The sequence below is a fragment of the Olea europaea genome, unplaced genomic scaffold (assembly GCF_002742605.1).
Source record: "Olea europaea var. sylvestris unplaced genomic scaffold, O_europaea_v1 scaffold376, whole genome shotgun sequence".
Lineage (NCBI taxonomy): Eukaryota > Viridiplantae > Streptophyta > Magnoliopsida > Lamiales > Oleaceae > Olea > Olea europaea.
The window spans coordinates 20001-142150 of record NW_019256967.1 but is presented as its reverse complement, the minus strand read 5'-3'; the positions used below and the strand labels follow the sequence as shown (position 1 = coordinate 142150).

General features: G+C 33.7%; 1 protein-coding gene across 2 annotated transcripts; it reads left to right on the top strand.

Annotated features, from left to right (window-relative positions):
* The first annotated feature begins 46597 nt into the window (after positions 1-46597).
* LOC111386876 (MADS-box transcription factor 23-like) lies at positions 46598-85327 on the top strand. Of its 2 annotated transcripts, none has more exons than XM_023011360.1 (9): positions 46598-46804; positions 46965-47191; positions 59165-59243; positions 71862-71923; positions 84120-84219; positions 84309-84350; positions 84436-84519; positions 84634-84782; positions 84878-85327. In XM_023011360.1, exons 2-9 carry the CDS (start codon positions 47010-47012, stop codon positions 84891-84893), a joined length of 714 nt encoding a protein of 237 aa, XP_022867128.1. In that variant the 5' UTR covers positions 46598-46804; positions 46965-47009; the 3' UTR covers positions 84894-85327. The 2 variants fall into 2 exon arrangements, with proteins under 2 accessions (XP_022867128.1, XP_022867127.1); XM_023011359.1 differs by having other exon boundaries at positions 84875-85327.
* The last annotated feature ends 36823 nt before the right edge of the window (positions 85328-122150 follow it).

The window sequence follows — 122150 nt, the reverse complement described above, 5'->3', positions numbered from 1 at the left end:
GACAAAATCATTATTTCAAGTTACCGATGGCATTACAAACTAATCCCATAAGTCTCGCTATCTCTCGAGTCCAATTATGAACGTCAACGTCATCCAATTGTTTTCGACAACCTAGTATTCCTTAGGATATATTTTCTAGCCCCAAGAGTTCATTAGGGGACATCTAAATGTTGAAATCACATTAAATACCCCAATGGACAGAATCTGTTTTCTAGGTTTCCATCACCGTCCACTCATTTTTCAAATTCTTTTTCATGTCCTTACCTACATTTAACGGCTCCCAAACTTTTACCACACACCTATAACATATATGTGAAGATAATCAGATCATAATGTTGTGACAAATTAAGTGTTTGGAACTTCAAAAACAGTCCATTTTCCACTATACAAAATCAGGCAGTTTTTCCCTTTGACCGTTTTCGGTTTCCATTTTATTATTATGATACCAACAGAATTCTAGGCCATTAAAATCATTTCTACACTCCCTACTTACATATAAAAACGTTCATATTGATATATATAAGTTAAACACTAAGGTGGGTGTATTTAATTGGGATTTTTAAAGACTTTTGGAGACTTTTTTAAGTGGGTGACTTTTGTGGACTTTGTGAAATTTTAAGTAATTTCTATGGATTTGGTAGGAATTAGTAAAAGTTTTTCCTGGATTTGCAGAGATTTTTACTAAAGACTTTTAAAGACTTTCGAGGAATTTTTTTTTTTTAAGGAAATATGCTTTTCACAGTGTTAAATGTGAGATATCGAGGAATATTTATGAGAATTCACAACATTCACTTAAAAACGAATCTTTGAAATTAGAGGGAGAGATAGAGATCAACTAGTGAAAATTTACCATAACCTGATTTGAAGAAAACTCATAGCAAAGATTCAAAGAAATATCTAATTGGAAGAGATGGAGGAAAAACTTAGAGGGAAATAAGAATAGCATACTCTTTTTAGAAAATCTCTCTATGGATGAGAGATTTTGGGAGAAAAATCCTATTTATATTTTTTATTAAAAAGTCTCTGAAAGTCCAAGAAATTTTAAATTTCCTGAAAGTCCCTCTAAATTGAATACCCCAAAACTTGTAGAGACTTCTAAAAAGTTTCAATTGAATACCCCGTAACTTCTGGAGATTTTTTAAAAGTCTATAAAAGTCTCTATTGATTACACTTAAACTTTTAGAGAGTTTCTAAAAATTTCAATTGAATATACCCAAACTTTTTAAATCTCTAAAAGTCTTTAAAAGCCTCGATTAAATACACCCCCCTAAGTATCATCCCAAAATCAAGGTATAAATCACTCAATCCAGCAATTCCTCATCTCTGTCCAGATTACTTTCTTTCAAATTCTTGCAATTAATTACCCCTATTTAGGCATCATAACATCATTAACCACACTCCAACTTAATCACAAACAAGTTTAGATGTTCAAGAAATCATAAATCCCTTAAGAAATAATAGAAACAAACCTCAAAACTGTGGAGTAACAAAGCTGTTCAGAAATTCCAGCTTCTTGTTTCTATTTCTCTTTGACTGTTTCACCCTCTTTTCACTTGGAATTACTTAGGGACGAGTTAAGGGAGTTAATATATTATCTAGGAGGTAAATGAGTGGTCTTTAAATGGTTGAAGTCGTGCATATTACTTAAGGATTAAGAATATCATGGGCTGCAGCCACCTCAAGCAATCAAGGTGAGTCACTAAGCAGGAGCTGTCATCTTGGCTGCAATACTTGACTTTTCTACCATTATTTTTGTGTCCATTTATGATATTTAAGATATATATTCATCCTATATTAAGTCATTGTGGATTAGACACGAAATTTATGCCTTAAGGTTGAAACAATTATATATTAAAGTGAAAAGTCCCCTAGCATGAGCTGTCCAAGTAGGAGGTGGCTTCTTGCAGTCACTTTGACTTCTCCCTTGCACCACATGGAGCCATACGTGACTTAGAAGAGTTATAAATATCTTGTGTAAATTTCTAAGGACTTATAGGACGTGTTGGAGGCTTAAGGTTGAAGGAATTAGAGGTTAAAGTGGCAAGTCGTCACATGCTAAGTAGGTGTTGTCTCCTTTGATTAAATTCTGATTTTACATCTATCCTTGCAGGTATAAATCAAGTGTCATTCGTTTATTTTGATGTGCTTACAATCTATTTCACTTGCATTAAGATCCCAAAGTATTTTATAGATCTAATTCCTCAACTGTTCATTTAATTTCTTACACGATTCTCAACCGATTTCAACAATTCGCACCTCAATATTTATAATGTCATATAAGACATATATTATTACGTTGTGATAATGTCACTTCATCCCTCATGTCCCAAATATGTGAATTACCTATCTAGGGTTTAAGGTGACCTCGATTAGCCGAATGGAAAGCTTAAACCTTCATTGATACAAATTTTCGGCCTTTCAAATATTACATTACTCACCAAACCAATCTCCAACATTTAGTTAATCTAACTTTCTATCATAACTCAATATAAAATTCACCACCTAGATCGAAGAGTCGAAGGTTATCACCATGTAAAGATTTTAAAGCCTTGATGATCAAATGCATCGTTTTAAGAGAAGGCAATCAGGAAATTGATACAAATGACAATGTAATTAGCATGGAATGCATGAATCATATTGGCCAAATATAGAACGTGAAGTTCGGGGTATTACAATACAGTTCCACTGGGGTTGCTGTAGGTGGCACTAGATGATTGATTAAATGGAAGATAAAGTTAAATGAGTTATTTAATTCTAATTGTCAATTAATCCCACATTAGTGCTGTCTAAATTAGGGTTGCAATCTCAATTGGGCTAAATAGTATTACTTATATTCGTCTTCTTCTCCTATTTTCAATACCAATTAATTTGTCATCTTTCACTCACCTCATTAGCACTAGTTTCGGCCACCTCTCATGTCTTCTCTTCACCTCAATGTCAATGACTAAACCTACTGTTTGAGCCATTGTCGTTCGTCGAGCCAAATTAGATACTCTGTGGTCAGCTAGCTGCATTTAGAATTTCTAAGTTTCATTCTAATATTTTCAGTTGTGCTCCATTTGGACTGTTTAATAAATCTTGATTAAATTTTCTTTTATGCTTTAATTGAGGTATATCTTCGGGTTATTGCTTTATTGAGCCAATGACCTAACAAATTTGTTAGAAAATTGATTTCTAGGTTCTGAGTAGAGTTATTAAAGTGAACTCTTGGAAAAGAAACTTTTTAAAAAAATATTTCTTATGTCTTCTACGCGACTATGTTTTCAAATTTTAATACGTTTCTTAATAAAATTCATAATGTTGTTATGCACTAAGAGAATAAGAAAAAGGAAAAGAACACAATTAGAGACAAAGTGTGTAATTTTGGTATAACAGTGATCTCTATATATACAGATTACAATAAGAGTTACAATTGACAGAATGCACCATTCTAGAATAAGTAAGAAAGCCATAAAGACTTCTAAATAAGACCATCTAATCGTTCATCGTTATCTATTATTTTATAACACTCCCCTCCAATAAGTGTTATGTTATAGGTCCAATCAATTTTGGACATAAATACTTTTAATATATGATTAATGCATTTCATTTATAGCAATATCTATTATTATTATTCTAATAAATTAAATAATAAAGTTCGTAAATTCAAATTTTAGTAATACAAAGAATTGTGATTGTAAAATACAAATTACATATAATTGAATCTTAAATCATCTATAATTGTAAGTAATAACTGGATACGAGTATTGTTATTACAGATAAACTATCATATATAGAATTTCTAACTTGTGAAGTAAGTAGCTGATCTCACTTGCTAAAGTGTGGTAATATTTAAATGAACACGTGAACATTTTGTTATATAATAAACATTAGAGACCCGTTGGAGAGATTCCACAAGGATAACTGTCTGAGTGTCAATGATTATTCTCTAACGTTTGGTCGTGAAATTGGTTATTTGACTTGAAGTCATCATAGTGCCTTATATGGGGACAGTAAGAATCATATGAAAATTGTGAATGATCAATAGATGATTTACACTCTTAGATAGTAAAGATTATAATGTTTATTTCATTCTATCAAGTTGATAATAAAATCATTGGCCAAAGTGTATTCGTAAATCGAAAGGAGTTTTTAATTTATATTGGCTTAGTAGTGGAATGAAAGATATGATCGATAATCGAGATTGTCACACTTCATGTCTGTAATTGATTGTATCATATTGACGAAGTTATTATAGTTTTATAATAAACGAACAAGTTTAGTTTTGTTATACCAAGTGACATTTTTAATCACATGTATTACTTTAATACATTGCTAGATGTTAATTTATGACGATGGACGTGAATTAATGATAAATTAAATTGATTCTTATTGAATCAAAATAATAATTCACATTGTTAGATATTGTAATCGGGAACCTAATGAGTCATACACAAAGGAAATCTAGAAGAATGATATTTATTAATTGGATTGCTTGTTAATAAGCCAGAGTTATTTAATTCGTAGACTAAATTTAATTGATTAGATTAATTAAATATTGGATAGGGTTAAATTTAAGAAATAAGCCAAGCCCACTTAAACTTTTATTAATAAGTTGTTGGGGTTTCATAAATGAATAATACAACACAATTATTATATTGATAGCATAAGAAAAGAGAAATCATAATTCTTTCATTCTAGTTTCTTATGTGGATTTCCACTAGAGGTTGGACAACTGCAGATTGCTTGCGGATTGCAGATCGTGATTGAACGTATTCAATATATGCAAAGGAGTTTGCAGAATTCAATAAAGGTGTAATTCCTACCACTGTTTTTATCTAAAAACAGAAGCAGATATTTGATGAAAATTGAAATTAATTTTATTTTTCATTGTGCAAAATTCAACAAAGATATTATTCTTATCATAACTTGGTGACAACATTTGACACCGCTACTCACAACAGCATTCAACATTGTCGTATTCGCCTGAGATTAGTCCTAGTAGCGCACTGTAACGCAACCGTACAGAAGAAGAGAATCATTTTTTTTTCCTTTTTAAGGTTTGAAATGATCCATGGGGACGGGGACTTCGTATGCAATTTGTGAAATTGTAGACCCTTGACTGCAATTCATTTCTTGGTCAATTTGCAATTTTCTAAAAGGAGGACCCGTTCTACAATTTTTGAAATTGTAAGGGTCTGTTTATAAAGTTGATTTGAGTCTCATGCCATGTTTGAGCCACATTTAAAAAAAAAAAGGACACTCTTAAACAATGATTTGACAATATTTTAACCACACGTTCTTCAATAAAATACTATTACACACAAATACAAAGCTTTTTTTTATTTTTTAACCACACATTTCTCATACTACACTATTCAAAAATGCATTCTTAGGAATATAATGTGGCTCAAACAAGGGCATAATGTAATTTTTCAAAAGGGGTTTTGAATAGTTTTCAAAAGGATTTTAAACTTGATTTTAAAAGGAGTTTGAACTATATTTTCAATTTTGAATAGAATTTCAGTTTTGAACTAAATTAAAATTTTATTTAAAATTCACGAGTTTTGAAATTGTCGTTAAAATTGGATTTTAACTTAAATTTAAAACTTTGACCCTAGTTGAATTTTAATTTATTTAGAAGTTTTATTGAATTTTTTTATTTAGAAGTTCTATCGTTTTTAAATGTAAATTTAATTAAATTAGAGTTGGACTTCAATTTGATATTTAATTAAACTTTGATTTTAATTAAATTATATCCCCGTAACATATTTTTGGAATTAGAGTTGGACTCTAATTTGATATTTAATTAAAAATAGCCATTTTTCTTCTTGCTCCAAGTTTGAGCATCAAAATTAGTGAGTTTAGGAGATGAAAGTTCTGGCTAGGTCGAAGTATATGTTGATTTGACTTCTACTGTCAACAAAATAACTTCATTTGTGAAAAACTTTGAACAAAGTAAACCACAAAGGTCTACACTTTTGTTGAGGAATACTTGATATATGAGAAAATAAGCTTCCTATAGGAAAGCCAAGCATTAGATGGAGCGTCAAAAGGAGAAAATCAAAAGATCAATAGTGTTTCAACCAATGTTGATGTCAATTCAGCATCAAAAGCTATACAAAAGATGATCGAGAATGTTAATGCATTGATGGTGGAATGTACTGCTCTGTGTGCAAAGATACAAAGCTTAAAAAGTAAGCATACTTGAAAAGGTAAATGTATAGTTAATCCACAATCCTTGACCTCTCCAATTAAATCTATGGAGACTAGAATTGAAATTTTAGGTTTTGAAGATGAGGTGGTCGTGATCCAGGCAGTAATAGCGGTAAAACGTTCTTACCAAATTCTTGTAGACGATGAAAGTGTAGAAAACGTGGTATGCGATGAAGTATTTCATCAAATGCAATTAAGCATTTCATCGAATGCAGAAATACAACATTGAATCCCTATGTCGAAGCCTCACCACCTCATCAGAGGAGGCACTATCCTTTAAGGACTGGCCACTTTATTAGTAAGGGCAGGAGAGATGCCCAAAGCATACCAAGGGTATATAAATTTCAACATCGTCAAGGAAAAATCCACATATGAGGAATCTTTAGACGACATGCAATGAAATAGGTGAACATAATCATCTCCATCCATTAATTGTATGTAAGATATTCTACAAATAAATGGGAGACATACAATCAAAGGATCTTGTACAGGAATCGTGAAAGTAACCAAAAGAGAGACATGCGAGCTCCTAGAAACATCATTGTCGTAGTTGAAACAAGTAACTCCGGGTGTAAACTGGAGATTGAGGATTCTATCAACCTCATAACCCTACAATGGAAGAGTTAAAAAGCTTTTTTGTGAGTTTAGAAGATGCGAACTAAGTTCTAAAAATTGGGAAGAAATTGAGTGAACCTATGAAAAGATTGCTAAAAATTTTCTTAAATGTAAACCTAGATGTGTTTGCCTAGAAACATAATGACATATTTGGAATAGGTCCCAAGATTACCTGTCATGTTTCGAAGGAAAAGCCTGGCACTGGAATGTTATGTACTTGAGAAGATATTATCAATGAAATTGTTGTTAATGGAATTCAATAAAATCATTTTTTTCCTTATTAGTGAGCTTATCTAAGTTCAAAATTTGAATTATTTTTGAGCGAAACCAACCAAGTCAATGGACTACTTACTGTACAAGCTCAGTAAATATTGCAAAGAAAAAGTATGATAAAATGAAATTCTCATTAATAAAAATATGAGCCACAATGCACAACACTTTCGAACTAAATCTATTACATAATATGCGAATTAAACAACCTAGTACAATTGCTCTTTCTACAAAAGATCACTTGAGCCAAAAGATAGAGGATAGATAGATCGAGAACAAAGAAATTGATCGACGTGTTTTGTCGGGAAGGAAATGCATGAGGGATTATCATAATATTTGGTACTATACCTTACATAATTATCCCTCGCAGATGCACATATGTAGAAAATGCAAAAACATGGCAAACTTATTAGCTTTTGAACCACTCTCTACTAGCTTCTGAATCATATGTGCCGGGATTGAAATTACAAATAAGTGACTGTAGATTGGCAGGAAAGAAATTAGGACCAATTCTAACTTCTTATCCGATTGTGTAATATATAGGCATAAGAAATAAAGGGGATTCATCAAGGAAAAAAGTGGAAGGAAGATAAAAGGCTTTTCTCCCAGAATCAGCCAAGAACAATGTAACAAGATACATCTTTTGTAGTTAGTAAAAATTAAAATAAGAGATCACATTGCATAAATATATATAGTGTTAAGAGAAGCCAATATAAGCCATTGAATCCCAACGGACTTACCCTTTGAAATGTCATAGTTTTTAAAGACAAAGAGACATATAAATGAACGGTCAAAAGCAAGCATGTATGATGAATGTATGGAATGGAGAAAGTCAAAATGGCACTCTCTAGAATCATGCATGAATGAGCATTAAAGACTAAACATATTTCATATAACACGAGTTAGTAGCCAATAACCAAGAATAGTATAGAGCATAATTATGCAAACTCATTAGATGGCATTACACAATCAAGTCCTAGTTTAATATAACTAGTAAAATCGGACTTTGTGGACTACTTTTTGAACCTCGAAAGACAATTCATGAATCTTGCCAAGTGGTAAAATGTAAAGTAAAGCAATAGAAATAAGAGCATCCGCATAAAGTAGATGAACCTTCTCCCCATCCAAGCTAGTTACAGGATGTTAATAAATACATGTATGTTAATGAGTAAAATGTGAAATTGTTAACAGAATAAGTTACGAATTAGCCAATAAAATGCCGACATCATCATTCTCCCTAAATGATCGAATTACAAAATAACTTGAAGGAAATCTATAAAATACCCAACTTTTGATGAAAAAAGACATGCTATTCAAGTATCTCCACCACGCTACCATTATTCTTCTTGTCTTTGTCAAGCACTGACACATGGAATATCAAGACCCAATTCACCTATTGCTCCAAGTTTGAGCATCGAAATTAGTGAGTTTAAGAAGTGAAAATTTTGGTTAGACTAAAGGATTTGTTGATTTGATTTCTATCGTTAACATTGATATTCAAGAATCTAATTTCCACACAAAAATAATCCTTAATACTTACTCATTTGAAGGTAAACTTATTGTCCCAATGCGATGTGATTACAGAGATCTTAGTACATAGACAAGGACATTTTAGATGGGAGATAAAGTGAGGAGAGAAAGGCAAACTACTGGAAATTATGGGTCATGGGTCGCCCATGCAGGTAATCCGACCCGCAAGACAATAAAAGGGTTGGAGAGAAGTTTAAACTTAAAATTCAAACTTTCAACTCCCCATAACCACTATTAGCTCCCATACAACCTCCAGTGATTATTGGCAAGAGATAGAGAGAGAGAGTTATGAAAAGAAAAAAAAAAGTGAAATTTGTATGGAAAATAACTCATAAAATCTCACAAAATTAAGTATTTAGATTGTGGATAATAACAGCTTTCCACTTTGATCGAGATTGAGATCATTGGAGAACAAGAAAATATAGTTTCAAAACTTTGAAATACAAGGTAATTCAACAACACAAAGATCTTGGAATTCATTATTTCAAATAAGGATTCTTGACCCGAAATTTATGTTAAAGAATGATGTAAATTATTACATTGGTATCAAAGCCTTAAGGTTGAATTTCTTGCAATATTTCATGCTTATATTCACCATTATATGATTCAATGAGTTATAAATTTTGTATGTAAAGTTTTCAAACCTTATGTGCTTTTTATGGTATCTTTTGATAATTTATTGCTTTTTGTAGAGTAAGAATTATGTAGTAAGATTAGTATGTTTAGAAAGTTATTTTAATGAGCTTCCCAATCATATAAAGAACTTAAATTTTGGATTTACAATAAAGAAATTATTTCGTTTTGAAGTTTAGATGAAAATTTGAACTTTTGCATAAAAATTGGTAAAATTCCAAATTTTATCGCATGACAACCTCTTCTACACTTTATTTCGTGCTTCCCATTTGATATGGTTGGATAGATCTTCTCAAGGTCTTTCTAATGGTATAAAGATAATTAATTTTTTGGCATTAAAATGATAAAGTTATACCCTCCCAAAGTTTGGATGAATATGATTTTTTGTATGAGAATTTATAAAATTCGAAACTTTATCACATGCTAACTTATTCTACACTATGTTTCATGATTCTTATTTTATATGGTTGGATGGATCTTCTCAAGACCTTTCTAAGTATAAAAATTATTAATTTTGGCTTTGAAATGAAGAAGTTATGACCTCTCGAAGTTTGGTTAAAAATCTAGAAATTTTGCTTGATTTTTTTGCCATTTTCACTCACGGATAGATCCGTTAATGTCCCAAACGTGGGATTAAAAAATTGGTTTTATAATATTTGACCACATAGATGAACTCAGAATGTTGAAATTATTCAAGATCACCAATCAAAAAATTTTTCGAGACGACATGGTGGTGCTAATGCTCCTCCCATTTTTTATTAATTTTAAAAATATAATTGGAGATTGGTCCCTCACATTCGGACCCAATTTCTATTTTAAAAATTGCAAAATTGGTGCCTGAATTATTTTTTATTTTTCGGTATAATTAAATTAGTTTTTGGATTGTTAAAGATATTTTTTTGGTATTTAATACTTAAAATAATTTTGTAAAAAGAATTAAAAAGATTTTTTAATTTGAGTTCTAAATTTTTTTTTTATAAAATCAAGAATATTTATTAAGTCGTATTTGGCTTGTCGGAGGTTTTTTATCTTTATTTTTTTTTAAAGTGCTTTCAATTTTTTGAAAATGAAAAATACTCCAAAAGTATTTAAAATACCATATTTTATATAAGTTCATGAGTTATGTGGGTCTTTGATTAGGTTATGTGATCCATTACAATTTATTTTCAATTTTTTTGTTTGATCAAATATTATTGAATTTGTGCACACTTATAGTATTCTTAGAGGAAATGTTAGAAAAACAAAGGTTATGGAATTTGTTGAAAAGCTATGTTCTTATTAAAATTAATAAATGGATCTGGAAAATGATCTAATGGGACATGTGGAACAATTTTTTGTGTTAAGCAGAATATAAGAATTATGATGTCACTTTCAATTTTTTAGGATTGTGTTGCAACAGATATTAAAATGAAGTTGAGAATCTGTATAATAAAACTTGAATGATGTGAGTTTTGTTCTTCAATTAAAATTGAAATTATTTTCAGGAAGAATTTATTTTTCATATCATGGTGTATGTCATAATTGGATAAACGTGGATGTTTATACTTTTATTGCACATTATGAAATTACCTTATTGAATTATATGATATTTATTAATTCGTGAATTTTTATGAATGCTATAGTTAGTAGAATTAGTGAAATTCTTACCTAAACCTCTTGATTCTCAGTTTGAGTAACAGTTCGATGATTGAAAGATTTAGAGAAAAACTTACATAGAACTATTTGATTCATCGAGTAGGAGTTCTTAAGTTGGGAAAATTAATGTAATTACTGCTTAAAACTCACGAAATTTTGCGTTAGAAATTAATTCTATGATAGTGAAACAATAGATTTGCGGACGATGATTGGAAACATAGTGAACTTTCGACTTTGTGCCTAACTTTGAACTATCGTATACCTTAATTTGCATTAGGCAAAATGGTATATGTTCATAAATGGACATTGATCGAGAATAAAAATGTTTCTAAAATCTATTAGATTATGGCAACAAAATTTATAATAGTTGATCTTAGTGAGGGTGATAAGCTAAATGCGATAGTATTTGACATGATAAGATTTTGAGTAGATTAGAAGAACATAATGCTTTAGAAAGCATCAACCACGCAATAGTAGACCATAGGTGGATCATACTACTCTAAAGAATAAAGATCGAAACTTTGTCAAGTATGGGAAAAATATCAATTCTAGAGCTTGAACATTTGAATTGTTAAAATTTGTTATAGATGATATTTCTCTCGAATGTAATATAGTTGAGATTGTTAAAATAGTGTTGACATTTTTGCTAGTCACTTTTTTTTAGATGAGTAGCAAGTTCAAACTAGTCTCTTTTCAATTGATGAAAACTTTGAATTGAAGCGTCAATTTTTTCTATCGACAGTACTTGCTCTAGGACATGCATATATATCAATGTTCTAATTTGCGTAAACACTTCAGAGCTTAATGTTAAATGAGTTAAAACAAATGTGGGATAGATGAGGAAACTGGAAAGGAACCAAGAAAAACATATCAGATCGTAAATACATGAAAGTGGTTTTGGTAGAAAGACCAATATTATAATAGTTCAAGTGTTTCAACCCTATTGTTGGAATCTCATAGCTCAAAAATAGTTAAGCTAAAGGATATTGCACTTGAATATATTCTTCTTAGTGGTGTTTACGTGTCAACCTATATATATTGGACCTTATTCTGTGTGAATAATGAATTTAAAAGTTAGAAACCCATTTTATATGAGATCAAAAAGTGTCTTTAGTTTATTGTTGAGTCTTTATTTGATACAAAATAAATATATACAAATAATGAAGATGGAGTGGTGGTTTATATGACTGGTACAATAACTTAGTGTTGCAAAGTGGAGAAAAGTGTAACGCCCTAAATTCTAATAACCTGAAACGTTACGAAACATGAATATATCAAAGGGCTTGAAATAAATGTTTTAATATAACGAGAAATTTTGTAAAAAAAATTGAATAACATTTAAGCAAAAGATAAATTTAAAATACACGGAACGTTTGAAAACATATCATTCATCAAACATTATTAGAACAATTAGAACTAATTGAATTTTTTTTAATGTACTCACAATTGAGTCAAAAAAATACCCATTATTATTAAAATTCTAGTGTTTCTGAAAGTTAAAGTACTTCATAACGAGGATCCATTGGTCCAATAACAAATCCATCCACCGTCGTCTAGCATACTAATTCTTACCTAAAAATTTTAAATAAAGGGGATGAGTATAACGAATCATACTCAATGAGATACTTGCTACTCCACATTCAAGTCAAATATGAAATTACGGATAAATTCTCTTACCAATATACAATGAGAATTATCATATCATGACAAATGATAATTCTAGCAAGCGCTTCAAAATAACGTGAAAACTAAATTGTGCCTTAAAATATATCATGATTTCTCCCGAAGGAGCCTGAATTGAAGTAATTAAATTCATACATAACAATGCATTTGAAAAGATGTGGAAAAATCACTAATAGCACTGAGTATATCACCTTTTGAAGATGAAAGTGGATGACAAAATTGCAGAAAACGTGATTACAATTCCAAAGCCTTAAAAAATTCATAATAATATGGAGGAATATTTTAAAGAGGGAGAGATAATGGACGTACTGAAGCGTACTGCAGAATGAGGAATTAATTGTAAAATGCTTAAGGTCTGATGTCATATATATAGTAAAACAAAAGTGGTGTGGTGTGAACACTTTAGAACAAATCACAAAAATTCAGGTTAATTATTCCAAAAATTCCGTCCAAAGTTTCCTAGAATTTGGTCCAATTCCCTAATTGATATAAACTAATTTGGAGATTCCCTATTAGATTTTTGGCAAGAGACACAATGATTGCATAATTCTGTGGACACGTGAAAAAAGTGTAGGAATTGCATGCATAATTCCTATTCTATTCCAATATTAAAATCAATTAAAAAATCCAAATTCCACGTGATATGCTCCTCTTATGAATTCCCAAAAATCTAAGTATTTAATTGATATTAAATTACAACTAATTGACAACTCCCCAAAATCAAGGCAAAGATGTAAAACCTACCATTTTCTTTCTCCAAAATTAAAGCAAACAAATATTAAAATAAAGCCTATCTTACCTACCATGCCTACAAAGATACACAATTACAAGATCAAAAAAATTGGCAACAGCACGATTTCATTCCAAGACTTTAATTAAATTCAAAACTAATTTTCTTTTTCTTCCATCAACTTTTTTAAACGATAATTTCTTGGCACTGACTTATCCAAAACGACTTTTTCTCGATTCTAATATATATAATTAAGTACGAGCTATCCAGTGAGCCTAATATTGATACAGTAATTTAGTCCGAATTGGCAACTAATATTATTAACTAAGTAGTTTTTCTTAATTGGCTATAACTCGATTTTAACTTATCCAAGTTAAATTCTTCCCGAGTCTATAATTCGCCATTTATTATGAGCTTCAAAATGAACCCAATATTGGTAGGATAATTTTAATTCCTTCAATAGTTAACTATTTGGCCCATTTAATAAAGTATAAAAGAATTCGACATTTATTTTCACTTCGGTCCCTCAACTAATAAGATAACCATATGGATCTAAAACAACTATAGAGATAATCAATTAACTTGCATAAGGACTTAATCAAACATTTCAGTCCTATTAAATGGTAAATAAAATATATACGAATTAATTAAAAAAATTCGAGATTCTACAACCTACCCTCCTTAAAATAATTCCGTCCTCGAAATTTATTTTAGATTAGTTGAAAAGTTCGAGATACTTGATTTTTATCTCATCTTCCTTTTCCCAAGTTGCTTCTTCCACTTCAAGGTTACACCATAGGACCTTGATTGAGGGAATATCCATATTTCTCAGTACATGAACCTTTCTTTCTAGTATCCTCAATGGCATTTCTTCATAGGTCAAATCATGTTGTACATCTAAATTTTGGTGGTTGATCACATGATTAGGATCCTATAAGTATTTTCGCAACATTGATTCGTGAAAAACGTTATGTACTGCTGAAAGTTCTGGTGGCAGTGCAAGTCTGTATGCCACATCTCCGATTCTTTCTAATACATCGAATGGTTCAATGAATCTTGGTCTTAGTTTTCCTTTCTTTCCAAATCTAAGTACTCCCTTTATTGGAGCTACTTTCAGAAATACTTTGTCACCAACTTGGAACTCGAGATCTTTTCTTCTTCTATTGGCATAGCTTTTCTGCCTATCTTGAGCAACCTTAATTCTGTCTCGAATCTTTTCCACAGCCTGTACTGTTCGATCTATGATCTCAGGTCCAAGAATCCTTCTTTCTCCAACCTCATCCCAGTAGATAGGTGATCTACACTTCCTACCATATAGTGCCTCGTAAGATGCCATGCCTATAGTTGTTTGAAAACTATTGTTATAGGCAAATTCTACTAAATACAAGTGTGATTCCCAGCTACCACTGAGATCTAGTACACAAGCTCTTAACATATCTTCAAGTATCTGAATCATCCTTTCAGATTGTCCATCAGTCTGTGGGTGATAGGCAGTGCTAAATTTCAGTTTTGTTCCCATAGCATTTTGTAGGCTTTTCCAAAATTTTGACTTGAATCTCGAGTCTATATCTGAAATAATAGAAATAGGAACCCCGTGTAACCTGACTATTTCCTTGACATAAATCTGGGCATATTGCTCCATGGTAAATGTCATCTTAACTGGAAGAAAATGGGCTAACTTCGTAAGACGATCCATTATTACCGAGATAGCATTGTTCCTTTTAGCCGATCTCGGAAGTCCTACCACGAAATCCATGGTAATGTGTTCCCATTTCCACTCCAGTATATCTAGTGGCCTAAGCAACCTTGAAGGTCTCTGATGTTTAGCTTTTACTTGCTGACATATCATACATTTACTTACAAAAAGTCCTATTTCTCTTTTCATATTTCTCCACCAAAATTTATTTCGAAGGTCTTGATACATTTTTGTACTGCCTGGATGGGCTGTATAAGCGATAGAGTGTGCTTCTTCAAGAATTTCTTTCCTTAATCCCTTATCTTTAGGAAGACATATTCTGCCTTTATACATAAGTACCTTATCATCAGTAATTACAAATCCCTTTTGCTTATCTGTCCCAACCCAGCCATGAATTTACACAAAAAAGGGTCATTCTTTCGGGCTTCTCTAATTCGTTTTCTAAGAGTTGCTTAAACCATTAGAGCCGCAACAATGGCTGACTTCTGTACCGAAGGTATAACCACCTCTAGCCTCAAATTTTCAAATTCCTTAACTAACCCTTTTTGAGTAGTTGGAACTGTCAACTTTCCAGCTGTGTTTCTACTCAGAGCATTAGCAACTACGTTAGCTTTACCTGGGTGGTAAAGAATGGTGCAGTCATAGTCTTTAACCAACTCTAGTCATCTCCTTTGTCTCATATTTAACTCCTTTTGAGTAAAGAAGTATTCGAGACTTTTGTGATCCGTGTATATCTCACATTTACTACCATAGAGATAGTGACGCCATATTTTTAGTGCGTGAACTACTGCCGTGAGTTCTAAGTCATGAGTTGGGTAATTCTGCTCATATAATTTTAACTGTCTAGAGGCATAGGCAACAACTTTTTCATGTTGCATCAACACACATCCCAAACCTTGTTTAGAAGTATCGCTGTATATAACAAAACCTTTTGAACTATCTGGTATTGTTAATACTGGTGCTGAAACCAATCTTTGCTTCAATTCTTAAAAACTACTTTCACACTTATCCGGCCATTGAAACTTTACTCCCTTTCTAGTTAATTGTGTCAGTGGTCTAGCTATCTTAGAAAATCCTTCAATAAATCTCCGGTAATAGCCAGTTAGACCCAAGAAACTACGAACTTCGCCCACATTGGTCTGTCTAGACCAATTTGTTACAGCTTCAACTTTAGCTGGGTCTACCTCAATTCCTTGTGCAGTAATCACATGACCAGGAAAGTCAATACGATCTAGCCAGAATTCACATTTTTTGAATTTGGCATACAACTTCTCTTTTCGAAGAGTATTTAATACCACTCTCAACTGCTCTTTATGTTGTTGTTTATCCTTTGAGTATATCAATATATTGTCGATGAACACTATAACGAATCGATCTAGGTATGGATGAAAAACACGGTTCATTAAGTCCATAAACACAGCTGGTACATTGGTTAACCCAAATGGCATCACTGTGAACTCATAGTGCCCGTACCGTGTTCTAAAAGCTATTTTTGGGATGTTACAATCCTTTATCTTGAATTGGTGATAACCTGATCTCAAATCTATTTTTGAGAACACCGTTGTACACTTCAATTGATCAAAAAGATCCTCTATCCTTGGGAGTGGATATTTGTTCTTTATAGTCAAATGATTAATACCTCTATAATCAATACACATCCTCATTGACCCATCTTTCTTTTTAACAAACAATACCGGCGCTCCCCATGGGGATACACTAGGCCGGATAAAACCCTTATCCAATCATTCTTGTAGTTGTATCTTCAACTCCTGTAATTCTTTTGGTGTCATCCTATAAGGAGCCTTAGATATTGGTGTTGCCCCAGGGGTTAAGTCAATTGTGAACTCTATTTGCCTATCTGGCGGTATACCAAGTAAATCTTCAGGAAAAACATCCACGAACTCATTCACCATGGGTACATCTTTTATTTTTCTTTCGGACTAGGGTTTATTATTTATATTCAATAAAAATTCTCGACACGTATTCTTTCTCAACATCTTTTCTGCTTTCATTGCAGATATCAATCGGGGTAGAGTCCCAATTCTTGCTTCGAGGAATCGAAATTTTTCTTCTCCAGGTTTTTGAAATAAGATTTCATTCTTATGGCATACGATAATTGCATAATTTCAACCCAACCAGTCCATACCCAAAATTACATCAAAGTCTTTCATTCCCAAGATGTACAAATCCGCCTTTAGTACTTTTCCTTCAATCTCTAACTTAACACTTTTAACCATTTGATCAGTATTAATGACTTCGCCGGAGGGCGTACTCACTTCTAAAATGTTATTTGTTTCTACGCATTCATTCCCAATCTTATCCATAAAAATCGTAGAAATAAATGAATGAGTCGATCCAGAATCCTTAAGAACAATAGCAGGTATGTCGAATACTGGTAACATACCTGTTATTACATCTGTGTTCTGATCCTCCTTTTCTCCCATCAAAGCAAATACTCTGGCCTTTCCCTTCTTAAGTTGGTTACCTTCTTTCTTCTTCTCTGGACATTCTCTAAGGAAATGACCACTTTTACCACAAATGTAGCATAATCCTTTTCCTTGAAAACATTCTCCCAAGTGTCGCCTGTTGCATTTGGAGCATTGAGGAAAAATTTTGTTTGAGTCTAACCAAATCTTTACTTTCTGATTCTGATTCTTGCCTTTGTCGTGACCTTGCCACTTTCTCTTTACAAAAGTCTCGGTGTTGGGTTGAGGTTTCTTTTTCAATCCTAAACCATTAGAAATTGTTTGTGCTCGACGTACAACTTCCGCATAAGTAGCATACTACTGGGCTACCATGATTCCTTTAATCTCTGGCTTTAACCCCATTTCAAACCTTTTAGCCTTCATCAGCTCAGTGTTTACCATGTGTGGAGCATACCTAGAAAGCTGTTCAAATTTTCTTTCATACTCCCCAAGTGGCAAATTTCCTTAATCGAGTTGGAGAAATTCTACCTCCTTTTGATCCCTCAATGGTTGGGGAAAATATTTACCCATCAACGACTCCTTGAATTGATCCCAAGTGAGATTACATAGTTGTTCTGTAGTTTTAGTACGTGTTTCGGAATCCCACCAATGTCTAGCATCGTTAGTCAACATGAACTTTTGCACATGAAACCTTTTGAGCGTCGTTACAGTTCATGTGCTCGAAGATCCCTTCAAGTCTTCTCAGCCACTCCTCAGCTGCGAAAGCATCACCTTTACCATCAAAGGACAGGGATTTAAAATGACGAAACTACTCAACAATCGAGCTCATGGTGTTAGCACCTCCTGTTGCATTATTAGGTGCCGTCTGAGCCTGCTGCCTGCCCAAGTCTTGCACTGCCCTCAATAAATCTCTGAACGTAGCAGCTTGATCTTGTTTTTGTCGTGCCATTTACTATAAGTAAAAATAATCTATCTTAAGAACTATTCAACCATGTTACATTCTTCCTATAGATCTTTCTATGCCATGTCTGTCGTGTATATTATGCTAAGGCCAAAAGCTGGGCATTAAGGTTTTTAGTCATATGATAATCATATTATTAATTGTATGATTTGATGCAAAATAATAATAATACGCTCAATTAACATTCTTCTTTTGAATAAAATGATGTATAAGGGAAAACTCATGAGATTATACAATTAATTAGTAGGCATGAAAATATAAAGGATAATATCAATAAAAATATTCTTCATCTTTGCATACCTTAAAAATATTGGACAGTGGCAGATTGATGAGCATTGGATTCCACGGATCTTGTAACTTATTATTATTATATATATAAATTTTGTAAAATGGATTTTTTTTTGTTTTTAATTTTCTAAAATGAAAGGATTTTCTTAAAATTTGAAGTGGGTCTAAAACATTTTTTTCGTCTTATCGATTTGAATATCGTGCAACTAAAGAGGCTTCCAGGTAAGGAGGGGGTCACAAGTTGACCGCTTAAATCCCAAGCTGGCCTTAGACAGTTTAGGTCTTTTTGACAAAACCTTTTAATTTTACGAATATACAAATCAAGAAAACTCAAACAATGAATTCCCCCGAAAAGATTAAATACGTATAGCCCCTTTTTTAATTTTAAAACATAAAATGATTAATATCTAATCTTTTTAAACAGAAAAATTTGTCACTTTTTTTTTTGTCTACAGAATCGATTTTAGAACAACCTGGCTCTGATATCAATCTGTAACGCCCCGAGTTCTAATAACTCGAAACGTTACGAAACATGAATATATCAAAGGGCTTGAAATAAATAGTTTTAACATAACGAGAAATTCTGTAAAAAAAAAATTGAATAACATTTAAGCAAAAGATAAATTTAAAATATACGGAACGTTTGAAAATATGTCATTCATCAAACATTATTAGAACAGTTAGAACTAATTGAATTTTTTTTAATGAACTCACAATTGAGTCAAAAAAAAACCCATTATTATTAAAATTCTAGAGTTTCTGAAAGTTCAAGTACTTCATGACGAGGATCCGTTAGTCCAATAACAAATCCTCCACCGCCGTCCAGCATACTGATTCTTACCTAAAAATTTTAAATAAAGGGGATGAGTATAACAAATCATACTTAATGAGATACTTGCTATTCCACATTCAAGCCAAATATGAAATTACGAATACATTCTCTTACCAATATACAATGAGAATTATCACACAATGACAAATGATAATTCTAGCAAGCGTTGCAAAATAACGTGAAGGATAAATTGTGCTTTAAAATATATCATGATTTCTCCCGAAGGAACTTGAATTAAAGTAATTAAATTCATACATAACAACGCATTTGAAAAGATGTGGAAAAATCACTAATAGCACTGAGTATCTCACCTTTTGAAGATAAAAGTGGATGACAAAATTGCAGAAAACGTGATTACAATTCCAAAGCCTTAAAAAAGTCTAAATAATAAGGAGGAATATTTTAAAGAGGGAGAGATAATGGACGTACTGAAGCGTACTGCAGAATGAAAAATTAATTGTAAAATACTTAAGGTCTTATGTCATATATATAGTAGAACAAAAGTGATGTGGTGTGAGCACTTTAGAACAAATCACAAAGATTCGAGTTAATTATCCCAAAAATTCCGTCCAAAGTTTCCCAGAATTTGGTCCAATTCCCTAATTGATATAAACTAATTTGGAGATTCCCTATTAGATTTTTGGCAAGAGACACAATGATTGCATAATTCTGTGGACACGTGAAAAAAGTGTATGAATTGCATGCATATTTCTATTCTATTCCAATATTAAAATCAATTAAAAAATCCAAATTCCACGTGATATGCTCCTCTTATGAATTCCCAAAATCTAAGTATTTAATTGATATTAAATTACAACTAATTGACAACTCCCCAAAATTAAGGCAAAGATGTAAAACCTACCATTTTCTTTCTCCAAAATTAAAGCAAACAAATATTAAAATAAAGTTTACCTTACCTACCATGCCTACAAAGATACACAATTACAAGATCAAAAAAACTGGCAACGGCATGATTTCATTCCAAGACTTTAATTAAATTGAAAACTAATTTTCTTTTTCTTCCATCAACTTTTTTAAACGATAATTTCTTGGCACTGACTTATCCAAAACGACTTTTTCTCGAGTCTAATATATATGATTAATTACGAGCTATCCAGTGAGCCTAATATTGATATAGTAATTTAGTCCGAATTGGCAACTAATATTATTAACCAAGTAGTTTTTCTTAATTGGCTATAACTCGAGTTTAACTTATCCAAATTAAATTCTTCCCAAGTCCATAATTCGTCATTTATTATGAGCTTTAAAATGAACTCAATATTGGTAGGGTAATTCTAACTCCTTCAATAGTTAACTATTTGGCCCATTTAATAAAGTATAAAAGAATTCGATATTTATTTTCACTTCGGTCCCTCAACTAATAAGATATCCATATAGATCTAAAACAACTATAGAGATAATCAATTAGCTTGCATAAGGACTTAATCAAACATTTCAGTCATATTAAATGGTAAATAAAATATATACGAATTAATTGAAAAAAATTCAAGATTCTACAGAAAGTGATCTTCTATTTGACATTAAGATAATATCGAAGACTCTACTAAACTTGATCTTAGTTGTTATTCTTCTAAGAATGGTCTTTTACTTAAACTTATACATTGTAGTTCTGTTCGTACTCACGATGGTAATGTTTATTATGGTTCTAGATATTTGTGCAATGGTTTGAGGTTTTGAGTTGAAAAAATCATTCAAAATTGCAAGAGTTAAACTTCCATAGAGTAAATTCATTCGAATTTCTTTGCAGGTTATGATTGAGAGAGGCATTTACATCTATAGATGGATTTACGCATTTCAGTTGTGCCTCTGATTTTCTTAAGCTGAAAATATTAAATTGATTTAGACTTTTTAGAAGTAAGTAGAAAATTAAATTATGGAAGTGAAGACTTTGAGAACTATTTGAGAGCATGAATCTCTATCACGAAAGTTCAGTGATCTAGTTTATGAAAGATAAATTCTTATTGATTGACTATTCCTTAATCGCAAATAATTATATAATCTATTGGGTGGAAGGAATAGAATATTGCTGAATGTGATGAGACTTGAGATAATACAGTTCAATTTGTGTGTTTGGTTAACTGCAACTTGTTACTTTATGGAGTTCTCTCAATATTAGTACCTTCAAAATATGTAAGTTTTAGACATGTAGATAACCAAATATAGGTTATCTTTGACTCACAATCGACTCTATATATTATTAATGATTAGTTTGAGAACATGAGTCTATTAAGAATGATATGTATCTTTGAGATATACATGATAGTTCAAAAAGGTATTTAAGTGAGATTGTGGATGGATATTGTGTTTCAAGATGTGATATTTGACATTTTTTCTAGTAATGGAAGAAAATTTGGAGAATATTATTGAAATTGATATTATTTATATTAATGAATCAGTTTTGAATACATTTGAGTTGGTTTAAAATTTTGGTTCAAGTGGAAGCAATTTGTTTTCACGTCGGAGCTAGTTAAGATCTGTCTAATTTTAATGATTCTTGATTTTGGAGGGAGTTAACAGCTATTTAATTCTAATTATTTTGGTTCAAAAAATTAGTAGAGAAATTTGAAGAAAGTAATGGAAGTATATATAGAGTACAAAGTTCCTACTTAATTTGAGATGTGGTGGAAGTTTTAATTGGAAATTATGTTTATTAAGAACATTCAGGTTCTTAAAAACTAAGTGAAAGACTAATGAGTTTATATAAATAAAGCTCATTTTATAGAGAGGTTATACTCAATATGAGTAAATTGAAATAGATAAAAAAATTCTTAGTAGTGAGATTTAATTCTATACATCGATGCTAGCCATGAAAGTGCGTTTAAGTTTAAATTACACTAAATAGACTTAGAGACTGTATTTTCATTCTCAATTGACTATTGATTGAAGAAATCTATATGAATTGATTTTTAGGTTTCATGTTGAAGGCTTTCATAGTATTGTAGTAAATTTATAATTACACTTGTACTCTAATCCAGTCATCATGACAGTGAGACTTGAATTTTAACATGTTTTAAATCTTGTATAAAATTTCGTCATGTGGATGAATATTTCTTATTTATGTAAAGGTTTGATGGTAGGTTATAATACTAACTTTGAATATGATGACATTATACTAGCTAAGCATGAGGAGTATATTGAGACCATTTTGAAATGTTTGTCTTTAATTTTTGAGGCAAAGAACATGAGTATGACAAATTGTATATTTTACATTAAAAAAATTATTCTAGTATTCTTACTCCGTCATAGGAGTTGTATACCATAAAGATACCAAAATATTTTTAACTATGAAATTTCTACATTGTTGATATTCTTATATCGTAAAGCGATCGTATGAGTTTTCATATATGTCCAAAAACTCTATAAGTGTACAAAGAAATATTAAAAAAACCATATCTAGTACATAAAATTAGTTAGAAGTATGCTATGAGTACACTTTTTCTAATAGACGTAATGCTATGGATCTAGTCAGTGGTATTAATATTATCCTTAGAAAACGTAGTGTGATACCTAAATGGTGCTATCATCAGTTATTTTATTTTGTTGTTGACGGAAAAACTTGTTATTGGAATAGATATGCAAATGTCTACTAAGGATGAGAATTAGTCGGCATAATTAGTTATTAGATTTTGCACTCTTGATATATAGAGTGGCAAGAATTATAACATGTAGCGTATGGAAGTATTGGACATCTAATGATACTAGTTGAGAATATAAAATCCATAATAATTATGCAATTATCTCATGCGTTGAGGATTTCAAATATCAAGATGAAACCACACATTTGATGGTATTTCTATGAGAAACATTAGCAAATAAAGTATCTATGTGATATATTTACGTAATGATGATATGCAATCATCATAGTGTGAAGATGTCTAAAGATATGCTTATTGGTAATATCGAATCTCTAGAATTGCATAGAATATGATACTTAGGGAATCGAAAAAATCTTGATTGAATCTTAAGTGCCTGTAGATGAACAAATTTTAAGTTCATGTGTAATCTAATATTGAGATTACGAGATAATGATTTGCATGCACTAAAATATGTCCAACGAGTTAATATTAGTTCATTCATACGAACAATCGCTTCAGATACTTTAGGGTGTGCTAAGATGAGACAAAGTGATCATATCGTGTATATTATCCCGTCGCCTTTATGAGATATCAAGATGAGATTGCAATAAGTAATCAAAATGGATTTTGCTACCCATTAAACCTGTTTAGTAGCTAGATCAAATTCTCGATTTGCGATTACCTAGAGGAAGGAACATAAGGAGCACTCAAGTTAAGTATCAGGAAATACCTGAATTAGAATCTGTACGATGTTATTTGTTTATCAAGAATATAACATACATCCTACGAAAGGGAGAAAACATTGTAGCATGTTTTTCATACCATTCGTGCTTTTACGATCAATATTGAGTAAATGATTGAATGGATCCCTGCTTCCTCATTGTATGAAACTTTGATATTTATATAACCTCAGATATACCCTTATGACTTCTAACCTTTTCTTGATATTTTGTTTCAATGTTGCTGTTTTAGCATGTTACCACCGACTATGATTGATTTGATTTAAAGTGACATGTCTATGAAAGTAGCTAAATTATAGTTGAAGGATTCAAGTAGGAAAGGCTATTTTAACCATTATTTATATTTTTATTCACCGATCCAATGATTGTGTTTATCTTTTAGGGTATAGAACACAGTTGTGAATAGAATAATACAATATGAGATTCAAGTATATTCCATATACGTTCAAAGGATCAGAAATACTTGAATTAATGTTGGAAAACGAGTTTGAGATATAACAAGACGTAATGTTCATTTAATAGAGTTACTGTATATCTCTAACAGGTTTATAGAGCCATAAGCTCTAATATTACTCACTGGTCACACGATCTATTCGTCGTATGAATTTTTGTGAGATTAACCTTGAGAAAGATTTAACGCATAATACTCGTTGCCACTCCTGGTTAGGGTTAAGCCCATCATGTGTGAATGGGAGATGTTAAAAACTACGGGTCGTAGGTCAACCATGGGGGATGACTCGACCCACAAGACACAAAAAGGATTGGAGGGAGTGGTTCATAATTGAAATTCAGACCTATAGCTTTCTATAACCAATCCTAATTTCCATATAACCTCCAATGGTTATTGCCTAGAAAAAGAGAGAGAATGATGAAAAGAAAAAAAGTGAATTTACATGAAAAATCTCTCAAAATTATAAAAGTGCCTAGAATCACCTATGTGGCATAAAAACTCACAAAATTAGGTATTTAGATTGTGGATAATAATCCCCTCCATTGTGATCAAAATTGGAATTAGTGGAGAACAAGAAAATGCAGATTTGAAGTTTGAAATACAAGGTGATTCAATCACACAATTGAAATTCATTATTTCAAGTAAAGAATCTTGAGTCAATATTTAAAGAATGTTGGGAATTACTACACAGACAAACACAAAGCATCTGGTGTGGAATTGAGTTATCTCAGAAATCCAAGACCATTATAAAACCATACCTATCATGAGTTCTTCGAAAATTGGCATAATATCGCAAGAATTCCCATAATGCATCGATGCTCTCCCCAGTTTTCCCTTTTATGACATTTGGTCAAATGGCACAAAGTTCAAAATGAAGCATGCAACGTGTTTTATATTAACCATTTTATTCATTATACGATATTGATATCATACATGCACTAAATTAGACAATAAAATTAACGAAGACAAAGATATAAACATTTTTTATATAGTCTCAAATTACCATTTCTGTACTTGTCCTACAATTATTTCTTATAGCAGCCAGAGTCCAGACTGAAGTATAATGCAGCTAAAAGACTTTGATAACTTTGCAGATTTTATTCGAATTGATCCTTTTTGGGGTATTTATTCACACTAAAAGAAAAAAGTAACTTCTTCAAAGTTTAATAACTAGTCTTTTGGTATCTTTGTAAATATATTATTATTTACTTTAAGTGGTCCATGTTTCACTTGCGTGATAATTGCATATAGTTTTATTCTATGTTGTTGGAAGACGATATATCTTTTTCATCGTCAAGACACTAATCGATGAAGAATATATATATATACACAAATCTAATATCATTTGCCTTGATATTAGATTTGCTGTGAACAAGCTTGCCCAAATCATGCACAAACCTAGCTCTATTCACTGGGTAGCTACAGGTTCATTTCGTCATCCCGACTAGTAAATCATTAAGATTCATTTTTTCAATAAAATCTTTTGCATATCTTTCCCACTCTCATTCCCCAAGACTGATTAGCTCGTCCTTGTCCTCATCCTTTCCTTATAATGAAATAGAAATCTATCATATTTAAGAGAAAATCTATTATTGGAATCTCGTAGAAAGATTAATTAGCTAAGGAATGGTGTGTGTGTATATATATATATATATATATATATATATATATATATATATATATATATACACCTAGAAAACTTATCTTACAGTAAGTGTAATTATTAGCGTGTTCAAGGCTCGTTTATCGAAGATATTTAAAGAACTATGATTTTGAGTTATCTTTCAAATGCCAGTTTAATATTTTCAATATTCCACAATTTTTTTTCTTGTTTTACCACTTAAGGACAATATTATACACAAAAATTAAAATAGGAGTGGGTATATTTGATTCGATCTGATTTCAAAGAGAATTGAATCAAATCGAAACGATTACTGATGTAAATCTTAAAAATGGAACCATTGGCTCCATATCCAATTAAACCGAATTGAAACCAAACCAATCGGTCCTAGTTCGATCCGATTCTTTATATTGAAAATTTAAAAATATAAAGTATGAAACTGCTTGTTAAATTAAAAATACATAAAATTAGAGTTGAAATCGATCCGATTCTTTATATTGAAATTTAAAAATATAAAGTATAAAACTACTTGTTAAATTAAAAATACATAAAATTAGAGTTGAAATCAATCATTTTTGTCATCTAATAATGTAAAAAATCAACTAAATAAGGCAACAAACATAAATATACTCCAATGCTCAAGATCAATTTATAAGTGCATAAAAAATGATAAACTATTAAACACAATATAAATTGCAAAATTTGGACAAAAAAATTTTAATTTTTAATTCATAGATTATGTATATTAAAAATGTATGTTCTATTTATAAGCTGATTATTATCAATAATCTTTAACGAGAAGATCTTGATTCTAATGATCGATCACTTTGAAAATAACAAGAAATTTGAGTTCTTCTGAAAGATTGAATTAAAATGCACTTTTTTCTGTTGGGGTTGCATTAAAGATATGAATTTTTTAAAAGTATTTATAAAATTATTTAAATTTAAATGTTGATTACCTATTAGGTTTTGCTGTAAAAGAAAGAAGAAGCATATGAAAAGTAAAATTTTGGCGTGAGATAATTTCAGGTGTTCAAGTATTTGGCGCATATTCATACAATACACCAGCAAAGAGAAATTAGGGAAAATTGAATTTACTATTGATCCTTAAGGCAATACTAAGAAGTAGAGCGGAATCAATCGATTCTCTATACATGGTTCCAAAATCGATCCATTTAATAAAGGAATCGAAGTTGAATCGATCGATTCTATCAAATGGAAGCACCTGTATGGTGCCTATAACTACAAGGGGAATTATTCAATTTTTGTTTGTTGGGTAACTTGTGCTATTCATCCCAATCTTTGAGCAAGAATAGCAGACCTAACCCTTCTATATTTTTTTGTTTCTAATTTTTTTTCGATTTTTCCCCAGTTTTTGCCAACGCTAACAGTGACCGGCTTACATGACCAGGGGTTCCCCTGGTTAGTGGAGAAATCAATGGGAAAATCTCTCTTTTTTTTTTTTTTTTTTATTGTATTTTGCTTAAATATTTTTGGAAGAAATTTCATGTAAAGAGAAAATTTACTAATTTCTGAAAAGTTGAAGATAGAAAAAGTTCAAAAAATTTTGCAACGATTAGATTGGAAACAAATAGTGCAATTTACCCATATTTGTTTAACCCTTTTTCACACACAACATCGTGTGAAACAAATCTCCCTTCACAAGAAAGATGGGCCTGATTTAATTATCTTAATGACAATACTTAAACTAAACTGATTTTCATTGGATAATAACTAGGACGAAGACACATTCCAATGTATATGGGATTTTGAATCTCTCTTGGCATGTGTGATCGTATCATTTGTTTGATGATTGACACTTGTCCCTTCCTTTTTCGATTAAAAGATTTTGACTAATTATTCTAATTAATTTCTTGATTTCTGTTGTTCTAAGTATATAAATGTCGGGAAGTGCTACATGTACATAATTGTTTACATAATAGTGTTTATAATTACACGTGGTACTGGATCCAACCTTTAATTCAAATCTCACACTTGTACATCAACAATCAGATGATTGCTACATCACATTATGGACATCATTATGTGCAATAATTATGTACAAGTAGAATTTTTCATAAATGTCCCCCCACTGGTTAGTTGCCATGTACAAGAGAATCTTATTGGTTCTCCAATTTCTCCAAGCACTAAAAAATGTTTGGTTAAGAACCTTTTTAATTTTTAATTCACCGAAATGAGTAATACAAGAAATAATTTAATTTTGTTTTCCTAATATAGTAGTTATAAAGTGGCTTTTTTCTTTTCTATTTTCTCCGGAAATGGTCTTTCCTTATTTTCATTTTCTCGTTTTCCGTAATACGCTACTTCCGTGCTTCCGAGGGAATATTGTACTACGATCTCCATTGTTCAAGGTGATAGTATCAATTTTCTTTCTAACAATTTCTCTAAACAATTTAGCACATAATTATCATGCAGAAAAAGGTGCAGAGATTAAAAGAGGGTACCGTGAAGTATAAAATAGTTTTTGTTTATTTTTACTTTTTTTTTTTTATTAGAAATATAATAATTTTTCGAGCCTACAAAAATTATTTTATTTTAAAAATAAATTATTAGTGACAAAAATCTACAAAAATGATAGGTAACTCTTTCGTATAATTTTATCCACTGAAATGAAAGAGGGAAAGAACATTCAAACAATTCACCTTTTTCTATAACTATTTTTTCTACTTACAAATTAATTTTTATTTATTTTGATTTTGATTGTAAAAAGTCATTCAGATGAATGTCGAGGACATATTTTCAACTCCCCAAATTCGACTTGAACCTTTGTTAAATCTAATATATAGCTCTCAACCTCTCACGGTCTTCTAAGGTTTAAAAACTTTATTAAAAAATTTGCTCATATAATTTCAATCGTCTGAAAAAGTGTTAGTGGTCCTCATTAAGAAAGTTGTAAACCATTGAGTTTAATAGTCGAGTTGAAGAGCTACTTATGACATGATATTGTTGTTTAAAACATTGATAATTACACTAGGATAATTTAGATTTAAATTGTCTTTGCCCACATGGTCTCATATCCTCGTGATTCACACATTATCCTTCCGTTTGATTTTGTTAAAAATCAAATTTTGATGACTTTCGATAAGAATTGATAAAATATGTAGTTGAAAGTTGGTACTCTTGGATTTGAATGACACAAACAAATTTTGTTACCTCGCTTATTTTTTTGATACTATTCAACCTGTTTAATTTAATTTAATTTAGCAACTAAATCATAAGAGTTTACATCCAAACTTCATTAGGAATATTTTATAATTAGTGTCAAAGTTAATATGATTGTTAAGTAGAGCATTAGCAATACTAAAATAATTTATATGCTTTATAAGAGAGAGAGAGTTGGAGTAAACATTTTTCACCACTAACTTGTTCACTTTCCTTTGTAGGTTTCGATTCTTTATTTTTTCCTTTTCCACTCCCTTGACAACTCTATTTTCCAAAAATGAAAGGCATCTATCTAGACTTAAAATTGAGATGAAATACATATTATTGGAGAGAAATGTACAAATTTTGTGATTACTGAACGTAAATTAATTAGTGTTCGCAGAAACTTTTATAAAGACTACAGTTCCAATTTTTATTTGTTTTGAAACTTTGAAAATCGAAATCCAAAGACACATTGATTCTAAAATAAAATGTTTTCAAGATTTCAAAAATGTTTTAATGGAAAAATCAAAAACCTTAAAAAGGAAATCATTTAAATCTCACTTGATCAGTCAAAAACTATATAAAATCATTAAAATCACTAAATAATATTTTACTTATTACATAAACCATCTTGGATCTTGTTATGGGTACATGAAGGTTTACATGTTGATTGACACGGACCCACCTCCCTGTTACATGGGGAAGTCGGCTCCACACATTTGGGCGTGGACCCCGACCTCTCCCATATAAGAGATTAGGTGGAATCGTGTCAACCAACATTTAAACCAACAAATACAAATGGCATAATCTAACCATCTTTGATAGCTAAAGTCGCACTCGATCAAACAAAAGTAGGAATTATAGGACGATGATGTCAAAAGTTCTCAACTTCTGATATAAATATATTCCCACTTGCTTATTTTTTAAGGTAAATAAAAGTTGCTGTCCCATCCCAAATTAATTACTAATATAACATGACTGGGACAATATTGGGACGAGAGTGTGTGTGTGTGTCTGTGTTTGATGGGCATAAAGGCACAAACGTAAGGCATTCTGGCATGGAATTTCTTTTATAAATTCCTAATTTGGTAACCTTAAAATCCCAAAAAAAAAAAAAACACAGGCCATTATGGTATCATATTGTACTATGCATTTTTCTAGGTGACAAAAGTGACATATCACACGTTCTTTCTCAAAATACTTGGGTATTTTGGTCATTTCACAAGGCGAGGATTCCAGTGGACACAAAGGTCCCGAAGAGAGGGGTGCCCTCGGAGGTGAGGGGGTTATGTAATTACTAAATTATCTGCTTCTTAATCATAATTATTTCAAGGCTAATATATTTGCACCATTACAATAACTAAATTACATTTTAATTACACGAAAGGCTCTTAACCTTTACACATTATAACATTTATACGTTAAACTTTTTTCATCGTATTCTTATTCTCAATTAAAATAAATTTACCTAATTACGATTTCTCTTCAATTTTTTTTAAGATAGAGTAAAAAGACGCATTTGCTCATTATATTTTTAAATAAATTAAAATACACTTTATTTATAAAAAAATAATGTGGATATAATTACCCATATTTTTATTATTATAATTATAAACTTTAAGTGGAATGACGAGAATATCTAGTTTTGGCTCTCAAAATGTTGTCCTAGTTCCCCACAAATAAGTATTAGCAAGTTGTTTTATAAGAGAGGCATGGAACGCATAATTCAAAGGCAAAGTGGACCCAAAGTTAATATCTAAAGGCATAAATTGGCTAAGCTTAAAAATAAATGTAAAGTTTACAATCAAATATATATATCTAAGGAGCACTATACATGTAGGATTAAAAAAAAGGAAAAAAAAGGAAAAAAAATGAAAAAAACCTTCATTGTATTAATAATATTCTCATTGAACTACGTGCATGAAGCATAAATATTAGGTGATAGCTTGAATAAAAATGATTGGGATAATTTTGAGTGGACTCATGCGTTCTTTTTAGAAGATCAAAGTTGATTTGTGTTTTCCTCTATGAGAATATCAAAACCATATATTTACTTGTAAAAAATGATGCTTGAATGAATGAGAAATTGAAGCTTAAAATAATGAATTTGAAGAGGTTAAAGTGTTGGAGGAAAACTATTTTAAGTTTATTCCACATACGAAAATGATAGAAACAAAGACACTTTATATAAGGTTATATTTTGAATGAGTGTAATCATGTGTAGCATAGAGCCTCTCTTCACTTGCGCGCACAGGGAGTGCAAATCAAAGATCACAAAAGCCTTGAACTTGTGCGTGAGCGCGACTTGTGTATACGAATGATGGACCGAATGGAGCATAAATTGGCCCCTTATGAGTGTCCACGTTTTATTTTTATTTTCTATAAAGCTTGATTTTCCTTCATTTGCTCGAAAATTTTCCAATTTTATCAAAGTTTTGTTGGTCGATTTAGATATAGACTAAGTTTCCTGGTTTAAAAATTCAATGCACAATTTCTATAGGTTTATCCGTTGTATCCTAGGAGATAGGCGTTCATAAAAAATTCAAACAATTATGGTGAGGGAACGAATATGTTTTAAGAACATTGTGTTCACACAGGCCTCGATTTGTTAGTTCTTCACTTCTATAGTTCTAATTAATTTCCTGTTCAATTGTTAATTCCTGTATGTTCTTTTTCAATTTACATCAAATAGTATATTCTATAATACTATATTCTGCAATTATTTTGTAACAAAATTAAAATAGATTAGGAAAAAAAAAACAGGTTTATATAATGTTGATTTTAGAAACTGATATAGATTTTATTTTTCAGAAATGGCAACTGAAATAACTAACATGGAATTGACTATGGAAAACAAAACTATGGTTCAATTGCCAAGTCCTCCTTTTACCCAGATTGTATGTCGAGTTCTATTGTGACCCAAATGATGGCTTAAACAACTGGCTATACAGTAACTGTCTCCATTAATCATGGGGAAAATCAGAATGGCAACAGAAAATGTTTTTTTTTTTACTTGACCACCTTGAATCTTGCGAGATTGTTGATTGAGACTGCTTCGAAACTCAATAAGGGTGAGGGAGATGTCTAAGCTATCTGTGTACTTGATGCTTGGAAGCATTCTGATTTCCTGTATCGTATTATACAATGAACAGTTTGGCTTATTCATTATACAATGTATATAGTATGATGAAAATGGTTAAGGACTTGCGGGAGTCTTTAGACCAAATATAAGATTGGGGATGTCGGGGCTAAGAAATTCATTGTTGACCTATTCTTGGATTATAAAATGACAGACTCGAAACAATAACTAGTCAAGTACAGACACTTCAAGTGATTTTACATGAAATTCACGTTGATGGGATAAATTTGAGTGAAACTTTCCAAGTGGTTGCAACCATTGAAAAGTTACTTCCAGCTTAGAAGGGTTTCAAACATTATCTTAAGTACAAACGAAAGAACATGAATATTGAAGAACTGATTATTAGACTTTCGAATCGAAGAAGACAACAAAAGTTTGAAAGAAAAACTTCAATCCTATTATGGCTAAAGCCAATATTTTAGAGAATGGTAAAAATTTCTAAAACCTTCAAGAATAATTCTGGGCCATTTGATGGCAAAAGGGCCAAGTTGGGACCGAAAGGTGGCATTTTTGAGAAGAAATTTCAAAAAATAAAAAAAATACTTCAACTGTAACAAAGTGGACCATAAGTTTTTGGAGTGTAGATTGCCAAATAAGAACAATATGAGAGAAGCTAGTGCGGCTGTCTACATGGCACATGATATGTTTGAGATGAGCCTTGCAATCACCATTTTTGAAGTGAATATGGTGAGTTCAAACCCAAAAAATTGATGACTTGACACTAGTGCTACAATGTATGTGTTCTTTTGATAAAGAGTTGTTTAATACTTGTGAAACAGTTAAGAATGGGGAGAAGTTATTATGGAAAATTCAGTAATTTTTGAAATCAAAAGTTAAGGAAAGTTGATTTTGAAGATGACTTCAAGGAAAGAACTGACTCGTGAAAATATGTTGTATGTGCTGAAAATTACAAGATCCTAATGTCCGAGTCGTTTCTGGATTAGCATAGTTTTTGTATTATATTTGAGCCATAAAAAGTTATTTTGTCTAAGAGAAGAATGTTTGTCAGAATGGATTATATTTTCGATAGTATGTTTAAACTGAATGTAAGGGTTAAGCTGAAAATGAATAAAATAAATTCTTTTACTTACTTACTTGAGTCTTCAAATTTTTGGCATGGTAGACTAAAATATGCTAACTACGATACTTTACGTAGATTAATTATCTCAAATTGCATGCCCACTATTCATATTAATTCTAAATATAAGTGTGAGACTTTTGTTGAGGCAAAATTTACAAGGTCACCATTTAAATAAATTGAACAAAATATAGAACAATTGTATTTAATTTACAGTGACATGTGATTTAATATTTGTATAAATAAGAGGTGAGAACAAGTATTTCATTACTTTTCTTGATAACAGCACAAAATACTAAGGCCGGACAAAATTTCTGAATCGAACTGACAGAACCGAGCAATTCTTCTTAAATTAAATACCCGAACGTGTATCTAAATCGAGAACCGACAAGTTTGGTTCGATTCTAGATTAAGAACCGAAAAATCAAATCTTCCTAATTTTTTAATTAATTTATTTTAAGTAAAACCAAATTATTTTATTTTTCTAAATAAATCTGCTAACTAGTTAATTTAGTTCAAACCCAAAAATATGATTTTCATATTTATAATTTTCAGTAAAAAGCCAACTCAATCAAATTAACATAAGTTTTATCCAAATCTGTTAGATTGTTACTCTACCATAGTGTCGTTTCTAGTATTCTGAAGAAATCGAAATAAAACTTCCTTTTCCGGTGATTTTAACAATAAAGTCTATGAAGAATTCAGCAAAGAGAGACGTAAAAGACACATAAGATTTGATTACGTTATTTTGTAAGAGTTAAGACTAAACATATTATTAGTTGAATTAACATAGCTTTGTAAATATTAAAATATTTAATTATAATACGGAACCTGGGAACCGAACTTGAACGGTTCCATAATTAAATTTGGACCCGACAATTCCATTTATTAAATAATAGAAAATTTTGGGTCTGGTTCGATTCTTATTAGAACAAAATCAAATCGGACCATGTCTAGCCCTACAATTGCTTAAAAGTAAAGAAAAAACTAGAGAGAATTTTACTCTTTATAAGAATAAAGTTGAAAATCAACTAAATAAGAAAATTAAGGTGTTTAGAAGTTGTCAAAGTGGTAAATATGAAGCATCATTTGTTGAATTTAGTACACAACATGGAATCATACATGAAATTACTGCATCTTATTCACCTCAGCAAAATGATTTTACTGAATAGAAAATCGTACCCTAAACTAATGATATATGCAATTTTGTTAAATTTTGGGTTACCTCAAATCATGTGGGAGAAACTATTTTACCGATAAGTTATCATTTAAATAATGTGACCTGAAAAGAAAAGGAAGAACACCTCTTATGAGTTATGAAGAGGAAGAAAGTCTTCCTATAAATATTTATGAGTGTGGGGTATCTTGCTAAAGTGACTTTTTCAACACCAAAAAAGACGAATATAGACTCGAAAACTGTAGATTACATCCTTATTGACTATGCACATAATAGTAGTATTTATTGATTTTTTGTGCATGAGTCTAGAATTCTAGAAATACAATAACGGAATCGAGAATTGTTTCATTCTTTAAACATGTATTTTTCGTACAGAACTAAAGAAGAAGCAAACTCTTGTTAACAAACACATGAGATTATGGTTGGATATAGTCAAGACTAAGGACTAGAAGAGAAAATTGATATGAATCAGGATATAGCAAAAGAGACATGACAGAAAAATCTTATATGCTCAAAAGTGAACCTCAAAGGTTTTAAAAAGCTGTGAACTCTTCAAAATGACATCAATGGAAAGAGGTAATTAAAAGTGAAATAGATTTTATTTTGCAAAATCATACATGGGAGTTAGTTGTTCTTCCTCCGTAAACTACTAGTCTACAAATGATTTTCTATTGAGAAGTCTAAGGCTAGATTAGTGAAAAAATGCTATAGACAACGAGAAGGTCTTAATTACTTTGATACATATTCTCTAGTGATGAGAATAATATTTATAGGATAATACTTATGATTGCAGTTCTGTAAAATTTTGAAATACATCAAATGGATATTAAAATTGCCTTTTTGAATGGAACAACGCAAAGATTTTTCATCACTTATGCTAAAAAAGAAAGTTTGTAAATTTGTGAAATCATTGTATAATTTGATACAAGCACTTAAATAGTGGCATGAAACATTTGATACTATCAGATGGAATGTGGATTTAAGACCAACGAGTACGAAAAAATGCATTTATGTCATAGACATCGAAAATGGTTATGTCATTTTATCTTTACATAGATGACTTGTTTATTGTTAGCAGCAACGATAAGATGATTAAATGTACTTAAAATTCGTTGAGTTCAATATTTGACATGAAATATATGGATTGGGCTGACGTGATACTTGCAGTCAAAATTTCAAAGACATCAGAGGAACTTGTTGTAAGTCAATTACATTATATGGACAAAATTCTGAAAAAGTTCAACAATAATGATTCTAGCATGACTAGAACACTGATAAATACTAGTCAACATCTATCTAAAAATAAAGTACAGTACTCTAGAATAATTGAAAATCTGATATACTTAATGAGTTGTATAAAATTAGACATAACTTATTCAGTTTTTAAACTGAGAAAATAGACTAGCAATCTAGAATCTAACCACCCTTAATGAATAAAAAGAGTACTAATGTACTTTAAGATATACTCGTAGATATGAACTACACTATACCAGATATCTAACTGTCATTGAAGGATATAATGGCTAAATGAATATTTGATATAAAAGACTCAAATTTCATTTTGGGATAGTTTATATTTTTCTCCATTGGGATCTTTTACAGGATAGATTTACAACTTGACAACTTTTTCCCTTCTTATGAAATGATTAATGCAATGTCCCTCATTTAACATCCATTCTTAAAAGTCGACGTCTAACTTAAGATTTTTACCTAACTTTCATCTTGTAAGCTTAGGACATTTCATTCAAAGTTTAGCACATACGAAATCCACATTTATCTCAATGTCTTTGTAACGAAAATCCCTCGATAAATCTTGATTTCGGGCTTAGAAAACCATCAAACAAACACCGGTTTACCTCGACTCCACCCGAGACTTTCGCCTTACACTTTGGACTGTCCAAACTCTCTCAAACCCCACAAAGGAAAAGGGTGGTGGTATTAGCAATCCACAAAAGTATGGAAAGGAAGACGAAGATATCACAATGGTTGAATCTCACTTACAACCTCACATGGCTTCCTTCTCTCTCTGCTGCCTCTCTTCTCTCAACTCTCATTTCCATTGCTACAACATACACACACCACAGAAACGGCTGGGAGATAAATACATATATATATGTTAGTTTAGGTCACACCAATTGGGCCTAGGGTTCACTAAGAGGGCTACCAATTAACCTAAACTAATGGGCCAATATTCAACTCCATATTAATCACTAAATGGTCCAACTAACCACATAATCATCCAACCCAAACCCGAGCCATCCAAAAGTGTAGTAAGTCTCCGAGCCGAGCCAAGTCTATGGTGTCGATAAATAATCTGACAACTGTTTTAAATCATCGCCCGGATTATTGGGTATCAAAAAACCCAACAATCTCCACCTTCATGCCCAATAATCTGCAAGCAACCAAAACACACAGTTTATACTTGCACAATCAAGGTAATCCAATAAAATTGGAATCACAGACCTTATCTCGTATTTCGAACCGAAACACATACCATACTTGCTCCATATACTTACGAGGGCTAAGGTCAAGAACACTCAAGTAGAAACAAGTATTCACAGTGAACAAACAATCATGCGATGAAGATATATATAGGATAACACACACAAATCTTTTCAAAACCACATTCACACAGAACCACAGATTAACACCTAGTTAATCAGCACACGGTCAAACACATATGCAACAAATGCATAAATGACCCCATGAAAGATCTCACTACACTTATCCTATCCCATTTCGTGTTACTCCCACCTCGAGAACACATATTTCTTCTCATTGCCCACCATGCTCACTAAACCAATCACTCAACTCATGTCTAACAGGTAAGTCACAATAGATCCTAAACTCTCGGGATAATCCTCTATCACCACATCACTTCTCCCAACCTACGTGGATAATGAGACTCTACCTTACAGAAATGATAGAAGTGTCTCTCTCACACTCCACCTGATCAAGGTCTCTTTCACATATAAAAGATTCTACACATTTGATCACATCTCCACTCATGATCCAAATGTCACACTCTTCATCCCTCGTGCATATCACCAATGTACCTCTAGGCATCTATACTCCACCTTATCAAAAGACATCCAACTCACTGCTAATGCATCTCAAACTCACTATGGCAAAACAACACCTTCCGGTGACCACAAAGATTAATCTACTCACCAATGCTCCCAAAAAATTCATAAAGAAAATAGTGAAGGTGGCACTCTCAAAGAGAATCGAAGAAAGAATAGGTTACTTCACTACACTCACAAAAGAGGCTCACAAAGATAAAGAAGGTAACCCTAACATGGCTGCCTCACATAATCTCACAAACCACATAAGCTCACAAAGATGAAGGAGAGAAACGGCAGCCCAACTTTCTTCTCACTACCACACTCTCACACCACTCACAGAGCAAATAGAGTAAGCCACAAAACTTAACCTACTATGCATGTAAACATATTACACAAAGTAATAATTCACTCTAATTCATAAAATTACACACATCAAACATATTGAAAGTGTAAAATCAACATTGCAACAGAATTAACTGACCACATACATGTAGAAAGGATTACACACAGATGCAATGCAGTAATCATGTTTATTCTCTCAATAAACATCACTAGGATCACTGCTCGACCCTAAAGTCACATTCGTCTTGTCTCTATCCTCATCTTTCCTTTTATTATCATCTTAGGACAATCTCTTTCAACTATATCCAAATTTTACCACAGTTAAAAGATATGTTATTCTTCGCACTTACCTTAGACTTACATTTGCCACCAATGCCAAATAATGATCACAAGTAAAGTATGAACATAATTCACATAGAATAGTCCAGTAAACTTTCCTAAGGCCACATGCAATTCTAATAATGTAGAAAAATTGACAGCAAATTCACAAAGAATTTAAGGCAAATAATTAACAAATAATTTCTAGGTCTAACAGCAGGCAATGGTTACCCCTTCATGGTAACCCCAAACCCAATGTCACCCCACACGATGACTTCTAATACAAAAAATAAATTACTCTACACATTTATTTCAACTGCAATAATAAAAAGTAAGGAATATGATATCGAGCGGACCACGTCTGAAGGTCCATAAATATCGAGAGACGCGAATTCACCACTTCGGGACTATCACTATTTATCCTAAAGTCACCAGCAACCACAGCAACACGAAAACAGCACCCGACACCCGAACGTCCAAAGGCAAAATCGTCCAACTTTCACTGCATTGCTCGAAACTGAAATCTGAAAACACTGCAGGGTTCGACTCATCATGGGGAAGATTTTGTCTGAAGACCACTTCGCCAGATTCATACTCACGCACCATTTCGGAATCCCCACTCGCCGGTGCCGGCGGGCCACGTGTCGGTGACCTGTCATCCGTCTGGCTTCTTCTCTGCCTGCACAGTCCACCGGTGGTGTCCGTTTTGCCAGACTCCTTTTGGTTTCACCAGAAAATGCCAAAACAGATCCGGCAGAAAATTGAAAAAATCAAACAATTTCTACCTCTGATTTCCAGATCCGTTTCTGACCACTTCCAGCCAGTTTTTAGCCCCAAAAATCACAAATTTATCAACAACACAAGCTCTGATACCATTTGTAGCGGAAATCCCTCGATAAATCTTGATTCCGGGCTCAGAAAATAATCAAACGAACATCAATTTACCTCGGCTCGACCCGAGACTTTCGCCTTACACTTTGAACTGTCCAAACTCCCTCAAACCCCACAAAGGAGAAGGGTGGTGGTGTTAGCAATCCACAAAGGTATGGAAAGGAAGACGAAGATATCAAAATGGTTGAATCTCACTCACAACCTCACATGGCTTCCTTCTCTCTCTGCTGCCTCTCTTCTCTCGACTCTCCTCTCCATTGCTACAACACACATACACATCACAGAAATGGCTTGGAGATAAATACATATATATCGGTTAGTTCAGGTCACTCCAATTGGGCCTAGGGTTCACTAAGAGGGCTACCAATTAACCTAAACTAATGGGCCAATATTCAACTCCATATTAATTACTAAATGGTCCAACTAACCAAATAATCATCCAACCCAAACCCAAGCCATCCAAAAGTGTAGTTCGTCTCCGAGCCGAGCCAAGTCCATGCTATCGATAAATAATCCAACAACTGTTTTAAATTATCGCCCAAATTATTGGGTATCAAAAAACCCAACAGCCTTCTTACAACAATTCAACCATTGCCAAACTATCATGGAATTAGTTTAAGGATGTATATTTTAGTGGTTGTTTCGATTTAGCGTCTAAGTTCCATTATTTTTCAACTTATGAATTAAATTAATCCTTCATGATGCAAAACATAAATCTTGTGCACAAAAATATCAAGTTTTACGTGAATAAGAATAACTCAATCTTGCATGCAACTTTTTCTCAATTTATAGTCTAACACATGGTTTCAAAGATATGCATCATAGTCGGCAATGTTATCTAACCCACACAAACAATAATTAAATTGAAAATAACTAATTTTTCTTAATTTTCATGTTTTATACACACTAACAAGCACATAAAAATAATAAAATAAATAACATACTCGATGTTTTTCCACCACCAAACAAAAATAAACACTGCTCTCATTGTCTAAAAATATAATTATACAAAAATTAAAGACAAAGAAGGAAATTAAGCACTCCTTTAGTATGGATCTGAAGGTGCTTGATAGACTGACATGGAGGTATTGAGTCTAAATAGTCCATGCTATTATGTTCTTACTCTTGTCCAGTACATTCGGGTATCATGTTCCTTCAAAATAAGTTGAAATTAATCATAATATAAAACAATTTATAATAAGCTCAAACATAACATATAGAGAAATATGAGGATGAAGATACCCAAACTATTAAAAGTAATAAAATGTATTAACTCTATACTCTAGAAACCAAAATAAATAGAAGAAAAAAAATTGGATTGCCTCTCAATAAGCGCTTGTTTATTGTCATTGACTGGACTTTATTATTTTGGCTACTCATGGTGGTTTGAACAGGGAGTTTTTAACTTTGCATCGATTGTACTGGCAGATGTTCTTTTATTCATCTTTGACCTTTCAAATTTTAAGATTTCCACAATTATCTCAAATTGTTCTAACCAATCCATCAACTCTCTCTCCTTTTTTCCCCCCGTATCTATGACTTCCACAATCATCTTTTTATTTATGTTCAATTCTTTTGCACTCCTCGAGGTAAGGTGGTTGTGTGAGTAGAGCATTCATGGTGAAATTTTTTTTTCTTCCACCTTTCATATTATCTCACCCTTTTCAAAATCCATTAATGCACGTTCGATTGTTAAATATGATCTTTCAAAAATTTATCGGCATGTCTTAATCTTTTTCAGTATTAAAGATAATTAGTTGGAAAGATAAGATCTCCAATTTTGATGAGCATATCCTCAACCATTCATAAAGATATTTGAGTGACCTATCAATCAGCTATAAAATTATTAAAGTTTCTTTTTGATCTTCCAATTCTAATTTTCTGCAGAGAGACAAGGTAATCAGATTATTACTTGCTACAAAATCACCTAAAGCATTTATACTATGTGAATTTTCCCACAGGACAAGGTAACGTGACAATCCCTGAAACTTTAAAACATGTGTGGAGGCTAAATTATAATTTGGAGTTGTATGATCTGTCGTGCAGCCCCCGTAGATTAGTTCTGGTTGGTACATTATGTTAGCATACAGAGAGTTAGGTTGTCCAACTAGGCTGCCAAAAAAATGTAACAATATCAATGTTGTAAATATCTGTTTTTTTTTTAAGTTTTCATTTTAGCTGGCCACGGACTAATTTTCTACAATACTCCATAAAGATCAAAGATGTTGTCTATGAGCATATTTATTATTGATCGTCTTGTTGAAATGTCGACCATATTACAATATTCAGGATGCAGGCTTGAATATAAGATGAAGAAATGGGAATTTTTAGGAATATCTAGATTTGAACACTTTATGAAGCAGTCCTTAAACCTATCCTATACTATGGATAGCTATTGAGGTCCTTCTACTTGAAAGTACATATTTCATTTTTGATCTGATAGACTCGAGATTGTCGAAAAATTTTCAAGATGAATTTTTGTATCATATCAGTCTATGAAAAGATGCTTCTAGGAGATAGTGAACGTGGCCATTCTTGTGTGCCATCCTTTAAAGTATGAGGAAATAGGCACATTCGAAAAGCATGTGTTGATGTACTTTTGTGACTGATTACTTCGTAAAGCATTAAGAAAGTTTGAATGTGCTTATGCGAATTTTCAGTTGGTTTTTTAGAGAACCTGATATGTTGATGATTCTGAAATAAGTTAATGACATCTGATTGAATGTGGTAGTTGGCTTGCCCAAAAGGTAGATAGGTAATAGCCAGTTGCATAGGTACTTCGCCATCGTTTGCAATTGCTCTTGGCGGAACTGGAGAAAATTTGAATTTGAATTTGAATTTCTGACATTCCTTATGCATCTCTATTCTCTTCTTTGTTGTTCGAATTTCCTTTCGATCTCGGGATTTAGAGGTAGGTGCTTGATTTCATCATACTTTTACATAAACTATTAGAAAATCAAACAAAAAAGACTAGGTGTAACAATAAACAATTAAGAAAATTCAAATTCAATATAAACTAATAAACTTAAATTAAACACTTTATTCCTTGGCAACATCTTCAAAAATATGTTCGTGCGAAATCCACAAGCATATATGATCGTTGACAAGTAATAAATGTGATGAGTTGAACACGAGAAAAAATCTAATTCAAGAATACTAGTTTTCTATTAAATTCGAAGTAGGTAATATAAAAGAGATTATGATTTGTAATTATGCTAATAAGTATGTAAAAACATTTCTTTGTTTAAATGAATGAATAATTGTATTGAATTTAGAATCTGCCTATGGTTATATATTTTAATTCTCAATTATGTAATCTAGATTTATCTTTGCATTCTTGATAATCGAAGACCCTCTAGTATTTAACTTCTTTTTCAAGATAAATTAATTCTATTCTAAACACGATCCAACCCTATTCCTATTCCGAATTCGAATGAGTAGAACACATCCAATTTCATGATTATTTAGCTGATTGCACACGTGACATATGTTATTCCTAATATCTATTGATTGTGTGTTAGCCTTGCAACATTCTAAACCTAGTTGTGAACTTTTTAGGACTACAACAAACAACTAATTATCTAATTTGTGGCCAATTAATTAAATAATGTAACAGAAGTACAAGATTAAGCAAGAAACTCTAGAATTATCTAAACTACTAGTGTTGAATTAAAATAAATCAGCAAATGAGTTCATCTTCATCCAATACTAGGGATGGCAATTTAAACTGTCAAAATCGAAAATCGCGGTTAACCGAACCGAATGGGGCGAAAAAAATCGAACCGATGGTGCAATGGGGTGGGTATGGTTTTGATTTTAATAAACCGGTTCGTGGCGGTGCGGGTATGATATTTACGCCGTCGAACCGAAACCGAACCGATTACCCGCTAAAAGAAAAAAAAAAGAGCAAAAAAAAAAAAAAAACCACACAATTGAATTGATTTGATTATTGGGCTTTACACTACTTTTCTATCTAGCCCAAAACAAAATCCTCCACATTACATCTACCTGACTCAGCCGGCCAGCCCACTTACCATTAGCCCATAATAATAGCATTAGTGTGACAGTATATAATGCAAACCCTACTCTCCACAAACCATAAACTCACGCACGACTCATTTTATTATTAATTTTTTTCTATTATGTGTAGAAAATTCTACTTCTTCATCATACTCTAGAGCTTGTGCAACGTTTAGCGAGAAGGAAGCTGATGAAGATGTACATTTTTTTAATATTAGTTAAGACCATTCTGAATAGGTAGTATCGTTGTATTCTCGACTTACATTTCTTATTTACTATATAGGAATCAACTTTGAGTGCTGATCTATGCTAGTAAGACTTGTGAGGAAGAATGAATCAAGTAACTTCAATGCATAACAATTAAGAATGAATGAAAAGTTTAGTATTGTTATATTTATAATATTGTTTGTTAAATTTGTATTTTGCAATTGAAAATTGGGATAATGTTTGTATTTTCGTTTGAAATATTGTTTGATAATATTTTCATTTTCGTTTGGATTATTGTGTTTTTGTTTTCATTGACTTTTTTCATAAATTATTTTATATCAATTTGACGGATGAACCTATAAAAAATAATTTATTTTCGTGGTTAATAGCCGAACCGAGATACGAACCGAACTGAACCGATTGTGGTGTGGTTATGATATAGTCAAAAAATTGGTGGTGCGGTTATGGTTTTGGCCGAACCGACCCATAACCGAACCGTTGCCAACCCTATCCAATACCAACAATGATCTAGTATAGTATGATTTTATATAAATTATAAGAGGAATAATGAAAGGATGTCACCCAAATATGAATGAATGCAAGAGGTCTTGATCTTCTTTCCCAAAAGATGTGAATTCTTCTGCTATTCTTGATGAATTTTATGACATGGATGTGTATTAAGGGGCTAGAAAGAGATCGCCCATATGTAGTCCACGTTTTGAAAATTAGGTCAAGATCATGTTTAAATTGATTTTCAAATAGAGTTTTATCAAATAAGGAAATCGACTCCCATATTCCAGATTAAGGTGACTCACGCATACGGTAGGCAGTGGTACGAATGTGTCCCTTACATGATTCAACCACAGGTTGGGGAAAAAGGAAGTTGGGATGTGTGCGGTTTCGTCTCTGAGTAATTGTTAGTATTTTTTTCATATCTCTCTCTCTCTCTTATCCAATTAAGGCAATTCAATGTGATTTGAAAATCTAATTCAAAGAGTTACAATTCTTTTAGAAATATCATTTTTCCAATTTGAATGTTTACTATGTGAAAAATTGGTCTCAACTTAAGGCTAAAATACTTTTTTTTTCTCAAACTCACTTTTAACCACTTTCTCCCAATAAAATATTATGCATACAAATCTAATTTTTTTAATACCTTTTAACTACACATTCTATAAAAAATATCATTTGCTCCAAAAAAAAAAAAAAAAAACTCATTTTATTGCTGTCAAATAAGAGCTAAAACTCATTAGATTAATCTTCATACCCCACATATCTGGCTCCATGACTAATCAATCATATAATTAAGGGAATAATACATAAATTCTACATATAAGAAACATATTTTAAAACTAACAAACTCCATAAAAAATTTCAAAAGTCAGGTGATAAATCAATTTATTAAAATATAATTAATCACAACAAATTTCAAATCAAAGCCCTTATCTTCCTCTCTCTACTCTCTATCCTTTCTTTCTAATGGAGGCAGCCATCGGCTCCAGCGACAACGATTACTCTGACAATCTCTCCGATAATTGCTTCGACCATCGCTTCGAGGACTGCTCCAGCTCCAGTGACAGAAAAAATCTCTAAAAATTGAAAACAATTTCACTTTCTATACTCCACTGTAAAAAAATCTCCAAAAATTTATGAGTGACCAAATTTATTGTTCGTGACTAAACCCGTGTTTCATGTGACTATTTGCGATCAAATTTTTGTTGTTGTGACTGTATATGACTATCTAATTTGTAACTGTATGTAACAAATTCACTGACCTATGTTATCTATTATTAGCTATGATCAAATTAATCTTTGACGTGACTAATGTGATCAAATTTGTATTCAGTGTGACTGTTTGTGACAAGTGCAACCTTTAATTGTGACCAAATCACAACCAATCACAATCAACAAAAAATTGGTCACAAACGGTCACAACAAACACATACTTGGTCACATGGGATTATCACAAACAAATCTGCACACACCTCAGACTAATATATCCACCAACCAGCACCACCGATATCACGCCATCATTAGAACCACCATCAAACGTCGCGCGAACCTTAAAGAACGATGTAGACTACAATTCTTAAACACAAAATTTCATGAGCCAACTCAAAAAAAGAAAAAAAAAAAAGATTTTAACCATCCCAAATCTAAAAGTAACGAACACGTAGTGGACATTCTTTTGCAATTTCTTCAAGCACCGTTGGACCACCGTCGAACCACCGTCCCAACTCGCCGATCCCCAGATCTACAATCCCAAGCACCTAGCATCGAACCACCATTCCTTTAAGCACCCACCATCTCAACCAGTCACTGCTTATTTTTATTGTCGGACCACCATCGTACTCATTTTCAGAAATCGGACCACCCCAAGAATTTTATGCACGCAATGGCGTAGCGAGCAACTACTACGCGCCTCTACTTCCTCTAGCGGTTCTACTCCGCCCTCGGGGGTTAGGTGGGGATGACGTATTAATGGTAGAGCCTAGAGAGAGAGAGAAGATGAAGAGTGTGGGAGAGAGAGAGAGAGAATGGGGGTTGGGTTTGGGATAAAATCAAGGTGGTGGGATGGGGGTTATTATCAGGATTAAGTTTTAATTAAAATTTTTAATTACAATTAATAATCTTATTTACCACTAAAATTTGAAATTTAAACTTAATCACATTATTTATGAAAACTGGTCTTTAATTGTAGGGTTTTAGGTAATTTTCTCTATAATTAAGCCTTCGTTTGACACCTATTAGAGTTTTAATTTTAATTTTATGTTTTTGAAAAAAATTGAGTTTGAAGTAGTGATTTTTTTGAGAATATGTGGCGGAAAATTTGAAAAGAAAATTTAATTTATATGTAAAATATTTTATTGTGTGAATGTGATTGAAAATGACTATGAAAAAAGGATTAAACTGGATGTATAGATGATGAAATTATAGACCTTCTACAGGTCATTCTCATGGAGGTCGGGCCCATGCGGGACCCAATGCATTAAAAAATGGCCAAATATAACACCGACTCCACCCATTGTGATTGATATGTAAAACATCAATAAGAATCCTCCCTATAAGTGCAGGTCGGTCCATGAAAAAAATGGATGACAAACATGGCTAAATCCCCAAGGGCATTATCGTCTAATCATTTGACTAACAGTAGACACGTCCCCCCAAAAGTCAATGCAACATTGATAGATAAAAAAGGGTATAATCGTCAAATCACAATTCATACATCGGTCCTATAATAGGAAGTCCATTATGCGAAATGCAAAACCACCTACGCGTCAACCATCCATAAGGTTGTCGGCTCTTTTCCGTAACTGAGGAAGCCATAAGTTTTCCGCCACGTGTCAACCCACTCCAAAACCAGAAAAACCACTAGCTGTTTTTGCAGAAGCGGTTTTGCAGTTCTACCTCCCACTTGTAGTCATACTTTCCTTATATAGCAGTATTCCGAAACTTCGGTAGCAACGACAGCTTTTGTACTACATGTACACCTTCCAACGGTAAGTTTTTTCTTTTTCTTTTTCAAGTTTTTTTCTTGGAATATGTATTCAAAAATGATAAACCACCTTACTATCTTCTTCATAGAGCTGTGTATATAGATATAAATTTTTTTTTCTTTATTTTTGTGGGATTTACATGAATAAATTATTAACCATGTAGAGAGAGAGAGAGAGCGAGAAAAGTTAGTTGTTCGAGGGAATAATAATGGGGAGAGGGAAGATAGTGATAAGGAGGATCGATAATTCGACGAGTCGGCAAGTGACATTTTCGAAGAGGAGAAATGGGCTGTTGAAGAAGGCTAAGGAGCTTGCGATCTTGTGCGATGCCGAGGTCGGGGTCATCATCTTCTCCAGTACTGCCAAACTCTATGATTTTTCCAGCACCAGGTCATAAATTATTCATTTTAATTATCGTCTTTAGTATATATATACACACACATACATACATGTTCTTACGATTTTTTCGAGGCTTCGAGTTTTATTGTTTGTGATTTTGTAGCTTGCTATTCTCCAAGATCGATCTATGTAATCTTGTTAGCCAATTATTTCAAAAATGTTGTAGGTTTTTTGCATAACTAGATGGCAAAGTTTGTGCATAATATTTGGTTTTTATTGTTTTTTATTTGTGAATTATGGGTACTAAAATATTATTCAAACTAGTAAGTTGGAGATACTGATACTTTGCAAACACAAAATGCAATAGATTTGTAAGATTATGGCATGTTTGAAAGGTGGATTGATGGTGGTAATCATGAAAAAATTAAGCTAAGAACTTGTATTGCCTAATATTGTCTAGTACAAAATGTTGTATTTCCATTGTAGTGTAACATTTTTCTTACCTTCTCCACCTTCCAGGGTAGGGTGCACTAGCCTTTATTATCCATCCCATTCAAAGATTTTAGGGTCCACCCTTCTAGTGTGTCTCCCTCGTATTAATCTAGCTTGGAAGGGTTCCACAATAGTTGAATTCTTGTACACCTTACTCATTCTAATGGCTCTCTTTCTCGACACATGTCTTATTTTATAGCAAAACATATTCATGAGAAACTATACTTGAGCTATCATTGCGGTTTTAGTTAACAAGCCAATCGTAATATGTGTATAAGCCTCATCATTTCACTCTCATAAGGATGTGTCTCTCATTAATGGATATCAACAATGCTTTTCTATATGCTCTTAGAGAGTTTTCGCATAGCAACCTCAAAATTATTTTATTTTACTTATCGAGTTTATTTTAAGCTTCGTATGGCTATTTATGGCCTCAAACAAGCACTTCGAAGTGATTTTAGTTGTGACATCTCTATACCCTTTTGTAAACATGTTATTGTCACAATGCACTTGTTTGTGTATGTTGATGGTCAACCATTCTTATAGGTCATAAAGTAGATTTCACGTAACATTTCTTTGAGATCTAACAAATAAATATCAATTAAATGGTGGGGATCAACAAAGTACTTTCTTAGTGTTGAAATGCTATCATCCATGGCGGAAGGTCTTCTACTCAATCGACATAAATATATCTATGATCTCCTTACTAAATCATCGTGCGTAGTGCAAAAGATGTCACAAATGCCTATGTCCAGCCATAGCAGCTACACCCCATGATAGCTCACCTCCTTTAAATACCATCTTGTAGTTCAAAGTAGTTGGCTGCCATGACCTGTCTAAATAATTGTCATATTATGTTATATGGTTGATGGTGCAAATGACCTAAAAATGAAAGAATATTATAAACCTTGATCCATCATAATACCATCTACTATTATTAGCCATTTTAATTTTATTACTAAATTCTTTATTTGATCTAACACCTGCAACAAACGCAACCTAATTGTTCATTTCAAACTGAAACATATCTTAATCGGCTACTATATTGTCATAAATCAAGCATATTGAATGTGGTTCCTATATCGTCTCATATATAATCAGTCCTTAGTTATCGTATCCTCTTAGAAAGCCTCCCTCCTCTTAGTGGTTACCTACATGATTATCTCGAATATGAGTACCATCTTGTGAGGCATGATAGAGAGTTTACTTTCGACTCCTCAAATCAAGTGATTCAAGAATGCTCCGAAATCAATTCACTTGAGTGAGACATAGGAGACCGGAATTTCGTGTGTAGGAACTTAAAGTATTTTTTATTATGTTCCAATAGATATCGTAATAGCATATAATTACTTCACCCAATATAAATGACTTTTTCACTCTTTTATCTCCCCCTCTTTCCTTATTTTCCCTTATTCCATTCTCATGTGTAGGCCCTCATTTTTTGGGACTTTGATTTGTTTAAGATGGCTGTTATCTTCCAATAATAAGAGACACTTCTGAAAGGTTGGACTGATACTAGTATAAAATAGCAGAGCAGCCAGCTTCGAGTTAAGAATCAGTCATTCATGCAGGGTGGTTAAGAAATATATACGTATATGTGAATCTTCAATAAACTTAAAAAATCTAACGAGTATACAGTTTGTTTAAGAACAAAGTCAAAGAATTATTAATGTTGTTATTATTTTTTACAACTATTTTAAGTCGCCAACTTTTGCACACACCAACGTATACATACATAGTATAATTAGTATAACACCATTTTCTTTCAGAAATCACAAAAGCACATATTACAATTTTACAGTACATTTTATCGAGTAACTTCACATATCTTTGTATTCACAAGAAAATGGCCTATCCAACTAGTGTATATGGAACAAAGCCCTTCCCACTTATTTATTATTTTCAATAGCTCCTAGGTACGCTGAGGTATATAACTCCTAAGTCGTAGGAGAAATTTCTTCGTAAGGGGGTGTGTACAATTAGTTTTTACTTTTGGCACACCTTGTTACGAAATACATAAAGGTACTTTAAAACGGTAAAATACAAATCAAACAACTTAATAAAAACACTCACATGCTAACTTTAACATCTTGGTGAGAAATTATCTACATGATAAAGTATGTAACAAAAGCATCGAGTGTTATAGCTCATTTGGTAGGGGAACCTCTTTGACACGCTCATCAATGATTTTCAAGGCAGTCCATCATACAACAAAATCATGCATCTAATTTGAGAAATTAATGTCTTACTCCATAATTGTGAGAGAACAATATTCGGGCACTGTCTCGGAGAGAGGCTAGATGAAATAAGCATGTATGTGAAAATGTGGACTACCTGTACTTGGACAGAAAGATCCTATGAAGCTTCATTGTTCCCTGGGATTGGGTTTGGGCCTTTACTGCATAGTTTAGGTGGAGGGCGAAGAAGGCCTCCTTCCGAGGGGGCCCGAACCATCAACGAGATATCACTTTGGAAGAGTTAGAATTCTAACCTTGTGTCAGGACATGGTATTTACATGAGGTTCCTCTTTCAAAAAGTCACCGAAAGGACTTAATTGATCCTTGATGTATGTTATGACCAATCCTTTTGATAAACTCAACCAAAAGCGAAAAGGGATAAAGAACACCATTGAAATTTGTTGACTCACACCTTGAAATCCAACACAACCATTGTTTCTTATGTCAAATTGCATATTTCGCCCCATTTGCAGAAGCAAGTTTTCTTCAACATTTTGGGCTATTATCAGGCATACGAACTCCAACTACTTTAGTTAATTGGTTCTCATATCTAAGTGATGGGTAGGAAAATATGGATCCTCATTGAATATTGGTAGACCGTTATCTACAAAATTTTCAATTTCTCCGTTGAAAATTGAGTGACCATCGTAAATGAAATTCAAAGATTCTTCCACTTTGAATTATTGAAAGAAGTAAAAAGGGTTTTGCCCCAAAACAAAACTTTTGACATTATCAAAGTGCCACTGATTCTATCATGAACGAACACCTTGCTTCGATACCAACTGGTGTAGTTTTATAGAGGTGAAGTGATAGAAATAAATAAACGAATACATTATCAAAGTGCCACTGATTTCAAAGGAATGATGCAACACCATCACCTTCTAGCTTTGTTGATTTCTAGGAATACCAAAAATCTAGGCATAAAATACAGAAAATTTGGACTCATTGATTTTGAATATTAAATACCAAAAATTTAAGAATTTGAAGATCTCAAGAATTAATATTTTCTTTCAATTCAAAAATCATGTACTGCTATTAAGACTTGCAACCCTTAATTTAAAGCAATAACTAAAAATCAAATAAAAACTAAATTAAAAATAATGAGACTCAATCTTCATCAAGGTTAAATGTAGATAAATGCCAAAATTAAAGATAATGACTAAAATTAATGATGAAGACTCAGTCTTCATCACAAATGGTTTGGTCTGATTTTGGTGCCCATTTAGGTACCAAATAGAATCGTAGAATGATTTGAGATATTGATGATAATAGCACCCTGTTCTAATACTATCCATTTCTCCATGCCTATTCAACTCTTACTTTTGATACCAAATATTCTAAAACATTAATGGAGGTTTGCAACTCTATAGTTATGGATCCCTTGTACATTTTATGATCCTCTTCTTCATCTTCGAGTTAGAGATTCCTTCACCTAGCAAATAAGTGATGGTGTGAGCTCTAGTCTCTGTGTGTGTCCATTCATTTTCACCTAGTAAGGTTACCGATAGTAGAGACAAAAAATGTGAACACTTGTCCAACAAATATTGTGATGTACACATCACAAAACCATAAAACAAAAATAGATACCCAACTATCTTTGGAAATAACTCCACATTTCTTTGTTTATGCAAGAAAAGGCCTACCCCCCAACTAGTCTTGTGTGCATTAAAGTGTACTTTCAGAAGACCTTATTATGAAACATAAAGTCCTAGATTTAGTGAAAAACAATTTAGAGGGAGTTGATGACGTTGTGTCTATGAATTGAAAAATTATATGACTTTTTGAGGTATCTCTAGACAATTAAATTTGTTGCCTACCAAAATACTTGGACACTCTAAAGAACATCAATTTGTTTGTTGAACTTAGCCTTTTAATTGTGAAGACAGTTTCTAGAGTGCCAAGGTGTTCAATGGCTTACGTGTAAAAATCAACGTTAGATTTTAATAGGACTTGGAACAGTCTAATTCGATCAGATTTCGAACGGAATCGAACAAAACTGAGTGCCAGTGAAAATCTTAAAAATAGAACCATTGATTCTATATCCAACAATGGAAATGAACAAGAACCGAACAAATTGGTTCTAGTCTGATCCATGTCGGTTCTTTATATTAAAAAAATAAAAAAATAAAGTATGAAACTACTAATCAGAATAAAAATAGATAAAAATTGTGTATGAAATCACTTGTCATTCCTGTAATCTAATAATGAAAAATCAATTAAATAAGGAAACAAATAAAATCCAACTTTATTGCTCAAAGATCAACTGATAAAAGCGGAAAAAAAATGATAAACTACAAATCTAGATAGAAATTTAATTCTTAAGAAAATTCATAAAACAATGTATATTAAAAAAATAAACGCAATGCTTATAACCTGATTATCTTAAATAATTCTCAAGGATAAGATCATGAATTTTGATGGTCGACCACTTCGATGATAACGAGAAATTTAATTTTTTACAAAAAATTGAACTAAAAATAAATTTTTTTTTCTATTGAAGTTGCATTAAAGCTATGAATTTGTAAAATATTTATAAAATTACTTAGATTTGAACTTTGATTGACCATTAGGCTTGTTGCAAAGAAAAGAAGAAGCGTGTTCAAATATCTTGGTACGATGCACTAGCAAAAAGAAGAATTTTCATTATTGGTTCTCAAAGCAGAATTGAGAACCAGATTGTAACCGATCAATTCTCGATGTATTGCCCAAAATAGACGCTTTTAGTAGAAGAATATGAGCCAAACTGACTTGATTCTATATGGTTCTAGTTTGATTACATTGGTTCAGGGAAAAAAGATTCATTCCTAAACGTTAATGTGTTTCAGAGTTACCAATTAAGATTATGCAGATTAAGCCATATAAAGACTCTTTAGTTTGTAGAATAATGCAAGCAAGAATGTCAACAAAATAAAGCACAATCAAACTTTCAAATGGTGGATAAACCGTAAATGGAAATGACAGTCCGTAGTTGACAGATTGGCAGAGAGAGACAAAAGCACAAAGTTGAGTTTGGAGCTGTTGGTTGCATAATATATTTATAAAGTAGATTTTAAACTTTGACATTCTTCTAAAAAAGCCCAAAAAAAAAAGGGCAGAAACTTAGGGGTCAACCGACCCTATAGGACCCCCCAGGTCTGCCCGTGATAATAAAGTTCATCTTCATCTAACACAAAGAAAATTTAGCCTAGCATGATTCTCATGATAAAACAACAAAGGAATTGAAAAATCATCATTCAAAATTTATAAATACAAGAAGGAGATATGAAATCTATTCTTCTTGATCTTCAATCCCAAGATTTAATTATTCAAGTTCTTGATGTTTCTTGATTTAATCATGCTAGATTTATTCTTCTCTTCGACTTATGATAAATTAGCCTCTTGTTCTTAAAAGATTTTATAATATGAATTGCTATGAGAGATGAGAGATAGATCCCTCACTACTTAGCTCTTGTTCTCCTTTTATAGCTACCAAAAAATGGGTTTAAATGGTGTAAAAATTGATGGGAAAAGTTCATAACTCAGGTATATTGTTTGTACCAATTCACAAATCAGGTCCAAAGTTTAAAAATGCAAAATTCAGGTTTTGGTATAATTAATAAAAAATATTTATTAATTAAATATAACAAAATTACAATTATACAATTAATGGTCACAGATTCATAATTATTGATCATAAATTTATTTACTGATCACATATCATTGATTAATTGGTCACATATTATTTCGTTGTCACAAATCAATTATTTCGAGATCACAAATCATTCAAATTACAAGTCACATTTTATTTATGGGTAACATATCACAGTTTATTGGTCACAAATTATTTTGTAGTCATATACACCTAATTTTTTATCACAAATCAGCCAAATAATTGGTGACAAACGTCCAAATAGTTGGTCACAGACGGGGAATTGTTGGTCATGGACACCCCCACCGTTGGCCAACCAAAATCAATACAATCACCACTGCCTCGCGACCACCAGTAACCACCGTTGCTACACCGCCACCACCACCACCACCATTTTGCAAACACCACCACCACCATACCACGCTAGTAACACCACCGCACTTACTGCCACAAACAAATCACACGAGTTAGTCACCAGACTTGCCTACCACCGCCTATATTATGTCTAGATTCACCGCACCACTATCACCATCGTCGACCGCCACCACCACCACCCCACCTGCACCTCCAATGAAAACCACCACTAGATTGAAAAACCAAAACCCCCCCAACCCCCCAAAAGTGCAGATCGAACCACTACACCACCACTAGCGTCGTCGCCACCTCCACAGTCAAACCACCACTAACACCACAAAAAAAATCCCTCAGATCGCCACTACAATGCTTAGATTCGAAGGCACAAAGGCGATCTTCGAGCAAAGTCACTGTAAAAATTGCAGATCGAACCGCTCACCACCACTAGCGTCGTCGCCACTAACACCTCCATAGTCAAACCACCACTAACACCACAAAAAACATCACTCAGATCGCCACTACAACACTCAGATTCGAAGGCACAAAGGCGATCTTCGAGCAAAGTCACCGTAATCTGTTGTTATGCTGCAATCGAATGCATAAAGGTGCCGAAGGAACAAAGGAGATCGCCGAATGCCGACGTCTTGCTGCAGTCGCCGTCGTCTGGCGTCTCCAGTGCGGCATCCCCTCCGGTTGTGATCTGGTAGTAAAGAAGAAGAGAGAGGGAAGGGGGTGTAGAGGGAGGGAAGGGGAAGTACCGAAATAATTACAGGTCTTAGGGAGGTGGGGCTGGGGGCAATTGGGGTTTTAATAAAATGAATTAAGGTTTTAATATGTGGGGGGTTTAATTTTTGATGGAAACCTGATTAATGCATTATTAAACTTTAAACTTGGTTTTAGAATTATGTTTTTTAAACGCCTGATTGTTTGTAATTTCCTCAAAATTGATTTCCAAAAGGGTTCTGACCGTGTAATGAAGTTGTTGGTCTGCCTTGAAAAGTGTCCATATGCATGTGTGGGCTTCTCTTTTGCGTTTGCATGGGCTTTGTCTTCTACACTCAATTTTTTGAAAACTCTACCTTGCGCACGCACATGTTAACTATGGGATTCATGCAATTTTAATCATTTGTCTTTCATTTTTGTCCAATTGACTCCCCACATTCTTCAATCATAAAAATGCAATCTGAAGTAGCTTTTAAATATTTGCATTTTCATCATTGAACTTTTCCTTTTTTTTTATAGATTTTTTTCTTTCTTCTAATTTCACTTCCAAATATCAAGTTTCACCTAACAAACAATATAAACAACAGAATAAGCTATAGAAAATCAAAGCTACTACTTAATATCTTAATTTAAAAGCTTAAATAAGTGTATAAAATGTACTTATTAAACACCTCCAAGCTCGAACACTTGTTTGTCCTCAAATAAAATTATAATATACTCAACAAGTAAAAGTTTAACCAGAAAATATGTATTTTGCGATTTGATAATGTCAAAGAATATCTGTCTACACCTTTTACATCATATCTTTCTTCCAAAGGCATTATTCATCAAAATCTTTTGTATACACTCCACAACAAAATGGAGTTGCAGAAAGTAAAAATCGTCATTTGTTAGAGGTTACTTATGCTCTCCTTTGTCATATGCATGTCACTAAACATTTTTGGAGTGATGCTATCCTCACAGCATGCTATCTTCCATTTTGGGTGGTGCGTCCCCTTTTTGAACTGTGTTTTCCTTCTCTCCACAGTACTCTTTACCTCTCAAGATTTTTGGGTGTATTTGTTATGTTCATCACACTGGTCCGGGTCATGATAAACTTGACTCTGGCTCTATGAAATGTGTTTTCCTTAGTTATTCCCAAACACGAAAAGGGTAACGTTGTTACAATCCCTCTCTACAACGCTACTTCGTATATGCAAATGTCACTTTCGACGAGTCCACGCCCTACTTTCCTGATCATAGTATGTCACCAGAATCCACAAGGTATCTTGTTCGCTTACCCGTTCCATATCTACCAGTAGGTATTTTTCCTGATCCAGACTTGTCCCAATCTACTATTCTGAGGTTGTCCCTCTCTCATGAGAATCCATCTCTTCCTATAAAGGTTTATACTCGACGATCTAAGCCACTAATGCTTGTGGCCACATCCGTCACCACGTCGTTTGTAGATCTTGAATCCGTTACCTCTTCTGATCTTGAGTCATTGCTCATTGCCCTCCGTAAAGATAAATGTACTTGTGTAAATAAACATCCTGTAAGTCACTATGTCATTTTTGATTCACTGTCGCCTACATTTTCCTATTTCACATGCCAGATCTCTAGTTTTTGTGTACCCAAAACAGTAACACAAGCTTTATCTGATCTTGAGTGCCTAAAGGCTATGGAATTAAAAATGGCAGCATTGTATGAGAATAAGACTTGGGAACTTGTTCCTACACCTCCCTAGATACATCTTGTTGGCAATAGATGGGTTTTTGTTTCGAAATTCATTCTTGATGGGACTGTTAAGCGTTTGAAAGTCCGATTGGTTACTAAAGGTTACACACAAACTAATGGTATTGCTTATGATGAGACATTTTCTCCTATTGCTAAGATCTCTGCAATTCGTGTTTTGATTCCTATTGCTGCTAATCTTGATTGGCCACTATTTCAATTGGATATTAAGAATGCACTCTTTTATGGTGACTTGCATGAAGAGGTTCATATGGAGCAATCATCAGGATTTGTTGCTTAGGAGGAGTACCAGAACTATGTTTGGAAGTTGAAAAATGCTTTATATGGGTTAAAACAATCACCAAGGGCATGGTTTGGAGAGTTTTCTGAGATTGTTCTTGAATTTAGTCTTCAAAGGTGTCAGACAGATCATTCAGTATTTTATTTGCAAACTGGTGTAGGTTACACTATCCTTGTCGTTTATGTGGATGATATTGTAATCACTGGTAATGACGTAGAAGGAATTGCTAGATTGAAACAGTTTCTACAACAACATTTACAGACCAAATATCTGGGCAAACTTCGATATTTCTTGGGTATTGAAGTCGCTGGGTCTCAAGCAGGTGTCCACTTATCTCAAAGAAAGTATGTACTTGACCTATTAGATGAGATATGATTTCTTGGAACTCATCCAGTTGATATTCACATGGATCCTAATACGGATCTTTTGAAAGAGGAAGGAGAATTGTTTGGAGAATCAAGTAAATATCGTCGTTTGGTTGGAAAATTGAATTATCTTACTATCATGCAACTAGATATTTCTTGCGGTTAGTGTTATTAGTCAGTTATTGGATGCTCCTTGAGTTTCTCATTGGAATGCTGCTATACGGGTTATTCGGTATTTAAAAAAGGCTCTAGGCCTTGGGTTAGTGTACAAACCAAATGGACACATTTTAGAGTAAAAGGGTTTACAGATGCAGATTGGGGCAGGATCTCCTTCAAATAGACGATCTACTACTGGTTTCCGTACATTTCTTGGTAGTAATCTTGCGTCTTGAAAAAGTAAAAAACAAACCGTAGTAACAAAGTCAAGTACAAAAGCAGAATATAGAGCAATGGCTCATACTACTAATGAGTTGACATGGTTGCAACACTTCCTTTAAGAAATCAATCTTTCACCGTCTACTCCCATTCCGATGTTTTGCGATAATCAAATTGCTCTACAAATTGCATCCAATCCAGTTTTTTATGAGAGGACCAAACACATTGAAGTTAATTGTCACTTTGTTCTAGATAAGATAGTGAGTGGTGATATATGCACACCATTTGTGAAGACCGAAGACCAACTTCTTGATGTAATTATGAAGTCACTGAATGGTAATCAATTGAGATTTCTTTGTTTCAAGCTAGGCCTATATGATATATATGCTCCAGCTTGTGGGGAGTGATAAGGAAAGAAATTACAAATAATAATATATATTAGGCAATAAGGAATCACGTATATTGGGTTTCCATAATTGTATCTTTTTATGTACTCTATATGATGAAAGCATGAGAGGAAGGTGATTATTCTCTTCTCTCGAAGTTAATACTTTTCCTCAACAGCAAGGCATTTTGGATGATGTAAAATATGATATTTGAGGCCATATAGAACAATTTAATTGGGAGATTTGTACTATTCCGCGAGTTCATTGATAGCTTCTTAAAATGAGTTTGGGTGTACTTTATGAAAACTAAAGATGAATGTCAGATATTTTTCTCGAATGGAAGAAGGTAAGAGACTGAAAATGCAGAAAAATGGCTCGGAATGGATAATGGCGGTGAATATAGTAGTAGCCCACTTTAAGATATATTAATAGAGAATTGTGCATAACTTCACAATAAGAGGTTAGTCCAACTAAATGGTCTTCTTATTTCATACAAGGCACTCTCATAACAATTTCATAGGGGTTACACTAATAATCAACAATTTTGTGTTTGTATGTGGGATGTTAGTCCAACTTAATAGTCTCCTTATTTCATACAGGCAATCCTTCACTCTAAGCAAGCTGTCTCACTAACTTGCAAATACATTTTTTCCACAACCAGCTTAGAACTTCATTTTTTACCCCAATTTTTCTCCTTTGTTATTATTTTTTTTTCCCATTCAAAGATCTAATGAGAGAGAGAATAGAAAATTTTAATTCAATAGGACTTCATCTAAGATTTGATCCATGAATCTTCTGTCAATGACTTCATTTATAATCAAACCTCAAAGTACATCAACCCTCGTATAAGGAAAGAGCCAGACAGGACTACAAATTTCTTTTCCACAAGTGCCATGGATGACTCTTATAACAGATTCTCATTTTTTTAAAATTTCCGAGAACGTATACCGACTAATAACGGATGAACAGTTATAATTCATTAGTAGGAGCTGACCTTCGCCAAATTCAAGATTACACCTTTTAAGTCGACAAATATTAGTATCTAGCTTAAAGCAAGAATAGCACATAACAAAGTTGTGGATAAATTCCCAAGAGAAAACATTTAGGATGCTTGAACAAATTCATTTAAGTTTCAAAGACATGAATCTTAAACAGCTTGCATGATAAAATCACATGACAGCTAATTCCAAGTATTGTAAGGCACAATCTAACTTTCTTGGGGTCATCTGGCATAACAGTAATAGAGCATATATCCCAGCAAAAGGAGGCTATAACTAATACTTAACAAGAATGCAAAGAATGATTTCGTAATTTACTTACCATGTAGTGAAATTACTTCGAATGGATGGAATGTCAACTCATTGACCTATTTAGATCCACTTTAACTGTTCAGGGTAAATGAAACAGCTATATTATATAAATATCACCAACATCTGCGCTATTTATGCAGCATGAAGTCAGTCATTGAACGATACAAGAAAGCCACCGAGGAGCAGCAACAATTGAGCAGTTCAACTTCGGAAGTCAAGGTAATCTCTGTTACCCAACTCCCAGTGTGTTTTACCTTGAAATAAAGATGGATGTATGGAAAATGTCTTTCGTTGCATTTTTCTCTATATAAATTTCATAGAAAACAAAAGAATTTCTGTGCAATCGAAGGAGATAACATGCTTCTAGACATGGAAGTACCTAGAATCTAAATCAAACAACTTGAAACAAAAGATTCAAACATACCAACACTAAGCCTGAAGGCACAATAACAGTTTATATTTTACATAATGTTTAGAGTCTCATCCTCTTACAGGATGAGAAAATTTTGCTTTCCGTTATCTATCCCATAGAACTTTATAATAGTTCACAGATATTGATGCAATAGACCATCTTCAAATGAAGCTTGAATATGTGAACAGTCCTTTCTGCAAATATCACAAAAAATCTTGGTTACTGAAAAAGAAGAACAAAGACAAATAAAGGTATACACATAACACAGATTAACTCAAGTTTTACATTCTGCAGTATTACTGACTTATCGCATAGTGTAATAATTTATGATGCTTTTAAGTACCCTGATTTTTCTTCCGAAGGCCTAAAGAATTAATTTCTAGGGCACAGAATCTTCTTTATGATGCCCTGATGAAATAATATTGAAAGCACCTTGCAAAGAAAAGACTGATTCCTTACCATTGACTTAGGATGGTCTTGTAGACCACACAAGATGTGCGAGTAAGATGGGACTGCCTATGATGCTTCATGGAGCCAGGGGAAGTATGTAACAACCAAGTATGATCTTAGGATCAGTATGATAGAATTAAAGGTCTCGAATTGCCTGCTAGATGACTGATGTAAATATTTGATCTATCTCACTACAATTTATTCTCCTCCAAATAGTGCTGAAGAAGTTGTAAAGATGAAACTACAAGGATGGTTAAAAAAATCAATTAAATGAATGAAGAATGTTAGAAGGAGCAATTCAAGGTTATATATAACGCATAAGATTAGAGCAGGTTGGATGAAATGGAGAAGTACTAGAGTGATTGCTCGATAAGAAAATTCCTGTAATCTTAAAATGTCAGCTCTATAGAACAATGATCATACCTTTTATGCTTTATATAGGACTGAGTGTTGCATAGGACGACATATCCATAAGATGAACCTATCTAAAATGAGAATTATAAGATGGATGTTTGCTCATATTAAAAATGATATGATAAGAATAAGGATCAAGTAATAAGACGAGAAGAACAGATTTCATGAAAACTCCTCCAAGTTGTTTAGCAGAAGATGCAGATGAGACGAATTATAAAGGTCAAGAATTCAATGAAACCTGGTACAACCTGTCCAGGCAATCAATAAGTCACTCAAAATTTCTCATCTCCAATGCTGAGTTGTGACAACTTTGTTGAAGAACATTAATGGAACAGGTAATGCAAAAAATAGAACTGATTTGAGTGAAATGCAAAAAATAAATTTTTTTTTTTTTTTTGAAAAAATAAAAAAATAAAAAAAAATAAACCTAGGTTATAGATATTGTTAGAAGTGAAACTCGCACAAATGCAAGTAGGATTTGAGTGGCTCTATGACGACAAGCTAGGAGAACCAATTAACAGGAACTCAAGAGCTCAAGATCCAAAAGTGTAATGTCAGCATCACAAAGGAAGCAGACAATTATAGATTTAATTGGTGTATTGTTTCAAAGAAGAATTATAAGAATGACTAAATACAAGTAATAGCAATCACGCGAAAAGTTGAATAAGTATTGATTGACATGTAAATGACTCCAAGAGCATTAAATTGCATGAAGACTGGAAATATCTATGGAAGACATGATTATTTCTGGGATTAAACTTTCACTAGATAACCAAGTATGAGAAATTCCCTAGAAAAGCATACTACCAGTAAAGAAAAAACAAGATCGTTTAAGCAAGAGAAAGAAAAGAAAGTAAAAATACGTAATGGTATAGGTACTTCATAACACATTTAAAGAAGCACGTGAACTCTCATACAAGTAGTAGGCACCAGCAGCAGTAAATTTTTGAGTTTATTGGACATCAGTTAAAAGTCCTGTGGGAGTTCTTGTCCAATAACTTTCCAGAGTGATAACATCAAACAAGCAGATAGTTAATCATTTGTGGTCTTGAGATATTACATTAACCCGAAAGTAATATAAGCTAGAAAACTGCTATTAATAAATGGGTAAGGGACAATGCCAACCATCCACTACACTATTGTGTAGGAGACCAAAAATTCCTATCCCAGCAGCAGTAATTACATTAAAGAAAACCTAGAAAGTTGCTCCCTGTATAATACAAATGGAATAGGCATGCTTGGGGTCGTTTCTTTGCTTAATTTCAAGGGTCTTTCAGCTTTATAGGAAGAACTTAAGTAAAATCAACCATCTATCCCTCATGTCCTGACCCTAAAAATAATAACTCCAGTTACGTTTGTCTCAGTTTCTATGTAGTTCAATCTAGTTTAGAAGTGTACTTTTTTAACATATATGGTAAAAACAAGAAGTTGCATTTCCTTGTATAAAAATAGTTCCATATTTTTATAGTATAATGGTACTTACAAAATATTTTAAGTAAGACTGATAAAAGAAGCTACTCAAATACCTAATCTAATCTGATAAAAGTCTCTGATAGTCTAATCACACTATCTTCCTCCCCGTGATCACTCTCTCCCTCCTGCATAAAAAAATAGTACCATATTTTTATAGTATAATGGTACTTATAAAAGTGAGAATATTTTTAAGTAAGACTGATAAAAGAAGCCACTCAAATACCTAATCGAATCTGATAAAAGTCTCTGATAGTCTAATCACAATTATCTTCCTCCCCGTGATCACTCTCTCCCTCCTGTATAAAAAAATAGTTCCATATTTTTATAGTATTATGGTACTTATAAAAGTGAGAACATTTTAAGTAAGATTGATAAAAGAAGCCACTCAAATACCTAATCTAATCTGATAAAAGTCGCTGATAGTCTAATCACAATTATCTTCCTCCCTGTGATCACACTCTCTCTCCTGTCAGTCATCTTTTCTCACAGTGGCAGACCATCCACTGACTAACCAAAATTAGAGGAAGAAGAAAACATGAAGAAGAATAAAGAGAGAAGGCTGTTGGTATAGCAAGAACCAAGAAGAGGAGATAAGGAAAAGATACAAAAGGAAACGAGAATAATGAATTTTAAAAAAAAAAAAAAAAAAAAAAAAAAAGAAAAAAAAAAAAAAAAAAAAAAAAAAAAAAAAAAAAAAAAAAAAAAAAAAAAAAGAAAGAAAGAAAGAAAGAAAGAAAGAAAAAGCATTATTCTAAAAACCAAGAACCATCATGTAATTCTTAAGTAGACTGCCTAAGCCCTCAATCATCTCTGAAGAAGACTACCACGAAAATTGATAAGATTAGAATTATTTAAATAATAACTTCAAGCTAAGGCAAATAGTTAACTTATAGGTGCATTGATGCCCTGCTCTCCATGATATTTAGAATGGTTGCAAAAGAGATTGCAGTGAAGAGAACTGCATTAATTGGAAAAGTCAAGACCAGTCACACATTTCTTAAGTAGACCACCTACGCTCTCAACATAAGAGATGATTCATTAAAACAGATTAGTACCATATTTTGCATCAAGAAGTACCAAGAACTAATATACACTCTCAAACCTCTCCATTATTGGGTGATTATAATTGCATTTTAGAGCTCAGCTCCATACGTAACTACTTATGAACATGAATTTTCCGTGAGATCTCAAATGAAAATCTAGCTTCCTTAAATGATATTGATTGCAAATCCTGTAACTCACCATTCTACATGAGGGAACTTTTCAAATATTATATGAAAAATGTATATCTTGTTTGGTAAGGTGGATTATAGAGTATGGGATAATTTAAAGAATAAAAAGATTGTGCTGTACAGTTCTTTCAAAAACAGCACATAAACATGCCTTTAGGTTGACTATGAAGGTCTGCAACAAGGATTAAATTTTTTGGGGCCGACTTTTTGCAGGCATTATTATTCAAGTCAACTACAATTTGATGATATATGCTCAAACACCCTAACTCCTTTCGGTACCTTATGTTGTCTAAGAAAGAAGTCGCAAGTCTAGAACAAGGTCAAAACAAATGATAAGCATCCATCGTAGGATTGGAAGCACCTGAATCAATAATCCAAGGTGTTCTTATGATTTGATGTGACATTTAATGCTTTCAGGAAACTACCTTTGTGAGCCAGTGAGCTCGAAGAGCCGTATGTAGAAGACTAGCTTGATGTCTGAGGTTGGAGAAGATTTGATATAGTTGTTCTCATTGCTTGGGATTAAATGCTCCATTTTTTTTGCTCTTTGGATTTTCTAGTTTGATTGACCAAAACTTGATAGCCACGATTTTTAATATTTTGTGTTGATTTCAAGTTGATGGGTTTGCCATGTAAATCCCAACATGTGTCTTCTTTATGTCCTCGTTTACCGCAGTATTCGCATCGGGTCGTCCTTTTTGTTGTTTTTGGTCCAACCCATTCGTTGTGCCTTTTGATGATAAACCTGTAAGCCTAACATTTTTTGTACGCCCAAATTGAGATAACATTGTTTGCCCAAATTGTGAGGACCTAGGCCCAAAGTTGGAGATACCATTCTGTCCAATTTGAGAATACCCAATATTTGACCCAACACCAATTGGCCCAACAATAAAATATTCAGCTTGTCCAAATTGAATAGTCCAGCATTCGGCCAAAATTAATGAGGCGACGCAGCTCCAATTCCTTTACCCAGAAGTGCCAACATCTCCAAGTCTCCTATAGCGGTTGCTCCATCCTTCATCATTACTTTTTGTCAGCTTTCCTCCCTTCTCACTTTGGCAAACACTTTTTGTACGCCCAAATTGAGATAACATTGTTTGCCCAAATTGTGAGGACCCAGGCCCAAAGTTGGAGATACCATTCTGTCCAATTTGAGAATACCCAATATTTGACCCAACACCAATTGGCCCAACAATAAAATATTCAGCTTGTCCAAATTGAATAGTCCAGCATTCGGCCAAAATTAATGAGGCGATGCAGCTCCAATTCCTTTACCCAGAAGTGCCAACATCTCCAAGTCTCCTATAGCGGTTGCTCCGTCCTTCATCATTACTTTTTGTCAGCTTTCCTCCCTTCTCACTTTGGCAAACACCTCTCGTGTGGAAGGCAGTGGCTTTTGGCCCAAAATTCATCCTCGAACGTCATCTAAGCCGCGATTAAGACCGGCCAGGAATTCAAAAACTCGTTCATTTTCAAGCCTTTTTTTGTACTTGACGCCGTCATCGAGACATTCCCACTCTTCTTCATACCACATTTTTATGGAGTATATCGATGACCAAGCGACACATCAATCAGTAGTACTTTAAATTCCAGAAGGATTTCACATTTCGTTATTAAGAACCCAATAGAGTTCATATTTCGTTAGGTTGCGCTAGGAAGTCTACTAACAATTAATGCATAAATTATTGAACATAAAAGTATACGGAAACATCCACTTGCACATAAGTATCTTACCTCATCAAATAAAATGAATTTTTGAAAGAATTCCAATATCTTTTCTACTTTCTCGACTGCGTTAATAAAATCGTGACTTGAGTTTTCAAAACTATTTTCTCTCTCCTATCTGCAGTGTAAAATTTCATGGGGAAGAATTATTAGACAATTGCACACTGTATATAGGAAAAAAAATAGTAGTTAAGTCATAGTACAATTGTGATGGAAGAAAACGTATACCAAACTTGGATAGAATTGAAATTTGATAAAACAAATCATACTAGTCACGTACTTGAATTGGTATAAATTATATAATTAATACTTACCTCACTAAAAGAAGATTCACTAACAACTATAAAAGGTGGAATTTGGATTGTATTCAAATATAGTTTCACGTGAAAATTAACCCTACCAGGTTGCCACAACATAAAAAAACTTACCAACTTAATTTATAACTGTATGTTAAGAGACTTGAGAAGAGAGGAAAAAACTATCTTTTTTCTCTTATTTTACATTACAGCTGAGTGCCCTTTTTTATAGTACTCAAGAGGGGCTAAATTAAGGAAATAAAAAATATTCTCAAATCCTACCTAATCTCCAAGAATCATGCCTAATTACAATAATAACAATTTCCCTAAATACAATAGTTAATCAATGCAAATAAGATATTATCATATCTCTAGAATTTCAACACTCCTCCTCAAGTTGGATCGTAAATGTTGATCATATCCAACTTGTGAATGAAATCATCAATTTTTTGTCGAGATAGACCTTTAGTGAAGATGTCTGCAGTTCGTTCCCGTGTATGAACATATATCATACAAATATTTCCTTCATCTACCTTCTTTTTGATAAAGTGTCTGTCTACCTCTACATGTTTAGTTTGATCATGTTGAATCGGGTTCAGAGAAATGTTGATTGTAGCTTTGTTATCACAATACAGTTTAACTGGAGCTTTTAATGTAACGCGCAACTCTTCCAGAAGTTTCTTTAACTACAGTCCCTCACATACTTCTTGTGCTACTGCTTTAAACTCAACTTTAGCACTACTTCTAGCTACAACATTTTGCTTCTTACTTCTCCAAGTTACTAAATTTCCCCATACAAAAGTGCAATATCCAATAGTTAACCTTCTATCATCTGTTGAACCTGCCCAGTATGCATCTATAAAGATTTCTATTCCCTTTTTATCATTTTTTTTGAAGAATAATCCTTTTCCGAAGGATCCCTTGAGATATCTGAGTATCTTGTAGGCTGTTTCTGGATGAGCTTCATTCAGAGAATGCATATGTTGGCTTGCCATACTAACTGCAAATGCAATATCGGGTCTAGTATGTGACAAACAGATTAGTTTACCCACAAGTCTTTGATATCTGTCAATATCTACAGAGTTGCCAACATTCTTGACCTTTTTTTCCACATCAACAGGTGTATCACTTAGTTTACATCCAAGCATTTCAATCTCTGTAAGGAGATCAAGTATATATATATATTTTTTTGTGAGACACTGATACCTCTATGTAACCTTGCTATTTCCATTCCCAAGAAGTATAACATTTGTCCCTTATCTTTTACTTCAAATTTTGCTGCTAAACTCTTTAGTCTGTCCATCTCTATTATGTTGTCACCTGTCAAGATTATATCATCAACATAAACAATTAAGATTGTTTTCGCCCTATCATCAAACTGCTTTAAGAACATAGTGTGATCTGACTGTCCTTGTTGGTATCCTTTCCTCTTCAGTACCTTTGCAAATCTGTCAAACCATTTCCTATATGACTGTTTGAGACCATATAATGATTTCTTGAGTTTACATGTTTGATTCTTTTCGCCTGCTTTGCAGAAACCTGGAAGTAGTGTCATGTAAACCTCTTCTTCCAATTCTACACTGAGAAATGCATTCTTAATATCCATTTACTGAAGGGGTTAATCTAAATTCGTTGCCAATGACAAAAGTACTCGAATAGTATTCAATTTTGCTACAGGTGCAAATGTCTATGTGTAATCAATCCCATATGTTTGTGCTATGTAGCATGGACACTAACTAGGGTAGCGTGTCCCTGTCCGACACCTGTCGATACCGACACTCTTCAAACACTCTACAATAATCATTTTCCTTTCTTACTATAGCTATTATATATTTTTTACTCAAAGTTATTAGTAAATAACAAAAAAAATACTTATATTTAAAAGATTTCATCAAAAAATCGAGCTTGTGTCCGCGTCGGTGCATCAGAGTCTGTGTGTATCCCTTAGCAACAAATCGAGCCTTATACATTTCTATTGTTCCATCAGCTTTGTATGTTAGGTTGAAAATCCATTTGCATCCAACTGGTTTTTTTCCTTGAGGCAGCTCTACTATCTCCCAAGTTTTGTTCTTTTCCAATGCTCGCATTTCATCCATCACTGCCTCTCTCCACTTTGAAAGTTCTAAGTCTTCCTAAATGTTCTTGGGAATTTTGGTGTTGTTAAGATGAGAGGTAAAACTGCGAAATTCAGTTGATAGAGCATTATAGGACATGAACTTTGAAATGGGATGAAGAGTACATGATGAAGTTTGTTTTCTGAGTGCAATGGGAAGATTAATATCTGAGGATTATGATACCTTTGTGGTGTCATAGGGTTCTGGAGCTACCATCAGTTCTGACTCTCTTGGTACTTCAAGTGTGAAGTCCTTCTGCTTTGCTTTTGGTCTTCTTGAGTAGACAAGCATCTCATTGTCTCTTTGCTTTTCTGCATCTCTCCCTTAATTTAAGCTATCTCCTATTAATGGCATAGAAGAACTAGGAAGTATGATTGAGACAGGCTCCAAGGGAAGAAGATCTAGGTTTAGGTACCGATCTTCACTTTGATTCCTCCCCTGAAGAGAGGTTTGGTGGAAATATGGAGTGTTTTCAAAAAAAGTGACATCGAGACTCACGAAGACTTTTCCTTTCGAAGGATCGTAACATTTGTATCCTATCTGAGTGGGAGAGTATCCAATAAAGACATTTGAAAATAAGCTGCACTTCGATGATGAACTATTTGAAGTTCAGAAGTTTCCAACAAGAGATGAGGGAATTAAACTTTTCAGTCACGAAGAAATCAAAGATGACATAAGTAAAGATAGCATGATTTCCTTAAAGAAGCGTGCAGAAGCAGATTTGAAAAATCTTATCATCTTTGTACCAAATCATCCGTTAGAGCTTAAACAATCTCTCAACACGCTAGGGATTGCATGCACTAAACTTGCAAATACATATTATAAAGATAAAGGGTGAAGAGTTAAATCACGTCTTGAAAAAAAAAAAAAAAAAAACACTTCGGCTTAATAGAGTTACATATTCACTACTATTTTAAAGTTGCTGTATATGCAGAGTTTCACAGAGGTTGGCTTAAAGCTCAGAAGATGTACGAGGAGGCCTATCATGCACTACAAGAGGTGGTTGGAATCTCAACAAGATGGCTTCCAATCCAGAGTTTAAATGAGATTAAGAGCATCACAAAATGGTTGCATTTTAAGACGTCAACATTATTACTGCATGGTGGAAAAGTTGTAGAAGCAATCACATGGTTCAGCAGGCATATTAGTTACTATAGAGGCTTAATGGAGCTCCTTAAGTTAATTTTCTTCACTGGGAATGCCTAAGCAGGAAATATTTGGTGTTTTCTTAGCTATTGGAGACATGCTAGGTGACTGTTCAAAATGTACCAACTACAGTTTCAGTTCCTGTAGATAAACTAACTGAATGGGAATTTTATTCACCTCACTATTACCAGCCATCAGATCACTACCAAAAGGAAAAAAATTCATGTTTCAAAATCACTACATCTATGTCAGAAGATGTTGCTGGGATTGATAAGAGTGTTGAATCTGTGATAGCTTCTATTTACATTGTCAGTTTGCCAGATTACTTGAGCATGAGGGCACATACACAATGCAAGCCCTAACAGATGAAGAATATAACATTTATCAAGCACATCAAGAAATTGAAATGTTTTAAATATCAGAGTATTGACAGAAATTTTTGTTTTTGAGTATTCTCCTCCCGATTTATTAATTTTCTTCTCTTCAACCAAACTCGAGGAAAGAGTTTCTTTCAAGTGTGAGAGAATGATGTAGGACAATCCTATTGTAATTAGAGTAAAAGTTAGATAATTATAATAAGATATTTAGCTGTAATAGGTTTTATCCTTTTATTCTAATATTTTGTTTAGAATAGGATTTCTTATTTTATTAATTAGAATAGGTTTTTCAATTTCTTTTAGATTAGGATTTTTATTAGTTTTCTTATTTTAGTTTCCTTACATTAATAGGACGAGGAATTATCTTGCCTACAAATATAGAGGTATTGTAAACTTTTTTCATAACACCAATCATTATTCAATCAACAATAAAGTAAGTTATTTCAATATTCTTCTTAAGACATAATTCTTATTACAATCATTTTATTATTGCTTCCACACCACTAGCATTCCACTTGAAAGCATACATGCTATAGGCTATAACTTAAAGGATTACTCAAGAAGAATAAGACACAATCTTCACAAGATCACCCATCACCTCAACCGAGCAAAAATCTTTTAAAACATAGCAATTTCTAATCTTGCCATAAAACTTGATTTTTATGATCTTGAATACCAATTGCTCCTAAGAAAGTTGTTTAGGACTATTTTAGACGTACAATTCCATTCTAGTAATAGTATTTCATTTCAGTTAGAAAATGCAATTGCTCGTTGGGGCTTTAGTCTTTGATCTTCGGATTCTTCGAAATGGTCGGAGTACCCGTGTCGGACACAACATGACATGGGTACGGATATGGGATAAGTGCTGATCATCTAAGTTTCAACAGGACACTTCGCCTTTTTTGCTTCTTTTTTTCTTTTCCTTTTCTATCCGTTTTCACTCTCTATAAACCTAGTGCGGCCTCCGAGAGGATGGAGAAAGGTTACGACTCTAGGCTTTCCTTTCTTCTTCTTCCTTTTTTCTTTCCCTTTTCTTCTTTTTCTTTCTTTCACTCTCTATATCTGTGGTTTAGAGTTTTCTTTGAATAAAATAAAAATTGATTCCATATAAAATGAAAATTGGTTCCATATAATGCTACTTAGTGCTCCACTAAGTCCAAATTGCAATCAAGTCTCTTCTTTTCTATTTTACTTAACATTTGAATAATTAACTTCTCATAATTGAAAAATAAATCGGAAAATTATATTTTATTCGTTTTAATCCCTTATTCAATACTCATTTCCTTCTTTATGAACAGTTGATTTTGGTCTACTCAAAATAACATCTTCAATTAGTAAAAAAATTGAAGCTTGAAAGAGGTACCAGTACCCGTGTCCGAAATTTAGACTCTTTTTCATCATGTCCCCTTATCCTAGATTTTAAAAAATAAAAGATCTAACACTTATATACGTACTGGTACCCGATACCCAGACCGGAGTCCGAGCATCATAGGCTTTAGTTTCATTGTAGGTAGGGCGCCCTTTTCATTCTCCCCTATTTCTCATTTGTGCACTTCTTTTTAAAGATATGTTTTGAAAGCAAAATGTGCAAATTGAAGAAGTCCGTATACGGACAAAAACAATCACCTGAGCATAGTTCAAGAAGCTAAAAGGAATTCATCGATTTGATTATACTAAAAGCCAAAATCATCATACTTTGTTCCTTAAACAATTTAAAGATAGAAAAAATAATCCTTACCTTAATTGTCTATGTGGATGACATCATTGTTACTATCGCTGATGCTGATACTGATGAGATTGAGAGACTTGAGAGAATTCTTACAAAAGAATTCAAGAATTAAGGGTTTGAGGAAAGAAGATACTTTCTAGGCATTATAATTGCAAGGTCTAGTAAATGGATATTTCTACCATTGAGAAAGTATGTCTTAGATCTCCTGTATTAAGGCTGCAAACCAAGAGACACTCCAATTGATCTAAAACATAGTTCCAGAGCTACATTGAGAGCGTTGAAGTTGATAGAGGTTTATAACAAATATTGGATGGTAAGTTTTATATTTGTCTTACACTACACCACATATTGCATTTGATGCAAATAATGGTGAGCATATATATCACTTTCTTTGTGAAACCTATAACATGGTAGTTTTTGAGATTCTAGGGTACTTGAAAGGTACTCTTGGAATTGACATGTTTCCTCAATGAATTATAACCTCTAAGGAGAAGTAATACAAATGTTGATTTGGTTGATTCAGTGTGTGATAGAAGGTTTACAGCTGGATATTTTGCCACATATGAGCCCCAATAAATTTATAACACGTTTCTCTCTCTCTCTCTCTCTCTCTCTTTTTATTTTTTATTTTTTTTTATTTTTTTTTACCACACATTCTTCAATAAAATAATATTACATATAAACCAAAAAATTTTCCTTCTTTTTCAATCACACATTATCCAAAAAAATACTTTTCCAAAATTTATAATTTGTTTTAATGAGAGCCAAACGGGAGCTTTATGTTTGTCCGAGGAAATTTAGTTATTTCGAGAAGTAATAAGCAGTATGTAGTGGCTAGATCAAGTGATAAAGCCATGTTAGATCAATGACTCAAGAAATATATAACTACTATGGTTGAAGATTCGATTGAACAACGAGTTGATACTTCAATAACATAGTTACTATTAACATTCGTTATAATCCTATTTACTTTGACATGATAAAGCACGGTAGTCATATTACTAAAGATTGATGTGTATTCCATTTCGTTGTAAGTGGAAAACAATCAGATAGTGTCCTTACCAAAGAGTTGACTCAAATTTGTATTTCTTACGTGTTAGCAAGTTAGGAATGATAAGACATTTTCGAAACAACCTGAGGGGGCGTGGAATATAATTGTAGTTAGCTTTATCTTAAGAGCTAATTATATAATTGTAACTAGCATAATTTATGAGCTAATTGTATAGTTGTATCATAATTCTGTTAATAGGAGCAATTAAAGGAGCTAAATTGATGGAGTTAATTTTCTTTTATGCTCATATCAATGTGACTTTATAGTGCTTTATGGTACAACATTTCTAAAATATTTTCTATATATGTGCTCTAGGTATACATATGTATATTGTTAATTGGCATAACTAGAAACTTGACATTTTAAAATATTTATATTATTTCCATAATTTTATAAATGGCACTATTTTACTTGATAGTTTTGGCAAAGGGAAGCTGCTGTGTTGAGCCAACAGCTGCAAAACTTGCAAGAGAATCAACGGTAAAGTCTTCTATCTTTTTTAAATAAAATTAATAATTGATTATATTTAATGAAAGAACATAAAAAAATAAAAAATCATGTACTGAGATTCTTAAAATTGTAAAACGTTATCAACGTTGATGAAAATTCCTTAGCTATTATTTTGCATCAGATATTTCAATGTGCAACAATTAGTCTATCATAGAAGCAACATTATATTCTAGTTTAAAAGTAAATAAACAGAAATGTTCGAGAAAAGCAAGTAAAAGAAAAATGCTTCATAGACAGTCAATATTGTAATATAGATATTTCTATCATTTTGAGATTTTTCAAGATATCAATAAAGAGATTGTAGATCAAGATTTTGGTTAAAATAATAATAATAATAATAATAAAAAATAAAAAAAATTGAGAATGGATACAAATATTTAAAACTTTGATTCACACTTTGTCAAGTAGTTCAATGAAAAATTATTTATTTTTACCTTTATATTACCGAAAATTGAACAAATGCAATTTAAACCTTATTCCTAATAGGCTTAGTTGCCTGGAATATCTTTTTCACCACCACATATGATCCATAATCACTCCCTCGTCAAAGGTCAGTAAATCAAATATTTGCAACCATAATATGTCATTTTAATCAACCTCTACCTTCTTTAATTGTGTTATGTTAAAATTGCATTATACCTACGAATGGGAGCGTTAGGTCTTAGCAAGAAATGTTCTTAACTTCTTATCTGTCATTTTTTAATTCATCCTCTATGTTAGCATATATTACCATTTCTTATTTTATATATTCTAGTGCAACCATATATATCTAATGGGGAAACGTTCAATGTAATATCATGTAAGGTAAGAAATTAAGAGATGTTAAACAAAAGACATTCATGTCAAAGATCAAAATAACTTGAATATGAAGTTGGATGAGTGATTTAGACAATCAAATCACAATTTAATCAATAATTAATTCATAAATATTTTAAATTTGTTAGAATAGTTATAATTACAGAAACCAACTACTCACGAAAGACAAGGAATTCACTAAGTACCAAGAATTCCATATGCATTTGTATAATTAAAGTGTTCAGCATAATTTGCAAAGTGTGTATAATACAATAGATTTTATTGAACCTAAAAGGAAGATGCTTAATGCACTTTCCAAGTTCGCATTTATAAAACATTATATGAATCAATGAACATAGTTTACATTACTAAATAATTATTTATGATGCACCGACACGAACACGTGTCCGACACAATACGTCTCAAATACGCCGACACACGATTTTCTGAAAAGTACTGATGAAATCACGATTTTTAGGGATTATTTATTTCCATAGTTAGAGTTGTAATTAAAGGATTGATTGATTATTGTAATCTTTAGATTTGGTAGGCAGTTATTTCTTTCCTTTTATTTTCCCTTCTTTGTACTATAAAAAGGGGCGATGTATAGCTCATATTCAAGAAGAAGAAATTTATAATCTTTCTCTACATGGTATCAGAGCTCAGGCTCGTTAACTAATCAGCCAAAATAATGACAGAAGCCAATAGCAGAGGATCTACAACCTCTGACTTCTTCAATGGAGAGTCAGAATTTGGCTTTGCCATAGGCATGGGAGAGAATTCATCATTCCAATTAACGGTTGAAAAACTGAACGGGAAAAATTTTCGAGAATGGGCTCAATCCACCAAGTTAATTGTCGATGGGAAAGGGAAATTAGGTTACCTGACTGAGGAGATAACGAAGCCGGCCTCAACCAACACGGTTCTTCTCCAAAAATGGAACTCAGAAAACTCATTGGTGACTGCGTGGCTGATAAACTCCATGAAACCCACCATCGGAAAAATTTACCTGTTTCTGCCCATTGCAAAAGATGTATGGGATGCAGTCAGAGAGACATATTCTGACTCTGAAAATTCATCCCAAATTTTCGAAATCAAAACTAAACTCTGGCAAACCAAGCAAGGCGATCGAGAAGTAACTGAATATTACATGCAGATGTCAACGTTGTGGCAAGAACTCGACTTGAGCACCGAAGAAGCATGGGATTGCGCAGGCGACAGTGCTCGATTTAAAAAAAGGCTGGAAAACGAAAGGGTCTTCGAATTCTTGGCCGGACTGAATCGCGACCTAGATGAGGTGAGGGGACGAATCCTTAGCCGGAAACCCTTACCGTCGACGAGGGAAGTGTTCGCAGAGGTCAGACGAGAAAAAAGCCGGAGAAAAATTATGTTGGAGATGACTGGAGGTCCTTCAGGCGTGGGTGGATCGATTTCGACGAGTGAATCTTCAGCCCTATTGTCAAAAGGAATTGGGTTATCTACCGGGTCGGCTATTGGGCCATCTAACGGTGGGCTAAAAGGCAATGGGCTGGGCCTTTTAAAATATGGCCCAGGAAATCCTAATTTTGGGTCAACAAATGGGCCTGAGAATACGGGCTTTTATTTAAAAGGAACGACAAATGGGTCAGACCCAAGGCAGCAAAAAGGACGACCTTGGTGTGAGCATTGCCGTAAACCAGGACATAACAAAGACACGTGTTGGGATTTGCATGGAAAACCCGCCAACTGGAAGCCTAGACAAAGTAATAAATACCGTGGAAATCAGGCATCAATTGACTATCAGGGAGGAAAGTCTAAGGAATCAAGTGGTGCATTTAATGCCGAGCAGATGGAACAGCTCTACAAAATGTTTTCTAGCCTACAATCATCAAACCAAACCAATAACCCGTCAAGTTCACTAGCGCACAAAGGTAATTTTTTGAGGGCCTTAAAATCTGCCACTCAACCAAAAACACCCTGGATCATTGACTCAGGAGCCTCGGACCACATGACAGAGTCCTACCACTTATTCTCATCTTACTCCCCATGTGCCGGTAATCTCAAGGTTAAAATTGCACATGGATCTCTGTCCACCATAGCAGGAAAAGGGACTATTCAAATCTCTAATTCTATAACCTTGGAATCTGTTCTTCATGTTCCTAATCTATCTTGCAATTTACTGTCTATAAGTCAGTTAACAAAATCCTCACATTGTTCTGCTAAATTTTTCCCATCTTACTGTATTTTTCAGGACCTATCATCGGGGAAGACGATTGACAGTGCTAAAGAAAGTGAAGGACTCTATTACTTTGACAAGGCAGATGTGGGTGAATAGTGTCAAATTAAAATTTGTGATTCTGCGTCTATTCTTAGAAATAGCGAAATTATGTTATGGCATTTTAGAATGGGACACCCCAACTTTCAATACCTAAAACGTGTACTACCTTCTATTTTTTCGAATAAAAAGACAGTTGATCTTCAATGTGAAATTTGTGAACTTGCAAAACATCAGCGTACACCATTTCCAAAATCCGTATACAAACCATCAAAGCCATTCTCTATGATTCATAGCGATGTATGGGGTCCCTCATGGATTCCAAATCGTACTCTCTAAATGGTTTGTCACATTCATTGACGATCATACTCGAATTTGTTGGATTTACCTACTAAAAGATAAATCTGAAGTTCGGGGCATGTTTGTCAACTTCCACACTATGATTCAAACACAGTTCCAAACCAAAATTCAGGTCTTACACACTGATAATGGCACAGAGTACTTCAATAACATCTTAGGCGACTATCTCAGAACACATGGCATAGTTCATCAAAGTTCAAGCGTTGATACTCCCCAACAAAATGGGATTGCTGAACGAAAAAATAGACTTATATTAGAAGTCGCTCGTTCCCTAATGTTCACTACAAACATGCCAAAAAAATTCTGGGGGGATGCTGTCCTTACATCCATTTACCTCATCAACCGAATGCCTAGTAGAGCCCTAAATTTTGAAACTCCCATCCAAAAATTCCGAAAATATTTCCCAACTTCTCGTCTTAGCTCTAATCTACCCCTACGAGTATTTGGATGTACTGCCTTCGTACATGTCGATCCCCATCAAAGAAACAAACTTGATCCCCGGGCAATTAAATGTGTCCTCATTGGCTACTCTCCTACACAAAAAGGATACAAATGCTATGTTCCGCCCACACAACGAACATTTGTAAGTCTTGATGTCACCTTCTTCGAAAATAAACCATACTTTGAACAAACCTCTCTTCAGGGGGAGACATTAACAGAAGATCGGTTCTTTGACTTCAATCTCTCTTCTCCTGAACCTTCTCTACTTATTCCTCCATCCAATGCTAATATGCCATTACCAAAAGAAAATTTGAATACAGGGGGAGACGTAGAAAAACAAAAGGATAAGGAGATATTAGTTTACTCACGAAAGCCAAAATCAAAGTACACAGAGAATCTCACGACTGAAGCACCAAAAGAATCAGAACCGATGGTAGCTCCACCTCAAAAAGTATCAGAGTTATCTAATACCGATTTACCCATTGCCCTCAGAAAACAACCACGGTTATGCACTCAACACCCTATCTCAAAATTCATGTCATATACTGCTCTATCTTCAGAATTCCGTACTTTTACAGCACGCCTTGACAATACGATTATCCCGAGGAATATTCAGGAGGCATTGGGAGTTCCAGAATGGAAGGAGGCAGTTTTGGAAGAAATGCGTGCTTTGAAAAAAAATAAAACTTGGGAAGTAATGGAGTTGCCACAAGGAAAGAAACCCGTGGGATGTAAAGGTTTTCAGCTTCAAACACATAGCAGATGGGACAATAGATCGGTATAAAGCCCGATTGGTTGCAAAAGGATATACTCAAACCTATGGTATTGACTACACAGAGACATTCGCCCCAGTAGCAAAGTTGAATACAGTTCGAGTCCTTCTGTCAATAGCAGTAAATTTGGACTGGCCTCTTCAGCAACTTGATATTAAAAATGCATTCTTGAATGGGGAATTGGAGGAAGAAGTATTTATGACATTACCGCCAGGCTTTTGTAAAGAGGAGGAAAAAGGTTTAGTATGCAAGCCAAAGAAATCACTATATGGACTCAAACAATCACCAAGAGCATGGTTTGATAGATTTGCAAAAGTGTTGAAAAATCAAGGATATCGCCAAGGGCAGTCAGATCACACTATGTTCCTGCGGCAGTTTGTAGAAGGTACTAAAACTATTCTGATCGTATACGTTGATGATATCATTCTGACAGGAGACAACAGAACAGAAATGGAAAGACTAAAAATAAGTCTTGCCACTGAATTTGAAGTAAAGGACTAGGGAAAAATGCGATATTTTCTGGGAATGGAAGTTGCGAGATCAAGACGAGGGATCAGTGTATCACAACGGAAATATGTTCTTGATCTTCTAAATGAAACTGGCATGCTAGGATGTAAACCAAGTGATACACCCATAGATATTGGAAGGAAAAATGGCAATGAAGGAAATCCTGTAGACATAGAAAGATATCAAAGATTGGTTGGAAAACTGATTTACCTATCACACACCAGACCTGACATAGCATTTGCGGTTAGTTTGGTAAGTCAGCACATGCACTCTCCAAAGGAAAGTCACTTAGAAGCTGTCTATAAGATACTGAGATATCTCAAGGGCTCCTCAGGAAGGGGTTATTCTTCAAAAAGGATGAAAGAAAAGGAGTGGAAGTCTTCACAGACGCAGATTGGGCCGGATCAACAGATGATAGGAGATCTACTACAGGTTACTGCACATTTGTATGGGGAAATCTAGTAACCTGGAGGAGCAAGAAACAAAACGTAGTTGCCAGAAGTAGTGCCGAAGCTGAATTCAGAGCAGTTGCGCAAGGAATATGTGAAGGACTATGGTTAAAGATGCTCCTAGAAGAACTATATGTCACAATAAGGCCACCAATCAAACTTTATTGTGACAACAAAGCAGCTATCAACATCTCTCTTAATCCAGTTCAACATGATCGAACAAAACACGTAGAGGTAGACAGACACTTTATCAAAGAAAAAGTTGAGGAAGGAACCATTTGCATGACCTATGTTCCTACACAAGAACAAACTGCAGAAATCTTCACCAAGGGACTATCAAGACAGAAATTTGATGATTTCATTTTCAAGTTGGATATGATAAACATTTATGATCCAACTTGAGGGGGAGTGATGAAATCACGATTTTTAGGGATTATTTATTTCCATAGTTAGAGTTGTAATTAAAGGATTGATTGATTATTGTAATCTTTAGATTTGGTAGGCAGTTATTTCTTTCCTTTTATTTTCCCTTCTTTGTACTATAAAAAGGGGCGATGTATAGCTCATATTCAAGAAGAAGAAATTTATAATCTTTCTCTACAAGTACTGACATGTTGAATTCTTTAAAACTCTTCATTTATATTCTATAAATTTAGTTTTACACTTGCTATTAGTATTTCTAGTTGAAATCTTTCAAATATAATTATCTATATGTTATTTACAAATAACTTTTAGGTAAAAATGTATAATATTAATAAAAAAGAAATAAAGTGTCCGAAGAGTGTCGGTGTCTGACATGCTACCCTAATTGAAGTGTCCATGCTACAGAGATGATTATCATGTCATGATCATTGCCAAGCTACAACAATAAACTAAGACCTATTCCCAATAAATTTGGAATCCGCTACTAGAGTCGTTGCTATATCGTTCTATTCTTTGCTAGATCTACCAATAGATTCAAATCAACTAGATTTCTAACAATTACCATAGGCCAGGTTTTATCTACCCTCCCTTCGACAAAAAAACGTGACCCAACATTCAAGTCTTCTTTCACTTAATTTATCCTTTAAAGGCAGCACCTCAACCTTTTAGAATATATCTTCATTTTGTATCTTAACTATCTTAATACGACCGCATATCCATTTAATATCATTATTTCCACTAAATTCGTTCTATGAACATCTTGATCTTCAACAAGATCTATGAAGTATAGCTAGTCTAATCACAATTTTGTAGATCTTGCCCTTTAATCTCCGTGGAATCATATCCATTTAATATCTTTATTTCCACTACATTCCTTTTACGAACATGTATAGCTAGTCTATTTACAGTTTTGTAGATCTTGCCCTTAAATCTCAATGGTATCTTCATATCACATAGAACTCCTGTAAAACTTCTCCATTCTATTCAATCCGCTCTAATTCTATGAATTACATTGTTTTCAATCCTTAATAATGTATCCAAAAACAAACCTACATGCCTAAATAAATCATTTTTCAGACAACTTGATCCTCTACAATAACTTTATCATCAACCATAGTCCTACAACAAAATAAGCAGTACACATATTGTGTCTTGGTTCTACTTAATCTGAAACCATTGGATTCCACAGTACATTTCAAATGCTCTTAACTTCAGACTTCACCTTCTCCTCTCCCCAACTAAAACTACATCATCAATGAATTACAGACACCAAGGGACCTCATCTTGGATAGGTCTGTAGCGTGTCCATGACTAGTCCAAAAAGGTTAGGTCTTGAGGCAGAATCTTGATGCAAGCTTATAGTGACTTGGAATTTCCATTTACATCTCAAGCAATTTGGAATTACCATTATGTCTCAAAGTCTCATTTGCCCCATCATACACATCTTGAATGATTTGATTCTATAGCACCCACCATAGCACTTTTAGAGGTACCCTATCATAAACTTTTCAAGATCAATAAACACCGGATAAATGTATCTTTTCTTTTCTATGGATTTATTGACAAATTTACTAAGCAAGTAAATGTCTTCCATAGTAGATCTTGTTAGCACGAAGCCAAACTAACTTCCAAAACCTCCTAAATTCCACCTTAATCTTTGTTCAATCACACTACCCTACGATTTTAAAATATGACTTGTGACCTAAATTCCTCTATAATTTGTACAATTTTAAATATCTCCTTCATTCTTATTAAAATGCACCATACCACACTATCTCTCCACCTATTCGGCATCTTTTTATTCTTCTAGATTTCATAAGTACAATTCCACCCCTTTTTTTATAAGTAATCAAATGTTCTATTAATTAAAAGATAATACACAGGAAGTGTATTATACACTTAAACAAGAAATAAACGTCATGAAATTAGGCAACCCATCAATGTGACTAGAAGCTACAGCATTAAACTAATTATAGAATGTCAAATAAAATAATTCTCTAAACTGCTCTAAAGTCTTTATTGATCATCAAAATGACACCCATTTTTTTCTCTCCACACGCACCAACCAATGCAGTCTGGAATAAGGTCCCAAACAAGTTTATTGTCCTTGTCACGAAACTTTCTCCTTCATGCCTTCAACAAATCTTCCATACGTCGTGGCATCACCCAATCCATATGTTGAGAAGCCAAAATATCATTCTACAGCAAACGGGTGCCATCACAACGCAGGAACAAATGGTCAACCGTTTCCCCATCCTTTCTGCACATATGACACCAATTTGTAATATAAAACCCCCTCAATCGAAGATTGTCCGCCGTTAAAACCTGTCCTCTCACTACCGTCCATAGTAAAAAGGCCACCCTTGGAGGCAGTTTACACTTCCATACCTTCTTCCAAGGGAATAAATTCTCCGCAGATACCAATAAGGATTTAAAATAAGTGCTAACTGAGAAAATATCATCCCTTGTCGACATTCACTTGATGCAGTCACTCTCTCCTACCCTGATATGCACTCCATACAAAGAGGTCAATAGCACTGCGTACTCATCCACTTCCCAATCTTGTAGTCCTCCCAAAAATAATGTTCCAACTGATGTTCCCGTTGTGTGTATCTAATACATCATTCACCATAACATATGACATCACGGCAATACGATACGAAGAATGAAATCGCTCCCTTAAGGGTTGATCAGTACACCAACAATCATCCCAAAAGCTAATAGTATTGCCATTCCCCACACCGAAGGTCACTCTATTCCGAAAGTCACTCCACCTTCGTCGAATATACCGCCATAAACTCACCCCGTAGGTACCACGACTCTCAACTGAACACCATCCACCCTCCAAAATGCCATATTTCTCTTCTATAATCTCTCCAGAAACTCTCCCTCTCCACCCCAAACCGCCATAACCACTTACCCAACAAGGCGTTATTAAACAATACAAGGCTCCTCAATCCGAGTCCTCCAACCCTTGTGGGAGAACAAACTGCACCCCAATTTACCAAATGAAATTTCCTCCTCTCCTAACCCTCCCCAAAGGAGCTCCCTTTGGATCCTCCCTAGTCTTTTAGCCACTGTAACATGAATGGGAAATAAAGACAAGAAATAAGTGGGGAGATTCGAGAGAGTAGACTTGATAAGAGTAAGGCGACCTCTCTTTGAAAGGTACATACGCTTCCAACCCGCTAATCTCCTATCCACCCTTTCCACTATACTGTCCCAGATGTGTTTACTTTTGAACCTTGCTCCTAATGGGATCCCAAGTTATGTAGCAGCCATCCTTTCCACATTATTGACCTCTCCAACAGTGATGACTTCAGATTTTCCCAAATTTATCTTCATTCCAGATACGGCTTTGAAGCACAAAAGCAAATGATGCAAGTTCCTAAAGTGCTCAACGTCTGCGTCACAAAAGATCAGAGTATCATCTGCAAATAGCAAATGAGATATCTGCAGTTGACCAATCCTAAAGCCCTTTAACAAACTTTCCCCCACAGCCTTTTCAACCATTTTACTGAATGCCTCGATTACAATAATAAACAGTAATGGAGACAAAGGATCCCCTTGTCGCAATCCCCTACTACTCCGAAAATGACCTTCAAGAGTGCTGTTTACCAGAACTGAAAAAGAGACAGTATAAATACAAAATTGAATCCACTGCCACTACTTGGCCCCGGAACCACATCGCCTGAGCATATACAATGGGAAACCCAGTTCACGTGATCATAGGCCTTTTGAATATCAAGTTTACATAGCATCCTTGGAGCCCCTTGACGTAGTCTTGAATCAATGCATTCATTTGCTATGAGAACGGAGTCCAAGATCTGTTGCCCTTTGACAAAAGCATTCTGATAGTTAGATACCACTTTTCCCAGCACCTCCTTTAATCTATTAGCCAAAACCTTTGCAATAATCTTATACACCCCACTTACTAGAGTAATAGGTCGAAAGTCCTTACTGTCTGTCGCCCCTGATTTTTTTGGGATTAGCACAATAAATGTGGTATTAGAGCTTTTCAAGAATCTACCACACTGAAAAAAGTAAGCAAAAACATCCACAATGTCTGATCGTATTACATCCCAACAAGCCTTGTAGAATGTGAAGGAGAATCCGTCCGGTCCTGGGGCCTTGTCATCATTTATACTGAACACCACCTCCCTAATCTCGTCCTCCCCAAATGGTCTTTCTAACCAACTGACATCCTCCTCAGAAATAGTGGAAAACTCTAGCCCCTCAAGCTCTGGCCTCCAATCAAACTGCTCCTTATAAAGGTTTTGGAAGAAACTCACCATTTGGGTACCAATATCTTGTGGGTCCTCATAAGTTACCCCATCCACAGCATAGAGATACGATTGTTGCGCCTGTTGGAAATGGCCACCCTATGGAAAAACTATGTATCTCTCAACCACTTGACCCTAGATTTCTGGCGCAAAGAAATCTCTTCCATCTCCACCAACCTCTCCAGCTCACCCCTCAATTCTTGACGTCGCTCCCTCTCGTCCCCTCCCAATCCTCGACTTTTCTCCTTCCTATTCAATTCCTCTATTTCTGAGGTGTATTGATTTTTACGCCAGTTAACATCCCCCACCTCCTCCTCATTCCACCTTTTGAGGTCTCCTTTTAAAGCCTTTAATTTTTGGTCCAACACATAACTGGGAGACCCCCTGAACTTGTAAGAGGCCCACCAAGTCCGTACTCGCTCCCCAAAACCGTCCACTTTAAGCCACATCTTTTCAAACCTAAAAGGCCTTCTCCCGCTATATCCCACATCCCCAGATAATGAAATTAGGAAATGATCTGAATACACCCTCCCTAGTCTCCTCAGAGCGACGTCCGGGTACTTAGCCTCCCACTCCACACTAATCAAGAACCGATCTATTCTAGAATGAACAGGTAGTTCTCGATTAGATGACCAAGTAAAATCTCCCCCCATCAAAGGTATATCCACCAACATATTCTCCCTGATAAAATCTGAGAAGTCCTTCATAGCCCCTGTTAGCCTCCCGCCGCTAGACCTTTCAGTAGGAAAGCGGACCACATTAAAGTCACCCCCTATGCACGTTGGGAGGTTCCACCAACCCATCATACCTGTCAATTCATCCCACAATCCGCCTCTACTTTCATCGACAATAGGCCCATAAACTCCTATGAACATCCAACGAAATCTATCCCCAATATTTGTAAATGAAAGGGATAGGGAAAATAGCCCTTCACTAACCTCCTCCAACTGAAAGACTATAGTATACAACATAATTAACACCCCTCCTGAAGACCCCACTGACCATACAAACTGATACCCAATATGCTGTCCCCCTCCCCCCCAATAAGCCACTTACAACAGCCCTCGAAACGGTCTCCAACTTCTATAAGAATACAATATGGTCCAATTGTGATTCTCATCGTCATCCTCTTCTTGAATTCTTCCATCCAAAACTTGAATCTTATAGAAAAAGTAACATTCTTTCCTTTGCTCGAGTTCCAAAAATTCCAATATCCGCAATGCCATTCATTAAATAACTTGTCAAAGTAATTCCTCTCCCTTTTTGTAATCTCATAGCTATGAACCAAGACTCTTTGGTCCTCATCATGAGAAAACCATATGATTTGGCTTTTTATATCCTTTAAATCACCCCAAAATCAATGTCAAATGTCATCATTAGGAAGGAAAAACTTCATTTTGAAGCAGATGTACAATTCTTTATTATCTCAAGCTTTCAATTTAATGTACGCTAGATATCTCGTAGGCTGAAATATTCTGCGAAGAGTAAGAACTAACCAGTTAATTACTTTCAAATCTTATGTTCTTTTAATAGCAGTTTCAAAGAACAAGGCAATGATATGCTAATGGCCTAATATTTCCTCATAAAAGGGATAGAGTTGTGGTTTTCTCATCTTTATGGGCTAAAGCTTGGGGAGTGTTAATAGATTACCTCCGCAGTTGGAACAATTCAATTCTCTGATTTTTCTTTTTCTTTTTCTTTTTCTTTCTTTTAAACGACCTGAGTCCTTGTCTTACTTCTGTAATTATTCTCCCTGTTAATTAAGTTCTTCATTTATTATTAGTACGCATTATACACAAGCACATACATTTGTATATGTGTGTATGTGTGCGCATTCATTAACACTAGATAACCTGATATACAATTCCCATAATCATACAGTCAATTGATGGGACAAGATCTTTCTAAGTTAAGTATCAAAGATCTACAGAACCTTGAGAACCAGCTGGAGACGAGTCTCCGAGGTGTCCGTATGAGAAAGGTTTGAAATTTTAATCTTCTTTAAAATGTGAATCCTTAATTCTGCACATATCAAATAAATTATTGACAATATTTTTCATATCTTTGCAGGACCAAGTTTTAATTTCGGAGATAGAAGAACTGAGTCAAAAGGTCAAACTTAAAAAACTGCACCATCATCTTCCATTATATTTCAAAATGTTCCTTCTAGTAGCTAAATTTCATGATTTTGTTGCAGAGAAACCTCATCCACCAAGAAAATGTGGAACTGTGCAAGAAGTTAAACCTCATTCAACAAGAAAACATGGCATTGTATAATAAGGTAGCAGTGTAAATTAATAAGTTTCCAAATGTTCAGTGAAACAAAGCACTTTATTTGGAGCACTGTTTATAGAAGAACTATAATAGGTTGCTCAGCAGAATGCTTGATGTTCAGGTTTATGGAACTAAGGATGTGACTGGAACAAACAGTAATGCACTTCGTACTAATAGTTTAAGCATCAGAGACGACCCACACGAACCTGTTTGTCTCCAGCTTTGCCAGCCACAACAGCAGAACCTGGAGACACCAATTACATCATTGGGGTAATTGTCTATCCCCCATGATTAAAGTACTTTAAAAAACATAGTTTCAACACTATATTGATTCTACACTTGCTTTGGTGGGAAAAATGCAGCAGGCTAGAAATGCAATAACAAAGAGAGGCAGACTATTCAAAGGTGTGAAGTAATCTGTTAATGGTGAAAGGCACCATTGTTACAGCTTTTCGTTAAATGCTAAAAGTGGTATAAGAACCACAGCTATTCAGGAAAAAATGCTTAATATTTGGCATTGCCCAGTTGCCGAATTCATTATATGAGGTAAATCTAACTAGATACAGCTTTCTAGGTCATTGTGATAATAAATAAAAGAATATGTTTGGCACTGCATGTCTCATATCTTACTGGATGTTCCAATACTTATTTATCTATTTAAACTCCGGGTTTGATTTGATGAGTTTGCTTGGAAGAACTACGTACACAGAAATATACTACTACCAGATACTAGATAAAAATAAATGCCAGTCAAGAGCAATGTCATAACAGAAAATATGATTCAAAAGTGAAGCAATTCATATAGTTTCTAAAGAAATTACCAGTTTCAAAGCATGACAAGAACACATGATATGACAATATAAAGATAATCTGGTGGCCTCGGAAACTTCAATTTTATGAGATTCAGGACACAAGCTGCAAAGTTCGTGAATAGGGCTCATCTGGCACATTGGAAACATTTTATACATTATTTAAGCCATCAATCAAAAGTGTCTATTTCAGATAACATTCACTACATTGAAATTTTTTTGTGAACTATATAAGTAACTGTGGGCCAAAAACAAGTAGGTCTAATTTTTTATTGTTTGGGCGGAAATGGGTTCAATAAAACCATCAGTTAGTTAAACTTGGGAGAGAGGGAAAGAATCTAAAGACTTTGAGAATTTCAAATAAATAGACATTAGCCTAACCTGCAGTAATACTGTAAGAACAAAGCAAAACTAAATTCATAAACGTAATACATTTGTTGTATTCCATTTTGAAAATCGAGTTACATGCTAGTAAGAACAAACTAATTTTGCAAAAATCTAAATGTCAAAGCAATTTGGAGGAGACAGTTGATATGCTGAACTATGATAGAAAACATCAGTTCAGCAGCTTCTCATACAAAAAGCAGGGGAAAAGAAAATGAAAAAAAAATATTGCCTCTGGCAACTTGATCATTAAAATTGATTTCTCCTTAGATAAATGAACAACAATTAACGCATCTAACCAACATTTGCAGTGAGAATACTGCATTTAAAAGTACAGCTTAATAGTGAAGTGTCAAGACCTTAAAGTCCCTTAAGAGAATAGTACTCATTGGTTGCAACATAACCATTCAGATTCACTGTTCCGGGCAGATGCTTCCAACATAATTAAACCCAGAGAAAAAATGAATGGCACAAGAAGATAAGCATCGATCCAAGAAGATAAAGATGTGATTATTTACTCAGATTTAGTAATAATAGTAATTTAAAGACATCAGGATATATTATATTAAAAAAAGAAAAAAAAAAAGAAAAAAAAGAAAAGGAAACTGATAACTGAATAATAATAGGACTAGGATCTTACACAGAAAAAGGATGCAATATGAAGGCAAGTCAGAGCTTGGTCAGCTAGAAACAAGAATGGCAAATATATAGAATGGTCGTAGTTGAATTACAGGAACAATAGTATGATTATCCAGTTGATGGCTCAAGTTCCTTGCTGTGCTGAAAGAGAAGAATGAAACATATATAAGCAGATGGCAATGAGCTTAAATAAAATGAATAAAAGAAAAAGAAATAAACTGATTACTTATTAGGTCATGTTGGAAATTCAAGTGCATATAAGTAAAAAGCATATGTCCATACATCAAAAATTGTTAGAAATATTAATAAACACATGTTTAACATATAAGGTTAAATGGAACAAGGTTAATCAAATTCCTCAGTTACTTAAGGTTTATATTTTCTTATTGAAAAGTAAAAACATCGAAAAAAAGATAATGTAAAAGTATTGTAAATTCAAAAAATGATGACACTTGAGCAGGTAAATTATAGTTATAACTGTCAAAATTCCTCACGAGCTTTGGTTCCTTATAACACTGGAAGTTCTCCTTAATTAATTGAAAAGCTCCAACTCCTTGTGGATTCATAGTTCTAGATTAACTGGACATATAAATAAGGTGGAGAAGTTCTAGCATTATTTTCTTTTAAGTTCTAAAATTATTTGGATGTATTAACTCAAGATAATTTAGGTATCACAAGTAGAGATTTCAAAAGAGATACAACCCGTAAAACACAGAAGAACGACTTACGAGACGTTGATAATCATTTATATGATATATGAACCTAAAATATGTGTTATGGACCAGTACTTTAGCCTAAGTTGACAAAATTAACTCTTATCAATACTTGCCCTTTACAAGTAGTTTGAAGATGTGAAAGAAGGAGAAAACTAATGGAGGCATTCAAGATGATCTTCGCAATTGCAGTTCTAAGATTTCTCCTCTCCATGAACATATACGTAGAGAAAGAAAACATATTATAAAAGAGAAAAGAGGATGAGGTTCATTCAAAAAACAGAAAAACAAGCAACTTCCTTTTCATGGTGCTCCATCAGACATTTGCACCTGATATGAACATATCTCACAAAAATTTCACCATTTATTTACATATAGAAATCTAACAAGTATAATGTTCAAAGTTCATCTATCTAGAAGATGAGCACAGAAAGCTAAAGTTCATCAGAGCTTGCAGGGCTATGATCAGATTCAATGAAAGCGGCTTCAGGAAATTGTGTAACCTAAAAGTTAAAATATGAGAAGCAAATTGAACTGCAAGAATACAAGATTTAAATTTGACTCCATCTTGGGATGATTATTAACAAACACCTCTATATTAGTATGATCATAGTTTTCCTTCTTTATTTATAGATATTTAATGTGAGTAACCATGAAGAGCTTCTTTCTGGTAATTCCAGAACCATGATTACGAATAAGTGACTTCAATTAGCATGTAATCTTCCTCCTTGTTTTAGCATATTTTCATGTTTGCACACCTTATTCTGGGATGAACTTGTTCGAAATCAAATTGGTGATCACTATTTATGTTCAATGTTCTAAAAATAGATAAAACTCTGGCAAGTTGCGAGTTGATGAAGTCCTTTCCAATTGTAATAACAGCAATCAACAATGCTGTGCTTTGCAATCCATGTCATTATGTGCCTGTTTGAAGCTCATTAAAATCACATTTTAATAACAAATAACATTTTGGGATACTATTTTAATATTTAAAAATTCATGGTACAAAGGACATGGGACAGAATGAAGAAAAGAACCAATGACCCATTGAAATTCAATTTTCCCATTTAACCCTCACTTCATGCTAGCACTTATTTTTCAAAGAATAATTGTGGGTTGGGGGGGTGTTTAAATTTTGAATGAAAGAATGAAAAATTAAAGTTCATGATGGATAAGTCAAATACATTTCCTCCTTTCCCAACATATACAAAGAATAAGGTCCCTAAATTTGAAATGGAAATGGGTTTTTGCAATAAATCTCAAACAAGCGCTATATTTCTACAGATGCCCTATGAGTAATTTTGATGAGAAAAAGTGCTGAAATGGCCAAAGACAAAGGATAAAAGTAACCACGTCCATAAAAGTGGTAGCTATCTCTATTTTTTTCTGATGATCATGGGTGTCAGGCCAGCTTAAGAGCACCTCGACTAATTCCACTGGACCCTAAAGTTTACAATGGATATTAACCTCAATGGCCCTGAGAGAACTCGAACAGGTAACACTGGGGAGCAAACTCAAGGCCTGATTAATCAACAATTTAATTATAGAGTTTATTTACATACCCTGGAATAATTCAAAGAAGCTTATACCAAGAGGGAAAAAATTTTCTTGTACTAGAGCCACAGCCCATAGGAATCTACATATCAGGTACATGGCTTGTAATACTAAGCCCCTGTTTGGCCTCCATTAATTTCAATTCCATTACATTCTATTTTTTCTCTCCTATTTTCAACCTCACAATCTTCCATAAAATAATATTATACGTAAATCGAAAAATTTTCCTTCTTTTTTAACCACTCATTTTTCAACAAAAAAAAAAAAAAAAAAAGTATTCCACGCATTTCATTTTCAAAAAATGGGGGCCAAACAGGGGATAAATCCTATATGGGGTATCATATCCTTTCCAACATATGGGCTTCAAAAAGATGTTTTTATTATGGTAAAGATAAATCAAAGTAACTATTCAAGTACCAATGGAAAATATGACAATGCTTCTATTCCACGTTCATCTCTTGTTATTAATGAAGAGTAGCAAGTAGGTTGTATGGAAATAGAAAACGCAAGATGCAACATTGCAATTCTAAAAGAAAAAACAAGTGCAGCACAAAATGTTATTTGAATATTATTTTATGAAAATATATTATAATCACTTACGTAGAACCACCTGATTTAAAAACTCAACCTATTAGATAGGGTTAAATGTATATTATTCAAATATTTTCTTCGGCACGCCAATTCACGTGTAAGCAGATTTTTCTTTCTAATTTTCCATAAAAGCCTAACACATGCACAATTCATTTACATAGGTAATAATTGTAATTCTATACTTGTTTGGGCCATCAAAAGCAGATGTTTGGGAGTGCTTTTATTGAATTTACACTAAATTTTCTTTGTACATTGATTGTTTTAGGAGAAACTCTATATGTTGAATGATTTATGGAGAAAAGGAGCAAAAAGCGAATCAAAATGGACCTAAACCGAACAAACTATAGAAGATGGGGATCAAATTGTTGAGACTGAAAGATACAAGGCCAAAAATACAATTAAGGAAGGGACTTGAGCTGCAAGAACAAGTGAATCCAGGTACCAAGATAAACTTGGGCAAAAGTAGGTGCCTTGCAATCGTGTAGGAAACACCCATATGAACGCAAGGCACGAACTTGTAGATCCTACAAGTACATACACATAAACATGCCCTCGCAAGTTGCCCTACTATACGATTACATTGTTAGTCTCGAAACTTAGAGAAGAGAGCAACATAGAAAGAATACACAAGCACATCATACTTTCAAAATTTGTGGCTCGAGAATTGAAGATTTCAAGCAAGAAGATAGTGATTTACTAAAGAATCCATTGATGAAATTAAAAGGAGACAAAAATTCATTTTCATCCTTCTCTTTGCAATTTAATATTTTGGGTGATTTATACAATTAATTATATGTTTTATATTATTAGCATGATAGGCTAAATACTTGAATCATTAGTTGACGTTTTAATCGAAACTGCGTTTTATTGTCAACTTGTGTCGACTGATTGATGTCAAAGTTTAGATTTTCATTTTAATGAATGATCAACTTTTAAACGTATTTTAGGCTTATCTTGTTTTCAGGAGATTCAATGCAAGTACAACTCATACTTGACAATCAACATAAGGTCCCATATATGTTAGAATTAATTGTCTATATTTTATGCAACATATGAATAATCTGGCTAGTGAATATAATTTCTAAAATAAGTTTAATTTTACTCAAAAGAGATTGTTAGATAAAATCCTCATAGGAATGATGCTTTTTACTCAGTTTTAACATTTACTTGTCAATGAACTTATACACTTGCAAGATTTCCATCAAACAAGTTTTGGTGTTATTATCGAGAATTTTATATATTTAGTTTGAATTTCATTAATTCTTGATTACAATCGAATTCTTGTTTTCTTTTTCTTTTTTTTTTTTTTGGGGTTAATTTTCAAGTGCTTGTATATCGACACGTGTAAAATTTTAAAGATCTTGACCACCATTTGATCTCGAGATCGAGAGAACTTTCAGACAACGAAGAAAGGAACAGAGAGGAGCAAGGGATAACGAGCAAGAAGAGAGAATAATAGAAAATAAAGTTTGATCCCCTCAACTGGTTGTAATTGTAGTTGATAGAAATATTTGGTTGAAAAGTTCAACAAGAAGTAATTTTCACCACTAAAGTTGCCAAACTGAAGCGTGACATATCCATATTTAGGCAACTTGACTTGAAGATCTTTCATGAAGTGTAAGAGATTTGATGAGCTACTGCTGAAGTGCTTGAATCATGACATCAATAAAGGACTTCAGGTCTAATACTTCAATGCAAAGTTGCTTCAAGTCAGTCAATTTGCAGTTAATTCATGTCTTGATGGAACTTCGGTATTATTTTCTCAGATGGAAGCTCTGACGAAGAAGATGAATAGCCTTACTCAATGTACATGGTGCACAATCTTATTTTGATTTCTGAGGGCTATAGAGTAAATCATTACACATCTAATTATCCTTTGGCCACTACTTTCACATCAAATTCTGAGGAAGTTAGCTACGAAAAAACTTTCTTGTTGGCATAGAATAATCCCTACAACTTTCATAATACAATTTGTACAAACTTCCCAACTTCTTGACGAACAACAATTAGGTGATGGAAAATTATAAGAGAATTATATATTTACTTCCCAATTTTGGTATTTATTTTAGGAAACATAATTAAGGGTTTGATTTAATATCTTTTATTATATGTTTCCTACTCAGAATAGGATCTTTGAAACCTTATTTAAAGGGGTCTTATGCAATGTAATACGGACAATTTTGATGATAAAATAAACTGATATTCTTCGCCAATTTCTCTCTATTCTTTCCCTTTCCTCTCTTTTTCCCCTTCTCACTTCTTCTCCTCCTTCCTTTCCCCTTTCCCCTTCTCCTATAATTGTTCCATAGCATCCTATGCCATTAGCTTCAAGGAAATCACAATCTATGCAAACTACCAAAGTTCTAGCATCAGCATGAGAAAAAGCCTTCGTTGGAAGAAATAATCACTCAGTATATCACAAAAGCTAACAACACATTGCAGCACCAACAGTCATCTATAAAGAATCCATGACTCAAGTAGGACACATGGAAACCGCACTATCAAAAATGATACATGGCACTTTACTAAATAATACTAAAACCAACCCTAAAGAACATGTGAAGGCTACCACTACAAGAAGTGGAGTTAAGTTGTAGAGATTCATATCAAGAGGCATGTTGCTTCTCATGAAAAGATAGCTACCATTGACAAAGAAGTAATTCTAGAAAAGAATTCAGGCACCTCACAAGTTAAGGAAATCTTTCCCATTGAGCATATGTGCCTCCGATACCATTCCCTCAAAAGGCTGTAGAAACACAAGCTCGACAAGCAATTTGCTAAGGCTTTGGAGGTGCTTAAAAAGCTAAACATCAACATACCATTTGTCGACGCCTTAACACATATGTCCAGCTCTGTAAAATTCATGAAGGGCATCTTATCAAACAAAAGGAAGTTGGAAACTAATAAGACGATGGTGTTGGCAAATGAAAGAAGTGTTATATTGCAGAATAAGCTACCTCCACAGCTTAAATGATCCAAGGAGTTTCATTATTCCTTGTACTATTAAGATAACTACTTTGATAAAGCTTTGTACATCTTGGTACTTGCATTAACTTAATGCCTCTTCTATGTCTAGGAAGCTAGGTTTAAGAAAGCAAAGGCAACAACAGTTGCATTGCAACTTGCCAACAGGTCAATCAAACCCATCGTGGAATAATTGAAGATAAGTTTGTAAAAGTTGACGAGTTTATTTTTCCAATTGATATTATCATCCTAGACATGAAAGAAGACAAAGATGTTCCATTCATTTTGGGATGTCTAATTATGGATACTAGTAGACCTCTCATTGATGTGCAAAAGATTAAACTTTTTTTGAGGTTAAATAAGGAGCATGTGGTAATTAATGTCTTCAAGCATATTTATTATCCAACAAAATCTGACAATTGTTTTCAAATTGATGTGATGGATAAGGTTGTAGCAGACATATTCAATCATGATCAGCTTTAAGAACTGTTCAAGGTCTACCTTGTTTATTCTCAATCCACACCATCTTATTTAAGGAATCGAAGATTGTGTTCGATTGTTGAAGGCACACTCTGTTGAAGAGGGACCCACATTTTTTAGAACTTATCAAGGGTTTCCACAAAACCCTGGATATCCATTTTATAACCTATACCCTTGACTTGAAGCAATTGTCAAATCATCTGTGATATGCCTACTTAGGGAGAATCTATACTACTAGTTATCATTGCTAACTCTCTTTGTGATATAGATGAAGATAAATTGATTCGAGGTGCTTAGGTATCATAAAATTGCTATTTGGTGGGCTATACTAGTTATCAATCCTTCACTATGTATGCATAAGATTTTCATGGAGGATGATTACAAGGCTTCAATTGAGCATCAACATTTGTTGAATTCAGAGATGCAAGAGATGGTGGAAGAAGTATTGTAATTATTGGCTGTCATTATTATATATCTGATCTCAGATAGTGCGTAGGTCAATACGGTACGCGTAGTGCCTAACAATTTAAGGAAATTATAGCGATGCCAAATGAAAATAACGAGCTCATTCCAAAGCGAACATTTACAAGGTTACGAGTTTACATTGATTATCACAAACTTAACATTACAACAAGGATCACTTTCTTCTTCCTTTTATCGACTAGATGTTGAAAACGCTCACCAATCATTCTTACCACTATTTTCTGGATTGTTATTCCGGTTATAATCAAATTCCCATCGCCCAAGAGTAATTCATTTACCATTATGGAAATTTGCACACCTAAGTATGTCATTTAGATTATGCACATGCAATTACATTTTAGCATTGTATGATATCTATTTTCTCAATCATGGTGTAGAATTATACATAAGTAATTCATGGATGATTTCTTGATGTTTATGTCATCGTTCAATAGTGCTTGAAGCACTTGAGCTCATCCTTGCAGCGATGTAGAGAAACTAACCTTGTAATGAACTGGAAAATTATTAATTCATTGTTCAAAAGGGAATTATATTAGGACATTACATTTTGTCCAAGGTACAGAGGTTGACATAGATAAGATACATGTGATCGAGAAACTTTCTCCACCAACATCAATTAAGGGCATTCAGAGTTCCATAGGACATGTAAGGTTCACTGATTTTGGAAAAGTCCAAAATCACCAAGCCATTGTACAATCTACTTAACAAAGATACCCCTTTCAATTTTTCGAGAAGTCTACACTTTGAAGAAAACATTAGCACCAATTCTAGTTGCACCAAATTGGAGTCTACCTTTGAGCTCATGTGTGATGCTAACAATTATGCAAGTAGGACAATATTAGGTCAATGCAAAAACGACATATCTTAAGTGATTTATTATGCCCGAGGGACTCATTCAAACACATTTGACTATGCTACCACTGAGAAGAAACTTCTAGGAATGGTCTTCACCTTTCGCAAATTACATTTATATCTATTTGGATTCAAGATGATTGTTTATACAGATCATTCCAGCTTGAAATATCTAGTTTCATGTGAAGTTGCGGCTTATTCGATGAATCCTTTTTTGCAAGAGTTTGATCTCGAAATTTGGGATAAGAAAGGATATGAAAATTTGGTATCGCCATCTCTCTCAGTTTAAATTGGTAGAGCCAGATGAAGTAAATGACGTTTTCCTAGATGATACTTCTTCAGCTAAAAGCTACCTCGTAATTTAGATGATACTTCTTCAGCTAAAAACTACCTCGTTGCATGCAAGTTTTGTAAATTATTTGGCCAATAACCGCATTACACAAGTCATTAGAAAAAAGACTTATTTAGCAACATCAAGCATTACTTCTTGGAAGATCCTATTCTTTACAAGCGAATTCTAGATTAGATTATTCGGCGTTACGTGTCGGAGGGAAAAATGGATCAGATTTTAGCTTACTATCATTCATTGAATCATGCAAGGCATTTTAGAGCATCCAAGGCCAACGAGAAAATCTTACCGAAAGTTCTATTCTCCTATATTATTTCAGGATACATATGATTTCAAAAGTGTGAACGATGCCGAAAGACATAAAATAGCTCACGGAAGAATGAAATATTTCTAAATAGCATTCTTGAGGTTTAGTTATTCGATGTTTGGGTATCAAGTTCATGGAACCATTTTCACCATTGTTTGGGAATCAATATATCTTGATAGTGGATAGCATGTCTAAATGGGTGGAAGTAATAGCTTTGCCAATAAGATCGAAACCTTGTACAACACATTTGACCTTCTAGTTTCTATTGATTTCAAATAATGCAAAAAAAAAAAAAAAAAAAAAAAAAAAAATAGACATCAAAGATTCATAGATTTGCATATGAATATTGAGCATTTGAATTTGTTGATTTGAATTTTCATATACTGATTAAAATAGAAAATTTTCAATAATTCAAAAACAACCAAGGCTATCATGAAACCTGAGCCCTAATTTATGCTAAAAAAACCTAAAATTGTAAATGGAAACTTATAATTACTTTTCCTTGGTAAATAAAATAAGATAAATTAACTTCGGAATAAAACATGTTAAACTAACCATTTTTTCAATGTTAGCATCACCAATAAGTTCATTGCAACAATTATAATGGCTCCCAACAAGACGTTTCCAAAGTTGTTGTTCAAAGAAGATTATTCTTTAAGAATTGAAACTTTAAAACCAATCAATACTACGATATCACAAATATGGACATGTAAGCTATCGATGTTTAGAGGAATTTTTTGTCAAGAATTTGTTTATGGCAAGTTGCATGATTTCCTTTCCCAAATTCAGCCAAGAAAATGAAAGCTTCATCGTAAATTATCCATGCATATCTTTGTACTTAGAACGCCACAACAAAATAAACATACCAGCATGTTCTTCTATTGTTGATTACTATAGAAGAATTATGGTGTTTTCTTCAACGACAGTTAAAAGCTTTCCTGTAATTTTTTGGCTCAACGGCCTATGCTAAATAAAAAACAATCATCAATTAAATTTTTTAACAATAGATTATGGTGTTGAATTTTTCTAAGAGCAATTCTAGATTTAATGCAAAGAAAATAAATTGAAAGATAATCATTAGCTTGAAGAAGCCTTAAATAGAAAAGGTCGTTGAAATAAAATATAGAAGCATCAACGCAGTACTTTCTAAAAAAAATTGTAGAGATTGTTAATAAAACTACTTAACACTTTAATTGATCTCCTACAAAAAGGGTTTAAAATGACTTCGAAAATTTTTCAATATCCATTATGTTATTTGCATAAACTAGAAAAACTTGAGGTGAAAGAACAAAGTACCTTTTTCTATTATAGTTGTGAATCGAAGGCCTACTATCGATACAGTTGATATCTAAAATGAAATCTTTCATGAAACGAATGCCTAAACATGTAGCAAAGATAGAACACGTGTCTATCTCATATTTGAAAAACTTGCAGATATAAAATAGTGATATGTAACCCTAGTAAAACATGCAAGTTCAAATTCTGTATATTTAAACCATAGATCTTCCATTTCGTCAATAGCAAATTCTACTCCTGAAGGACTAAGCCTATGTTTGGCTCATATTTATAAACTGTTACATTCCAGTTGCTTTTTATCTACGTAAAATAAACATTCAATCACTTTTTATCCATACATTTCGAGGGATACGCAAGTGAAGAATATGATGAATCACACGAATTTCTGTGTGAATTTTATTTTATTCATTATTGAATCATGTATTTATATTCAAACGAGTGGAAGGAAATAAGGAAAATAATCTCTTAAACAAAGAAAACTAATAATTCTATCTAATTATGGAAATAATTAAATATGGTACAGCAATTATTCTAAAATACTTCCTAATCCCCTACAATTACTTGATTTTCCACTCCCCTCAAGTCGGATAGTAGATATTGATCATATCCAACTTGCGAACGAATTCGTCAAAAATCTGTCGAGGTAGTCCTTTGGTGAAAATATCTGCTATTTGCTCCTTTGTAGGGACATAAGTCATGCAAATCACTCCATTTTCGACTTTTTCTTTAATAAAGTGCCTGTCCACTTTTACATGCTTGGTTCGATTGTATTTACTGGATTCAGTGAGATATTGATTGCTGCCTTGTTGTCGTAGTAAAGTTTGATTGGAAGTTTTACACAAACTTGTAATTCTTCCAAAAGTTTCTTTAACAACAGTCCTTCATAGATTCCTTAGGCCACTGCTCTAAATTCAGCTTCTGCACTGCTCCTTGCTACAAAATTTTGTTTCTTGCTTCTCCAAGTCACTAAGTGACCCCATACATAGCTACAATAACCAGTTGTTGATCTCCTATCTTCTGCAAGACCAGCCCAATTAGCATCAGTAAATGCCTCCTCCTTTACTCTCATTTTTCTTGAAAATAGTCCTTTTCTTGAAGAACCTTTTAGATACCTAAGTATTTTATACACTGCTTCCATATGTGTTCCCTTTGGTGAGTGTATATGTTGATTTACCACACTTACTGCAAATGCAATATGTGGCCTAGTATGAGACAAATAGATATCTTTCTTTCTCAACTGATTCTTCAATGTTTTCCACCTCTTCCTGCATCAATTGGTGTGTTGCTTGGTTTACATCCAAGCATACCAGTTTGTGATAGGAGATCATGAATGTATTTCCGTTGTGAAACATTGATACCCCTTTTTGATCTCACAACTTCCATTTCCAGAAAATATCGCATCTGTCCTAGGTCTTTTACCTCAAATTTAACTGTTAGTTGTTTTTTAGTCTTTCCATTTCAACTATGTTATCTCTGGTCAAAGATTATATCGTCGACGTATACAATTAAGATTGTTTTCCTTCTGCTTCTCGACTGTTGAAAGAATATAGTGTGATCAAACTGTCCTTGTTGATATCCCTACCCTTTTAGTACCTTAGCAAATCGATCGAACCACGCCCTTGGTGACTGGTTAAGGCCATATAGAGACTTTTTGAGTTTACAGACTCAATTTTCTTCTTGTAAGAGAAGCCTGGTGGTAGTGTCATGAAAATTTCTTCTAATTCTCTATTTAGAAATGCATTTTTTATGTCAAGTTGCTGAAAAGGCCAATCTAAGTTGGTTGCTAAAGATAGAAGAACCTATATTGTATTTAGCTTAGCTACCAGTGCAAATGTTTCTGTATAATCTATGCCCTATGTTTGTATGTATCCCTTTGCCACAAGGCAAGTTTGACATCTTTCTATTGACCCATCTACTTTATATTTCACAGTGAACACCAATTTGCATCATACGGGTCTTTTTCCTCTCGTTAGATCCACTTCCCAAGTTTCATTTTTTTGCAAAGCTTGCATTTCTTCCATCACTACTTTTCTCCAATTAGGAATTTTTAAAGCTTCCTGAATGTTTCTAGGAATTGCTGTACTGTCAAGGTTAGCTGTAAACGCACGAAATTTTGTAGATAAAGCATTATAGGATATGAATTTTGAGATGGGATGAAGAGTACATTATCGAAATTTTTTCTGAGTGCAGTGGATAGGTTGATATCAGGTTATTCACTCATGGGATTCTAGAGCTATCATCGATTTCAACTCTTGATGCGTCCGGTATAAGTTCTCCTTTGATTTAGGCTTCCTTAAGTAAACCAATATCTTCTTGTTTCTTTGTTCTCCTGCATCTCTCGCTGAGTTCAAGTTTTACTCTATAGATGGCATATCGGAGTTTGATGGAGTGGTGGTTTCTTGTTTTGTTGAGGTAGGGGAGAGATCAAAATCTATGAACCGATGTGTTTTTTCAAAGAATGTGACATCACAATTTACAAATAACCTTTTGTGGTTGCATTATAACATTTGTAGCCTTTATGAGTAGAAGAATACCCAATGAATACACATTTGCTCGCACGAGGTTCTAGTTTATTTCGATTGTGACCATGCACACGGACAAATGCTGTGCAACCGAAGACCCTTAGAGGCGGGTTAGAGTGTAGACATGAGGTAGGGAAAAGTTTCTGAAATATTTGGAGGGGTGATTTAAAGTAAAGTGTGCGACTAGGCATTCAATTGATAAGGTAAGTAGATCTTAGAATAGCGTCTCCCCAATTGAATTTTGACATTTGTAGTGAACACTAAGGCACAAGTAACTTCAAAGAGGTGTCTATTTTTCCGTTCAGCTACCCTGTTTCTTTGGCCAGTGTCGACACGTGAGCTTTGATGGACTATCCCATATTTCGTTGTTCAGTGTCGACACGTGCGATTGGGTATTAGTTAAGGTCCCCATAAATCGCTTAAGATTGTAGTGAATGGTAGAGATGGCTTGTATATGGAATTTGGAAATACACTACGTTGATGCTTTGCTAGTTCACAGATTTCACATTGAAGTTCAAAGTTAGTTTTATTCGAAAATATGGAATTTGGAAGTACACGTTTTAGGTAATGCATATTAGGATGACCCATTCCATAATGCCATAATAAAACTTCACTATCCCTAGAGGTATATGCAGAATCACAAATTGCAATTTGACTTGGCTTACTCACATCTGCTTCCTTGAAGTAATAGAGATCAACATACTCTCTAGCACTACCAATCGTTTTCCTCGATGATAGTTCCTGAAAGCCACAATAGGATGGAAAAATTCAGCAAAACAGTTAGAAGTTTTCGTCAACTGACTAACAGATAATAGGTTACAAGATAAATTGGGAACATGTAGTACTAAGTTTAGTGTAACAGATTCAGATATTTGGATACTCCCTTTTCCTGCAATAGTTGAAAGTGACACATCCACAATTTTGACTTTAATATTACCAACACATGGTGTATATGTAGAGAAGAGGTGGTAGGAGTCCATCATGTGATCGGACGCACCTGAATCAATAATCCATGGACTTTTGTACTTTGAAGAGGTAGTCAAAGCTCTTCGATAGTTACCTTTATGAGCAAGTGAACTTGACGAGTTGTGGGTGGAATGACAACTTGAATTTTGGAGACTGGAGAAAATTTGATACAACTGTTCCAGTGGTTCTGAATTAAATGCACCTCCTGTAGTAGAATTATTTTCGTTGGGACTTTCAAAAGGATCAATTGATGCTTGATATCCTCGATTTTTAGAATTTGTCTTAGTTTCCAATCGTTGGGCTTCCTGTGTAGATCCCAATATGTATCTTCCTTGAGTCCTGGTTTACGACAGTGTTCGCACCATGGACGTCCCTTTATTGAAGACGGACCTGGCACATTATGCAACTTCTCAACCATCCACCTTTTTTGTTTTGAACCGACCCGTCTGGCCCATTTCTACCAGTCTGTCCATTGAAATTTTCATACCATCTCAGCCTCCTTAGTCCATTCTTCGAAATCATAGCTGTTTCCACTATAGTGTCTTTGTCGCAAGCCTTTAACATCACTTTTCGACGATTTTCTTCCCTGCTAACCTTGGCAAACACTTCTCATGTGGTAGGTAATGGTCGCCAGCTCAATATTCTACTCCTGACATCATCCAACTCGCGATTGAGGCCTGCGAGAAATTCGAAAACCTTTTTGTTCTCGACCTGTTTCCTGTAGCGAACACTGTCACCAATGCTTAGTTTGCCATAGGTTAGTCATTTCAAGGAAATAATCCATGACCTCTCTCTCACCTTGCTTGGTTTGCCACAATCGAGTCTTTATTTCAAAAATTTGTGCGGAGTTTTCTCCATCAAAATGTCTCCTTTACTGCCTCCCAAGCTTCTTTAGCTGTTGGTAGGAATAGGTAAGTTTTACATATGGACGGTATCATGGAATTAACGAGCCAGGTAGTTATCAGCGAATTCTCCGATTTCCATTTTTGAAGAAGCGCTGCATCTATTGGTTTCTTGCTCTTACCAGTGAGGTAACTGATTTTTCCCTTGCCTTCGACTATTAATTTTATAGACTGGGCCCCTCTCGAAAATTTCTTCCATTCAGTTTTTCAACAGTGAGTTGAAAGGAAGAATTTTCAGTGTCGTTAGAACCCATACGAGATATGGCCTCCGTTTCACTCTGAAAACTTCTATGGTGGAGGAATCCTTATTATTTTTTGTCATGGGTTGCTAGGATAATCAACCCGGAGCTCTGATACCATGAAGAATATGATGAATCACACAATTTTTTGTGTGAATTTTATTTTATTCATCATTAAATTCTTGTATTTATATACAAACGAGTGAAAGGACATAAGGGAAATAATCTCTTAAACAAGGAAAACTAATAATTCTACCTAATTATGGAAATACTTAAATATGGTACAGCAATTATTCTAAAATAATTCCCAATCTCCTGCAATTACTCGATTTTCCACAACAAGTATTATACACTTATCTACCACTCATTTCTATCTAGTTATAAATTAAACTGTTTATAAACACTTAATAGACATGCTTCAAAACTTCGTAAAAAGTTTATAAATACAATTTTGCTTTTATATCTTATGTTGTACAGTTCTTTTCTTTGTGGGATCATTTCCCCACGAGAGGTAATGAGAAGAATTAGAGAATGGATTGCTACCTATACCTAGATTATGGATAAATGCTTTAAGAAAACCTAAAATGATATTTGCAAAAGGCCATGAATGAGTAGACTAAAATGATACATAAATTAGACACGGCAACTTATGAACAATCCAAAGGATAAAAAAAAGAAGCTAAATATAGGTTTTTTAAAATCAAACTTGACGAAGATGGCTCATACAAAAGGAGAAGGCCACACTAGTAGTGAAACGATATTCTCAACCCCTAAGGAATGAAATGGTTTTGTATGGCTTGAAGCAAGCATTTCAAGATTAAAATAACCAAAAAAATGTTGAGAATTTTGGTTTTCGAAGAAATCATACTAATCAATCCCGTGTTAAAACCCAAAATGCTCATGATTTGTGTGTACCTAAATTGATGATCTTAATTATATCAGAACCAATCAGGAAACTATATGAGATATTGTAGAAGTCGTGATGGAAGCACCAGTTTAAGATGACACAATTGGGGTATTGAGATATTGTCTATGCATTCAAGTGAAGCAAGAACCACAGCTCCATATTCTCAAGAAAAGGATTTCACAAATTTATAAAAAGTTCCATATGTCTGTATGGAAACCCACGTGTATAGGATCTGAATGAAAGACTCGGAACAAATAATTGTAAAAGGAATATTAATAAGACTATATAAAACTTGTGAAGTGACTCATTTAACTCGTGTTGTAAACATAATCCCAAGGCTTAGTGTGCGTCTAACAAATTTCATTTTACAACAGCATAAAAATTAAGATATTGAAAGGAACTAAGACCTATGAAACTCTATCCGTAAAGAACAAAGACAATTAGTTGATTGATTTCAATAATTGGTATCAAACCAGTTCTAGAGAGGGAAAAAATAAATAAATAAAAATAAAAAAACACATTTGATTGTTCATTTTCTTTAAGAAACGAAATCATATTTTGAACCAATGACAAGTCACAAGATCTCAGTACAATAATGACTAATTTACACGTTCCAACATTCTTTAAGTTGATTTATGTCTCTATGTTCCCTTTTAATTTATTTAAAGAATTCTATTGTCTTTTATCTTGTTGTCCTTGTCCTTCAAACTTCTTGAATTTTGAACTTCCTAATAATATGTTCAAAAGCTAAAGTCGTTAGTCATTGTAATCGATTGATCATTGAATAAGAAATAACAGAACTAGAATTTTTTCCAATTCTTTTCGTCTGATAATAGTTTTTTTAAGAACCAATAAATTTATTGATCAAGAATCAGTTTTCCGCATTCGCGCGTCAATCAATTTTTATTTTTTATTTTTTTTGCAAAATTGCAAAAAGGATTCTAAGATATGTGAGGAAGGAACCGAGTACCATCATAATTTCTATGGAAATGGACAGAGACAAGAAGATAGGTTTCAAAGCTAGCAATTTGACAAGAAAAGAACACCTGGTTATTCATTATCTATTGGAAAGGAAATCATAATATAGTCATCAAAGATTCAAAAGATAATTTCTTTATCATTAACTTAAGTAGAGTATATGTCATTAACATTGAAAAGGACCCCCTATCCCCCTCAAGGAGAATTAATTCAAGAGATCAGCTATATAACCCCCTACTCTATTTCCAAAAGATAAATAGCGGACTACAAAAGTAAGACTTTCCTCTCTCCAAGTTTGTTCTATAAAGCAACTATAGCTTTAACTCAAGCTAAAGACTCAAGCATACTAAGGATTTCTATAGGTTGTTATATAAATGAGTAGATACAAATGAAAACTCCTTAATAAATCAATAAGGATGCCAATTGGCCATATATTCCAATAGGCCCCTTCACTTTAGTAATTGCATAAATGATCAAATACCCTCTTATTACCACGATTACTCTTCGTTGTTAATTAGTTCCTAAGCTCTTTTACGGTCATTTTTTTAGTTATTTTTGTTTTCACGATGTCCAGTGAAAATACTATTATTCTTTTCAATGTAAGAACTATCATAGTTAAGGGTTTCAGTTTAAGATGTTTGTGAAAGGAAAGGAGTTCGGGGCATATTGATGGGACATCTTCAACCCCAATGACACCAAGAAACTTAATACATGGGAAGCAAACGATGTACGCATTGTCTTTCGGCTGTTAGGCTCCATAGAACCACATTTGGTGAACGACTTGGTCTTCTACTACTAAAGAGATGTGGAAATATCTAGGCCGAATACATAATCAAGATAACAATGCATGTAGTTTCAGTTGAAATTGGAGATAGTAAATATAAATCAAGGTCATCTTTTTATAGAACAATATTATGCCAGTTTCTTGAACTTGCAGAGCAGATTTTTGAAAATTTACATGCCAAGGTACCTAAAGTGGCGCTGTCTGCACTTCAGACAATCTATGAGGAAGTAGATGTGATTAATTTATGATGAAATTGAAGGCAAAATATGAGGCTACACGAGCTAGGTTATTAAATTGAAATTGATGTTTGCCTTGCAGAGTTGTCGCAGGAAGAACAGAGATTGACTACTCATGCAAGAATGGGACAAGAGAGGCCATATTTTAAGATAGTGAATGTCGCCTATGTAGCCCAAGGAGGAAGAGGAAAAGGTCAAATCCATATTGCCACCAACTACTCAAGCCATATTGTAATTATTGCAAGAAATCGAGGCATATCATCAAAGCATGCCTCATTCGTCTTTAAAATCAGTAAGCACATGCCTTTCAAGCTACTGTCCAAGCTAAACCCATGGCACAATCTACATCTATTGTAGCTTTGCTAGTTAAGTTGTCCCCTCTCCTGAGATGATCCAATAGATGATTATCTTAGCTTTTTTGGCATTTTGCCTTCAAGGTAATGGTAAGACGGTCTCATTCACATCTACTTGGTTTGTTGATTCAAGAGCTTCCAATCACGACTGGTCAATCTGGATCATTTCTTAACGTTCGGAGTTATAATTGTCCTCAATAAATTCAAATTTCAAACGGGAATCCCCGACCCATTAATGTTGTTGGTAATATTAACCCTTCCTTCCAAACTGATTTTGTTTCTCCTAAGTAATATGCTAATTTGATTTCAGTTGGACAGCTAGTGAATAATTATTGTAACGTTTCCTTCTCTCGTGGTGGTGGTTTTGTGCGATTAGAAGTTAGGAAAGGTGATCGGAAGGGGCCTAAAGTGGGAAGGCTGTTTCCTTTGCAATTTTATATTCCTAGGGTTATATCTTTGTCTTCTAATACTGTAAGCAATCAAAGGGAGGTTCGGCACAAGCGAATTAGGCCATCCCAATTCTTTAATTTTACAATATTTGTTTGAGCATGGCTTTCGGAGTAATAAAGATCCAATTCCCACCCATGACTTGTCTATTAATTGTACTCCTTGCACACTTGGTAAAATTCACCCTTATGCATGGTGTCTCATGCTACAAAATTTTTTAATGTTATCCATAGTGATGTTTGGGGCATTACACCATTTTCTGTACGTGCTCTTTGCAAATATTTTGTGACATTTATTGATGATTGTAGCCATTTTACTTGTCCTTCATTCTAAGGGAGAGGTACTTAATACTTTTTTGACCTTTGTTACCTACCCTAAGACCCAGTTTTCCACATGTACTAAGATTTGGAGGTATGATGATGGTGGTGAATATATGTCTCATGTTTTTCAAGCCTTTTTTGTAGCAGAAAAGCAGCATTTCTCAACGTTCTTGCCCTTATACACCTCAATAGGACGGCATGACTAAACGTAAGAATCACCATCCTTTAGATGTTCAAACTTTGCTTTTAGAGTCCTCTATTCCTTCCAAGTTTTAGGTCGAAGCTTTGTCCATTGTTATCCATTTGATTAATCGTCTTCCATAACAAATTTTAAACTATGAGCCACCATATTATCGTTTGTTTAGTTTGCATCCTAGTTATCAAACCTTGCATACATTTGGACGTGCTTGCTTTGTTCATCTATCTCTTCATCAACGTCATAAACTTGCTATTCAATCTGTTCAATATACTTTCATAGGCTACAATATGTCTAAAAAAAGGTATTGCATTTGATGCTGCTACTAATGGCATTCGTATTTCTAGAAATGTGATCTTCTTTGAGAATCAATATTTCCTTGAAAGTCATGTTCCTAGTTCTAATCTGGCCATGCTTCCTAACTTTGATGATGTATCTCACCTTATTGAGTACTTTAAACAAAGTGTTGTTTAACAAAAACGAGAACCTCCACTTCTATCATAGCCCCTTTCCAACCCTAGTCTAGCATCTGTTCTTGAAGCTTCTACTCCTTGATAGTCCTCCCTACCTTTTCATCCACCTGAAAAGTATGGCTTTTCCCACACGTCACTTAATGCAACTTTAGCCTCAGTATGCCTACTTCTTACTCTTATGTAGTTATGCAAGCCAGTTGGGTAAAGGCTATTGATGAAGAGCTACAAGCTTAACAGAAGAACCATATGTAGGATATTGTTTTTGTTCATTTAGTGTTAAGCCTATTGGGTGTAAATGTGTCTACACCATCAAGCTAAAGTCTGATGGTTCTTTAGACAAGTATAAAGCACGGTTGGAGGCGTTTGGTAATCGGCAAGAGTATAGGGTAGATTAAGAGGAGATTTCTGCTTATTTAGCCAAAATTACTACAATATGAACTATTTTAGCGATACGTGTCTTACTAGGTTGGCCTATGCTGTAGATAGATGTCAAAACGCCTTTTTGCATGGTGATCTCAACGAAGAGATCTATATGACTCTTACCACAAGGCTTGTTTATTACTCATACAGATGTGTGTTGGTTAAAAAGGTCTCTATAGTTCAAAATGGGCTCCTCAAGCTTGGTTTGATAAGTACCAATCTACTTTCCTTGATATTTCCTTTGTCCAGAGCCAGTATAATTCTTGTTTCTGTGTAATACTTGGTGGAATTATGGTGCTTTTGGTTCATATAGATATATTATTATAGGGATCGATACTGTATTGATTTCGCGGCTTCAACATCAATGCCTCCTTTCATAAAAAGGATCTAGGTTCACTACAATATTTCTTGGGTCTTGAAGTAAAATCTACTCTTGCAAGTAATTTCTTACATTAACATAAGTATAGTCAGGAATTGATTACATTAGCAAGTCTTCAGGATGGGAATCCTGTGCAATTCCCATAGAGATAAATGTGAAGCATCATAAGGATGAGGTCTCTCTATCGACAATTGGTCGACAGTCGGAACTATTTGCCATTAATAGGCCGACATATCTTTGTCGTTCAACAGGTTAGTCAGTTTATGCTGAAACGCCTCGTCGTCCACACTTAACTACACTTTGTTGTATTGTTCGGTACCTACAAGGTACTTCTAATCACGGTCTTTACTTTTTCCCTGCATCATCAATTCAATTGGTGGTTCATTATCATGCTGATTGGGCGGATTGTGCGAATAATCAACGTTTAGTCACTAGTTGGTGCATGTTTCTTGTCAATACACTTATTTCTTGAAAATTAAGAAACGGTCTCAAGTTTCCAAGTCTTCCATTGAGTCCAAGTATCTTGACATATCCTCTGTTTGTTTCAAGATTGTTTGGTTTTATGGTTTGTTAAGAAAGCTTTGTTTCTCTCGAAAGGAGCCTACTCTTCTTTATGTAGACAACAAGAGTGCTATTCAAATTGCTGCCAATCTGATTTCCCATGAATGCACCAAACACATAGAGGTTGATTGTCACTATATTCATGAAGCTTATGACGAGAAAATACTTAACCTTCCTCGTATCTCTATGAATCTTCAAATTGTCAATGTCTTCACTAAAGCTTTACCTCAACCACGACATCAATTTCTTGATAGCAAATTAATGCTTCTTGATCAAGTCACATCGATTTAAGGGAGATATCAATGAGATATGTAGAATCAATAATTGACTGATTATAATTGACAGATTGCAGAATAATTAACAAATTACAAGATTGATTATTGATAGATTGCAAAATCCATAATTAGCATATTCTATTTGACTTCTATAATTGGCATATTTGATTAAAATCTTAGTCCTTACCTCGTCTCCACTAGATCTATCTTTGGGAGTACCACTGTGTAAACTCGTAAGAACATATATGAGGGCTGAAGCTAGATCAGCGTCGAAAGGTGAAGAAAGTTGGTGACCTATCTCTTTTACATCAATTGTATTTATTGATAGAGATTAGCTTTCCTTTATTAGCTTTACCATATATGGTTGTGAATATATACTTTTATGTAAGGCTATCATAATTTTCTATATAATGAAATCCTCACAATGGTGAGCGGCATTCAGTCAAATCTTTTATTGTCGTCCCCAAAATGAGAAGTAAAACAAGTAGAAAGATATTCTTACTAGGGGATTCCATAATTGAGAGCTAAGCTTATCGCTCCAACTTAATCACATTAGTTCCTTCCCTGGTTGAATTAGGAGTTATTTCTAACCAACCGTGAATCACTCTTTGATTGCTGGACTTTGTGAATTTAGCTTATCTAAAACAATTTGGAAAGTCATGCAACAACCCAACAAGACCAAGACTCTCTTACAACTCTCTTTTGTGACTTCTTCTTAGTCATTCTCATGACCATGAATCTTAATTTCTCCCAAAGGACTAAGCATACGAATTTCAAGTTATGAACCCCATAAACAAAAGTGACTGATATCTTCGCAACACTAAAAGATAAATAAATAAATATTTTTTATTTTCAAGACAACCATATTGTTTAAATTTTTCAGAATTGAAAGGGGATGATAGATACTAATTTTAGATTTTCACATGCATTAACTATCATTTTTCATTAGAATCATGTAATAGTTTAGGTACTAAAATGTCCAGGCACTTCTAAATTCATGTATTTGCATCAATGCTTGTGTAGGGGGTGTTAGGAGGTGTCTAAAAAGTTCTGTTTAGTTAGATGTTGTAGAGAGTTTCTTAGATGGGGAAAAATATACAAAAGAGAGGATAAAATTCACTACACAAGGTCACATTTAATCCCCATAAAACAAGGACATAGGTTCGAAATCTTAATTTTATACTTTTGATCCACTACCCTTGTGTTGGTTTTCTAACATATCTATGTACAAATAATTTAGAGGGAGAGAAAAATGCATGATTACTCATCATATTATCTAGAAATATTGCATAAAATACAAACATAAAACAAAGTTAGAAGCCTAGATGAAAGACAACAAATTATATAACAAAAATTATATAATTCAAAGAGTGCAACAAAAAAAGAGAAGAAACAAAACTGAATAAGGTAAAGTTCCATATGTTAAAAGAAAGCACAATAACCAATATGCTCTATAGAAAATAGAAAGAAGAAACGATACCCGGCTACCACAAATCATGTCTTCTATTACTAAAGTGACACCAAGTATTCCATAACATGAGCACCACTAATTCTCTGGCTTTGAATCTGCCCATGACTTCGAAGAGAAACAAAACTAGATTAATGTTATGAGGGTTAAGATGAAAAAGTGGCAAGACATATTGCTGAATGCACATGTTAAAAAAAAACACTTTACTACTTTTTACAGTTCTTTCCCGAAACAATGAATGAAATCAGGAAAAGAGTCAAGAGCAACAAATGCATCGGATGAAAAGAAACAATAAAGGAAATCTAGAAAAGCAAGAGAATCAATGGAAGTTAATTTAAAAACTTACATGCATTTATGCAAATGGGATTAGAACGCCTTCAGAAAACAGCGTGCAAAATTAGAGAAACGAGGAAGCGAAAAATGATGATAAAAATCTGCATAATAATTCAAAGAATCTGGTGCATTTGTTTCATATGGCGAGACAACAAATTGTATACCAAACTATAGGGGTGAGAGAGAAGAAAATATCCGGGAGATAATAGTGTGGAAGGAGAAAAGGAGAATTCGGTGTCGCATTGTAGGATCGGCACGTACAGATTGCGTAACATATTTGAAATGTTGAGATGTAATTTGTACTTTTTTGAATTGGATTCTGGAATTGTAGGGTTTACCGTCCAACCGGAATTCTTCCAATTTGGGGGACAGCTGCTGTCTCACATCAGCAAAAGGGAAAATATCTTATTGCCTACTCGGCTAATGAGCCATAAGTAGAGCTCTTGGCTTTAGAAAATATACTAAACAAAAATCATATAAAGCCCCGAAAAAATCATGATTTTGAAATTCAATTATTGCGGTAAATAATAGACCACTCCAATTGAAAAAAGCTAATAACGGCAGACCCTCCCAAAGTAACTAATTGCTTAGAGAGAATTTATAATGAGGGACTATTCAGATTAAGTATGATTTGGTTATTTTTATTTTCGAAAGTCTCCAATATTTATAGGAGGAATGTCATAATTAATGTGAATGACAATATCCATAACACTTCAAATCTACAGATATTTGGTTATTAAAAAAAAATGAGATGAGCACCGGTTAAAAAGCCATTCACAAATAAGACTTATATCTCATAGCATATTAAACATATTGGGTGATCTTTATCGTATCTTAACTTGATCAATGTTTCATCGAACTAAATTTTGGCAATTCTGAGTAAACTCATTGGTTTCTAAATGGTGAGTTTTGGCAACACCTCGCGCGTTAGAGGCACAAAGTGTGGCAAAAAGCCACGTCTAAGACCTATGAGTTGGTTTAGCAATCAACAAAAGCGTTAACCACTCTAAGGCTTGTCTTGGTGCGCATTATTAATACTTTTTTCAATTTTTTCTTTTTACACAAAGTTTTCAACTTCTAGGTCAGGTGGATTGAAATAATTCTAGGTCGGTTGGATTGAAATAATCAAGTATACTTTTGACACTACAACTTGTTCGGATTTTTTCATATTTTTATGCACTTTTCCGTTTTTGGGTGCTAACTTATATCGAAAGTCCAACATTTGAGATTTCGCCCAGCCTCTTAAGTAATGGAGTTGCATGAGAACCACCTCCTACTACCAGAAGAGAAACCTAAGTATCATCCTTAGTCAAAAAAATAATAATAAATAAATAAATTGTTGCTTTAATTTTTGTCTAACTTCTAATATATGACTGAAAATTTGTAAAATCAAGCATATTAAGATAAAATAAGTAACAAAGGTTGGGATCGGGTCGAGGGCATGAAAGATTGAAAGATAAATTTTATATATTTTAATTGGAAAAATTGCAGCAGAAGTTCCAAACCTTTAAAACATTTGCAGATTTTTTCCAAACCTTTGATTTGTTGCAGCTTTCACCCCTAACCTTTGATTTATTGCAGTCATCATCCCTAACATTTCCAAACGATACAGGTGAAGCTCACATAAAAAATTGCAGTTTGGAAAGGTCTTCATCTGCAACGTTTGGAAAGGTCAGGAGTGATGGCTGCAACAAATCAAAGGTTAGGGGTGACAGCTGCAACAAATCAAATGTTTGAAGAAAGTTTGGTAATGTTTCAAAGGTTTGGAATTTCTGCTGCAATTTTTCCATTTTAATTTATATATGTGTATTTCTTTCAATTACATTAGATATTCTCAAAAGAGCACATTTCAACATTGATTATACACAATTTATAGTTAGAAATGAAAATTTAGAAAAAAGAAAAAAAGGGTTATTGGCAGTCGACTGGTTATTTACGAATAGAATAGGGATTGTGTATAACTTTTTCAAAAAATTCTCTATTTTCCAAAATATAAAGACTAAAGAATAGTAGTTGTAAAACTGAAAAGGGCTAATATAAAATGTCTTATAATTTTTTTGACAGATTGCTAGTTGAAAGACTCAATTCAATGTTGGACAAAAAATAAAGTTAAACCATCTAATGCAATGTTACCACAGCATCCTATTTAACGCTTCATGTAAATTTCATCCCTAAGCTTAATTCAAAAAAAAGAAAAATGTTCCTTTTGAACCCAAAATAATAAACATTATATAATTATGAGAAGCATGAATTGAAAGCCATCTAACTGCGTCGAGCCGCATGGCGCGTCAGCCGCGATGCGTATCAAGTTTGGCCAATAAGAATGAGAAACGTAGCCTCTTTTAGGCCTCGCCTTTTATTAATAATTTAATAGCGATTACAGCTTACGAGGATAAGCATAAATCGGGTTGGGCGTCCTAACCTGACATTTTAATGATCCACTTGTCAATAATTTTGAGCAGATTTGCCCCACCGATCATTTCCTTTGAAATGTTGAAGGTTGGGCATTAAACTTCGTATTATAATTACGGTTATACGTGGATGCTTGAGGATTCAATGATGATTGATACAATGGAAACTGTCTTGTTACGTAAACATCACAACTTATATTTAATAGAAGATGTGGCAAAATTTAATTGAATCAAAATCTTGTTAATCAAATAAAACTTGCTTACTTTCTTTTTGACGATTTATCAATTTGTAAAAAATTATATAAATGATGATTTACAACAAACATTTTTCTAATCAAAATTTGATTTAAAAACGAATCAATTTATAGTTGTATCTATGGGCGTCGACTTCAAAAAATTATTTGTTAATTATAATTATTTCCTTTGTTTCTGGATTTTAATTTATATGATATTTAGATGGAAAAATTACATAGAACTAGAGATGGCAAAATAATCAGTTCGTGAAGAAGTTAAAAAAAAATGATTGATTAGTCTTTCTTTGTTTATCAGCTATTCTTTTGTATCCTTTTGTGTTCACATTTTTTCTATTTCATCATAAATTCAAAGGATTGAAAATCAAATGAAATTCTAGATATCATTTTCCTATGTTATATGAAAATTACAAGAACAAGTACTGTTCTATATTACATGAGAGAATTTTAAGAACGATACTTTTTGGTCCAAATTTGACCAAAAGCAAATGAACTCTGCAGTACACAAAGATTTAAAGTTTGGTCGCCCCCGGAGCATAGCTCAGTGGTGCAAAGGACAGGAGTGAGGTTATCTCACTCCTTGCTGGCAGCCGCAGTAGGGAGGTTCGATTCCTGAGACATGGAATTGAACTCCTTGTAGGCACAGTGTACATGCAACTCTTATTCCCTGACCTGTTGGGACACATCCTACAATGTACCTCCCTCACAAAGCTCTATGAGTGGGGCGGTGGGGGCCCTCTATGTTGGGTTTCAACCTTTTTTTTTTTTTAGATTTAAAGTTTGGTTATGGAATTATGGTATATGACGATGGTGGCCTACTATAGTCCCATAAAAAGTTTTGAATGAGAATATAAATTTGTTAAAGTCTAGTGAAAAAGGGAAATTAATATTTAATAAAGCAACTGTTAAAAATAATTCTTATCCTTCATCTGATCTCGTTTGTCCAAAATTGTTCAAAAATTAGTAGGAGCCAAATTACTCATGCTACACTGGGAAAACTGAGTCTAAAGATAAGAATTCGAAAAAACATGACCATCAATAAAGAAAAGCCAATGGCAAATGCTTTAACGAATTCTCAAGTTGCTACTAAAGTTGGTAGGAGCCCAGTACTCATGTAAGCATGGGAGAACCAAGTCTCACATCAAGAATTCTTAAATAATAACCAACGTCAAGGAAAAGCCAATGGAAAATGATTTAACGAATGAAGTCACAAGTTTTGATGTGTCCAAAGCGAACATACATTTCTTTGGAACACATACAATGAACGAATTCAATATCGTAAAATGAATGGAGCCAAATCCAATTATAAGGATAACACTATGATATCTTTCAGTGGAACCATGCGGCTGCTGCCTGCTAGGGGTAATGAGGCACTCCACAGCCCTGCCATCGCCCCATCTGTGGCAGGGAGCGGGCTAGGGGTGCCCCGCGCCTAACCCGACCCACTCTCATCTCTAAATAGAACTATGTTTTTAAGTTTCTATAATAATAAAAAAAAATTATTATTATTATTATTTACAAAAATCAAGAATTTTCAATTTTTTTAAAAAAAATATTCTTAACGCCTTTTTAGTATTTATTTTCATTTTAAACAGATCTCATTAATTGTGCAAAATTTTAAGTGATTTTGTCTTTTGAATTTTGATTTGGAAAAAATATTGATTTCTTTTGCTTTATTAAATTTTTCATAATTTCCTGACATTTGCTTCTTCATCAGCATACTTTTGGAGAAACTAGAGTCACATAAGTAACAAAGGTCACAAGCTTGAATTACATACGTCACAGTCTAGGTTAATATTAACAAGACAATTTTTTTTTTTTAATTTATCAAAGTTAGTCAACTCATGTCACAGCAAAAATCAGATGTGATTTTTTCACACATTCTAAACATTTTATGAAACCACAATTATCAAATGTCACATTTACACAATAATATTTATGTAGTCAAATAAGCTAAGTCACACAAAAACCCAGTCATACAGACATAGGTCGGCAAAGTATGTATATGGTATAAGGGACGAAGGCCAAGAAGAGAAAAGTATCCCAAGGCACATGCTTCATGGACGAAGATGAGAATGGCTTCCATTACCCTCATTATGATGGTTTGGTGATCGGGGCCTAAATAACAAAGAACGGGATAAATAGGGTGTTGGTCAATAATTGAGCTCAGCCAAAATTATCTCCGAGTCCATCTTTGATTGATCCCTATTTCAAAACATTTTATAACTAGAGGTAATTGTGCTAAGCAGCAAGATAGCCCTATCCACCATTGTAGGAATCGCACCCAATGCTACACATACATTTCTTGAAATCTTGGTAGTGGACAACAAGTCTACCTACAATGCTTAACTCGGAAGGTTGTGTTTCGTGCGGGTTAATTCGCTAACAATTAAAGAGGATCAGACGATTGTGTAAGGGACGAAACCTCTTGAGACAAAGTCTCAAAAAGGGATGTTCTTTTATTGGCGATGAACTTTACAATTGGAAACGAAAAACAACGTGCCTCCAAGGGGCGCAAGCACACGAGTTACAGAAAGAAAAGTGTTTAAGTCTAAAAGTTAAGGAAATGAAAGTTACATATTCTCTGTTCGAGAGTTTTGGATTCGGTCCTTTGCTTCTACGTTCTTTCTCCCTTTTATACCTCATAGACGATCTCTTTGTGATTAACTACTCTAAAAACTGCTTGATCGTCCTATAACTACCCACTTTCTTTGTAGTGGCCATTTTGTCATGAAACCGCCTTTTAACTGCTGCCATTATCTTTCATCGTTCAACCGCTTTCGATTGAATTCCTTGAGTTGTGGAACGTGATAGGGCTACTTTAACAACTGCCTTGATAACTGCATTTCTTGATAACTACAATGCGTGATGTTTGTTGATACCTTGGGCGACTTGAAGGTTTGGGCGATAATAGAATAACAGTTCTGGGCGACCGTATGACACTTTATTCGTTCAGATTCTGGGCGACTTGCAAACTTGGGCGATGGCGTTACCGCACTCTTGGGCCCCTTATTTGGGCCTTCACCTTGATTCATTCGATTGGACTTCGTTCTTTGGGCCATCTGATTTGGGGATCCTCCAATTGGGCTTTACTCCTTGGGCTGTTCGATTTAGGCTGAATTTTTATGTGTTAACAGGTTGACTTTGGAAAAATTGAAGGCAATTACCTACATACACTACCTTGCTATGATGTTCCTAATGGAGGCCATGGTGGCGACTATTAGAGCTCGACAAAACTCTCGAACCGAGCAGTTCTTCTTAAGTTAAATACTCGAATGGGTATCTAAATCGAGAACCAACAGGTTTGGTTTGATTCTCAATTCTAGATCAAGAATCGAAAAACTAAATAAGAACAGATCCTTAAAATTTTTAATTAATTTATTTTAAAGAAGCCAAATTATTTTATTTTTGTAAATAAATTTGCTAACTAGTTAATTTAATTCAAAACTAGAAATATGATTTTTCTATTTCTAATTTTCAGTTCAAAGCCAACTTAATCAAATTGATTTAACTTTTATCCAAATCTGTTAATTTACCATAGTACCATTTCTACCATTCTAAAGAAATCGAATTGAAGCTCGACAATGCATCTCTTAATTATTTTGAACTTGATATATTTCTCTTCTTGTGATTTTAACAACCAAATCTATAAAGAACTCAGCAAAGAAAGACGCAAAAGACATATAAGATTGGACTACGTTATTTTGTAAGAGCTAAAATTGAACATATCATTAGTTGAATTAATGTAACTTTGTAAATATTAAAAAAATTTAATTATAATACGGAACCTAGGAACCAAATGAAACCAAACGAACCGAATCGAATGGAATCAAACCCGAATAGTTCCATAATTAAATTTGGACTTTGACGATTCCACTTACCAAATCTCCAAAAATTTCGGGTCCAGTTCGGTTCTCGTTAAAACTGAACCGAATCGGACCATGTCCAGCCCTAGTGACTATGAAAGAAGACCAATGAAGGTCATGCTACAAAGCTACTCCAAGTTACAATGCTAACTATAACAAAATGATGGATACTGTGATGATCGAAATGATGATGGATGAGGACTATCAATGTCGCTATCGAGAAAATTAGAAGTTTCCTTGTCAGCTAAGATGGATGTAAAGAACTTTAAGTTAGAAATGACTTGTCAAAGAAAATGAGAAGAGAGTTGGAAAAGTTTCTTAAAATGAACTTAGATTTATTAGCATGGAGGCATGATGATATGGCGGGAATTAGACGAAACGTGTCATGTCATGCCTTGGAGATTGTTCCCAAAATTTGTCGTCATAAATAGAGGATGATGACCATCAATCTAGAGAGGTGTGCAACCTTGAAAAAAAAGGCTGATAAGCTGGTATCAAACAACTTCATCTAGAAAGCACACTATTCGAGCTGAGGAGAAAATCCATTCCCCATCTAGAAGCCCAATGTAGAGTAACGAGTATTCATTAACGTCACCAGTTTGATAAATCATATCCGAAGGATAACTTTTCCTTACATCGCATCAACCAACTAATTGACATGATGATGAAGCATGTCCTTTGGAGCTTCATGGTTGCCTATTTAGACTATAATTGAATCCCCAACAATAGGACAGATGAGGAGCATATGTCTTTTACATAGATCGAGGCCTCGAGGGAAGTGATGATGGTCAGCCAATAGACCAAATATATAAAAAAAATCTCACAACTAATTGGTAGATCAAAAGTTTCCATCCGACCTATCCAAGGTAAAGAAGCTAAAGCTCCGAGCACCTTGATTCATGAAAAGGACAAAATCTTGTTCATAAGAGATTTTTCTCTGTGCCCTTACTACACTGCAATGAAAAGAGATGAGGCTGACTACCTGCTTCAAAAGATACATGAGAGAATCTATAGAAATCATGAATATAGGCTATCAATGGCATAAAAAATATTGAGACAATGGTACTACTGTCTGACCATGAAAAAATGATTCACTGTACTATGTTAGGTATGATAAATGCTTGAGGTTTTTCCATATATCTTTACTTCACCTTCAATAGGTGACTATTGTGACTAGTAAATGGTCTTTTTTCCAAATGGCACATAGACATTGTGAGTCCACTACCTAAGGGATATGTTGGAACCTAATTCATAATCATGACTAGACCATGGTCTTTTTCCAAATGGCACTTAGACATCGTAAGTCCACTACTCAAAGGACGTGTTGGAGCCTGTAATCGTGATCATCGATTATTTTACTAAATAGGTTGAAGAAAAGTCCATGACTAAGACATCGAAACAAGCACTACAAAATTCATATGGAGGACCATAATGTATAGGTCTGAAGTCCTACACTTGCCTGTATTAGATAATGAGAGGAAGTTTGACAACCAGAAGTTGAGAAAGCTCAATGAAGACAATAAGATTTAAGAGCAATTCTCAAGCCCCTAGCGCCTGCAAGCTAATGGCCAAGTCGAAGTTATTAAAGAGAATATTAATCATGCTCTAAAGAAGAAGCTTAAAGCTCTGAAAGTGACTTAAGTTGATGAACTCTCCAACATGTTGTGGGATACCGCACAATTAATTAAACCCACTATTCTAAACGGCATGCATTGGCGGCGCCAAAGCGTGATGCCCGGTGATACGCCAAGTCAAGTGGCTTGACGCCTTATTTAGTGGTCAACATCAATTGTTGACCGCTAATGCGCACATTATTATCTTTTATTTTTTATTTTTTATTTTTTCTTTATAATTCTTCTAAGTTAAAACTTAAATGTTGATTTCTTCACTTTGTCGGTTCTAAATTCAAAACAGTCGCTTGAAACCTTGAACAAAAGATATCTCCCAAACTTTTGAAACTTATCTTTTTGTTAAAAAACTTTTGAAAATTGTATAAATTTCCTATATAATTATTAAACGATTTTTTGATTGATTAGAAATTAAAATAATGTTAAAATAAGAAAACGCATTTTTACACTTTTTTACGCCTATACCTCACCTAACCTATAGCTTGGCCTCCACGCATCGCCACATATTACGCTTTTTAAAATACTGACTAAAACAGTGATAGTGAGAAGTCATTCTTCCTCACAAATAGAGCAAGTTTATGGTACAGCTAGAAATGGAAATCACCATCAATGCATTTTGTATAACGAAGTATTAAATGATGGGCGAGGCAAAGCTTGCTCGGCCTCTAGGATGATGCCATAGATTAGTCCAACGTAATGCTCACTACGTGTCGAAGGAAAATGACAAATTACTACAATATGTTGGTGAAGAAAAAGTTCTTTCAAATCATTGACATTGACCTAAAGAAATATTTCCCCTGAAACAAATGAGGCCAATTTTGTTACCTTCTCCAAACCAAACTAGAAAATGTTGTACCAAATTACTTCTAGGGTCTGACAAAGGGTTCATAGAATCAAGAATCTAGATGGGTTTGAGCTACCTTACCCCTGGAATGTTGAGCACTTGTGGTAAGTATTACTAGTGGTCTCGCCAAGACAATCGACAACACAAGCATCCACCTTGGTTTGATGATGCTAGATTATGAGTTATATTTTTTTGTATTGAATTCTTATAATTATCTCGATTCTAAACCATGATATTCAAATTACAGTTTATTGTGATTATTGTGCATAACTTTTTAATCAATCAACATAGAGTGATGAATTTATTATTTAGTCTTTCTTTTTAAATTGAATTTCTCAATAAATAGCTACCCTCTTTGCTCGACGAACAACATGTTACAATGTAATAAATAATAAACCAGATGTGTAAATAAAAAAGAATGAACATTATTATTTAAAATAATCACAAGGGAATGATAGTCTTAGCTACCTCATAGTAAGGGTGAACACAACTCAATTTGGACAATTTGTGACAAGTTTTCAAACTAAACCACTTAAAACGACTTGGAATTGTTCCAAACCAAACCAATTGAAACTGATTTTATTTTATTTTTGTTCGATTTAAAACCATGATTTAACAATGAAAAAAATACCATATCTCTAATAAGTTAAATTATAAATATTACTCTAAAATTTCACATTAAAACATAAATAGTGTCATTAAAAATATTATAAACTAAAGTTCTACAATTCTACTTTTTGCCCTATTCATTAATTTTCTCCACTTTTATCAAGGTAATTTGTATACATTGGTGAATGGATATTATTAAAAAACTTGTTATTAGAATATTTTTAAATTGAATTACGTTATTTTATTAGTGTTAATATAGTGTTGTTGTAAGAGATAAGATTGAACATGTAATTAATTGGATTAATGTAGTATTGTTGTAAATGTTAAAAAAATTAATTATGGTACAGAATCAAATGGAACCGAACCGAGTGAAACTGAATCGAATGTTTTCATAATTAAATTTAGACTCGATGGTTTCGATTACTAAATATTCGAAAATTCTAGAGAACCGAACCTAACCATGTCTAGTCCTACTCTTAGTCAATACTAATTGACGCAATATTTGCATTTGTAACATATGATTCATTCCCTTCATAAACATAAGAATCTTTTATATAAATTCATTGATTATAATTCAATGATAAAAAATAATTAATAAAATAAAATAAATAGAAATATCAAATATGATAATACCTTTTATAACTTTTGTGAATCGTCTAATGCTTATACCTCGTTCAAATATTAATGAAACACTAAGTTTTTTGTTTCTATGCAACCAATTTTTAGGACAAATCATCGTTTCAACCATATTTGTACTCAATGAACTCATAAAGGAATCAAGATCCGACTACTAAAAAGGAATGCGGACTCGGAAACAATTATGGATATTTGAGTTGCTAAAACATCTTTTGTAATTTGAGGGGACAATCTTGTACTTATTTGAATTGAATTTCCATCAAAGTAATATGTTGAAAGGTTTATTGATCAAATCTTCAAAAATGACCATTTAAGTAATCCACTAAATCATTCCAACAATTAACAGCAAAATCTAAAAATTAAGTTAAAATGTAAATAATTAATTGGGTGACATGAGACATAAATAAACAAAAAAAAAAGGTTGTGCACTAACAATTTAGGGGAGCTAAATTAGAGCAGAACAACACGAGCCAATGAAATACAGTAAGAAATCATCGAAAAGTAAAAGAATTTGGATGGTTTAACCTAAAAATTTAGCCGAAATGCAAGAAAAATATTAGTAAAAAGAAAAGAAATGTATGAGTTTAGATTAAAATCTAAATTTAATTGTCAACTTAATAGTAATGTACAGTCGATGAATGTAGTTCAGCGGCAATTGTACACAACTTCACTTACTTTGAGGATTTTGCATTCACAGTTATGATGATTGATAGGTATTCAAATAACATTTAACTATTAATTAGGATGGATAATTTTCTGTTTAGGTATTGAAATTAATTGGATTATGTCTAATACGGATGTATCTTTTTGACTGGAATTTTTTAGTTTTAATTGAATTGGATAAAATTTAAATTGATTTTTTCTCCATTAGTTTGTAAACGGTTTAATGGTTTGCAAAAATTGAAATCTTAACCAAACCACTTTGAAACGATTTGATTCATTTAAAATTAAAATGGATCCACTTGGATTCAAACCAAGGTTTCACAAAAGTAGTTACAATCAGGTTCTGCAATTTAATGATTTCGTTGTTTAACCCTACCTTAGATAGTGGAAATGAATCGGGAAAACTAAAAGATAATAATTATTAAAATATCTTGGGAGCTGATAGATAGGCTACATATATGAAGCTGACAAAGATGTTAGTCTTCTGTACGGTTCAGACAATGACTTGATATGTATCCATATCAGTCGCAAGCACTATAGTCATCTAACTGCTTTTTGTTTCTTAGGAGAATAAGCATCTGTCTTAATTTGACCAGCCATCAGACGAGCATAGAGGTGGAAGGAATCTTCGCGAGCTAGATGAGGGATAAGAGTAGGATAATGGATACATGGTATCCACCTTGTCTACATCACAAAGGACCTCCAAGAGGCGGAAAGAGATATTAGCCAGATCTGGCCCGTTAAGTGTATGCGGACATGCATGGTGCCCTCAAATTACGATATAAATGTACTCAAGGAGTGCCCATGATCCTTAAGAGCAACCATTCTTTTTCTTGAACTCTGTAGTGCCATTTACAGCGTTCAAACCGATTTCTACACCATGGAGGGAGTCTTCATAGGTTGTTATTTTCAAAAGGATCAAAAAACAATCAGTGAATGGAGGACAAACTATCATATTTTTTGTGATCAAGATAGGTGGAACCGTATGGACAATTTATAGACAGGATACCTAGCATGACAGTCGATGGATCATAAACTGCGAAGTCTTGAACATCCAAATGAGAGTTCAATTGAAGCCCTAGAGAATAGAAGGATATCTTCGAATAAATGGCCGAGATATATCACGCAGTTCACATGCCTGGCACACTAGCTTTGGTTTTTTCCATAACACTGATTAAATGTATATGAATATTGCATAAAATGAATTTTCAGGTCAATTGATTGGTGGATTTGAGGCACTTATAAATGATAGTGCATTTTCCAAGGTAATGAATCTTTGCACCCTAGCAATCATGTTAATCCCAATATATCCAGTCAAGTCAGAGTAGTTATCACATCCAAAATATCTTGGTAAGTCTTTGCATCGGATCTGAGGGACTGGTGCTTCGAAGAGATATGTTAGAGCCTTTATAGTACTAGGGTCTGTTGATGAACCTAATGACCCTCGAATGCTTAGGGTAGGAGTCAATAGTAAGTCATCGGTGATTTGAAGCATCTGTAAAATCTTGATGACCTAACTTCTATAAACGGTGTTATCTTGGTAGCCCATAAGTCTCCTAGGTTATTTTCGATAACTTTCAAAGGATAGAGGTAACCTCAGAGAACTAAAGACAAATTGAACTCGAATCGAACTTCAACTTCAGCTTGAAATTGTCTTGCACAAAGTTCAGGTGCAGGCAGGTTAAGTCCTCGTTGATTCAAGGCCTTTATAAGTACTCTACACTGAGCCCATAATACTTTCAAGTGTTCAAACTATCCTACATACAAAGCTCGAGTGTAGGCAGGTTGTAATGTAAACCTTTGGTATTTTTAAATGGTCCAATCATCTTCCTCTTTTATTGGAATTTATTCACCTTCTCATAACTCACCTTCTCATAATTGTCCATCTTCCCTACTTTGTGGTAACCGTTCATGTTTCGTAACTTCTTTGATGGGAAGAAGTATATAAAGGGAATAAAGTGGTATTGGTCCCCAAGCCGAGACTTTCATGAAACTACACCATCGCAGAGAGGTCTTGAAGGCTTGGAAGCACCAAACACAATTCGAAATTCTGCAGTTCAAACGACAATGGCTGGAGGTTAGTTTATGATCTTCAGTTTCCGCATTTGATCTATATGTTGTTGTTTATTCACATGATAGATCGTGATAAAGCTCTAACAGTTGGTATCAGAGCACTATTTGCCTCTGCCTTGCCGTTTTGTTCTCTGCAAAATTTTTCAGAAATTTACTGTAATTTTTCTAGAAATTTCAGATCCATGTTTCATATGTTTTTGATTGAAATAAAGCTAGGAATCATTAGGAAATTGATTTTTGAGATTTTTGATATAAAATTTGCAAAATTTGGTGGTCAGAATAATGATATATGACCAGGTTTTTCATTCGGGTCGGAACAGGGTTTAAGTGACCCGGCACTTGTAGAAGACGATCTGTTCATTTAACTGTAATTTTTCTAGAAATTTCAGATCCATGTTTCATATGTTTTTGATTGAAATAAAGCTAGGAATCATTAGGAAATTGATTTCTGAGATTTTTGATATAAAATTTGCAAAA

Coding starts and splice junctions, on each gene's coding strand:
- LOC111386876 (XM_023011359.1), top strand. CDS start 47,010: ATGGGGAGAGGGAAGATAGTGATAAGGAGGATCGATAATTCGACGAGT. Junction 84,220..84,308: donor GAGGTGTCCGTATGAGAAAG/GTTTGAAATTTT, acceptor ATATCTTTGCAG/GACCAAGTTTTAATTTCGGA. Junction 84,351..84,435: donor TAGAAGAACTGAGTCAAAAG/GTCAAACTTAAA, acceptor ATTTTGTTGCAG/AGAAACCTCATCCACCAAGA.